This window comes from Nyctereutes procyonoides, unplaced genomic scaffold, assembly GCF_905146905.1.
Source record: "Nyctereutes procyonoides isolate TBG_1078 unplaced genomic scaffold, NYPRO_anot_genome, whole genome shotgun sequence".
NCBI classification, from domain to species: Eukaryota; Metazoa; Chordata; class Mammalia; order Carnivora; family Canidae; genus Nyctereutes; species Nyctereutes procyonoides.
Genome location: NW_026575052.1, coordinates 23,291,577 through 23,422,607, shown reverse-complemented (window position 1 = coordinate 23,422,607; position 131,031 = coordinate 23,291,577). Strand labels below are relative to the sequence as shown.

General features: G+C 42.6%; 3 protein-coding genes and 2 pseudogenes across 7 annotated transcripts; 3 read left to right on the top strand and 2 right to left on the bottom strand.

Moving 5' to 3' along the window:
* The first annotated feature begins 62,860 nt into the window (after window positions 1-62,860).
* Window positions 62,861-72,763, top strand: AKTIP (AKT interacting protein). 5 transcript variants are annotated; one of them, XM_055332738.1, is made up of 10 exons: window positions 62,861-63,100; window positions 65,949-66,058; window positions 67,457-67,662; window positions 69,690-69,754; window positions 69,845-69,945; window positions 70,443-70,531; window positions 70,607-70,705; window positions 70,798-70,905; window positions 71,744-71,804; window positions 71,967-72,763. In XM_055332738.1, the coding sequence occupies exons 2-10, from the start codon at window positions 66,017-66,019 to the stop codon at window positions 72,075-72,077; spliced, it is 882 nt and encodes a 293-aa protein (XP_055188713.1). In that variant the 5' UTR covers window positions 62,861-63,100; window positions 65,949-66,016; the 3' UTR covers window positions 72,078-72,763. The 5 variants fall into 5 exon arrangements, with proteins under 5 accessions (XP_055188713.1, XP_055188714.1, XP_055188709.1 ...); XM_055332739.1 differs by lacking the exon at window positions 62,861-63,100 and adding an exon at window positions 63,195-63,302 and having other exon boundaries at window positions 71,970-72,763; XM_055332734.1 differs by lacking the exon at window positions 62,861-63,100 and adding an exon at window positions 63,195-63,302.
* Window positions 72,764-72,822: 59 nt separating this feature from the next.
* RBL2 (RB transcriptional corepressor like 2) lies at window positions 72,823-124,816 on the bottom strand. The gene is made up of 22 exons (XM_055332733.1): window positions 124,476-124,816; window positions 121,673-121,803; window positions 119,132-119,332; window positions 115,001-115,065; window positions 111,486-111,614; window positions 107,508-107,668; window positions 107,351-107,415; window positions 106,133-106,319; window positions 101,880-102,046; window positions 97,800-97,906; window positions 97,007-97,110; window positions 95,019-95,156; window positions 93,333-93,497; window positions 92,696-92,807; window positions 89,310-89,579; window positions 88,841-89,121; window positions 88,573-88,749; window positions 85,012-85,083; window positions 84,204-84,309; window positions 83,413-83,618; window positions 82,630-82,794; window positions 72,823-74,280 (listed from the first exon to the last, which is right to left on the bottom strand). Exons 1-22 carry the CDS (start codon window positions 124,713-124,715, stop codon window positions 74,110-74,112), a joined length of 3,420 nt encoding a protein of 1,139 aa, XP_055188708.1. The 5' UTR covers window positions 124,716-124,816; the 3' UTR covers window positions 72,823-74,109.
* On the bottom strand, window positions 98,954-100,223 carry LOC129514165 (hsc70-interacting protein-like; annotated as a pseudogene).
* On the top strand, window positions 109,151-110,036 carry LOC129514166 (60S ribosomal protein L5-like; annotated as a pseudogene).
* An 84-nt stretch (window positions 124,817-124,900) lies between the features above and the next one.
* HNRNPA1L3 (heterogeneous nuclear ribonucleoprotein A1 like 3) lies at window positions 124,901-129,581 on the top strand. Its single transcript, XM_055332740.1, is given in 4 exon segments — window positions 124,901-128,018; window positions 128,020-128,122; window positions 128,125-128,310; window positions 128,482-129,581. Coding segments are annotated over 4 exon segments (984 nt in total). The 5' UTR covers window positions 124,901-127,934; the 3' UTR covers window positions 129,093-129,581.
* The last annotated feature ends 1,450 nt before the right edge of the window (window positions 129,582-131,031 follow it).

Here is a 131,031-nt window from a genome sequence, read left to right as displayed (position 1 = left end):
TAACTTTATTGAATGTGATGGTATTCAATGTGGAAAAGATGCTTAATGTGCTCGTAATAACAAAAATGTGTATTTACAACCACAATGCGATATAATTTTTCAACTACCAGATTGACAAGATCAAAAATGTTGTTAACACATGGTGCTATCAGGACTATGGGAAACACATATTGCACACTCATGTATTGCTAGTGGGAGGTAACTACCCACAGACATTGTGGAGATCAGTTTGGCAATTCCATCAGAATAAAAAGTACACTTATCCTTAATCCAACAATTATGCCTCTAGGATTTTATCCCAAATACGTACTCATAAATATAGGGAATGATGTTTGGACATTATTTATTTCATCATTGTTTGGAAAGGCAAAAATTGGAAATACTCTAAATATCAAATAAGGAACTCATTAAAAAATTATGTTACAGTCATGAAATTGAATACAATGCCACTATTTAAAAGAAGGAGTCAGGGCACCCAGGTGGCTCCTGTCAGTTAAGTGTCTGACTCTTGATTTTGGCTCAGGTCATGATCTCAGGGTGGTAAGATCTAGCCCCACCCCCCCACCCATCCCCCCGCATTGGACTCCATGCTCAGTGCAGAGATTCTCTCACCCTCACCCTCAGCCCATCTGCCATCCTCACACTCCCTTTCTCTCTCAAATAAATAAATCTCTAAATAAATAAAGTGTACGTTCAGTGATTTTTAAAATATATTCACACAATTCTGCAACCATCATAATAATGAAAATTTAGAACATCTTTAGCACTCCAAAAAGAAACCACTTATACATTAGCAATTATTTTCCATTTCCAGCTCCCTGACCCCCAGCCCCAGACAACCACTAATCTACTCTCTGTCTCTATGGTGCCTATTCCACACATTTCACATAAATGTGATCATAACATATCATATTTTTTAAGACAAGCTTCATTTCGCATTAATATTTTTGAAGTTCTTCTATATTGTAGCATGCATCAGTTTTTGTTTTGTTTTGCTGAGTAATATTCCAATTGTTATGGCTATACCACGTTTTGTTTATTCATCAGGTGAAAAGCATTTAGTTTTTTTCCACTTTGGGGCTATTATAAGTAATCCTGTTATGAACATTTATGTACAGGTTTTTGTGTGGGTGTGAACTTTCATTACTCTTGGGTATATACCTAGGAGTGAAATTTCTAATATATAGTAACTCTGTTTAACATTTTGAGCAATTGCTAGTGTTTCAAAGTGACCACACCATTTTCCATTTATACAGTTTGAATTTTGAACCCTGTGCCAATATTATCTATCCATGACAATTAATAAAATATTTTTTAAATAATAAATTAGAACTATACCCATTGACTTGGGGAAATTTCCATTTGTATTATGAAAGATGTAAGGCAAGGTTCCATAAACTAAGAGAAATATGTATAATATGATTGTACTTTTGTAAATGGAAGACTAAAATATTTGTGTGTGCTTGCATGTGCAGTTTGTATCAGTTATAAATGTTTTTGGATGCAAGATAACAATAAACCAGATTAGCAGTGGTTAAAACAAAGGAGTTTGTTCTTCTTCCATGAGGGATAGTCTATATATAGACAGTTTCTAGCTTGTTTCAGCAGTTCTGTAGGGATCTGAAAGACCCAGACCCTTCTTATCTATCTACCCCACCATCTTTCCACTGCATACAGCACCTACAAGCATGATATATGTGTTTTAGGTAGGAAGAAGGGCAAGGAGCAAAGACTCTCCTAAATGAGTCATCAAAAGTTTTTCTGGGAGCCCCATACATAGCTAACATCTCCTTGACCACACTTGGGTCATGTGGCCACATCTAGCTGCAGGGTAGGCTGGGAAATGTGGAAAAAGGATTATCATTATTGTCTTGGACCAGACATGACCCATTGCCAGGATTAAGCACACTGCATTGCAAATGAAGTCCGGAATCCTCTCGCAAAGAAGAATGGAACCACTGTCTGACAGTACGTACATACAAATGAAAGATGATTACATGATCAGGGAAAAGAATGTGGAAGGATGCACATCAGAGTGCTAACGATGCTTTGGAAGGGGTTGCAAGAGAAGACAAAGCTGAAGGAGTGGGTGGGAATAAAATAGTGATGCATTAATTAAAACAATTAAGGACTCAGAAACCAAGCCCAGACACCAGGACACGTTCTAGCATACACTGGGTGGAACAAGGCCAATGTGAACAGCGTTATTGGCGTTATTATTCATTTCTTAAAAATGAGGAACTGGAGACTTGGAGACTGATGTCAGGAACCCACTGAATGTCTTTGGGTTTATATTGGTTTAATGATCTACAGTAAATGGAACAGAGTTCTCAATTTTAAAAAATTTAGTAGGAGCTACAAAGAGGACACTTTGGAGCTCCAAAACCATAGCGGAAACCATAGGGGAAAACACTTGGCATATATACAGAACGAAAAGCCTTAAAAGGAGGGAGCCACAAACAACAAAATAAATCTTGGAATGAAGTGTTTTAACAGAGGGAATGTACAATGGCATCACATGTTTCCACAAGGGCTAGAGAGCCTCCAATGTCTCTTGCTCAGCACTCTCAAGTCTGATCATTGTGTTTTCTCCCCAAACTGACAGAGTCAGACCCAGAGTCTCTAAATCAATTTTGGATAATAGAACCAAAGCAGATGGGGGTTGGGGGAGGGCATTTTGGATGCCTGTGGGGCCCTGCCTCATGGCCTCTCTGCCACATCTGAAGTTTCTGGCTGTGGCTTCGGGTGGCCAGCTCTGACAGCTTCAACTCACTTCATTCTAATAGCATCTTGCCCCAGGTGCATAATGTGTTCTTTGTTCTTGTTCTGCATTTCCTCAGAAAGAAGGAAGAGTTTACTTAGTCTGTACCAGTAGGAGTTTACTTAGCCTGTATACATGCTATAACAATTTATTGCATAATAGAATGGTAGATTTGGGATCAGACTTGGCTGCCACACTACAATCTCTCTTAGGATGGCCCTCAAGGACACGGATGGAAATCACACATGGGCCCAATATAATGGACCCCATCCATCAAGGCTGGTCCTGGCTACTGCACTGCTGAATTCTCAGCCTGCCAGTAGCACAGACTAACACTGAGCCCTCAATTTGGTACTATCTCTTAAGGAGACCAGCAAGCCATTGATGGCAAGTTGATACATTAGACTCCTACTTTGGAGGAGGCAGTAATTTGTCCTTACTGCAGTTGATACCTCCTCTGGATATGTGTTTGCCTTCCCTGTCCACAATGCCCCTACCCCTATTTCCATCAGAAGATAACAAAATGTTTGATTTACCAAATGACATCCCACACAACATTGCCTCAGATCAAGGAAACCCTTTTATGGAAGAGGAGATATGACTGCTTCCACCAAATATTGCAGTGCCCAGAGGCAACTATCCTAATAGAATAATGGAATATCCTATTACAGGCTCAGTTGAAATGCCTGCTCAGAGACAACTGAGCAACTTGAAGTGCTGTCTTTCAGGATGCAATTTATGTACCAAGTCTATAGCAAAAATATGTGGATCCAGAAACCAAAAGATAGAAGTAGGAGTACACCTTCACCTCCACTCCCAGCAACCCATTTGCAGAATATCTGCCTCCCATCCCTATCATTTTAGGTTCTGTGAGGGCCTGAGTCCTAAGAGGGGAACTATCTCACCTAAGAGAACATAGTAAGAACATAGTAAGAGTTCTACAGAAGCCACAATTAGTGCAACATCACTTTGGGTTCCTCATGCCCATGGGCAAATAGGCAAGGAGAAAATAGAAATTATTATAGGGTGATGGATTAATGATGGCTCAAAACTACCCCCATCAAGAGATAGGATCTATTTTCCCTCCCCCTTGGATCTGGGCTGTGCCTGTAACTAAGACTAGCCAAGAGAATACAATGGAAGAAATTCTGTGTTTGTCTCTGATCTTCCCTTTAAGAAGTAGCTCATTTCCTTTGGGCTCTTCAGATATCTATCCATCTGAGCTCATTGGATGATAACACACAGGCTGTAGTATCTCTTAGACCAGGACTGCCAATATCTTTTCCAAAGATTTCTCTGATACTCATTTTATTGGAGTCCAGCTCCTTGCAGTGTGATTGTCTTGATACTAGCATTGTCATATCATGCCGTAGCATAGCAACTTCTATGATGTTTAACAAATTCTGATGTTTAACATGTCTGGAGAGTTATGGTCATTAGCAGCTGTGGTTTCTGATACTGGGAACAGAGAAGGAAGGCATTCTTCCATGGAACACTATTACTAGCTTCCCAGGGAATGGAAAAACACCTCTGTTGATAATACTTGGCTTCAAGTTCAAGCAAAATATCAGGAGCAGTAGCTTGGAGAATGGTTGCTGCCTACTAATCTCAAATCAGGATTGGCATATGCATCCTGGTCTATTTCTACTGCAGACATTTCATTTGAAATAGCTACACTGGCAAAATAATTGTAAATGTATATATTTTCATATTACATGTGGGAATGATTTGCATGCAAGACTCCTTAAATGGCAAATAAAACATCCCCATCAAGCTCTAGTCAATACCATATTATTGCTTTTATGGCAATTAACATCCCACCTTGGATTAGTCTTGTTATTGTCACTATTTTTCTTATTAAAATCAGTGACCCAAAATTAAAAGCATAATCCATGAAAGAAATAATTGAGAAGCTGGACTTCATTAAAACTTAAACTTCTGCTCTGCAAAAGGCACTGTCAAGAGAATGAGAAGACTGGAAGAAAATATTTGCAAAAGAGATATCTGATAAAGGACTGTTGTCCAAAATATACAAAGAACTAAAAACTCAACAATAAGGAAAGTAACAACACAGTTTTTAAAATGGGCCAAAGATTTGGACACTTCATCAAAGAAGTATACAGATGGAAAATAAGCAAATGAAAGGATGCTTAACATATGTCATAGGGAATTACATATTAAAACAACAATAACATAACACTACACCTACTAGAATGGCCAAAATCTGGAACATTGATAGCACCAAATGCTGGCAAGAATGTACTACAACAGTCACTCTTGAACATTCCTGGTAGGAAAGCAAAATGATATAATCACTTTGGAGGACAGTTTGGCAGTTCCTTACAAAGCTAAACATATTCTTACCAAGCAGTCTGGCAACTATGCTCCTTAATATTAACCCTAATGAATTGAAAACTTATGTCCACACAAAAACCTGCATACAGACATTTATAGCAGCTTTATTCATAAATGCCAAAACTTGGAACAACCAAGATATCCTTCAATATGTGGAGGGATAAAAAGTGTGGTACATTCAGGTATGTATGGAATATTATTCAGCATGAAAGCCATAGAAAAACAGAAAAGAACTTTCAATGCATATTACTAAGTGACAGAAGCCAATCTGAAAAGACTCTGTGCTGCATGATTCCAACTATATGACATTTTACAAAAAATAAAACTATGGATATTTGAAAAAGGCTGGTGGTTGCCATGGTTAGGAGGAGGCAGGGAGGAATAGCTGGAAGCAGAGGATAGTTAAGGCAGTGAAAGTATTCTGTATGGAGCTATCATGGTGGATACAGGTTATTATGCATTTGTCCAAACCTACGGAATGTCCAACACCAAGAGTGAACCCTAATGTAAACTATGGACTTTGAATGATAATACGTCAATATAAGTTTACCATTGTAAGAAATGTCCCAGTCTGGTGCAGGATGTAGATACTGGGGAATATTGTTCATATGAAGGAATGGAGGATGGAGGAAGGCAAGAGGTTTATATACTCTGTACTTTCCACCCAATTTTGTTATGAACACACAACTGCTCTAGAAAAAAAACTACAGAAGAGACTCGCATTTTCACATTCCTGCTTTTCTGAAGCCCTGAAGCTGTTTAGATATTAAGTTTTTTCATATAAGATTCTTGGGTGACAGTAGAAAAATATAAAAGAATTAGAGACAGCTGAGTTCACCGAACAAAATTGACTGGTTCTGCTAGTAACTGACTGCATGTCCATAATTAAACCAACTTCCTTGGATTTTTCACCATAACCTGATGTAAGTATATTGGACTAGACAGTTCTAAAATCACCTGCATCTTGAAATTGTGATTCTTTTATTTCAATTTTCAATTTTTTATTTCCACATACAGATGGTGTGGTTTCATGGCCACTGTCACATTATTCTAGAGAGAACTTAACTTTGAAAGTCAGGCAGTTACTTGTATTGGATAAATAAGAGGAAAGGTGTTGCAGGATTAGAGACTTGCATCTAAAAAAAAATGTATAATGATCCAGGAGATATTACCCAGCAAACTTGGCTCTGGAATATCCATTGTGATTCACACAGATTCTCAAGGACAGATTTCTCCCCAATATGGGAAGAATTTGAATGATTCAGTATGGATATTCTGAAGGGACATGGCTGTAACAGAAGGCACATGGAGAAGATATGTGTGAAATGGAATGAAAAAGAGTTGTGAACACTTACCAGATTTTATATTCTTAAAAGGTAAAAAGAGGATTATACTTTGAAAAGATTTTTTAAATTGATAAACTTTTAGCCAAATTCATCAAGAATAAAAGAGGGATGACTCAAATAAATAAAATTAGAAACGAAGGAGGAGAAATAAGAACCAAAACCACAGAAATATAAGATTATAAAAGAATACCATGAAAAATTACATGCCAAAAAATTGGACAACCTGGAAGAAATGGGTAAATTCCTAGGAACATATAACCTTCCAAAATTGAATCAAGAAGAAATAGAAAATTTGAACAGACTGATTACTAGCAGTGAAATTGAATCAGTAACAAATAAAAGTCCAGGACCAGATGGCTTCTAAATGAATTCTACCATACATTTAAAAAGGAGTTAATACCTATTCTTCTTGAACTATTCCAAAAAATAGGAGAGGAAGGAAATCTTCCAAATTCATTCTACAATTCACTCATTCTACATCTATTACCATAATACCAAAACCAGTTGAAGACACTACAAAAAAAGAAAAAGAAAAGAAAGAAAACTAAAGGCCAACATCTCTGATGAACATAGATAATCCTCAACAAAAATATTAGCAAACTGAATCCAACAATACACTAAAAAAAATCATTCACCACTATCAAGTGGATTTATTCCAGGAATGCAAGGGTAGTTCAGTAGTCACAAATCAATCAATGTGATTTATCACATTAGTAAGGAAGAGCATAAGAACCATATGATCATCCTAAAGATGTACTCGACAAAGTACAATATCCATTCATCATTTAAAAAAGAAAGCTCTCAACAAAAGAGACTTGGAACATATGTGAACATAATAAAGCCATGTATGAAAAACCCACAGCTAACATCATAGTGGTGAAAAATTGAGCTTTTCCTCTAAGATCAGGAACAAGACAAGAATGTCCACCCCCACCACTTTTTCTCAACATAGTACTGGAAGTCCTAGCCACAGCAATCAGACAACATAAAGAAATAAAAAGCATCCAAATTGGTAAGGAAGAAATAAAACTTTCATTATTTTCAGATGACGTGATATTATATGGGTGAAACCCTAAAGACTACAAAAAAAACAGCTAGAACTGATAAATGAATTCAGTAAATTTGCAGTATACAAAATTAGTATACAGAAATCTGTTGTATTTTCCATATACTAATAATGATTTAGCAGAAAAATTAAGAAAACAATCCCATTTACAATAGTACCGAAAATAACAAAACACCTAGGGATAAAGTTAACCAAGGAGGTGAAAGACTTGCACTCTGTATAAAACACTGATAAAGAAATTGAAGATGACATGCCAAATGGAAAGATATTCCATGCTTATGAATTGGAAAAACTAATATTGTTAAAGTGTCCATACTAAAAGCAATCTACAGATTTAATGCAATCCTTATCAAAATATCAACAACATTTTTTCACAGAACTGGAACAAATAACCCTAAATTTGTATGGAAACACAAGACTCCAAATAGCCAAAGAAGGAAGAACAAAGATGAAGGTATCACAATCCCAGATTTCAAGATATACTACAAAGGTATAATAAGATGCTATAGCATTGATACAAAAATAGATACATAGATGAATAGAACTGAATAGAGAGTCCAGAAAGAAACCCATGATTATATGATCAATTAATCTGCAACAAAGGAGGCAAATATATACGATAGAGAAAAGACAGTCTCTTCAAAAACTGGTGCTGGGAAAAATGGATGGTTATATGCAAAAGAATGAAATTCGACCACTTTCTTATACCATACACAAAAATAAACTCCAAGTAGATCGGAGGCCTAAATAAGAGACCTGAAAACATAAAACTTCTAGAAAAAAATGATAGGCTGTAATTTCTTTGACACTGGCCACAGAAACATTTTTCTAGATGTTTCCTTTACAGGCAAAGGAAATGAGAACAAATTAAATTATTGGGAATATTCCAAAATAAAAACTTTGCACAGCAATGGAAATCATTTTGAAACTAAAACTTTCACAAAACTAAAAGACAACCTACCAAATGGGAGAAGATATTTTCAAAAAATATATACAATAAGAGGTTAATATCCAAAATACATAAGGAACTTACACAACCAAACACCCAAAAAAATCCAGATTAAAAATGGACAGAGGACATAAATTGACATTTTTCCAAAGAAGACTTACAGATAGCCAACAGACACATAAAAAGATCACTAATCATCAGAGAAATGCAAACCAAAACCACAATGAGATGGCACCTTACACCAGTCAGAATGGCTAGAATCAAAAAGACAAGAAATAGCAAGTGTTGGTGAGGATGTGGAGAAAAAGGAACACTTGTTCATTATTGGTGGGAATGCAAGTTAGTACACCCACGGTGGAAAACAGTATGAAGGTTCCTCAAAAAATTAAAAATTACTCTATGATCCAGTAATGTCACTAATGGGTAATTACCCAAGGAAAATTAAAACACTCATTTGAAAAGATATGTGCACCCCTACGTTTATTGCAGCATTATTTACAATAGCCAAGATATGAAAGCAACCCAAATGTTCATCCATAAATGAATGTATAAAGAAAATGTGGTATATATACATAAAATAGAATGAGATCTTGCCATTTGTAACAGTATGAATGGACTTACAGGGTATAATGCTTACTGAAATAAGTCAATCAGAGGAAGACAATTACCATATGATTTCACTCATATGTGGAATTTAAGAAACAAAACATAGGAAAAGAGATATAAACAAAAATAGACTCTTACATACAGAGAACAAAGGTGGTTGCCAGAGGTGGATGGGGAGGGGTAAAAGAGATACAGGATATCAAGAGTGCACTTATCTTGATGAGCACTGAGTAATGTATAGAATTATTCAATCATATGTAAAATACATGGTTCCAAAGTCAGATCTACAAAACAAGGTATATTTAAAGAAAAAAAAGAAATTTTCAATCATTATATTGTACACTTGAAACTCAATATAGCATTCTATGTTAATTTTGCTTCAATTTAAAAAAAAGATTGCACTGTAGTAATGACAGAGTAATAACTAAAACCTCTGGATAAAGTATTAAAAAACAAATATATGAATGCACTGGAGAACATTCCAAAGCAGGCATAAGCTAAAAAAATTCTCTCATTCTCATTCTTTCTCTCTCTGTCTCTATCTCTGTGTTTCTCTGTTTCTCTCTTTCTCTGTCTCTGTTCTGTCTCTTTCTGTCTCTGTCTCTCTCTATCTCTCCCTCTGTCACACACACACACACACACACACGCACACACACACAGAGAGAGAACTTTTTGCCTGAGGTCAGGCTTTAGTCAGCCACCATTCAAGTGGCTAAAACTCAGAAACTCTCAGTGTAGGAGGCATGAATAATAAGAGGACTTTAGGATGACCACAGCAGTTGAAAAACAGGGTATGGGGAAGAACATCATGAAAAGAAGAGATCCACAGAGAGAGAGCCCTAAATTCAATGTATAAATTCTGTTTAAATCTCTGGCTGCCTCTGACTTACAAATTCATGAAACAGATTTCAATCAGTTTTACGAAGAATAAAATAACAGATTTCAGTTGCTGCCCACCATTGAAGAGATAGAGTTTGGAATTTGAATTCACTTAATTAACTGCTGATTAAGAGGACAACAAAAATCAAGAATCTTCAGAGGAATATAATAAATCCAGGGTCTTTACAACATATTAGTCATAAAATCCAGGATATTAACCAAAATTACTAGACATACAAAGACAGAGGAAAATGTAATCCACACTCAAGAGAGAAGGTAACCAATAGAGACATTAACCCCAAGAAGACCCAGGTATTGAGATTGGCAAACAGAATTTTAAAGGAGCTAGTGTTCAATAATGTAAAGAAAAATATGCTTGTAATGAATTAACAGATAGGAAATCTGAGCTGTGAAATAGAAAGAATTGAAAAGAACCAAGAGGAAACTCTAGAACCAAACATTAAAATCTGAAGTAAAAAATGCATAACTGATAATACATAACAGAAGAGTTAGTGAGTTTAAAATATATTAATAAAAAACAAGGAGCAGGGATCCCTGGGTGGCGCAGCGATTTGGCGCCTGCCTTTGGCCCAGGGCGCGATCCTGGAGACCCGGGATCGAATCCCACGTCGGGCTCCCGGTGCATGGAGCCTGCTTCTCCCTCTGCCTATGTCTCTGCCTCTCTCTCTCTCTCTCTCTCTGTGACTATCATAAATAAATAAAAAAAAAATAAAAAAAATTAAAAAAAAAAAAAAAAAAAAACAAGGAGCACCAAGGAAAAAAAGACTTCAAAAGTATATAGAACATCACTGGTCTATGGGGAAATATGGAAAAGTCAAAAGGAGAGAGAGAAAAGATAAAATGGAAAAAATATTTGAATAAACCAAAGCAGAATAGATAGAAAGCAAAGCATACCTAGGCATACCATACTCAAACTGATGAAAACTGGAAATGCAGAAAAAGTCTTGAGCAGTCAAAGAGAAATGATATATTACATTTTATATAAAGGGGGCAAGGCGACAAATGACCTCTGGCTTATCAGTAGAAAAAAGATGGAGGCCAGGAGACAGTGAAACCACATCTTTCAAATGCTGAGAGAGAAAGAAATGGTTAACTCACTATTCTATATCTAACAAAAGTATCCTTCAAGAATGAGGCAAAATGAAAACATTTTCGATAAGTAAAAGGTAAGAAAATGTCACCTGCAGACCTGCACTCTAAAGAATCCTAAGGAAGTTCTTCAGGCTAAAGGAAAGTAATACTGGCTAGAAACTTTCCATTAAACTTACCCTTAATAATGTAAAAGAGTTATGGCCAAATAGCACCATGAACCCATTTCTCTCCCAATGGAGGTAACAAAATATTGAGGGTAATCATGAGTGCTGTCTATAAAATATTTCTGGTTTTCTTCATTTTAGGAATATGATAGAATTTCCAGTTCTGCTTTTTGGGGTTGGATAAGGCCATATGACTTGCTTTAGTCGATGAAATGTGGCAGAAACTTTATCAGAGTGCACATTTTGCCTCATTTTCTTTTTCCGACCTTAATAATCACGCAAACAGAGATGGCACACACAGACCGTAGGCAGCCTTCAATAGATGTAGAGTATGAGCGAGATTTGGGGGGTTGTTTCTTGCCACCGCATGCATAACCTAGCCTATCCTGACTCATACAGAAATTAGTACCTAGGAAATGGTTAAACCACCATAAAAGGAAAGTATATGGCACTGGCTTAGGGGCAAGCATTCAAATGTATAGCAACTGCCCTATCGGTGCCTGGAAGGTGTGTGATTCAGGCTTGCAATGGCAAAACATGGTAAAACTATCTCCTGTAATAACTTGGAAGGCAGATAATTTGTCCAGTAAAAGTTCTTTCTCTTTCTGACATGCGATCCAGCAGACAATATTCAAGATAGTGAATATGCTGTCAGCATATGCCCCAAAGTGAGAGTGTATGGAACAAAATGGACATGAGAACCCTATTTTTTTAAGACACTGAAATTTTGGGGTTTGTTTTTGTAACAGAAGTCAATCCATCCTAACTGATAAAGTGGCACCACCCCAGCCCCCTCGAATCATTGGCCCACTCATGCTCATGGAGAACAGCTGCGGTTGGTAGGCAAACCACTCTGTGTTTTCACCAATGGAACATAGGCAGGTGGGGAATGCCGGACTGTAGGAACATCTATGGCTATTTACAAATTGAAAATATTCCCACTTCTAGCAAAAGGCTGAAAGCAATGCTTAGGATTATCCTAGACAGAGAACAAAGGGCAGAGGAATATCCACTTGATAGGTCCCCAACTCTGACATCTTGAAAATTCTGTCCTTATTGAAAGGAATTCAAATGAGAGCCTAGCCTAGAGAGAAGAGTCATTGCCAATATTAACACGTTCTCAAACAATGAAAGACCGGGGAATCCAACAATATAAACTCTGTGATCCCATCTTTGTTGTTAAGAAGATGTACTTCAGTGTGTTCATATTTATACAAAAAGTCTAGAAATGTATATTCCAAAATATCAATGGTTGGCTACCTCTAGTATTACAGGTAATCTCTTTCTCTCTCTCTCTCTTTTTTTCTGTATCTGTATTTTCTCATTGTTCTAAAATGAATAAATGCCGTATTTGTGAAATAAAAGCTTTCCAAACAAAATAAACAAATACAACAACCATGAAACAAAACTTTGGGATAGAACAGGTCTGACAAGCCAGGAATCAAATCTAGAAAGGCACAGGGCCAGTACTATGCAGAGTCCGCTGGTGGAACTGAAGTTCACCCCACAGAGAGTGGATGCAGAGAGAATTCTGTAAGTACACAGGTAGGAACTTTTCCTTGTCTGGTCCTGTGAATTTACCAAGAGAAGAGTCTGTGTTATTACAAGCTGGTTAGCACAAAATTTTCAGGGTTTCCTGAAGTTCACGACAAACGTTTTTGGAACTCTTTCAGGCCCATGTCTACACATGGAAAGTTCTTCCTACTTTAACTCACCCTTTGGCAGCATGCAGCGTGTTAACACCCCATTTGATCACCTTTAGCAAAAATTAGGGTTCTTCTGAAGTTCCTTCCAGCCCTCTGTACGAAGTTCAAGTGTTTGAAAATACCACACAATGCCAATCTGAGAGAGGCAATCTTTTGAGGGAAACAAAAACATGAATGCTCCGGCGTATTTTATGAGTTATCGTCAAAACCACCCATACCATACTCCATGTCGATTAATAAAGCTGTTCTTTTATGCAGAGCATTAGGGAAGAAAATGAGAGAAAGAAACAAAGTCTAGAATTCTAGGTCTTGAGTCCCTTTACAAAGCATTGCTAACAAAATGATCTGTTTCTGCCACAACCAACAGTGGGATCCTTTCTCTCACAGGCTCATCTCCCTCACAGTACAATGGAGAGGGGGTAGGGGTGACCAAGGTGGGGATTGTAGTGTCAGCCTCTCGATCTCCAAAGTCCCATCCAGCTCCAGCATTGTAGAACTGAGTTGCAAATCCTGGAAATCCCGTCTATTTCACGGTGTGTTAGCTGAAGAGGGGTTTCAAAAAGCTGCGATAAATGATGGACTCAAGACAAGCTCTAATAATCAAAAAAGTGGGGCAAAGCTGGTCCTGACCAAGATGCAAAACAAAACCCTTTTATGAAAGAAATAGGCCCCATTCGAAGACATAAATCATCCTTCCTGCTAATACATTTCCTGCTGTACTTTCCCCCCAAGCTTTGTTGTTCATTTTTCTCACCATCAATAAATAAGAATTGTTTGTTACATATGTAACAACTTAGTGTTTTTCTTCTAAACCACTGTGCTCTGTGTGTTGAGGGCACATATTCTTTCCACCTGTTCTGATTGTCATTGGTGTTATTAAAGAAAAAAAAAACCTTTCCACTTGGGTTTATTCAGAGAGATTTAACATCTGATTTTACATGGAACTATTTAAAAGAAAAAGAACAACATGGCCTGAAGCACTTCTAGCATAGGGTGTGGAAGTATTTGATGTCCTGGTGCTTGTTCATAAAAGAATGTTGTTTTGAAATGTGCAGTGAAGTCAGGGAAAGAGATCCAAAGAAAGTTCCCGTTGAGACAAAATCAAATCAACCCACCGACCCCCAAACACTTCCCTCTTGGACCAGGGGGCCCCTTGGCTCTGTGCCCGCCATCTGTGCCCAGGGAGGCCTCGGCGTTGCTGCCTGCAGTGACGTGTGAACATGGGTTTGTCGCAGTCAGGGCACTGATAAAGGTAATTCATGGATCAGGACCCACAAAACAGAGGCTGCCCCAGTGGTCTGGCCTGCATCGCAAATTTAAAACCTACTTACAGGAAGTGCCCAACTGTCAAGGAAACGGAATGTGCACCAGTCACAATCCTCCAAGTCCGAGCTGGCTAGCTTACCGGACGAACCCTGGAAAGAGGACCTGCTGGCGCAGCTTGCCCCGCTTCGGTCTCTTCTATCCTCCTGAAAGCTCCTGTGGCCCAGAACCCTTCGGGAAGAGCACTCCTCTCTTGGTGAGGCCCTGTGCTCCCTCAAGGCCTGGACTGTCTGCTCTTGAACAGAGGACATCCAATCACTGCTAAATTGTTTTATTTTTGTCAGCACTAACAGGCTTCAGGAGACACATCTGTCAGGGCTGACCCAGAGCCTCCGAAGGGACTCTGCGAGAATGAGTATCGCCCAGGTAGTAGCCCCTCCCCCAGGAGCCCACAGGCTCGTGGGTTACCCTTTAAAGCCAAATAAAATGTCTGGAGCCGCCAGGCAGGGCCAGGAGACACCTGCCTGGGCAGGGCATTTTAGGGGGTGCCACAAACTCAGCCATCAAAGGAAATCATATTTTATTTTATTTTTTTAAAAAGATTTTATTTATTTATTCATGAGAGACAGAGACAGAGAGAGAGAGAATGGGAGAGAGGCGGAGACACAGGCAGAGGGAGAAGCAGGCTCCATGCAGGGAGCCCGACATGGGACTCAATCCCAGGTCTCCAGTATCAGGCCCTGGGCTGAAGGCAGCACTAAACTGCTAAACCACCCGGGCTGCCCCAGGAAATCATATTTTAATGCAGCATTTTGAAAATCAAAATTAATGCAGAAAAGTCCATGATGAATAAATTACCAACATTATAAATAAAGAAGGATCCAGAACAATGCATTGCTCACCTATACCAGAGCCTGAGGCAAAAGGAAAAATCAGTAGTATACTGATACCCTGTCTGTATTTAAAATTTTGGTAGTCTGTTCACCTTAGACTTTTGTATTTGGGTTTTTTAAAAATATTGCATTTAAATAGGATTTCTCTCGATGGCTGAGTTTTGGAGTGCACACTCTCAAATGTGCTGAGGCAAGTGCCTCAGCTGCCTGACCCCATCCCAACCCTGAGCTTCCTGCTAAGAAGCAACAGGACCCAGCTTCCTATCCTCCCTCCCTGCCTTCCAGGATGGTGAAGGAAAACAAGGTTTGTTAAGAATCCGTTCAGGGGTCAGCAGGCGCTGCAGCCAGTCCCTCTGCGGTCATTCATCTTCGCCTGTGTTGCAGGACGGCCTCTGGCCTCCACCACAGGGCACTGCCTGGAAGGGCACCGTCACGGCCCATGCACTAATGTATGGGACCTAGTCTCACTCTGGGTCTTGGGGACAGAGGATCAGGGGAGCAGCAGGTCACGACAGTCGGTTACTACCACGCAGGCAGAAGCCAACTTTAAATTGGAAGTTTCTAGGGGCTCCTGGGTGGCTCAGTCAGTGAAGTGTCTGCCTTTGGCTCAGATCATGATCCTAGGGTCCTGGGATAGCGTCCTACGTGGGGTTCCTTGCTTAGCGGGGAGCCTCTTTCTCTCTCTGTCCCTCCCCCACTCGTTCTCTCTCTCTTTCTCTCTCTCTCTCTCTTTCAAGATTTTATTTATTGATTCATGAGACACAGAGAGAGGCAGAGACACAGGCAGAGGGAGAAGCAGGCTCCATGCAGGGAGCCCCACGCAGGGCGTGACATGGGACTCGATCCCCGGACCCCAGGATCACGCTCTGGGCCAAAGGCAGATGCCAACCGCTGAGCCACCCAGGCGTCTCCCCGCCACAAATAAAATCTTTACAAATAAATAAATATATTGGAAACTCCCGGCCCTCGCATTTCCTAGAACTGCACGGCCGATGCGGGCCTCAGACCCTGAGGGGCACTGCCAACTTGGGGCAGTACCGGGCCCTCAGCCCCGCCCCTGTCTGCGCCCCGAAGCCCTTCCCAAGGCCTCACAGGTAACCCCGAAGTCCAGCTCCTTTCCATGAGCCCCGGTGGGACTCCTCCCCGTCCAAAGCCGCTGCTCGAGGTCCTGCCCTGGGCAGACGCCTCTCTCGGCAGCGGACGGACGCATGGACCAGCTCTGTCCAGCACGAGGCGACGTTCCCTGTGGGCGCAGCCCTGCCCCGAGGCCCGCGGCCTGCAAGCCCCCCCCGCCATCACCCCCCCGCCCCGTCTTTCCCTCCCCACATCGCACGTGGCCCGGGCACCTGTGCGGGGGGGCTGTGTGCTCTCGCCCACGTGCAGCTCCGGCCCAGGTGGCCGCATCCTGGGCCGCGGGGCACGGGGGGGCGCGGGGGGCGCACCGGCCGCGCCCGGGGAGGCCGCGCTCCGAGCGTCCAGCCCCAGAGCTCCGGGGCTGCTGGGAAGCATCTGGTTCCACCCTCGTCCCTGGGCGTTACCGGTCGCCACCCAGACCCTCCCCAGAAGGGGCTCAGCTCCCGATTCCACAGCATAACCCAGAGCCCTGAGTGTGCACAGGCGGGGAGAGAAGGGTTTGAGTCCCAGTGCCCTCTGCTCCCTGGTGACACGACCCTGTGCATGTGTCTTGGTCTCTCCAGGCCTGCTCCCCACTCTGCAGAGTGAGAATCACAAATAGTACTGCCTGCAGGAGCCTGGGTGGCTCAGTGGGTGAAGGTGCTTTCGCCTCTGGTCATGGTCCCAGGGTCCTGGGATCAAGTCCCGAGTCAGGTTCCCTGGTCAACGGGGACTCTGCTTCTCCCTCTCCCTCTTTCTCTCCCCCTTTGTTCTCTCTCTCTCTCTCTCTCTCTCTCTCTCTCTCTCTCAAATAAATAAAATCCTAAATAAATAAATAGTACTACCGCCAGTAGGCATTACTGTGGGGTAAATGAGTCTTCCAGGCTGAGCACTTGGAAGAGGATCTGGCACATGCTAAGTACTCCATGGTCATCAGCCACTCTTATTACCTCCTGGCCTGTGGCAAGTTTATTTTGAGGCGTGGAGAAGGCAGACAGAGCCACTGGTCACCTCAGTGTCCCTGGGACACGGGGCTGAGGATGCTCCCAGACTCACTCTGGGTGGCACTGGACCCTCTCCTTCCCAGGAGCACTACAGGGATTGGAAAGCCCACAGGAAAAGATCCCTTGGCTTCAAAGAAGGAGAAACTTAGAGGTTTAAGTGTAAATGGCCTTGAAGGCCAGAACACTGGGAGTCAAGTGTGCACACACCCCTGCCTGACTCAGATCCCTGGCCTCAGAGCCAAACCCCTAAACGTGCCCTGACCCAGGTCAGGCCTGGAACGGAGTGTGTCTCCTGATAGTAATGCAAAGAGGCAGGAAGACTGCCTTCTTTATGCTTGCATAAAACTGGAGCTTTAGAGCACTTTTTGTTTCCAGGGAAGGTGTCTTGGTGGATGTACTTGGTCAAGAATGCCTTTGCAAAGCATGTCTCACACACCCCATATGGAAGGGCGCCCCACCGAGGGCTAGGCTCCTGCAGAATGCTTCGTGGCAGGAGGGGAGCAGAGCACTCCCCGGCCGTCCTCCAGGTCAGTAAGAATTCTTTCCTTCGAGGGAGGATGACTTGCTTGTGGCCCCAGAGACCAGCTCCGGCTGTTAGACCCACCCCACGTCCCATCCCCGGCCCTGTAGTCCTGTCTCCCATCCTTTACTGGCTTGAAAGATCCTGTCAGAGTCCAGAGCCTCCACATGGGCCCCCCAAAGGAACAGCTGGGACTCCGCCAGCCGGCACCATCACCTCCCAGGCAGCAAGCAAGACCCCAAGACACAGGCTGACATAAGCTCTACAAAATTCTCTGGAGCCAGCTGGCCTCACCTACTACGGAACCAAATGCCAGGAAACTCTGGCTGGCCCGCCAAGTCCCCTGGACCGAGGGATGGAGGACTTGTTGACATGTGCCTTCGTCCTTCAAGAATCCACTCCCCCCCACCTTCCCTCACCCCCGCCTGCACACTGCACCCGGCCGCACAGCGGGCTGAGTCCTTGCAGCTCCCTGCACGAAGCTGGGGAAACCAGCTCCAGCTGGTGGGAGGTTTCCTGCAGGGCCCCTTTCCCACAGGTCCCCGGGGATACACCCGGTGGCGCGGGATCCAGGTGCCGGGAGGTGGAGCAGAGGCAACCCTAACCGTGAGCTGCTCCAGATCACAAAAAGGAAAGAGGAGTCTAATCTTCCAACTGCAGGCCATTGTTTGTTTCTTGGGGGATACGGTGGCCTCCGAGGGCTGCACTTTGCTTCTCTCCCCTCTTCCCGAAGGGTGAGCCATCCCAAGGCCTAGGACCCGCATAGGGGCCGCGGCACCAGCACCTCCGGCTCCCGCCTCCATCGGTATCACGAATCTTCAGTGTCCCCAGCAACAGCCAAGAGCAATCGAGGAGAAAGCAGACTCTCCATCAGGGAGATCCCAGCACATCCACAGCAGCGTGTCCCCCACCCCCCGTCTGGCCCAGTCCCCACGCACAGGGCGGCCTCAGGCCTCCTCCTCTCTCCACGCCCGCCTTGCCAGACAGCAGGGCCTGCTTCCACCGAGCCAGCCTTGCCTTTCCCAGAGAACCTTTCCTTTACAATCCCCCTCCTCGGGGCGCCTGGGGGGCTCAGTCAGTGAAGCATCTGCCTTTGGCTTGGGACATGATCTCAGGGTCCTGGAATCGAGTCCTGCGTGGGGCTCCCTGCTCAGTGGGGAGCCTGCTTCTCCCTCTGCCCGGCCCCCCCAACTATGTGAGCTCTCGTGCTCTCTCTCTCTCAAATAAAAAAATAATCTTTAAATAAAAAATAAGCTAATCACATCCCCCTCCTGCAGGCTGCTTTGGCTGCTAACTCTCAGCCCCATAGCAAGAGGCCTTGTCACCTTGTCACCAGGCACCCAATCCCCAGCTCCCCCCTCGTGACTCCCATTTGTGTGCCTTTACCTCCGTCACCCGTTCACTTGTCGTGGGTAAGCACATGTTTTCTAATGATGCAAAATAGACCTAAACACCTTAATTCTGGAAACTTAACTGAAGGTCAGACATTTACACAGCCATTAAAATTCCCTGTGTGAGTGTCATTTACATGTGTATCTGTGAGGAAAACATAAGGAGCCCAGTAGACAGCATTTTGTGGCTTTTCTCCATGAACTCAAGTAGGCAAAAAGGAAACACCGCTGCCAAATAGAACTATTCCCTCGGGTCTTTCTCCCCCCCACCAAAGAAAACAAAAGACCAGAAACACCTGTGCCACCCCTCTCCCTAGCTTCACTTCACAGGATTTTGGGAGCCCTGGCATCCGAGAGGAATGGGACACCCCCAGATCCGTGGCCGGGATCGTCAAAGCCCTGCATTTCTGTGAGTTTTGACTTGAGCTGAGGTCAGGACAGGACAAGGGCGGGAAATGTGCTTAAATGCTGACTGCCTGGAAGGGCTTTTCCATTTTGTGGTGTCGACCGTGGGTCAGACAGTCTCAGGGAATAAGCCGTAAGTGGAGGTGAGTCTTTCCATATGTCTTGCTTGAAAATTGAAAATGATCACCTAATGTAGTCCAGAATCCCTCCAAAACAGTTTTATTGTTTTGAAAAAGAAAAGGAAGAATGTGAGCCAGGTTGAAACATCATGGGGTCTCTAATCTCAATGAACAAAGTAGGAGAACAATTCACCCCTGAAATTGAGTCAAAGAGAGATCCCAGAGGGTAGGGAAGCAGGTGGGCTGTGGGTCCGAGTGGACATTTCATAAAGCACCATTTGATAAAGACGATGGCATGCAATAGTCCCAGGAACTGCAAGCTTCCCATTTTCTGATGAGAGGAAAGAGGCTGCTATCCTCCTGAGAGATTATTTAAAATAATTTTCTCAGTACTAACTGAGGGATTATATGTATAAGGTGCAAAAAAGGATAGGGAAGATAATGGACAGCAATTTCCCCAGCAGGACTGGCAATCCACGGTAGAGAAGCTGAAAATATTCTCCCATGTTCTACCCCAAAATACAGCCTCTTCCCCCAGATATATGAAATTCCACCATTAGAGATTCTTTCCTTTGTATTAAACATTCTTAACAATCATGAAAGGAAAACATTTCTTCCAAATCCCTCAAAGACTGAGTTACGTTTCACTTCCAGCCTATTCTGCTCTATAGGAAGAGTATGGGGTATTTAGTTTCAGAACGAGTCAAGTAATTCTATTTCTAATTAGAAAAGTGAAGTGCTTTTCTGAACAAAATAATGTAATGTCTTGAATTTGCTTTAATATACTACAGAAGGTGGAGGAGTAGGTAGGGAGACAGAAAGAAGACTGGCTAAGAGCTGATTGTTGTGGAGGCTGAGTGATGGGTACATGGAAATTCAGATCTCATACTCTGGGCTGTTATATGTGTTTGCAAATTTCCATAATAGGATGTATTTATTTCAGAAAGGAAAACAAAAAGACTATGCTAAAAAATTAGTATGTTTTGTTGCATAATATCCAAAAGCCATAAAAAATATTTGAGTTGGACAATTAGTCTTCTACAATCCTTTCCCCTCCACCAGAGACTACAGCTGTAAACAACTGGTGTCTGTTCTTCCAGATTTTTTTTTTTAATCCTAGAATTCTAAAGCCAAAAAGAACCTCAGAAGCTATCTAAGGAGGTCTAGTGTCTTCACTTGTGAGGACGTTGAAGGCCAGGGCGAGGGTGGGTGGCTGTGGAAATGAGTACAAGGCAGAGGCCAAAATGGAGTCTAGGTCCCACTGTCCCATGGTCAGTCTGCACTGACCCCTCTCGGGGGACACAGTTTTCCCAAACACATGCTTGTTTACTTCCCTAGTTTACAATCTTTCTATATTGACCAGTGAAAGACCTGAAAGTCAAGCCCAAAGTATGAGGGCTTTTTACCCAAGAAGTAGATTCCACAGAGCTCGGTGATGAAGGCAGGAAACCACCTCCCACTTCCTACATTCTGGGGTCTGGAAGATGCTACGTACCCTCTGCAGAGATCAAAGTGTGAACTCCTGTCCCTACCACAAACCAGGACATAAATGAACAGCTCCAGTTGGCAGCCGTACCTACCATTGGCTTACAAATCCATCGAAGCAGAGAAGTGTAATTGGGAAGGAAAAGCAAATTCCAGCCCTGGATTCCAAGGATCCTTTGCTTGGCTGAGGAGGAGCAAAAGAGCTTAAACAAACCTGAAGCTAAGCCCCAGTGCATCATCATCCCACCGGACTAAATGATGAACCAGACAGGGCACTGTCGATCATGTCCACAGGACATTCCTCTGTCCACACAACCAGACGTGCTGGCAGATTCGGGGGCGATACCTGCCAAAAGTCACTGGGAAGTCAGTAAAGGCAGAAAAGAGTCCTCGAGCTCTACGACGCGAAGGCCTCCCCAGAGGTCACCTCATGTCTTGCCTTGCGCTGCATCATACCAAAGCCACCTAAAGCAGCAAGAGAGGAAGGGCAGTGACCTGGAGGGCCAATGGAGCTCCGTCTCCCTGGAAACCATCCCAGTGACTCCATGTGAGGGGCGAGGGAGCTGGGGTATTGATCCTCCAGCTGTATCAGTCCTGAGCTGAGGGTGGCCCGGCATGTTTCCCAGCATGCTGGCCTGCCCCATCGTGAGGGCAGAGCTAATACAGGAATCACTCTGCTGGAGATGGGCAGGTGCTGGCCACGGACGGTCAGGCCACAGGGAAGGAGCAGGTGCTTCCCAAGGGCCATGGGGGTGGGGCGGGGGAGACCCCCACTCCTGCTGCAGGGCCTATGCTGTATGTCCCCAGGGGCTGCCCATGCCAGGCTGGGAGACTGGGAACTCAGTAGGGCTAACCCCTCTTCCACCCAGACCCATCCGAGCCGGGGTGCCACAGGCCCCGTTCACCTCTCCTGAATCCTACCCAGGAAGCACGGCTCAGGGGCCTTCTGTTCTCAGATGGAAAAGCTGTCTGGGGGTCAGGGTTAGGTCCATGGGACAGGGATGCTGCCCCTTATCAAGGACCCACAGGCATCTACACCCCCATCTTCTTCAACTATCCCTCTGCCCTCCCCGCAGGAGGCCTGAGGACCTGTGGGCTCACCTCGGGGAAGTGGGGCATCCTCTAGGCCCAAAGGAACATGGTGACCTGAGGCTAGCATTTTTGCCAGGGAAACTTCCCATCCCCAAAAGGATAGGAAGTGACTCCGGCGGCTCATTGCCCCGGACATACACCCCCCTTCTCTCACTGCAGTGAGCCTAGAGTGTCCTGAGCGGATGGGCAAGGCCTCGCATACCTGGAAACACAGGGCCTCCTGCAAAGGATTCTCATCCCACAGCCGTGCACCCAAGTGGCCAGAATCCAGGGCACATAGAGTACGTGCCCTGTGAGGTCCTTCCACAGGAGACAGAGATTCCCATTGGAGGCAAGCGTGGGAGCCGTGGGAGCCGCAGGAAAGGGGTGGGGGGCGGGAGCCGGGCCCTGAGGGGTGGAAAGTCTCAGCGCTGGAGGAGCTGCAGGCCCCGGGCCTCCCCTCCGTCGCCAGCCATCCTGCTGCGGTGTCCGGCCAGGTGGGACTCCCCAGGATGACATTCCCAGAATGACGGCAGGGAGAAAGCCACGGAATATTCTGGAGGAAAGGGGTGATGTGAGATGTGGCAGCCCGGCGGGACAGTGCGGCCAAGACGTGAGATGGTCTCTGTCGCCAGACTCTGGCTTCGGGAACCCGGGGTGGCAGAGGAGGCAGGAGGGACGAGACAAAACGGAGGGACTGAAGCCAGGTCCTCCTGCAATGCCACCGCCCCTCCCACCGCCCCAGCCAAGTGGAGGCCCCTCAGTGGGCACGGGAGGGGGTGCCCGCCGGCTCCGCAAGGCCCCATCAGGCCTCCAGGTGATTCCCGGGCTCCCCGGAGGAGGCGGCTGACTTTCTAGGTGAATTCACCAGCGGGGTGGGAGTGCCAGCCGGGGGGGTGGGGGGGGGTGGGGGGGGTGGCTGGAGCAGAGAGATCGTCCAGGAGGAGGCCAGAGCCCGTGGGCATCTCCAAACGTGAGCACAATCCAATCCACCCAGCCAGGAGCTTGGCTTCTAGAAGCCCAGTCAGCTTTGGGGAAAATAAGAAGGTCTGAGTTTTCTGGTTGTTCACACTCAGAAACTAAAGCCCAAGAACTTCCCAACATCTGGCTCTAACCGCACAAAACCCCCACCAGGCCTGCTGGGGCACCATTTAGTGATGTTATGGCTCCATCTACAGCCCGAGGAAGGATCTTGCTGTAGATTTCTCCGGAAGCAGCAGCCAGGCCTTTGAGTTTCACAGGCTCATTGCAATTAATGCTAATAAAGCCCTCTCCCTCCTTTAGCTGCGTCCTTTATTCAATGCAGATTTGGAACTGCCCTGGAAGTTATTTATTTCAGGCTGTGTCTACAACAGCAGCTGTTCAGAATATACTAGAAACCCTTTTAGCCAAAATTGGTTTGGAGTTTCTATTTTAAACCACTGTTTGTAATGAATGGAATTAAATGGAGTTCTTTGCCCGCCCCACCCCCCTTTTTTCTTTTTTAACAACAGAACGAATAAAAGCCTTTAAGATAGCAGGAACGTATTCTCTTTCGCTCACTGAATAAACATTTCATTAGCACCTTCCCTGCGTCAGCCTCTGTGATCAGCAACAGTGTCAAGTCAGGCCGGAATACTTCCCATAATTGATTGTCAGAGAACTTCTGCTACTTCCTCTTGTTGGCTGGAACCCCCACATGGGGTGGGGGCAAAGGTAGGGAGAAAGACCAAGGTCACCCACAGATATGGAGCTTGGAGGGCTTTGAAACCCAGTGATGTAAAATCCTTTGACTCATGACAAGAGGGAACCTGGAAGCCTGTTCCATACGAGTAGGATTTTTGTCCTTTTTAATTTTTTTTTCCACAGGAGTGTATTAGCTTTCTTCCTATTAAAAAAAATAACTTCTTTGTGCAGAAAACTTGGAAAACAAGACAAAAGAGAATTTTTAAAAAAAAAATCTAAGGTGTTAATAATCCTATCAGCCAAAGATGACCACTTTGGCGGTTGACCAGCTTAACATGGCCTTGAACTAACTTTGTCTTTCTCACAATGGTACATGTACAAATGGTATATTCTCTCCAACCCCACAGGAGATAATTATCCTTCCACACCAAAGCCTATTCTGCGTGATTCTGAATGGCTGCAGAGTATGCTTTCATGTGAATGAACCATAATTTCTTTAGCACAAGCCAGATTCCCAATTTTTCACAATTAAAAGCTCTGTACGGATGATATTCCTTCCCATGAACCTTTAGCCGTAAAATTTCTGGGTCAGAGGGCACATCCCATGGAGGCCGCTGAGCCAATATATCACATTGCCATCCAGGGTTAATCTAGAATTTCACGTCGCATATGAACCAACATCTACCTGTAGAAGCCCTGAGTGTTTCCCACTTCAGAGGGAGCAAATGGGTGTGAAGGGCACCTTTGCTGAGCATCCCAGCAGGAGATAGCAAGAGTAGTTCAGAATGGTTTTTTGAGGGTTCCTGGTGGCTCAGTTGGTTGAGCATCTGACTCTTGTTTTTGGCTCAGGTCATGATCTCAGGGTCGTGAGATCGAGCCCCCCTGTTGGGCTCTGCACTGGGCATGGAGCCTGCTTGGGATTCTCTCTTCTCTCTCTTTCTCCTCGCTCTCTCAAATAAGCAAATACACATCTTTTTTTTTTTTTTTTTAGGATTTTATTTATTCATTCATGAGAGACACGGAGAGAGAGAGATGGAGAGAGAGAAAGAGGCAAAGACACAGGCGGAGGGAGAAACAGGCTTCACGCAGGGAGCCCAAAGTGGGACTCGATTCTGGGTCTCCAGGATCAGGCCCTGGGCTGAAGGTGGCACTAAACTGCTGGGCCACCCGGGCTGCCCAAAAATCTTTTTTTTTTTTTTAAAGAATTTTTTTTTTTTTTTTTTTTTTTTTTTATAAATTCTCTACCTTGTAGGTGATTGAGACTGCAATGCCTCTAGTAAACAGGCAGCCAGACATGTCTGGAACCTGGTAAGGATTTAGTCAATAGAGCATTACCACAGGCTCCGCAGATTAAGGGAGACAGTCTGACGCGATTCCTCATCACCCATAGCTCACCGCTTGCAGGGTGAAGTCGCCCCCGGTTTATTTTTCCTCCTTCCACATCCTATCCACGATCTATGTCCACAGATGCTTTGCCTCACCCTGCATGTCTTATACGGTTGAGCTGGGTTCCTCTGGAGGCAATTACATTCATTAGGTCTTTGAAAAAAAATCCTGGCGCTTCTCGAATGCGAGGTGTGATCTAAGGAATCAATACACCGGCTTAAGGAAGACTTGCAGATCATTTTCTTTAGAATTGAAACATTCTTCCGTATTATCCCTCCAATTCGTGGGTTCACATGGGGTGCAAACAACTCAAGGGATAGTGAAAGGCAGGTCTCACCCGAGGACTGCATAGCAAAAGTCAGCTGGGGTTAATTTTGGAAAGAGAACAGGCAGAAAAAACTAGCTTCAGTTGAAAACGAGAAACTAAATTTTGTTTCTTTGGTCTTTTTTTTTTCTTTTTTTTAGATTTTATTTATTTATTCATGAGACACAGAGACAGAGGCAGAGACACAGGCAGGGAGCCCGATGCGGACTCAATCCCGGGTCTCAGGACTATACCCTGGGCTGAAGGCAGCGCTAAACCCCTGGGCCACCCGGGCTGCCCTGTTTCTTTGGTCTTATGGGGCTCCTAACTGATGCTGTCATCAGCCACGAATAAAAGGGAAAGAATGTAGTAGAAAACCCCAGAACCTCAGAGCCTGATGTCACCTCTAAGTGGAAGGTGACGCAGAGACAAGAGTTGCCCAACCAAGGTCACAGGCTTGGGGGGGATGGGGATGGGCTGGGGAGCCCTGCCTTTCCGGCTGCTCATCCATGTAGCAGAAGGGGTGCTTAGTCTTTAGGGAGCAAGAAGACATCCAAAAGGGGAGGTGGCAAGGAGAGCCAGGAGCAGGAGAAGCCAGACTTGCTCTCTCTGATTCACACTTTTCCTAGGAAGGAGATGAATGGTGGACTCCCAACCCACCATGCCTGCCCCGTGATAGCTGCGCAGAGCAGGGTGGGGTGGGCGGCCCCCAGGGCCTCTGTTTCCATCGAATGTTCTGGTCACCTTGACATCCTGGCAGTTTCCCTTTACCGCACGTGTCATGCTGAGAGTGTGGGTGAGGCTCAGGCTCTGGTTCATGCTGAAGGCGTGTCCTCCGACGTGCCCTGGAACCTGGGCCTGCATCCTCTGCAAGTCCCTGGGGGCCTGCGGGGGGAGGCACCTGGGAGACGGCGCTGCTCACCTGCCTGGCACCCTCCCTCGGCCTTCACATCGGGGGCACGCCCCTGGTGCCCGGGACTTCTCCCAGCTTTCAATTCATCTGCCTGTGTTTGCTCCCAGGGTGGCAAACCGCCGGGAAGGCTTGGGGCAGCGGGGATCTCCTTATTACTGATAAAGCCGAGGCAGAGAAGTGATCAGTACCCCACACTTGGTAGCTCACAGTGGGACCCTTGGGCGTGCCAGACAAAACAGCAAAGATCTAATTACACTGACAGGAATAACTTACAAGGTCACACACCTTCTACCTGCCATCTCCAGCCCAGATGGCCTTCCATTACACACAACAATGAAATAAAATACTTCGAGGCTGACATTTCAATAGGTCCAAGGTCCTGAATACAGCTGAACAGCTCCCCATACTTTCCTGGGCCACAATTTCCCTGCTGGAAAAGAAGGTTAAACATTTTGGCTTAACTCCCCTACTCCATCACCACGGCTTCTCAGAGCTGCAGTAACAGATATTTGCAGGGTTTTCCAAACTTGCCCGATGCCAAGAATCACCTGGGAAACATGTCAAAATACAAACTCCCAGGCCAAACCCTGAACTGACTAAGTCAGCAGTTCCAGCAGGGGCCTGGGCATCTGTAGTTTTATTTTATTTTTTTTTTTAAGATTTTATTTATTTATTCATGAGAGAGACAGAGAAAGAGAGAGAGGCAGAGACACAGGCAGAGAGAGAGAGAGAAGCAGGCTCCATGCAGGGAGCCCGATGCGGGACCGGATCCCAGGACCCCAGAATCATGCCCTGAGCCAAAGGCAGGCACTCATCCACTGAGCCACCCAGGGATCCCCCGCATCTGTAGTTTTAAAGAGCTTGTGATGGTGTGTTCAGGCAAGTCTGGGAAATGTTGAGGGAATCACCTTGAAATCCTTTAATGTTTCGGAAGGCACCAAGCTCTGAACACTCAAAGGTGCATTTATTATTGCTATGATTTCAGAGTAGGATTGTCAGCTTTAGCAAATAAAAATACAGGATGTCCAGTTCAATTTGAATTTCAGATAAACAAGGAATTACTTTTTTTTTTAGTATAAGCATATCCCATGCAATATTTGGGTTATACTAAACATTTATTTTTATCTGGCAACTGTGTCAGATGGTATGTGCCCAGTTTATTGTGTAATCTGGAAATGCTCAAGAAAAAAAAATAGTGCTTAGCAAAAGAAAGTATGTCACCGGCGCCTGGGTGGCTCACTGGGCAAAGTGTCTGCCTTCGGCTTGGGTCATGATCCTGGGGTCCCACGTTGGTCCCCCACTCGGCGGGGAGTCTGCTTCTCCCTGTGCCCCTCACCCTGCTCATGCTCTCTTCTATCACTCTCTCTTTCTCTCTCCAATAAATAAAATCTTTTCTATAAAAGAAAGCATGTCAGTGATAGAAAAGTGTCGATTTTACCTTCCACTCTCTAAACCCCCCAGCTTTTTGCTTGGCCCCTGCATGGTCTGCTCACCAGCAAGAGGGAGCCCCAGCCTCTGGCTCTTCTTCATTCTAACGAAACAAACAAAAGCTACTGTTACTGAAGAAGACAAAGCGCTTTTAAAGATGAACTGTGAAGATTTTAACTCTGTACTAAACAACTTAGCATTCTGCTTGTTGGTATCTAATATGAGACCATGGACCAGGTGCAGAACTTTCCAACTTACAATGGACTTAGGTGCCGATAAACCCATCTTAAGTTGAAAATACCATGTCATGCACCGAACCTACAGAACATCCTAGCTCAGCCCAGCCCACCGTAGATATGCTCAGAACACCCATAGTAGCCTACAGTTGGGCAAAATCATCTCACACAAAGCCTATTTTACAGTAAAGTGTTGAAAATCTCAGTGAGTTACTGAATGGCCTCCTGCAAATGCAAAACAGAATGGGTGTAGGGGAGCAGAGTGGCTGGAAGCGTATCTGTTGGTTGTTCACCCTCATGATGGCAGGGCTGCCCAGCTCACGAGAGAGGATCCTACCACATATCACTAGCCTGAGGAAAAGATCCAAATTCAAAATTCCCAGTACAGTGTCTACTGAATGTATACCGACTTTGCAAAATTTTAAGAGTCAGAAAATCGTAAGGGGGAACCATCTGTATGTTAATGCCATTCAGTTGCCATCTATCGGTTGATTTCAAAATAATTCTTTTAAAGATTTTATTTATCTATTTGACAGAGAGAGAAAGAGCACGAGTAGGCAGATTGGCAGGCAGAGGGAGAGGGAGGAGCAGGCCCTCCGCTGATAGAAAGCAGATACTTCACCGACTGAGCCACCCGGGCACCCGACTTTAAAATAATTTAAGTAATTTTAAGCTATACACATTTTTTCCTCTGGCAAAATGTCCTGGACCACTCAGCCCCATGGTGTGGACGTGCCTCTGTCAGATGACACCTGGCACGAGGTTGAAGGTTCTTCTTCCCAGGCCCCGATAGATATGTAGGCGCCTCACGGTTGGAAAGGTTTACAAGAGTGCCAATTTGGAAATCCCATTGTCAATTATGAAACAGACCTCCCCCGCACTGAGAGGAAGGAAAATGCAGAGATGAATATGAAAATCCGAAGGGCTGTATGGTCTAAGAATGAAATGTTTTCTAAATCAAATTAAGCTACACAGTGGAAATTGAGGAGAAAGTCCTTAAGGTGACTTTTGAATGAAAATGAAATGTCTGTTAGTAAGTTACAGAGGTGCAATGATACCAAGTGGCAGCCTTGTATCTCATTAATTTCAAACATAGATTTTTATGTGAGGCTATTTGATTATAATTTGATTATCTGACCCTGTAATTAAAGTTTATTGCCAATTTGGAAGCTTACATGTAAAATGAACTGGTTTTCTTCAAAGCAATATACAATCCTTTGGACTCATTGACTTCTGGTTTTGCATTTAAATGGAAAAGTCAGTTATAACGTGACAAACAGGTTGGGGTTTTGATCATTAATCCTGCTAAAGCAATATTCATAAATTCAATTCTGAATCAGTTGGAATACTTTTCTTTTATTAGTTTCTGTGTTATTAAATGAGATTGTTTCTGACTAATATATTTCTGGACTCAAACTGTAGCTCCGAGCTGTTATTCAAATCAAATAACATGCCCCTTACTTGTGCCTCACACTAATAAATGCCAACTTGTGATACATTTGCAAGAGACTGTCAGCAATATTAAAGAAGGCAATAATGCCACGGAGGTCTTGAAGTGAGCTGATTTTTCTAAGGGCTGATATCCGTCATTTCTCTCTCTCTCTCAAAAAAAAAATAATAACCCAAACAGATATTCCAACCTTTTAGTCTTAAAGCCAAAAGCATACTTTGATTCATATAAACAGAATTTGCAAACACTTTAAATAGCCAAGACATTGGAATTAGAAAACTTGTAACTTCGGGGTCCTGAGTCAGGGAAGTAGGAAGCTGATTACGGAGCAAAATCAAAGTCGTATTGGGAAGGAAAAAGTGCTGCTTAGCTTGGGAAATGGGTGAGTCTCTCATTCCAGGACATAGGTGGGAATGTGGGAAGGAGAGGCTATGCTGCTTTTGCAATTAGAAAAACTATTCAGAAGAGCAGGAGGGGGGTCTTCGAGACCCTCTTCCCTGAACCCGTTTTACAGATGAGGAAACAGGCCCGGAGGAAAGTCAGCTGGCCACTCCCTGTGATTTTTTTCTGACAATTTTCCCACCATCCAGCCCACAAAAGGCTCAGGAATTTTTTTGGAAAGATTTTATTATTTATTTATTTATTTATTTATTTATTTATTTATTTATGCATTCATTCATGAGAGACATACACAGAGAGAGGCAGAGGGAGAAACAGAGTCTCTGCAGGGAGCCCGATGTGGGACTCGATCCTGGGACTCCAGGATCATGACCTGAGCCACCCAGGCACCCTAAGGCTCAGGAATCTGTGTGGAAAGTTCCCCGGGCCGGAGCAGGGGCCCAGCGCCATCCTTCTGGCTGTCCGACCTCCAGCAAAGCACCTGAATACTGTGAGGCCTGGCCCCATCCGATATAGCCCATTCCTGCCCTTTCTCCTCGTTTCCAGAAGGAAATGAGACCAGGTAACTAATCTGTAAGGTCAGGTGCCTTATCATAGCTCACAGTTTTTTGTTTTTGTTTTTAAAGATTTTATTTATTTATTCATGAGAGACATAGAGAAGGAGACAGAGAGAGGCAGAGACAGGCAGAGGGAGAAGCAGGCTCCATGCACAGAGCCTGACGTGGGACTCGATCCCGAGACTCCAGGAGGCCCTGGGCTGAAGGCGGCGCTAAACCGCTGATCCACTGGGGATGCCCATAGCTCACTGTTTTAAGTTCAAATGCTTTACTGAGGTAAAGTCTATGATGCGGCTTTCCTGAATCATCATCAACCCTGAGCTTTGCATCATCTCGGACGACTTTCTCCGGGACTCGCAGTGCCTGGCGCCCAGCCCCAGCCTGCAGTGATGGGCGTCTGTCCCTGCACCCTGCAGTGATGGGTGTTCCGGCCGGTGGGGCCACTGGCCATGGTCACCACAGGCAGGGCTGGGCTCAGAGCCCTGGCAGCAAAGTGCTCGGCTCCTTCCGCCAATGCCTGTCTCCAAGCTTCTTTCAAGAAATTGAAGAATCTGCCCTTTGGGGGCAGCCCAGGGGCTCAGCGGTTTAGCACCGCCTTGGGCCCAGGGTGTGATCCTGGAGACCCTGGATCGAGTCCCATGTCGGTTTCCTGCACGGGGCCTGCTTCTCCCTCTGCCTGTGTCTCTGCCTCTCTCTCTCTCTCTCTCTCTCTCTCTCTCTCTCTCTCTGTCTCTCTCTTTGTGTCCCGGCCGGTGGCAGGGGTCGTGCAGGCTCGCAGAAGCAGGTGCAGCTGGGCTGGGCTCACCTGTGAGGTGCTCCGGCCTCGGCCCCCCACGGGGTCCCCGGCTTGGGCTCGGCAGGAGGGGGCGCCTGGGCCCATGGCGGGCCGGGGGTGGGGGCTGTCTTCCTCAGGCCGCAGGTTTGTTGTGCAGGACACGGGGAGGGAGCTGCCAGCAAGACAGCCGCGTGAGTGTGACCCCAGAACCATGGACCCAGGGTGCCTGCCACCCCGAGACTATCTCGGCGGAGCCCCTTCCCCAGGGGTTGGTCTGGGTTGCACCTCTGGCCAGTGTAGACCCCTCCCTTGGGCCCACTCTGCCGCTGAAGAGCCGGGTCAGGCTGGCGGCCGAGACCTCGGCTCCGGGCAGGGGATGGCGGGTCCCAGGCTCTGGCTCTGTCCCGAGAAGGACCTGCCCTGTGCGGTGCTGCTAGGGAGCAGGTGTCACCGCCCCGTGACAGCAAAGCTCAGGTCTCCTGACTGCCTCTTGACGGGGAGGCTCCCCACTCCATGACCACACTCCCCGCCCAGCGGTGGCAGGTTGGCACCCCTCACCCTGCCGACCCCGCATGACCTCTCCTGCCATGCACTTGGAGGCACCAAGCCCACCTGCAAGTAGGTTGTCGCATGTGTCCTGAGACGATGGGAACTCTCCTGGGCCTGTGCTGTGGCCTCTCATTAACCTAAAAGAACAGGAGCCACAGTTCTTGGGGCCCAGCCCCAGCTGGTCACTGTTACCATGGGGTGCGGCACTCGCCCAGGATGGCAGCGCTCAGGCCCTTCTCTACCTTGGTGGTCGCGACCTTGTCACTTTGCAAATGAGTGTACCCTCCGCGCCATTCTGTGTCAGCTTCTGGAAAGCCACATGACTCTACCCCCCCTTTTGAAAATATATATGTAATTTCCATATGTTTTACAGTGTGAATTTAGTGGTATTATGTTCACAAGGATGCAGCCATTACCACTAATTCAGAACATTTTCATGACACCACCCCCCATCCCTGCAAATGCACCCTCCCTTTTGAATGGAGATCGGAGTCAGGATAGACCCATGGAGTGGCTGGGGTGATGATGGTGTTATCACCTACGAGTGCTTGCTGTATACCAGCTACTGTGCATGGTGCTGTATGTATTTCCTACAGCTGCATCACACCCGGAGATGGGTGCACCGTGCTATCCTCCTTTCATTCATGAGGGAACCGAAGTACAGAGAGCTAGTGACCATCGTGGGATGGGATCCCAGGGTGGCGTGGCGTCTTCCCCTCCACTGCTTCTAATGGGTTTGTTCCCTGTGAAGTATGGAAAGATCTCTCCAGGCCTGCCATTGTGGCTTTTTTTTTTTTTTAGTTCTTATTTTTTTTTAATAGTAGCAAAATATATACAACACCAAAGTGATCATTTCAACCATTTTTAAGTGTCTGTTTCAGCCCAAGCCCCCTTCCCCAGGGGATTTGCCTTGGTTGTACCTCTGGCCGGTGTGGACCTCTCCTCTTCTGCCCAGTATGCCGCTAAAGAGCCAAATCAGGCTCTGAATACCAATTCAGTGGTATCCAGTATATTGGCTGTGCTGTGCAATCATCACCACCATCCATCTGAAGAACTTCACCACTATCCCAAACAGAAACTCTGTACTCATTCAAAAATAACTCTCCATTTGCTCCTTCCCGCAGCCCTTGATAACCTAGTCCACTCTCTCAATGAAATTGCTTCTTCTAGATGTTTCCTATATGTAGAATCCTACAATACTTGTCCTTCCATGTCTGCCTTATTTCACTTGGCACAGTGTCCAACATGTTCATCCATGTTGTAGACAGGGTCACAATGTCACTGCTTTTTAAGGCTGAATAATATTCCATTGTGTGAACATACTACATTCTTGCTTATCCATTCATCGCTGATAGACAACTGGGTTGTTTCTACCTCTTGGTTGTTGTGAATAGTGCTGCTATGAACACGTCTATATATACTAGCTTGAGGACCTGTTTTGAATTCTGTTGGACATAGGAGTGGAACTATGGGCTCTAGAGTAGTTCTATGTTTAATTTCTTGAGGAGCTGCCGCACTGTATTCCACACAAGCTGCACCATTTTACATTTCTACCAACAGTGTACCTGCAAGGACTCCAATTTCTCCATATCCTCGCCAACCCTTATTTTTCACTTTTTGATAATAGCCATCCTGATGGGTCTGACATGGGTGTGAAGTGGTATCTCATTGTGGTTTTGATCTGTGTTTTCCTCATAACTAATGATGTTGAGCATGTAGCTTCTCATGTGGGGGTGATTTATTTTTAAAGGTCACAAAGTGGAGAAGAGGGGTAGGTGCTGCTGGATAGAAAGTTATCCGGGGAAAATGTGTGTGTGTGTGTGGGGGGGGGGACGTGGTAATGAGCAAAGGCAAACATCTGTGTCGAGTCTACCTTTTTATTTCTGAATTTTCTGAACCACTGTTCTCAGCCGTGGCTGCCTCTGAGAATTGCCTGGGGAGATTTTTTTTTTAAGGATTTTATTTATTTATTTGAGAGAGACAGCATGAGCACAAGCAGGGGCAGAGGGAGAAGAGACTTCCTGCTGAGCAGAGAGCCCGATGAAGGGCTTGATCTCAGGGCCCCGGGATCATGACGTGAGCCCAAGGCAGACACTCAACCAACTGAGCCACCCAGGTGCCCCCTGGGGAGATTTTTAAACTATGAAGGCCAGTCACCCCCCCAGAGCTTCTGCCCTGAGCAGTCCAGGTGGAGCTAGCATCAGAGGTTTCTGAAGCTCCCCAGCTGATGCTTATGCGCAGCCACTGCTCTCAGCAAACTGTCAGTGGGCATCACCCATCACCCTCCCAGCTGGTTTACAAAACTACATGCCTGCAAGCTGTGTGTTTGCGTGTGTATGTGTGTGTGTGTGTGTGTGTGAGAGAGAGAGAGAGAGAGAGAGAGAGAGAGAGAGAGAGAAGAGAGGTTTATCGTGATATTGCGAACATACATCAATTCTAGAACATTCTCGTCACCTCAGAAGCAAACCTCAGCTCTTTAGACATCACACTCCCAATCCTATCCTCCTCCCAGCCCCCAGCTGCCGCTAAACTTCTGTCTCTGGGAATGTCTGTTCTGGACATTCCCTACGAATGGAATCATAATGCATGGCCTTTTGTGTCTGGCTTCTTTCACTTAGCGTAGTGTTTTCCAGGCCTGTTGTAGCATGCATGGGTGCTGTATCGCTTTGTATGGCTGAATCATACTCTCAAGTCTGGATATGCCACCTTTTTATTTAGCCAGTCATGAGTTGGCAGTCATTTGTGTTTCCACTTTTTGGTTATTGTGAGTGGTGCTACTATGACCACAGCTGTACAAGTTTGAGTATGGACCTTCCAGCTTTCTAAGGTACCTCTTTACTCAGTTTTGTCCCCTTACAGGGGAGGCCCACCTCTAATCTTTCATGAAAAAACATTGGAAACCCCAGATCCCATGTCTTTAAATTTTTAAAAATCCCTTCTAAAATTTTCACTGCTTTGACGCATTCTGTGTAACTACTGTTTTTGCAGACCTCTTTTTTTGAGTTTGCAGACTTTTTTTTTATACACCGAGTTTGCAGACTTTTTAAAAAAGATTGTATTTATTAATTTTAGAGAGAGATGGAGAGCATGCAGGAGTAGGGGGAGGGCCAAGCAGACTCCTGCTGAGCACGGAGCCTGATGCAGGGCTCGATTTCATGACCGTGAGATCATGACCTGAGCCATGATCCAATCAAGGATTGGACACTTACCCGACTGAACCTCACCCTGCCCCACACCCCCTATTTTGTAGACTTGAACCACTTGGAGGCTCAAAATCTCTCAATCATCTTGAGACCATACTTAGCCATCTCCTTGCTTTGGGGTGGTTTTTCCCCCTCCTTAGAACTTCAGACAAAGCTCAGTGATGTGGTAACAATAACCGTGATGGTGGTGGCCCTTATTTCTCCCCCGCACTCACTCTTACACCTCCTTCAGGCAAGGCTTGTGTCAGAGCCGCCAAGCCCTCCGGAGGAGTAACAAGGAACTTCTGGCAGGGGTGCAGAGATGGAGAAACCAGGAGCCACCGGGTCTCTGGGAACCCCATCAGGGGAAGCAAGGGAACCAACTCTGAAATAATTACAATGCACATCAAATTCAACATTTCCCAAAATGTGGAAGGTATGTTGGTGTATATTGGGAAATGGTCTCAGGGGGCCTGGAGATACAGCATCAAGTAACACCGAATCAGCAAAGGACAAAGTTGTTCCCTTTTCAAGCTGGGAACAGATAAAGCAAGGAGAATGGCTCAGTTTGGTGCTAATAAGTCTGTAACACCTCTCTTCAATCTTGTCTCTTAAAAAATAAAATAAAAACAGACGTAGATCCAAGGCTCCAATCCTAATGATCCTAATGGTATTGAACCAGAAATTGGAAACATTGCTTTCATTGTATTTTATAGTTGGCTTCTAATTGACGAGTCTCATTGATTTTTCTCCTCCCCCCGCCCCACCCCGGTGGAAAATTTTGGATGTTTTCTTTACGTCTACCTTCATGACATAAAGTTTACTTTTAAAATAAACATACTTAAGTTTAAGTTTATAAAGAGTGAGTTCATTTGAAGGAAAAGACTAAGTAAACAGTAAAGCAGGTGGCCAGCAGATGTGGCAGGGATCATGAAGGTGGTATCCAAATGGGTCTGGAAAATATCCATGGATGTGCTCAAAGGGTTGAGGGAGCCCCCGGCTCGGCTTGGGAACAAGAAGCAGCCTGCCGTTACATCACAGAACGATGACCAATAACTTATAGATTGAAGGGACCTTAGAGATTAGGTCCCAGCCACAATTTCTGCAGGTGACGGAATCTAAGGCTATGAAGCTTGGAGGGCCTGGGGTCACATAGGTGTCCTTTGGGAGCCAGCACAGGGCTCTATGGCTGTGTATCTGCTGCCATCGGTCATATCAATCATGTGCTGGCTCATGCATATCATGGCTAGGTCATGTCATAGGACATTCTCTCTTCCCAGCTGATCTGATACAATAGCACATTTTGCTTCCAGTAATGTGACTAATGAGTACTCTGAATCATGTGGTTCTGTCTCCGCCACTTCGCAAAGCTCCACGGATGAGGCTCGTTTGTGAAGAATGATAGAAAGTTCTCTTTCTCTCTAGAAGTAAGACAACAACAGAGTTGTAACTGCTACAACTAGCAGTTCTGCTTATTAAATATTTCCAATGTTCCTTTCAGATACATGGTACGGCTGTCCTTCCTTCCCCCTGCTGGGTTTGAGGATAATTTGTTATCCAGCATAGATAACTGATATGAAGTCTGGCTCTTACCAGTGACATAACGCATCTGCAGCATATCCAGTGGTGCCACCTGTTTGTTCCTTTTTATTGCTGAGCAGTACAGCATCAAACAGATGTACCACAGTTTATTTATCCATTAGCATTTGAGCATTTGAGTTTTTCCTTATTTCTTGGTAATTATGAATAAACCTATCAAGTAGTATGATCTTTGTATTCGAATTGCTCTTTTTTTAAAAAAATTCATTTCTCTATTTGAGAGCATACACACGCATGTGTGCAATAGGGCATGGCATGTGCACGAGCAGGGGGCAGGGGCAGAGGGAGAAGCAGACTCTGCTGAGCAGGGAGCTCTATGTGAGGCTCGATCCCAGGACCTTGAGATCATGACCTGAGCTGAAGGCAGACACTTAACCGATGGAGCCACCAGGTGCTCTCAAATTGCTCTTAAAATGGTTTTCTCCCCGTGGTCTTGTGTGGTTTGGTTCCTGCCACTGGGCACTCCTACCTCTTCTCAGGGCTCCCTCTCCCCACTTTCCTCGCTCTGTCCCTAGCCCAAGTGCTTCCTCCCAAGCTGGCTCTGACCTGGCCTTTCTCTGGCTGGCTCTCAGTTCCTCCTCAGGGACCTCCCTGACATCTCTACCTAAATCACCCTCCCCAGCAGGTGTCCTCCATCACCTCACCTAAATGCCCCCTTCATAGCCTGCCTAGTGGCCTGTAATCATCTATGTGTTTCTTATCCTCCTCCTATGGACATACTTTCCATCATGAGACCATGAGAGGGGAGAGGCTGTGTCTGTCTTTCCAAGGTCTTAGCACATTTTCTGGTGTTTCACAGGTATTTTCTGATGGAATGATGGGATAAACGAATAAATCAGAAATGTAGTGTAGGTTTGGCTTATATAAGTCTTGAGTGGCCAGTTACAAAGTTTGCTCTGAGGCAGGCAGTGGAAAAACAATTCAAAATGGTACCTTGAGAAAATTTTCTTCATTCAAAATAGTTTTGGTTACAGTGGGCTATAAAGAAAGCAAGGATTAGCATACATATATCTTACAGACATCGAATAGCCTGCAATTGTGGTTTCCAATTCTGTTAACTGCATTTCCCTGTGTTGTTATGTTAACATTTAAGATATATCAGACTGATTTTATCCCTTGAAATTTCTTAGAATTTAAAGACCTATTATTCCAAAGAATATATAGCCTTGTTTATTTTTCCCTCTGACCAGTATTCAAAATTAAATAGGGAATGATATTATCATTGTGTGAATTCTGGAACAGAAGGGCATAAAATACATTGATGGGTGTGTATCTCACTTTTACTAGCAGTAAGGGTATGTGTGTAAAGGCACAAACAGCATGCAACATTCTGGTGTATCACCCTGTAAACCATAGACTTATTTTAAATGATGGGCTCTTACAATAGACTCTTCTAGAACAACAGCAAGCAAAAATGTTTTATTCCAAGATTAATAGACAAAGCAATAATCACTTAATTCATCTCAAGTTTCTGCCTGCTAGCAAATCTGGAAAAGAACACACAAAAGGTAGTTTTTACTTACTTTACTTACTTTAGTTCAGTGATGTGGCATGGTTGGAATACCCTATTTAACAGGGTTCCCTGGAACCCATTAAATACACACACACACACACACACACACACACACACACACATATATATATATATATTTTTTTTTTTTAAGAAAGGGGGAGGAGGCGGAGGAGGGAGAAGGGGAATCTTAAGCAGGCTTCATGTCCAGCTCAGAGCTCAACAACATGGGGCTTGATCTTGTGACCCTGAGATCACAGCCTGAGCTGACATCAAGAGCTGGATGCCTAACCAAATGAGCCACTCAGGCACCCCATTACAAAAAGATTTTAAATAATATATATATATATATATATATATATAAAATATATAAATATATATAAAATATTATATATAAATATATAATATATAATATATAAATAATATATAAAATGTATTAATATATTATATATAAATATATATAAATAATGTATAAATATAAATATATATAATATATAAATATATATAAATAATGTATAAATATAAATATATATAATATATAAATATATAAATAATATATAAAATAAATAAATATATAAATATATATAAAATAATATATAAAATAAATAAATATATATATTTATTTGGCAGAGACAGAGAGAGGGAGCACAAGCAAGATGAGTGACAGGGAGAGGAAGAGGGAGAAGCAGACTTACCTCTGAGCAGGGAGCCCGATGTGGGACTTGATCCCAGGACCCTGGGACCATGACCGGAGCTAAGGCAGGTTCTTAACCGACTGAGCCACCCAGGAGCCCCTACAAAATATTTTAAAGAAATGTGGGAGCTCCTTCAATTGGCTCTTCTCCCACATGCATCCGTCCATACTGGTCTCACACAATTTTAGCAAGGGCCTACCCCAGGTCCCAGACACTCTGCAAAGGCCGAGCACACACTGCACATAAAGCAGCTATGTTCTCTGCCCTCCTAAAGCTTGTAGTCTAGAGTCATCACAAGGACCCCAACAACCTAGTCCCAGTGGAAGTGACCTTTAAGCCAAGCATGGCTCATGTAGGCATCAGCAACTGGGGTGTGTGATGGGGGCTTCTGCGAAGCACAACAGTTTAGCTCTGAGTAACTCTTGAGGAAGTATGTGGCTCAGGACCCATGGTTGCCCACGGGCAGCTGCATAAGTGACTGTAGGGCCTAGTGGGCAGAGGTGAGGGAGGAGGTGGGGGGGCTTGGCAACAGCCTCCTCAATGATTCACGTGTAATGGGAGAAACATCTTTAAAAATATGAATCACCTTTTCTGTTTGGCCTTTCTGAATGTGATGTTCTGGAGGAGAAGTTGACTGAGGGCATCAGATTTACTTGGGGCAAAAGGAGAGGTCCCACTTGTTTACAGAAAAGATACAAGAGAAGGGGTCATGCTCAGTGTTTGACATTCAACATTAGTTTTGTGTGGTAAGCCAGACTTGGGGAGATTTTCTAGTTATCTCCTTGGTTAGGAGATCAAGAGCCAAGCTTGGAAGCAGCAGTGTCTGAAGGCCTCCCAGTCTAGGGGTGATATCACTGTGGCCCTTGACCTGTGTGGCCTGTGCTTTGGGACAAAGAATATGATGTAGAACTGTGACTTTCAAATACGTTTTCCATGGTGCACAGTAAGAAACTGATTTGACATTTTTTAACCTGAACACACACACACGTGTGTATAGTCAAAACACATTACAGAGGAGCCTCGGTGGCTCAGTTGGTTAAGCACCTGCCTTTAGCTCCGATCATGGACCCAGGGTCCTGGGATCGAGTCCCACGTTGGGGCTCCCTGCTCAGCAGGGAGTCTGCTTCTGCCTCTTCCTCTGCCCCCCACTCATATTCTGTCTCTCTCTCTCAAATAAAATCTTTAAAAAACACATTCCAGAGAACAGTTCTTAGCCTTGTTATATCTGGTATTTTCTTACTTTTAAATTTGTCTTTTTAATGAATGCGGGTCATGACCCAGTGACTTTATTTCATCCCCCACCAATGGCTGATGACTCATAGTTTGAAAAAACACCAAGGTGTAGGAATTGAATTGGCCTTGGCAGATTTTGGAGGAGGAAGGTTGGAGAGACAAGAAGAAAGCAGTCTGTGTGTCTCTATTTCCATACTTTGGCCTTGAGAGGGAAAGATGTGGCCAGAAGGAGTGCAGGGGGTGTTTCTGCACCAGCTCCCCCGAGGACCCTGGAAACAGACCCCCTGCCTCTGCATGAGGCAGTCAGGCCACAGCACAGTGAAACGGGTGGCGCGTGGCCAGGCAGAGGAACGCAGCCTTCCATTCCATCCCATTGGGGTGTAGGTGCAACCTGGAGCCTCCACATCCGGGAGGGACAAGGAGACTCCACGCCAGAAGGTCGTGAGTGGGAGGGGCGTCCACCTGCCAAAGATGAGGCTGACCAGGCCAAGGGGGCCCAGATGGCTAATTCCAGCCCTCGAATGCCCCAGGGTGAGCAGTAGCCAGGAGTCAGGGGACACCTTTGCACAGGCTCTACCTCGGAGTAGAGCTGGCTGGAGGGGTGGGAGTCTGCAAAACCAGAACCCAAGTTATTTTTCCAGCAAAGGTAGAAAATTGCCTAGAGAAGTTTTTAGAATTGTTGGACTTAATTTAGCCTTTTTTCCCTTTCCTCTTGCTTTGCACCAGATAGGGATCCGCGAAGACTAGATAATTACTAGATAAGCTGTGATGTGTGTCCACGTAAGGGGACGCTGGTAAGAGGGGCAACAGCCCAGGTGCTTGTGGAAAGCCCCATCTCCCCGACACCTTGCGCAGGGTCAACCAGCGAAGCGCTGCTGAAATGTCTAAGAACTGGCGGGTGGAGAAGGCGCCTCGATGGAAAGTGCCAACTTCCGTGGTGCCAATACACCCCGCGCGACCCGCTCCCCACAACCAGCGAGGATGCTGTGGACCCCGAAAGCTGGCGAGCCTCTCCCAGCTGCCGCCGGCACATCAGGCTCTCCTCCTGCACCCCTAGGGTTAGGGGCCCAGACTTGGGGATCTGCCCATGACCCCGAGGGTCAGATCAACTTTCCAGTCCTAAAACTACCCTTCCGTAGGCGCTGGCTCAACTCGGATAGTCGCCCCCAATTGGGTAGGTCTCCCCAATGCCCCTTTTCTCCTGGAGCTCCTCCTCTTGCAAACCTTCAGAGCTCACCTGCGCCCTGCATCCCGGCCAGCGGAGGACACAATCAGAGCAAAGCAGCCCTTGGGGGGGGGGGGGCGAGGTCATCGCAGGCCGGCCCCCTGCCTCCAGGCGGGTCTCCCCTTAAGTCGTCCTAGACAGAGGCGCCTGGCGCTGCCCGTTTGCTCCAAGCGCCCCGAGCAGCCGCGGGAAGTTTTGTGCTGACTCGGTGGAGCGCGGCGCGGGGCACCGGGGAGTCATTAGCGCTGCGGCGCCGGGAGGGCCCGAGGCCTGTGGCAATTAGTCAGCTCTGCTCCTTGGCAGCACCAGCTGTCTCAGATGCAGCCATCCTCCAGGTAGCCCTGTAATTGTCCCCGGAGAAGGCAGGTGGGTGAGGGGCCACCCGAGCTAACGGTAGCCCCGCAATCCTCCCAAAGAAAAAAAAAAAAAAAGGAAAAAAAATTTTTTTGGAGTATTCAAATATTTCTCACTTACTTTCCAGAGCCTGTTATTGGTATAAAGGTTGAAGCTCAAGCAGCTTAACCGTTATGTGGAATGACCTTTAGTTTTAATATTAATATATTATCGTAAAGTCTGTGCGAATCACGAATGCAATTTTGGTATTCATATAAAATGCCATACGCTGAACCCGTTGCAACTTTTTCCCCCTCCCCTCCCGCCCCTCCAGGAGGCTGCCAACGAGGCGAATTAATATGCGTCATCTTCCTCGCCCCTTTATTTACTTAGAGAGGGTGGCCGGGCAACTTTATCAAGAGTAACATTATCAAGAGCTTTTCTGCAAGCTTCTTTATCATATTCACATCCGCGTCTGCTCGACACTTGTCAGTGTCAATCAAATCGCAATAATACGCAGATGATTTGCTCATTTGGTTTAATAAAATCTTTCTGCTTATTTGTGCTGGCTCCATTACACCACATAATTGCTGTGCCGCGGAGGTGCCAGGCAGCCGGTTGCCTGGGGGATAAGAGGGGACCGTCGCTATATGAAGGATTTGTTTCTTTGCCTCTGTCTCTCCCCAGTCACTCATATTCCTAAAATTAATATTGTATTTGAATCCAGCCCTGCTATTCTTATGCAGGCTAACATTGTTATTACTTATTATTTGGATGTGAAGTCATTTATTTTTAGTTTTATGTCCAAGCTGTCAAGCTAAATTTCATTGTGAACTGCCACATACAATTTTTAACTGCCATTTAAAACGAGATTCAAACTCTAAATTATGGAGTGAGCCTGTTCAAAGGGCCGGCCTGACAGGAAGTGCAAGGAGCCCCGGTTTCCTTGCAAATCAAAGGGGCTCCCGGTGATTATTTTTGTGGAAATGAAGAAGGTGCATGCGGCCTTAGTACTTGACGATCACCTTGATGGTGGCCGGACATCCAGGTGGGCACGTGGAGGGTGGGTGCAAAGGGTGGGCGTGGAGTCCGGGTGGCACTCGGAGCCCCTGTGCCACCTGCCCTAGAGGGTCTGCTGCATCTCAGGGAGAAACAGGGGCCACCTGCGTGGCCCCCTAAGGCAGGCTTGCAGAGAATGACCTGATGTGGGGCTGGGGGGCTGTCATGTAACCCCCCAACAGGATGCAAGGCTCCCCCAGAGTTTGGCTGAAGAGAAACCACAGTTAATTTAAAAGTTTTATTTTCTTAAGATTTTATTCGTTTATTCATGAGAGGCACGAAGAGAGGCAGAGACACAGGCAGAGGGAGAAGCAGGCTCCCTGCAAAGAGCCCGATGCGGGACTCGATACCGGGACCCTGGGATCATGACCTGAGCCAAAGGCAGATGCTCAACTGCTGAGCCACCCAAGCATCCCTAATTTAAAAGTTGTTCATGGTTTTGCTTTTTTTTTTTTTTTTTTTGTGGAGCACAAACAAACATTCGTTAGGTTTTTCTCTCTGGCTTGGAGGTTTTATCTTGCTGGCTCAGCTAGAGCCTGGTCGTGTGGGCAGCTACAGGCCCAGGGACCGCGTCCCCCCCACTACACGCACTCCCATCCAGGATAAGGGGAAACAAATGGGCTTTACGTGAATCTGCTCATTAAACAGCCGTGAAGACACCATCTGGGGTCAGCATCATGCCTGTCCTGCTGATGACAAATGAAGATGCTGAGCTGTAGGCTGTGGCAGCGAAGGCTCTGGAAGCACCCACTCGAGCCCATGAGGGCAGAAAGAAGGGGCTTTGGCAGGAGGAGGCCCACGAGCAAAGCCAGTGCTGGGAGAAAGAGGCAGCTGCCACCAGGAGCTCAGCGACCGCAGTTGGGTCCCTAGTGCCACCAAGGACCTGGGCTTTCTCTGCCTTCCAAGAAGGCCCAGCGCTCCAGGAAGCCCGTTGCAGCTGGAGCCTTGGGAGCCCTGGTGTCTCTGCCCCTGTCAGTCCAGTTTAGGTTTGCAGGCAGGCAGGGGGCCCCAGAGGGCTGTCTGGGGCCTTTGTTACAGTGTCAGCTTGGAAACAAACCTGGGGGATCCCAACTCCCGCACCCCTCCCGGCCTTGGTCCCTGTGGCCACAGCAGCCACTCTGCCTCCAGGTCCCTCCTCCTCTGGTTGATCCCCTTAATCTCTAGTATTAAAAAGGTCTTAATTCTAAATGTGCACACTTTGTCTTGGGTGCCAGCTTGAGTTTATGAAATAAATTTGCCCTCAGAGCTGAGCTGCTGTGGTCGCTCTGGAAGGCGGAAGGGGTTGTCCCTGGCGAGAAAGGGTGTTGGTGACATCTCTGTTCCTCTGTCCCTTTCTTGCTTGGGCACTGCAAAGAGGCTTGTGTTCTTTTCACAGATCAGGTTTCTTGAGCTGGTGGCAGTTACTTTATGGGAGCTTCCAGTCCCAAGCCTGCCCAGTCCGGCTCCATCATCCGTCTTCCCCTCCTGTCTGAGCACAAGTCTCTGGCTCTAGTTTTTGGTGGGTGAGTCATGGCGCCTGGTGGATTGTGAATCTTCAACTGGTGCGGCACCAACTTTTCTATTTTTAAATAACTTTGTTAATTTGGTAACTACAGTAATAACTGTAATTCACCTACCATACAATCCTGCCGTTTAAAATGCACAATCCAACTGATTTTAGTATGTTCAGAGTTGTGCAACCATCATCAGTTTTAGAGCATCATCATCATCTCAAAAATGAACCTTGTCCCCTTTAGCCATCAGCCCTGTAGTCACCCCAGTCACACCCGCTGCCCACTCAGTCCTAAACAACCATTAATTTGTTTCTATAGATTTGCCTGTGCTGGTTATTTTATGTTTTTATTTATTTTTTAAGATTTTATTTATTTATTCATGAGAGACAGAGAGAGGGAGAGGCAGAGGGAGAAGCAGGCTCCATGCAGGGAACCCAATGCGGAACTCAATCCTGGGACTCCAGGATCACGCCCTGGGCCCAAGGCAGGTGCCAAAACGCTGAGCCACCCAGGGATCCCCTGTGCTGGTTATTCTAGATAAATGGAATCATGTAATACGTGGTCTGCCTGTGACCGGCTTCTTTCCCTCCGTATCCATCTTCAAGGCTCTTCTGCGTTGTAGCAGGCATCCCTACCCTGTTCCTTTCTCTGGCTGAACGATGCGCTGCTGTCGGATATGCCAGGTGTGTTTTATCCATTCATTCGTTCATGGGCATTTGGGCTGTTTCCACTTTTGGATTTTGTGAAGACTGCTGCTGTGAACATTTGTGTACAAGTTTTTGCTGGAACATCTGTTTTTAGTGCCTACGAGTAGAATCCCTGGGTCCTTGCCCCCAACTTTTGATCAATATTTAAAACTAATTTGTCCACAAAAATTCACATCCGTTCACTCCTTCCTTCCTCCTTCATACTCCTCCCCCCAGAGACAAAGTCCACTGGCATAAATGTATTGAGTAAAGATTTTGTAGCCAGACAGAGGACAGGATCCATGATGAATGCCCCACAGTTCCTGATGAATGAAAACCCGCATTTGGCCCCCTGGTTATATCTGTCAGCTCCTCCAGCCTGACCTCCCCCCTCACCCCTGCCTTCTGCCCTCATTCCACTCCTTTCTGATGCACTTGAGTGGAGTCTCCCCTCCTTAAGCTTGCGTGGCCACACACACTTGCGAATACCCTCTTTAAGTAGAGCAAAGGCCATCAAAGGCCATAGAGTGAGAAAAAGCTGAAGTCCGTAAAGCAGATCCTTGAGTTGCTGGAAGCTACGCTCCTTAGAGAACAATGGAGAGGAAACACAATTTTCCCCAGCACATTACAACCACAGCTAGAGCCTGTCCCGAGGGCCTGCCCTATTCAGCTCTCTGCAAGGTCCAGGGCCCAAGCAGACGTCTCCAACTAGTGACCCTGAGGATGGGTTCAATTAAACCCCCAGTGTCTGGGAGGCCTCCTAGAAAAAAAAACAAAAAAACAGATTTCTGGTTTCCCTGGAAAGACCAGGAGACCTGACAGTAGTGAACCACATCCTCGCCTGGCACTGGCTGGCCAGCGCTGGCCAGCGATTGCCCTGCTGGCTGGGCCTGTACCTTACCTCAGCCTAGACCTGGCCTACATCCCTCACTTCCATGTCCCATTGAGCATCTGTGGGCATTTGGATTTCTGGCCCATGCTCTATGGCAACCTCAGTGTAGCATCAAGGGAAAAGCTTCAAGGATTAGGAATAGGCAGGTCTCTGCCTGCTGAGTATGGCCAGGGCGATAGATGATGCCTCTGCGGGTGACACACAGGTGAGCAGCATGAGCAGCAGAGATGCTGGTAAGCCCATCAGAGCCATTGCTGAGAGTTCTGTGCTCAGGCAATAAAACACAGACTCAAGATGCTTGATGATGGTTGCCCAGAGAGACAACCATGTGGATGATTTGTTTGTCCAACAAATATTTAATGAGCATCTACTATGTGCTAGGCACTGTTGTAAGTTCTGGAGACACGCCTTGGAGAAATATGCCTGGGTGCCTGGGTGGCTCGGTCGGTAAACCATCTGCCTTCGCTCAGGTCATGATCCCGGGGTCCTGGGATAGAGCCCTGCATCAGGTTCCCTCCTTAATAGGGAGTCTGCTTTGCCCTCTGCCTCTCCCCCTGCTATTCTCCTCTCTCTCTCTCAAATAAATAAAATATTTTTAAAAAGTAAAAAGAAAACCATTATCCCTGTCCTAGTGAAGCAGACATTCAAAAGGGGAAAACAGATAATATACAAGATAAATAAGTAAAACACCTGGTTTATTGGTGAGAAGGGAAGTGGCAAAGTGAGGGGGGAGTATTAACAGAGGTGGAGGGAGGAGGGTTGTAACTGCAAATATAGTGGCCAAGGTAGACATCACCTAGAAGGTGATGTTTGATGAAAGACCTCAGAAGTGAGGAGGTGAGCCACATCGTTGTCTGGAAGAGGAAATTCCCAGAGGGAAATTTCAGAGGGAACAGCAAGTGTCAAGGCCCTGTGGTTGGCGTATCTGAGGAAGGCAAGGAGGCTGGTATAGATGGAACAGCATAAGCAAAGGGGACAGTGGTAGGAGATGAGGCCAGAGTAGGGTAAGGGATTACAGGGGTCCTTGTGGGACACTACAAGGACTTTGGGTTTTACTCTGAGATGGGAAACCATTGGGAGTTTTGGGCAGAAGAGTGACATGATCTGAGTTGTATTCACAGGGTCCAGTTAGCTGTGTTTGCAGGGCTGTCAGGAAGAGACCAGGCCAGAGGCTTTGACAACAGTTCAGGTGAGCATTGAGAGTGGCACAGGCCAGGGTGGAAGCAGACCAGGTGGTTACACATGGGTGGGTTCGGGCCACCGTTGCATTAGGGGTGACCCAGGTTTGCTGACAGGTTAAATGTGGGGAGCGGAGTGAGAGGAGGGAATGACCCTAAGGTTATGACTGTGTACAACTCGGGAGGCCCTGGAGGGTCACATGCTGTGGCCGATGCCATGCCGTTGGAGGAGACTGTGTCTGAGCATAGACATGGTGTAAGCACCTGGTAGCATGAGTCAGAAGGCCCAGAGGGAGGTCCAGGCTGGAGACACAGACCAGGAGTCTTTGATGTATAGATGGGATGAGGTCACTAGTGTGCAAATGTAGACGGAGCAGAGGAGGTCTGCGGTGTGAGGCCAGGGATACGCAGGGAAGCCAAAGAAGGCAGCAGGTCAGTTATGCCCCAGAGATAGAAGTCCTTCGCCATCTAGCTCATCTTAAATAGCAAGGCAAATTGGGTCGTATCTACAGGACTGAGCTACAGAATTTTCTCTCAAGTGCTGTGGTACCAAATCTACATTTTTATACTCAATTTTTAGGCAAAGAGCTGGCATTTGTCTGTTCACACAGCTGAAATTTAGAATGCACAGTAAAAAGTCTTCTCCTTCCCCTTGTTTCTCAGCCACTTGCCTCCTTACCCAGAGTCAACCATGTGCCCCATTCCTTGGATATCCTTCTGAAGGTGTTCTTAGCACGGCCCTGGAAAAAGGTCTTTGTTTCTACAACTAAAACTCTTTCTGCTCCTGAGAAATATAGAGAAAAGTTATCTCCAAGCTACAGAGAGAGAGATGGGGCGGGGGCGGGGGGGAGAGACAGGTGGTCCAGAAACCGGTCTGAATCCCTATCCTGCCACAACTACCACGACTGACCAGGCATGGGTCCCATCCCTTGTAGGAAGGGCCTCTGCTTCTCAAACCATGAAATGAGGAACACAGGCTCATATTAGCTCATCAAGAACTTCCTCATTCTTCTTCTGCAGTATTTCATTTTTCTGGACACACTGTAATTGGCTTAACTAGCCCCCTCACTGGGGAACTCTTACATCATTGCTAATGTTTTGCCACAATCACTAAACTTGTGAACTCGAAGTTTTGTACCTGTGAATATAAATCTGTTGGATAAATTTCTAGATGTGGAAGAGTCAGGTCAAAGGGCATGAGCACTTAGATTTTTAATAGTGTCAAAGAGCTTATCGATTTAAGCTCTCCAGAGACATACATGAGGGTGCATGTGTTTTGATGCATTTTCCAACAGTCCGTTACCAAATTGTTTGACTTTTTTCATCAAAGGTTTTTTTTTTTTTTTTTTAAATGGAGTTTTGGTCGGCAGGCGGGGTTGCCCATGGGGGGATTGGCCGTAGCTCTAGACACAGCTCCCTGAAATGGCACTCGGCAGATTTACATGAGCAAAGTCTGTGCTTGGTGGCCTCTCCCGGTAGCTCACGCTTTTCTGGCCTCCTTCACTCGGAGGAAAGAGAAACTTATTCCCTTGAGGGTTGTCACCATTGGAAGTGGGATTGACTCTGAAATTATTTACCTCCGAAACAGAAATGGAAGAGTAAAACTCACCAAAAAAGGTGATTAGTTCATGGTATTTGAGGCTCTCTATGATTCACTCACTCATTCATTCATTCATTCATTCAATTCAGCGGCCTGGGATGCTGGGGCACCAGGCTGGATTCTGAGAAAATGCATGAGTTCAGGTGGCCACCCTTAAGGAAGCTTACGTTCTAGCAGGAGGCCAGACCGGGCAAATGATACGAGGATTCCAGGGCACAGTGAGAAGAAAATATAATAGGCCAAATGTGACAATGACCAAAGAGGATGAGGTGAGAGAAGCCCTCTGGGGAGGCGGCATTTCAGCCGAGGCCTGAAAGAGAGGAAGATGGTCACACAGGATCTGGAAAAGCAGCATTCTGGGCAGAAGGAACGGGCCGTCCAAGGGAACATCCAAGGAGCACATGTAAGGCTTGTGAGCCAGTGCAGAGTGGATGGTGGGAGAACTGGGGGGGACAGGCAGGCCACCGGGGAGGAGTGGACCGTCCCTGATGATTGCAGCCTGACGCCCAAGGAAGGCTGTCAGCAGTAGCTGGGCGGCTGGGGGCTGGGCCAACACACACATGGGCTCCCATTTCAATGGTGGGAACACTGCGGCCGGGACCCATCTCAAGGAAGCAACCACGGCAAAGTCCCTGAACTCGAAATTCCAAACAGATGCCCGCAAACAGATGATCTGCTGGGTGCAAATGATAGCTCCTTGCTTCCCAGGGCTTCTTTGATGAAAGCATTCTGCTTTCTACCCATTACAGAGCATTTTATAAAACAAAGCTTTACAAGCTGCTAAGGGGCGGCTCCTCTATCCCAGTGGTTCAAGCTGGAGCGGGATCTCCTTTGATTCCTGCTGAGAAGATCATTCTGGCTGCCAGGTGGGCCTTTGGAGCCCCACAGGTCACAGACGACGACACCACCTTCCATCCACAGCCACGGGGCCATCCCCTCCCAGGCCCACCTGCCTTTGCTATGCAGGTGCTCACCACCGCCTTGGGTCTTCTATATCAGTGGTGGACTTCATCCTTTTTTCAGACCAACTCATTCCAGCACCCCAAGCTACCTCTCTGACTTCCCCTGCTACCATGAAGAGCAAGGCCAGAGCAGAAAAGCTAAAGCTCCTCTGGCTTTCCGTGGCGTTTTGATTGTTGTGTGCAGCAGGCTGCAGGCAGAGGCATCGTTTGTGTGGGGCTCGGCGGGGTCCTGTCTGTCCCTCGTGCCTCTCTCCTCAGCCACCAGCTGCCAGGGCAGCTGCACCCCGCTCTGTGTCTCCCTGTGCTCAGCACATCCCCCGTGGGGACCAAGAGGCCCATTTCTTTCTTATTTCCATTCCGGCCCCATGCCTAATTGCAGGAGGGGGTGAAAAGTGTAAAGAATGTTATGATGTCCCGCCATCCTTAAAATTCTGAAATTGCTTTGGTTTTTGTTGGTCAGCAAATAAATTAATTTTCACTTGAAGAAACATTATTTTTAATGCCTTTCATTCTGGCCTGGCCTCATCCCACGGTCCGATTACTAAGGTAACTACCACCAGCGAGGATGCCATGGGAGCCGTAGATCAGAAATTGTTTACCAGACTAGCAGGCATCGATTTATTCAAGCTGTCTGACACAGTTGATCATATTTTATTTTCCCAAATCTTCTCTCTCAAATTGATTTCTTCAGAAGGTTTTTTAATACAGGTTTATTCACCTGGCTAATCCATTTATCTCCAGTTCCACCTGTAAAGTTGAGACAATCTCTGGGGTGATCTGTGAGAGGAAAGAGACGTTCTCTCTGTGCCTCGCTCGCCACCTCCCGCCCTGGCCGACGCCTCCTGTGCAGGCACAGGCCCGCCCCACACGCACGTGCACACACGCTCACACCCACACTCGGCTCCCACACCACCGCAGTGCAGCTGATCCACTAGAAGACCGTGAGCCTCCCCTCCCCTCCCTCGGCCTCTGTTTCCTCTGCAACACTGGAGGATCGCACTACTTTCTCTTTAAAGTCCTGTCTGACCCGAGGTCTTTAGAATCAAAGGGTTGAGAGCTGGAAGGGAAGAGGTCATTGAGCCCGCTCTCCTCATTTCATGGTTTGAGACGCAGAGGCCCTTCCTACAAGGGAAGGGACCCATGCCTGGCCAGTCGTGGCAGTTGTGGCAGGATGGGGATTCAGACCGGTTTCTGGACCACAGCCCCCTCCCCCCCCCCATCTCTCTCTCTGTGGCTTGGAGCTAATTTTTCTCTATCTTTCTAAGGAGCAGAAAGAGTTTTAGTTGTAGAAACAAAGACCTTTCTCCAGGGGCGCTCAGGCAAGTGGCCGCTGTGGCAGGTGTCCTTCTGTTGTTGCTGGAGCGATGGGGTGGGTGGAGAGGCATGTAGAAGAAGCAGGTCTTGAAAAATAATACGAACAGTGCGCAAGGATGTGTAGACGCTGTGCGCTCTCATAAAGGACATTACCAGCAAGGAATCTGAAGCATCGACCCAACCGGTCCAGCCTCCTGGAAGCTCAGGTGTGCCAGGAGATGGGTTTACCACTGTGAAAACAAACGTGGTGGAGCCTCCGTGCAAGGTCAGCCTCAGAATTTGCCTATGTGTGTGTGTCAGAGGTAAGCACCCCTAGCCTAGGGCCCCCACCTCTCAGCAAGTCCACGCTGCAACACTACTTGTTGACGTGGCCCAGCCAAAGAGGCAACCCGGTCTGATTTATGCAGAAAATGTTTCTGCCCCTCCTGCTGTAGCTCTCTGGAGCCAGGGCATGCATGCTCTCTCATGGGCCTGTCTCAGATGGGGCCGTTCCTTTGGCACGTCTGACCCTGCCTTGCCATGTACTGTTGGGCGGACTTGTTGGATGTGTAGTTTGCAAGACGAGATGGAGGGTTGGGTCTCTGGTGAGCAGAAGCATTTGCTGTCGCCAGAGAATCTTCCCGTTGTCCCCTTGGCTGTCAAACCAAGAGTGATGTCATGGAGGGGCTTTTGTCACACACCGTTTGGGACTGAAATCCGTCTCTCGCGTGCTCCTTGTCAGCAGAGGTAAGAGTGGTGAGCTGCCTCACAGAGAGAAGCCTGGCAGGCAGGGGCCTCCCTCAGGCTCACTTCATCTTCACCAAGGCCCCACTGTTCTCCCATTAGCTTCTCGAAACCACTGGCTCTGAGAGGAATGTTCTTTGAGACTCTCCCTCAAATCAGGTACAGGTGACAGAACTGCCAAAAAAATAAATATAAATGCACAGAAGGCTCGGCTGGATTGACAGGCCCTCCACTTCCTGAGAGGGTTGTTCCCTCGTTTGTGTGACTTGTGTTGTAAATACTGGGGATGGCCCTCTGCCCGGGAGTTTATAGAGTGCTAGGTGGGATTAAATATGACCCTTCTCCAGAATAAATAGGTCTTGGATACCTCCAGGAGCCACTCAGCCAAGCCAACAGGACCATGGGAGACCACGTTTTTTGTCACTGAAGGATGCCTCTCTCTCCTGGCCTGGAAAGACCAGTGTAAAAGACCCATGTCGGATTATTAAAGCAGCCACTGTGGCTGTCTGCCTTGGGTGCCTCTTGTACCCCTGCTAGAGCTCAGTGTGGGCTCATCTGAGGAAGGGACCAAGGCACTGACCCCTTTCTCTTGCAGTTGTCACATCTCTTGGACTAGATTGCTTGCTTTTTTTTTTTTTTAAGATTTATTTATTTATTCATGAGAGACACAGACTGAGAGAGAGACAGAGACACAGGCAGAGGGAGAAGCAGGCTCCCTGCAGGGAGTCCGATATGGGACCTGATCCTGGATTCCAGGATCATGACCAGAGCCAAAGGCAGACGCCCAACTGCTGAGCCACCCAGGTGTCCCGATTGCTTGCTTTTTTAAGTCAAATGCTCTGTGTATGCTTTATTTATCCATCACATGAAAAAGACCTATTTCCTAGGCCCTTGTTGCCTTGATGCTACCACTCCCACACATGGAGATCCATGGCTGATCAATGGCTCAGAACTCCTCGTAGGAATATATGCATCTAGCCCACATGGGCTATATTTAGCTGCTTCTCAGGGGTTGGCAAACTGGCAGCCTGGGCCATTTTTGGTCATCTGTTCTTTGGCCTGTATTGTTTTAGAAGCAAGGAGGTGGGCCTGTGGCTCATACTTGACTTGATTCCCACACTCATGTTGTCTGTTGGGCCATGGCTTGGAGAAATCTGCTAACATGTTGTTGGCAACGACAGGTCAAGGAATCAGTGGAGACTGGTGTTGGGATCCATTTTTACCCATGGAGAGATTGTGACCATCAAGAGCTTTGACGTTCATTTTATCACTTCCTGTTTTCTTCGCATCCTTGATTGATCCACTAAGTGGTGGTTTGTGCCCACCTCCAGGAATGCGGGATGCGCGGAAGATATTCATCTTAATGTGGAAAGGGGAAAAACAATAAAGCCAGTCCTCAGCTCTGGAAATAAGCAACCATTTCAGGGCGGCTAAAGGCATTCATTTGGTCAGCAAATAAGGGATAAGGGAGCTCCCTTTGATAAGTAAGGGAGCCAAGAAATCACAGTGGGGAAGGGATAGTCTCATCAATAAATGGTGTAGGGAAAACTGGATATCGACATGCAAAATAATGAAATTAGACTTTTATCTTACACCAGACACAAAAATCAATTCAAAATAGATTAAAGATTTAAACGTAAGACCTGAAACCCTGAAGCTCCTAGAAGAACATGAAGGGGACCAAAAGCTCTTTGACATTGATCTGAGCAATGATTTTTTTGGATAGAACACGAAAAGCACAGGCATCAAAAGCAGAAGTCAACAAATGGGACACCAAACTAACAAGCTTCTACACGTCGAGGGAAACTGCCACCAACGTGAAAAAGCAACCAACAGAATGGGAGGGAGTATTTGTGAGCCACGTATACGATCAGGAAACATAAGGAACATAAGGAACTCCTGCAACTCAACAGCAAAACAACAACAGAAACCAAATAACCTTATTTTAAAAAGTACAAAGGAGGGAAGCCTGGATGGCATGCTTGAGCTCTGCTTTTGGCTCAGGGTGTGATCCTGGAGTTCAGGGTCGAGTCCCACATGGGGCTCCCTGCATGGAGCCTGCTTCTCCCTCTGCCTAGGTCTCTACCTCTCTCTCTGTGCCTCTCGTGAATAAATAAAATCTTAAAAAAAAAAAAAAAGTACAAAGGACCTGACTAGACCTTTCTCCAAAGAAGACCTATAACAAATGACCAACAGTTATATAAAAAAGTACTCTGCATCACTAATTATCATGAAAATTCCATTGAGAACCATAATGAGCTATAGGTCCACAACTATAAGGTGGCTACTATGAAAGTAAGTGTTGGCGAGGAAGTGGAGAAAAGGGACCCCTTATGCACTGTTGGTGGGAAGGTAAATTAGTGCAGCCTCTGTGGGAGATGGTATAGAAGTTCCTCAAAAGAGTAAAATCAGATCTACCCTCCAATCCAGCAACCCCACTCCTGGGTATATATCCAAAGAGATTTAAATCAGGATCTTTTTTTTTTTTTTTAAAGGAGTCTATTTATTTAATTGAGAGAGAGTGTGAGCAGAGGGAGGAGCAGAGGGAGAGGGACAAACAGACTCCCCACCGAGCACAAGTGCCCAACTCAGGGCTCCATCCTGCAACCCTGAGATCATGACCTGAACTGAAATAAAGAACCTGATGCTCAACTGACTGAGTCACCCAGGTGTCCCTAAACTCAGGATCTTGAAGTCTGCACTCCCATGTTCAATGCAATATTATTCACAATAGCCAAGACCTAAAAGGAACCTAAAGGCCAATTGATGGATAAATGGATAAAGAAAATGTAGTATTTACATATGACAGATTATTATTCAGCCATAAAAAAGGAAGGAAATCCTGCCACTTGCGACAACATGGCTAAATCTAGAAGACAATTGAAATAAGTCAGCTGTCAAAGAGCACCTACTATGTCATACCACGTGTATTAGAAATCTGAAGGAATCAAATTTCTGGAAGCAAAGAGTAGGAAGGGGGTTAGAGGGGCTGGGGGAGGGGGAAACAGAAGGTGTTGTCAAAGGCTACAAAGTGTCCACCATACAAAGTGATTAAATCCTGGAGAAATACTGAATCACACCCTGCCCATAATTAACAATACAATTTGGTTTTAAGCATAAAATTTGTTTCCTTAAAAATTTGCTATGAGGCACCTGGGTAGCTCAGTAGTTGAGCATCTGCCTTCAGCTCACATCATAGTCATAATTCCAGGGTCCTGAGATCAAGTCTCGCATCAGACCCTCTAGGGAACCTGCTTCTCCCTCTGCCTATGTCTGCCTCTGTGTCTCTCATGAAAAAACAAAATCTTAAAAAAAGAGTCAAACTGACTAACGTGTTCTCTCTGCCTGCCATGCTGAGAACAGACTGAGAGGAAGCAGAAGATGCCAAAGCCTAGTGAGGAGGCTGATGCTGTCATTTCAGTGAGATGTCAAAGGTCATGGTGGCTCAGACCAGGTCCTAGCAGTGGAGGCAGACGAATGAATTGGAGATCCTTGGTTTTGCAGAATAGTCCTTTGCTCTCCTTCCTCTCCATGAGTGTGACCTTGCATTTTACTGCTGAGCTTTCTGGCCAGGAAGCAGTAGTGACACACCCTCTAATCAGCTAAATTTCTGATGAGCTGCATTGGGCACAAGTGGCCGTGTTGACAGCCTGGAGTAGTGCCTGTGGCTATTCCAGGAAGGAAAGAGAAGGAGGAGGACCCCCAAGGTCCTGTACCCCATGCTGTATGATTTAATGTAGAAAGATCCCAGTCAACAGGGATACTGGGATACTGGTCATGAAGACACAGTGGATGGTGGTTGGGGGCTGCAGGTTTTTTCCCAAACCTTCTTAGTAATTAGGATTGCTCAGCTAACCCCAGAGGGTTCATCACCTGGGCTAATCTGCCTTCTGGAAGGAACCTGCTGATCCCACCACCTCGGCACAGCCAATGCAGCTTTGATTCACTTAATGAGATTACAGTAAATACTTGTCCTGAGAAGCTGGATCACGTGCCCCTGGGGTGATGGCCTAACTCTTGAGAAACTCAGAGAAGCAGGGGGCTGCACCTCCCTCTACCCAAATGCATAGAGACCCCACACCCACCCCAGTTTACCAACCTGGTCCTTAGCCACATGGGCGTATTCAGGGCTGGCCTTCTACTGGCCCTGGCACAGAGTGAGTATGGAGCCGTGGAGAGGGGGTTGCAGTAACTGTCTTCTAGCTCCCAGCCGTCAAGCCCTCCTAATTCCATCACCATCCCCTCACTCCCCAGATCACCCTAGGAGGACAGACTTCATCCCTGTGCTCTGGCCCCATGCTGGGAATTACTGTTACTGCCTCAACTCTTAAAGGCTTTGATCCCTGAGTAGGTGTGGAAGGCTTGACTTGTGGCTAATCATTTCCATTTCAGGGAATGAGGATTCCACGTTCTGGTTCTGATGGGAAGGAGGAACGTAGGTGCAGAGGGGTACGCCAATCACGAGAAGGATGCCAATGGAGAGGCTCTGGGGGCTAGCGGCACGAACTTTGTTAGGCAGGGCAGCCCTGAGGATGGTTTCTGAGATGAGACCCACAGATATTTAAGGCATCTTAGCTGAACGGGTCAGTAATCCATTTTGAGTCCATTCCTCTTCTCTGAGTACCTGAGCCCCTGATGGAATGCGCCCCTGCTTGAGACTAGTAAGTATTTTGTCTAAGGGACAATATAATGGAAATAGGAAATATCTCTTTTCGGTAATGATTTTTTAGGAATGCAAATGTGGATGCAGGATTTTTTTTTTTTAAAAGAAATTTGTTTAGAATGTGCCTCTAACAATTTGAGAAACAGGTCAATTTACTACTTTGCTACATGCATTCTTCCCACTGCCCACCAGAGGGCACTCGACCATCCACTAGGAGATAGGAAGGTCCCTCCCTGCCGGTCATTTAAACTCAGGCTTAGAGCCAAGTTAGAGCAGAGCATGGTTTGCTTTTTAGTGTCAGTTGAAAGGAAAGGGCCCTGTAAACGGTGTCAGGAGAAACTGCTGCCTGTTCCTGGGGAAAATAAAAATACACTGATATGAACCCATTGGGATATTCAGTAAGTCTCTGCCATCAAATCTATGTGGATTCACATTCCTGGAGATAGCAAGGCGGGCCTGGGTTTCCCATTCCTTCAGTAGCCTTTGTTTTCACGTCTCCACACATTAAGGAATATTTGGTACCTTGTCACATTAGAGAATGAGACAGAAAAGTTTACAGTGTACCAGTTAGCAGGGACCTGAGTCCCGACCGAGTCTGGCCACAGGGAGGATGTAGCAAATGTTGAAGTGGGAAATCCATAAAACATCCCTCCTTAAGATTGCCCTGCTTGCCCTCTCTAAGGTTCCTACACTAACCCACACAGCTCGCCCCCTAGTGTCTTCTGAACCACGTTGTTCTTTCTCATATGGATTCAACTTCACTAGCATTAGGTAGGTATCTAGCAAGTGGCCATAAGAGCAAGTCCGATTCCTAGTCTCCTTAAGTCCGGTTCCCAGTCTCCTTGATATTTGTTAGATCAAAGGCGTTGACAGGAAGTCATCCTTAATAGTGGGAAATAGGAAATGCCAACTGAAAACTTCAAAATATACTAATATTTACAGTACCAGATATTAGAGTAACTTGGGTTAGCACAGAGCATATTTGTTTTTAATCCTGCATGCGTAATCACTAGGATGCAATTCTACAAAGTCAGTAGTTTGTGGAGGTCTAGAAGCCTCTCACCCATGAAATATTCCTGCCAGAAGTGGGGAATCTAATTAAGTCTTCAGACCTTACAGTTTACAAGAAATGCAGGGAAAGAGGACCAAACTACACAACATCACAAGAAATCCGGGATGTAAAACATCCCGGTCTGTTCAGACAGTCCATGTTAATGGCAGGGGAGAGGGGATGTGAAAGGACTTCTAGAATATACGATTAAAGAAACCAGATGTGGGGATCCCTGGGTGGCGCAGGTTTAGCGCCTGCCTTTGGCCCAGGGTGCGATCCTGGAGACCCGGGATCGAGTCCCACGTCGGGCTCCCGGTGCATGGAGCCTGCTTCTCCTCCCTCTGCCTGTGTCTCTGCCTCTCTCTCTCTCTCTGTGACTATCATAAATAAATAAAAATTAAAAAAAAAAAAAAAAAAGAAACCAGATGTAATGAGTGAATCTTGATTGGATCCTGGCTTGGGAAAATAAAAACTATGAAAGCTTTTTTTCATGACGTGTGGCAATTCAGGGCCATTTAAGTAGGTGTGGGCCTCCATTAGGACAAAGGATTTAGGGAATTCTCTCAAGTGTGATTATGGGAGTATAGTTCTGTAGGGAAATATCCTGCCTTTAGGACACACCTGCTGAAATATTCCGGAGTGAAGGTCATGATGACTGCAACTTATTTATAAATGATCTGAGAGGAAAGAAAGGTAAAAGAAATACAGCAAAACCATTAATCATTGTTGAATCAGGTGATGAGTATAAGGATGGTCATAAGCTCTACGTTTCTAACAGCTTTCGTAATAAAAAGTTGGAAAAGATCATGGTGACAGTGTCATTTACTTTGGGGGGCAGACCCTCAAAATCAGTGACTTCTAAGATGTCCTTCAGGAACCATTATTCACCGATTGTAAGAAAGGAAGGGGTCTTGTCTGCAACAGTGCCCGGCCCACAGCAGACCCTGAATTATTTAGCAGTGCATGAATATTGCTTTCTCTCTCCTCTCTCTTTTTTTGTCTGAATCTGCCACTCCAGCTAAACTAAACTTAGGCCTTTATCATCTTTCAATGCTTTGAAACCCAGAGTGAGGTGGTTTAGCAAAGATAATGCCAATAAAAGAGAAGACTGCTCTTGTGGCTGGGGGTTTACTTGGCAGCAAGCTGAGAGAGTGGGTGGTTATTTGCTCTGCCAAGGTCAAAATGCTGTTCGATTATGAGAGGAAGTCTATTCTTTTCCAGCCCTCTGTGAGCTGCAGTGTTGTATACTGCTTGCTTTCCCTTAAAGCATATTCAGTGGTCCATCAGATACTCTTATTTTGATTTTAATAAGTTGTAGTCTGTCTGTAGAAATCATCCCTTTCTCTACCTACCTATCCTCCAGCCAGCCACTCGGTAACTTATGGGAACTAGAGCAAGGGAGTAGGATCGGACACAACTCCAAACTACAAGCACATGTGTGATGTGATAGCAAGAACTGTGATGCCCAGGGAAGGTGCAGAAAGGACAAAGCCATGTCATCCCTCCATACCAGTGTTTCTCAAACTTCCATAATTGTCAGAAATTCATGATTTCTGCATATGTAAGGGTCACTGTTAATTATAGGATTATTCATAGCCTTCCTTGAACCCATTCACTTAAAATGCCTCCTATGACCTCAAAGAAAACATTACTAACTATAAAAGCATAGTTTTGATGCGTTGATCTATTTTTTCTGACCTGTTAAAAGAAATGTATCGCTATATAATCATCTCCTATATCTTGAAGAACATGTATAATCAGTGATACATGTACCAAAAGAAATAGGAATCTACCTTTCAGATAAGGATTCAGGGGTGAACAGGTCGAACTAAAAATCTTGGCTTATGCGTGCACGTGTATGAAACATACACATTTCAACTAAGCTTCATTATTTTACCCCTTCCTTCTGTTAAGACCTTCCTTTCGTAGTAAATCAGCGACCCAAAGGTTTTGTATGATTAATTTCCCGGGGATCAGGGGAAGAATGGGTTTGGTGAATATTTTGCTGATTAGAACAGGAGCAGGAGCCCTAAGTGCTCATAGAGACCACATATCTATTTTGTCCAACACCAAGAATTCATCTTTTGACACCAGTATCAGACATACTCTAAAACCTTAGAATAAGGAAGTGATTGAAAATGTTCTATAAGTAAGGTTTAGAGTCAGCTGGGTTTTATTCCTCCATGCTTTACATACTTTATTTTGCCTTCATGTCTAATGTTTCCATGGTTTACACAGAAATCAAATAAAAATGTACCAGACCAAAGCTTTATAACACAGACAAGAAAAAAACACTAAGTATTATTCTGAAGTGCTGATAGATGTGGCTACTAAGATCTTTATGTATTTTTTCATCATGATAAGTGTACTCTATTCCCCATCTGCTATTTTACTGGGACCTCCCCCACCCACTTCCCCTCTGGTAACCATTTGCTCTCTCTAGTTAAGAGTCTGTGTCTTGGTTTGTCTTTTTATTTTTCCTTTGCTCATTTGTTTCTTAAATTCCACGTATGAGTGAGATCATACAGTACTTGTTCTTTCACTTAGCATTACACTCTCTAGCTCCATCCAGGTCACTGCAAATGGCAAGATTTTATTATTTTTGACGGCTGAGAAATATTCCACTGTGTGTGTGGTATATGTGTGTGTGTGTGTGTGCGTGCATATGCATATATATCCACACCTTCATTCAATGGATACTTGGGCTGCTTCTAAAATTTGCTTCCATAATAACGCTGCTATAAACATAGGGGTGTGTATATCCCTTTGAATTAGTGTTTTTGTATTTTGAGGGAAATACCCAGTAGTGTGATACCTGGGATCATAAGGTAGTTCTATTTTTAATTTTTTGAGGAACCTCCATACTGTTTTCCACTATGGCTGCACGTTTGCATTCCTACCAACAGTGCAAGAGGGTTCTTTTTTTTTTTTTCTACTTCCTCATCAACACTTGTGGTTTCTTGTGTTGTTGATTGTAGCCATCCTGACAGGTGTGAAGTGGTATCTCATTGTGGTTGATTTGTATTTTCCTGATGATGAGCATCTTTTCATGTGTCTGTTGGTCATCTGTATGTCTTCTTTGGAGGTATGTTTCTTCATGTCTTCTGCTCATTTTTAAATTGGATTATTTGGATTTTGGGTGTTGAGTTTTAGAAGTTTGTGAGTGGCTATGTCATTTGCAGAACTCTTTTCCCACTCCATAGGTTGTCTTTCAGTTTTGTTGTCTCCTTCACTGTGCCAAAGCTTTTTATTTTGATGATGTCCCAATAATTTCTATATGTTTTTGTTTCCCTTGCTTTAGCAGACATATCTTGAAAAATGTTGCTATGGCTAATGTTAGAGAAATTACTGCTTGTGCTCTCTTCTAGGATTTGTATGGTTTCAGGTCTCACATTTAATTCTTTAATCCATTCTGAGTCTGTTTTTGTGTATGGTGTGAAAGTGATCCAGTGTTATTCTTTTACATGTAGCCATCTAGTGTTCCCAGCACCATGTTGAAGTATACCTATTTCCGTCTTAAAGAAACAGTGCCTTGATGTTGCCTCATTTCCTTTGGAGTCAATCATCTTCATTTTCATAATGAACTACGTTCCTGCTGCAGATCTGGGGCGTACATGTTGGTGTTTTAAATTTACTTTAGTTGTTTCTGTCCTTCATTCGTCAAATACTTCTTGCATACCTACTACATCTGGGCATTGGATTGCCTGTTGGGGTGACCACAAAGAGAGAAATACATGGTCCTGGCCTTGTGGAGCTTACAGTATCCATGTGGGAGACAGACACTAATAAGTCCTCTCCCAAATAAGTGGAAAATTGCCCCAAGGAAGTGGTGTTTCAGCTGACATCTGTGTAGGGGAGAAAAAAGGTTCCAGGTAAAGGGAACAACCAAGTTTAAAGGCTCCACCTTGCAGCGGGGTGGGGTGGAGGAGGGAGCATCCTACCTCAGAGGAACTAAAATAATGCAAGTGACTGCAGCCTGGGGCAGATGCAGCTGGACCCCGTCATGCCATTGGTTGAAGGGTTGGACTCCTCAACAAACACTGGGGCCCTGTCAGCAATGAAGAAGAGGATGTGGATATCAGGTGCATAAGCAACAGTACTCACAGAAACACCCCGAACATGTTCTATCAGAAATAGACCTCTCCCATTTCCCGCCTTCTCATAAACAGCATAGTTTACCGTCACTCATCTCAGTGAACCTTCTCACCATCCATCCAGTGGCTCAGGCCAAAAATCTAGCCATCATCCATGACTCCCCCTGTGTCTTCGTGTCCCTAGCCCCCATGTCTTGTCTATGGCCCAGTCCTGTCCATGCCACCTCCTAAATCTCCCTGCAATGCATCCACCATTACCTTCCTACAGCAGCCTCTGGCTCAGCGACTGCAGTGGTTTCCCAGCGGTTCTCCTGTTTGGGTGGCCTTTTCAAAATGCAAATCTGATTATGTCACCGCCCTCCCTCAAGTCCGGAGATCCAGGGTCAATCTTGATTGGCTTTGGCCTGTCACGGCAGCCTCGATCCACTTGCCCTTGGCTGGTGTAGTTGTGGACGGACACCCAGTGACTCACCTCCGGTCCCTGGGCCTTGGGCCATGCTTCCAGAGAGCTTCTGGGAAAGGTATTCTTGCTCGCTGGACAAGACCACTGCAAGAAAGGGATCCTTTTCCGGCTAGGCATTGTTGCACTGGGCGTGCCCGTGTCCCGGCCCCAGGGCCTGCCCGGCGGGGGGAGGTGGGTCTCAGCACGCGCCGCCCCAAGGGCCCCACCGTCTCCGGCCTCCAGGGCTGTCGTGGGCGGCGGGACCCGAGCAACCGAAGCTCCCGGGCGCACCGGCGTCCTGGGGGAAGCTGCGGGAAGGAAGGAATGGGCTTGCCGACCGGAGGGGACCTCAGAGAAAGTCAGGGAGAGGATGAGCCGGCACACAAGGCTGGGGAGGGGGGCCGGGCCAGAGGCAAGGATTTCCTGCTGCCCCCGCCCCCGCCCCCGCCCCCGTCCCCGTCCCGACCGGCCCACGTCGCTGAGCGCCGACTCCGCGCAGCCTGCACCGGAGCGCGCTGGCTCCGGGGGCCCGCCCGGGGCTGACCGAGTCCGCTGCCGCCGGCCACGGGGCTCGCTCTCCCGACTTCAAAGGCTCCTCGGAGCGGGGCCGCCCGGCGGGGAACGCGTACTTCGCCTGTTCTCGGGGCGGGGGCACCGCGTGGGGGCCCGGGGGGTCGGGGCGTCGGGGCCTCGAGCAGCCGCGGGAAGACCGGCGACCCGAGCTCCGCCGCGGGGCGGGTTCCGCAGGTTCCCCCGCCTGCAGTTCTAGAGGCGCCTGTGGCAGCGCGACGGCCGAGCTGACAGGGCTGCGCCCCCATCCCGGGGCCGGGACGCCGCGTTTCTCCACGTTACGTAAGACGTTCCCGTAGGCTCCCCGGACCTGACCGGACCCCGGGCGGACGGCGGTCGCGGCGCCCCTCCCCGGAGCGGAGCGCAGCGCGCACACCGCGGGCCCGCCCGCCGGCAGGTCGCGCTCTCGGGGGCCGCGGCCCCGCCCTGCCCCGGCCTTGGAAAATCCGCAGGCACGGCCTCCCTAAATGGCCGCGGCGGCCACGCACAAGCCCGTGGGCGGGGCTCTGTGATGACTGGCGGATGCCGTGACCAATTACGTCCAGGGGCTTGTTTGTTTGTTCCCTCCCCCCCGGGGGCCGAGACTTCCGTGACTGACAGTTCACTCCGGGCGCTGTTACATAAGGGGAGGGCCAAGGGCTGCCCCACCCGAGCGGAGCCGATTTGATTGGCAGGGAGCAGTGCGGTCGTCCCAACGCCCCCGGAAGAGCGTCCTTGACGGACAGGTATGGGAGCCACTTGGCGCCGGGAGGCTGGGCGGAAGCGTCCGGGCCCAGGGGCGTGGGGCGTGGGGCAGGGGGCGGGGCCCGACCCCGAGAGCAGGGCGGGGCAGGGAGCAGGCGGGGGCCGGGCTGGCGCTGCGGCCAGAGATGCTGTGGGGCCGCGACGGCGCTCGGCAGCCCGGAGCTCCGCGTTGAAAGCGCCGAGGTGAGGTGCGCTGCCGGCCGGCTGGGAGGGACGGGAGGGCCGTGGAGTCCTTAAACCCGGGCCGCTAGCGCCTTCGGCCCTGTGTTTGTCTGCACTGCCCGGCGCTCCCGACTCCGGAGCGACGGCGGCCGCGCTGGGACATGGGGGCGGGGCCGGGCACCTGTCCGCGTTTGCTGGCACCTGCTGCGCCGGCGGCCGCGGGCCCCGGGCCGGTGCTGGGGGCTGTCCAGGTGCTGGGCCCGGCCGCCCGAAGAAGGGAGGCGGGTCCGACCGGCTCGCCCCGTCCGCGGCCCGCCCTCCACGCCTCCGTCCTGCGCCCGGAGTAGGGGGGGGTGTCCCCGAGCCCCGAGGCCTTCAGCTCTTCACCGGAGGGGCTCGCGGGCCCGGGGCCGGCCTTGAGCCGGCTGCGAGGCTGGGCCGTGGCCCCTGCCTTGCCTCACCTCGAGACAGGTTTGTCCGGATTCCGTGCGTGTGCGGAGATGGATTTCCGCCCCGGGCGAGGGTGCGGGTCCCGGCTGTCCACAGCGAGCCGGGCCAGGGCCAGTGCTTTTTCGCCCTTGCTCAGTGCCTTGCTCGGTCTCCTTTTAGCGTGGAATTTAAAGCGTTTGGGGTGATGTATTAAGTTAGTGCCTATTTAGGGGCCGTGGCACGTAGGAAAGCAGCACCCTTCTTCTGGAGTTTTGGCTCATGTCGCGTTCAGATCGTTCGTACGGGCCCAAGACACTGATTGCTCAGCTGTATGACGTAAGGGGAGACCATCCTGTTTGGTTTGTATGGCCAGGGCCGAACCAGCAGAAATTCTCAAATTGTGTTCTAGCGCTTCCTTCCATCTATGTCAGTTCTGTTGGAAAATGCTGGGCCGCGTCGGTAGACTAGACATCTCATAAATGGTGTATTCTCCAAAAGGGTGCTGCAGTTTCTCGCGGTTGGAAACATAGGGCAGCAGTAGAAGATACCTCCTGCTTAAAGACAGAAGGAACTGGGGGGCAAGTTTTGATTTTTCTTTTCCCCCAAGTTTTGATTCCTAAAGGCAGAGTCACAGACTCACTACGTGTTAGACTTGAAAGGGACCATATAGGTGAATGAGTCACTCCAGTAAATTTACATGGTGGTGAGCACTGTGTCCTAATGGGACGAGGTCCCCTTTAAGTCAGATGGGTCCTAGAAGTACTCTAGGTCAGAACATGCCCTTACACATCTTTGATGTCCCAACCATTCACATCTGTGCCCTAGACACCTTTAAAGGCAGACGTGTGGAGAGCTCTCAGCAATAAGTTGCTGTTTGAGTATAAGGCCACAGGTTAGTGGAAGAACCAGGATCCTCATTCCTTTAATTACTGGGTGGCATTAGGTTGTGGAAAGGAAAACAGCAGTAATTGGCATCATCCTGGTATGTGAGAGTTGGTATCCACCTGCAGACATCACAGGCTTGTCATTAAACAAATTTTTGCTCTCAGGGACATATGGTACAGAATTCTCTAGTGATTTGCTCCATATGAATTTAGCAGAATTTTGCTAAGTTTTGACCCTTTTTAACCTTCAGCTTTTTGATTGGTGCAGGTAGGAACTGAGAGAAGAGCTCTGCTTTACACAGAACCAAGCCTGGGGAAAATCACCAGAGCAGAGAAGTTGCTGTTCTTAGAGCCTGGCCTGCTGCTTTTTGTCTGCCTCTTCCTCTGTATTTTTAGTAAATGACCCAGTGACTTTATGACCTTTGAGGCATACTTTCTTGTCCACTCCTTGACACTGTGCTGGGAGATTTTGTTTGTGAAATGTCTCTGCATGCCTTTGTTGCATTTGTATGTACTGCTTGGCAATTCCTTCGTCATCTAATCCTATGGTTTCCACACATTAAACAAACAAAAAAAAAGACCATTTCTCAGGGATGATCCTGCCAGGACCCAGTTGGCTCTCTCTGTCTTCTCTGCTCTACCTTCTCTATTATGTCTTTGGCTACGAGTTGCTGGGGAGAATAATTTTGTACTTAACTCTTTTTTAAAAGATTTTATTTATTTATTCATGAGAGACACAAAGGAAGAGAGAGGCAGAGACACAGGTAGAGGGAGAAGCAGGCTGCATGCAAGGAGCCCGATGTGGGACTCGATCCCAGGACTCCAGGATCAGCCCTGGGCGGAAGGCAGGTGCTAAACCACTGAGCCACCCAAGGATCCCCTACTTAACTCATTTAAGACGCTTATCAGTCCCCTTGGCTCTTTAATTCCCATAACTCTACACAGTGACAGGCCTTTTGCATATGCGGGTACAGCGCACCCTGCACCTGGCTTTCCCATAGTCAAATGCCTACTACAGATGCTAGTAGCAACTGGTGTAGTCCACCCATGTCTTCTGCATTTCTGGCACCAAAGCTTAATAACTGTGTCACTGAATATTATGAATCCTGGCCAGGGACTCGGTACACAGATTCCTGTAGGTGTTTAAAGGTGGGAAAGAAACTGGAGTCAGAAGAGAGAGGGGGTAATGAAGGAAACTTTTTGAAGATATCTTTTCCCCCTAATTTTCATCACTATGTATTATACAACGTTATGCTGAATTTCTGTGTAGAATGTTAGATTTATTTCTCAAATATTCTGGAAATCTTAACTGTTGGTGTTGCTATATTTCTGTGATTTCTCATCTCATTTTTAGGTAAAGTGACTTCTGAGGACAGAAGAGTTTGATGACACAGACCACTGAATTTTTTTGGAGCCCACGTTATGAACCCTTTCTGGAGCATGTCTGCAAGCTCTGTCCGCAAAGTAGGTATAGTTGATAAATTTAGCGAGGAAATCCATTTGAGTCAAGGTAGAGGTCAAAGTAATTTATACTGAGGTAGTCTATAACCTTAACAATAATTTTGTATGTTTTTGTACATTACTCTGGGTCTGAAAACCAGTGTTGTTTTCATGTGGGCCAAGCAGGAACATGCCCTCACACATTTTTGAAATGTGAATTAAATCAAGCTGGCTTTCCTTAGGATATTTTTTCTTAAGTTTATTATTTTTTTTAGTAATCTCTACACCCAACATGGGGTTCGAACTCACAACTCTGAGATCAAGAGTCATATGTTCTTCCAATAAAGCCAGCCAGGCACCCATAGGTTTTACTTCTGAGAAATACTTTCCCGCTGAAAGTCAGTTTCTGAGACTAAGATCGCATCTCAAGTAGAAATCATTCTGGAAATCACAATTCTAAGATTATCTTGATTTAGGGTATTTACACATGATGAAATTTGTGACACATTATTGTAGTAGTCTTTTTACTATTCTGTAAGGTTCCACAATCAGAGCAGCTTTGAGAAAGACCAGTCCAATGTGGTCACCTCAGACTTGAGGGCACCAGTTTAATTTTTCCAAACAAAATGTCTATTTTAAAATCGCAAAAACTACATTGTAGGAAAGCTTAATGCAGACAAAAGAGAATGAATATAATGAATATAACCCAGAATTCCACCTCTAGGAGACCAGCCCCAGGAATCATCTTCTTTTCTATCCATATAATATTGATTCTTAACGCGGCTAATTTGGGCTTTGGTTGTACTTGAGCCAGAGAAGTGTCTCTTGAGATGGTGGTTTAATCTCTGACTCATGTGGACCTCTGTCTTTGACTCAGGCTGACAGTCTGCTGGGGATAGCCCAGATGTAGATCATCAGGGACAAGACCAGAGCAGCGCAAGTGAGAGCATAGCTTTGTTCGTTGTTCCTAAGTGAGGTGCTCACGCCAGGTGGTGACTAGTATCTGTCACCTCTACTGTTTGTTTTAAGCTGCTTCACACCTGACCTTCTACAGGACCTAAGAGCCAGTGGACTCTTCTCATCTCGTACAGTTGTCTAATTTCTAAGTAACCCCTTGCCCTCTTTTTGGGGTCACCAGAAGAAACCATTTCTTTCTCTGTACATCCTGTTCATATTGGTGTTACTGTTTTTATAGGATGTAGCTTTAAAATTTTTTCTATTGCTTTAGTCTTCCTTCAGCTTTGTTCTTTTCCTAATGGCCTGCCTGCTCAGAGGACTTTTTAGTCATCTTGATCATGGTGCTAGAATGTCCTTGTGAAAGAGTCATTCCAGCTTTTAGGTCAAGGGTAAGAGTACATCACATGTACTCTTGTCATTTAAGAATCACGCTAACAAATGTTCTCACAACTTCATCTTGAATAGCGATCTGAAGGTGAAGAGAAGGCATTAACAGGGGATGTGATAACCAGCCCTCCACGTGCCGCTCCAAAGAAACAGCTGCCTTGTATTCCCAAAAACGCTTTGCCCATAACTAAGCCTACATCCCCTGCCCCAGCAGCACAGTCAACAAATGGCGCACATGCTTCTTATGGACCCTTCTACTTGGAATACTCTCTTCTTGCAGAATTGTAAGTGCTTGAACTATCTTGTTAAATTTTAACTCACCTTTGAAGGTGAAAAATGAAATCTACTCTGGTACACTCCGTATACGGCTGGTATCATTCGGTCTTAAGGCTCAAATGCATCCCCCTCCAGTATCAGGTAAGATCTGAAGGCAGACATGGGCTTGCATCTCCATGTCTATTTTGGAGAGCAAGAGGAGGATACTGAGATTTGTGAAGTATCTAAAATGGGTCAGGAACTGAGTGACTTAATTTTGGTGTGCCTGTATATGAGGTGAGGACATCCCTTCCCGAAGGGGCGGTTGTGGACACCAGGACAGCGAGAGGACAGCAATCTGTTGGTTCTGGGGTCAGATCCAGCTGGAGGCTTGTGTTCCACTGTGTTAAGTACCTCGTGAGACGCATCCTGGAACACCAGGGAAAGAGTCCCTGTTGGCAGAGGTCAGGAAGCCAGACTGTAGGGACTGGAACAGTAGACCCAGAGAAGTGACAGCATAGCAGGTACTTCTTAAAGCTGCCTTCGTGTACTTGAAGACCTGTCATTACAAAGAGGACTGGACTCCTGCTGTGTGACCCACAGAGGCAGAAGAAGTAGGCAGTTATAGGGAAGTCACAAAGATTGGGGCTCCAGGCAGGTAAGGGCAGGGCTAATCCTGGAAGCTGGAAGTCAGACCAAAGTCACACAAATCTGTAGCAGGAGGCAGGGGGCACTGCCCCAGAGTGCTGGGGGCCCCCTGACTGCACCCAGCCCACCACAAGGGCGCAGTGTCAGCCTGGAGCGCTTGTTACTAGGACCGAGTTGTGGAGAATTTTTCATTGCTGTCGTTTTTAAATGTCTTTGTATAGCCTGGAGCCTTCCCTCGCTGTACTCGCATCGTAATGGTCAGAGGGTCTGAGGCCCTGGCACAGTTGGCAGTGTGTGTGACTTGGTGGCAGTGGTCCCTTTGGCTTTATAATGGAGGCCTTGTGCCTGAGGCTGGGCAGCGAGTTGGACAGGCTTCTATTGTGGCCGTAAATCTGCTGTCTGTATTAGAGCACAGAACGGCCTTACTGTAGTAGACACATCTGCCAGCCAGCCATACTGCTGTTGACATGCTGAATTTTAGTGACTTAAAAACAGGATAACTGCTTTTAAAGAGGATTAAAAATGAGTGTGATGGTAAATAGGTAATGATAACAGTCAACTAAGGTTCAACAAGTTATTTCTCAGTAAAATTCAGGCTTGGCAGGTTAAACGTGTTGTGAGGCCCTGGGTCTACATTGTTTAAGGTCTGGTCTCAGCCGTATTCCTTTCCGCTCATGGTGACCAGGTCCCAGAAGAGCCAATGCCCCCTTTTTCCACGCACTTTTCTTGCTGCAGGGCCCACAGAGTTCAGGTGTCAGGTTCAGAGTTCAGGTGCCTGAGTCATGGTGTCACTTTGGGGGGGTGGAGAACCTAGGGGGAGCACCCCATGCAGAGCCTGCCTGCCTTCACTAAGATTATCGCAAATCTAAACACAGCCCTCGGCCATGTGGACTGGTATTCACACTTAAATGACATCAAAGTGATGGCAATTCTGTGGACTTTTTATTCGTGTTACCTAAAATTGTGCTTTCACAGGTGGTTGTTGAATGTGTGGGTGAAATCTGTTGTCCAGTCACAAAAATAAAAATTGTACACTCTTGTTTCCCTAAAATTTAATGTCCAGAACTTAGATCAGGTTGCATTGTTCAGAATTAGCTACTAGATGGTTTCCAAGGTGATGTTTTGGGAAAGTTGATTTCTGGGAGGAAAACTTGATTCTTTGTGTATCCCTGCTTGGCTTGAATTTGTCTGGGCCCCTCTCTAGCTCCTATTTCTCTGTGAGCTGGATTTGTAAAGCTGGGAAATGGGCAGGAGCCTGGGCCAGGTGAGATGGTGATGACTTGGCTTGTATGTTAGTTGTCAGCTGCCCCTCGAGGGACTGTTCCTTCTCTCCAAACGTGAATGTAGGGTTGTGTGATCTGTATGTCATTTACATCCATACAGTTTCGTTATTCTGTTTCTGTTTTAGTACCCTGGTTGTGAAGCAGAAGCTGCCAGGTGTCTATGTGCAGCCATCCTACCGCTCTGCATTAAGTAAGAAGGATTTGCTCTTAATTTATAGCATACTTGGTTTCTCTGACACCATCTTGGGCCTTAACTGTTTTTGATTTTTTTTTCCTACAGTGTGGTTTGGAGTAATATTCATACGGCATGGTCTCTATCAAGATGGTGTATTTAAGTTTACAGTTTACATCCCCGATAACTACCCAGATGGTGACTGCCCAGTAAGTAAAAGTCAGGTCTGGCTTCATTTGTTGGGTCCGAGGAGGGCTTAAAGGACTTGAAAGATTTCTCTGCTCTTTTCTTGAGCCCATGATTTTACAATTTCAGTTTCTCAAAATGTTTTGTCTACTCAGTCATCTTTTAAGGGGATTTTTGTCCTTTGTTGCATCTTTTGCCACACCCGCCTCTGCCATTAGTTTTCCTTGTTTCTCTGCTCATGGTGTGTGAGAGAGGCTGGAAGCTGTCCTACGGCACTGTGTGCATGGCAACCGCTGTGCTGCAGCAGAGCAAAGAGTGACTCCCACCCCCCATTCCACCCCCCAGATGCAAAATTTCATTTTACAGGAAAATGGCAGAAGTTGTTAAGTATTCCTCTTGAAGCAGCTCTTTGACTTAAAATACCATGACTGCCTTGTCCTGAAGCTGCCTTTGCAACTATCTGTATGGGTCTAATAAGCTCCTTGCTTCCATTAAAGGACACGTCTCTCTTTAAATACAGCGCTTGGTGTTTGATATTCCTGTCTTTCACCCGCTAGTGGATCCCACCTCAGGTGAACTGGATGTGAAGAGAGCATTTGCAAAATGGAGGTGAGTCAATAAGCGTTTACTTTGGTGATCTACGTCAGCAGGATGCTTCAATAATCCTACGTTGTTTCTTTTTAGGCGGAACCATAATCACATTTGGCAAGTTTTAATGTATGCAAGGAGGGTTTTTTACAAGATTGATACAGCAAGCCCCCTAAACCCAGAGGCTGCAGTCCTGTAGGTTACTCTGCTTTGTTCTTTTAGATAAATTTGCAAATGAAGCTAAGGAGATGATCTTGGTAACTTTTTGATTTAAACTTTTAACACAGGTATGAAAAAGATGTTCAGCTTTTTAAAAGTAAAGTGGTTGACAGTGTTAAGATGTGCACTGCTCGTTTGTTTGACCAACCTAAAATAGAAGACCCCTATGCAATTAGGTAAGTGGTACATGATCTAGATTAACCACACTTTGCCATCCTGTACTTCCATTTTCCAGGTGGTCTTAGAATGGGGATTTAAAAGGAAAGGGTATCATTTGTTAGCCTGGAACCTTTATCATTTGTTGGCAGCTCGCTTTCTGAAATCTCTTGGGCAGAAAGCTTGACATCTACTGGCATACTGTGCCAATAGCAAGCTATTTAGTCACTTTGATTTCCTAAGGATCCTTGTAATATGCATGTTCAAATGTCCAGACTTTTCTTTTCAGCTGGCAGTTTTAGCTGGAGCCCCTCTTAAACTGCCATAGCCCCACTGTCAATCAGATTTGGGGGAAGGAGAGAAACTGAATAGGGTGACTAGGATGAATGGTGTGTTTCTTCAGCACTATGATATTTAATCTTGGAAGCATCTAAATGATTGTTGAGACCTGAGGAATTGGTGATTTAGCTCTCTGGCAGCACATATTGCTGGGAGGCTGGTTAAGTACAGTGGTTAAGAGCCTGGGCTCTGCAGATAGACTGGTTGGCTTTTGTGCTGACTGACTTGAGTGACCCAGAACAATTACTTAATTTTACTGCCATACTTTCTTCATCTGTAAATAACAGTACTTCAGGGATGGTTGTGAGGCTGAAATGAGCTGACCCACGTAAGCGTTCTATAAGGAATAGTTGCCCTGTGAGAGAATCATCTAGATTAATGTCTAAAACTTACATGTTGACAACTGATTATTGTTCCTTGTTAAGTGTTGTTAGGGAATTGGCTTAAATATTCAGAAATGAATGTTATACAAATTTAGTAAGCCAAAGCAGATTTTTAAATATTTTTCTCTTCCTTAAGCTTTTCTCCATGGAATCCTTCTGTACATGATGAAGCCAGAGAGAAGATGCTGACTCAGAAAGTAAGTACATAACCATTTTTGAAACCATTAACTGTCTCCTTTCTGAAATGTCTTCTTCAGAGACTACTCATTATGTACACATAACTTTTTGGGAAATTAGTCTGTACAGCACCAAAGTCTCCATCAGCCCTATTTTTAATGTCTGTTTTTGATTATACCTAGAAGAAGCCTGAAGAACAGCACAATAAAAGTGTTCACGTTGCTGGCCTGTCATGGGTAAAGCCTGGTTCAGTACAACCTTTCAGTAAAGAAGAAAAAACAGTAGCAACTTAAGCGCTGGTGAATCTGGTGCACCGTGCACTTTCCTGCCGGACTCGGGCCTAGTTAGAGCTGACCGAGGGCAAAGGACTGCCGGAAGAGTAAAACCGTGCGAACGAGGACTGGTATCGTGTGTCCGTGTGTGCTTAGGTTCTAACAGCAAGTTTTGGAAACCTCTCTTTAAGTAACGCATTACTTCTGTCAGAAGTGTCTTTAGGGTGGTTATCTAGTGTACTCCAAATTATTGGGGACCTCGAGGCTTAAGTATTTTTCTGCATATAATGCTAAAGGTAAGTTACATTCATTTACACTAATAGAGTAGATAGAGCTCGGCACTATCTAATGACTTTCACGTCCGTGGTTTCAGTTGTATATACATTAGGACGTGGAGAGGGGAGGTAGACGGGGGAAGGTTCCGTAGCTCATAAGCACTTGTAAGGGGGAGGTCATCTGAACCCCAGTCTTCAGTCTACTGTCTTACTGATTTACGGACTCCTGTCAATCACTGAGGTACACATTAGGTGAGTCAGAGGAAACCACAACACTTGTTCATAGTTGTTGTTTTTTTTTTCCCCGAAAGCAAATTACTGTATTTTTATGGCAGGAGGGAGAAAGTGTTAAAACGGTTTCTAATGAAGTCAGATATTTAAATGATGAATGACTAATGTGTTTTGTAGAAACAAAATAAACCAATAAATGATTGTTCTTTGTCATTTATACAGGAAACCAAAAACCCTTTCTCAGTATAACTAAACAAAGATTAATTTATAAATGCTTTATTGAAAAATACACTTATTTTCATATAAAATTACAGTAGCAGTATCTTGAGAGGTTTTATAAATATTTTTGCACCACTATTCTAACTGAACAGTGTAAGTTCCATATTTCTTTCAGAGCAATATGAAGTTACCCAGTAACTTGGTTTATACTGATTCAATTTACAATTGAATTTTCTCCCTAATAAGATTATTTGTTTAACTTTAAAACTGCTGGAACAATAGTGATTAATAAAGGTATATATAGATAATTCAATAGCTGTTAAATAACATTTCTAATTTTTATAAATGGTACTATGTACTAATAAAAACCTAAATTCTCCAATCTATTTTTTAAACTGCCAAGAACACACCCAAAGATAAATTTATCACCTTAATAGACACGTGTCTTTCAGATAACTACCTCCTAAAGAAGAGGTCATAATTTTTCATATTCCCTTAATTCAACTTGATTTAAAATCTTTACTTAGCCAACTGATCCCTATTAACAACAAAAACCTGGAGAATTTAAAACACATGCCCAAAGGTGGCTACTGGGGCTTAAACAGTTTAAAAAAAAGTACAAAAGCATCAAAGATGATATTGCATGTTTAGCCTGGAAGTTTTGTACTTCATAAAGTTCACATTGTAGAAAGTGCCATCGCAAATATACAGCAAAATCTGGGTTACAAAATCATGCTTTTTACAGCCCTAAAGTGCCACTTCTTATACAAGTTCACTCACACATTGCACACCAAACAATCCAGCACTTACCACACTGTACCACACCTAGCAGGGAGAGGGAAGGATTCCATAAAGGGAATGGGAGGCCTGGGACAATAATCTAGGAGCTCCGAATCTGGGCTTTCTCCCTTGTTCTGTTTCAGGAATGCAAAAACCTCCTACTCCTACCAAGTGTTTTGGGACAAACACCTAAGTTTTTGTTTTGCTTTTCATGAGAAGCTGACCACAAAACAGGTAGGAATGAACGGAAATACAGTCCCTCTGCTGGAGCACATCAACAGAGACCTCTTACACATATATTTGAGCACGCTCTGTTCCCTGTAATACTTAGAAAAGCATTGCTGAAGAGTTAAAAAAAAAAATCCCTGTTTGGATTCTAAGTAGCCTTGATGGCGAGCACTGAGTGGTAGGAAAAAGGCAGTTGGGATGAGTAGAGCTATCCTAAGGATACTGGAAGATTAGGAAAAGAGCCCCATAATCTAGCATGCATTAAATGGTGCTGCTGAACAGAGTTTGTGAAAAGACCGTTTCAGTACAACAGACTAACCTCAGTGAGAACCTCGGTCATTAGCTACGTCTTGGAGACGGCGTAATAAGGCAGAATGATTTTCTGGGCAAATTCTTTTTGCAGGGGATTCGCTTCCATCTTCCAAAAGAATCCCTCTCTTTTTGGTTGGAGTTTCTCCTGTCCGTATCATACTATTAATTTCTCTCAGTCTCTAGAGTGGGAGGAAAATAGATACAAAACAGTAATGCTAATATGCAGAGTTCAGTGTTAAGAACCTCAAATGAGTTAAGAATTCACTTTGAAGAGTTTGAACATCTTTGTAAGAAAAGACCTACTAAATTATATATTCTTCAATTTCACTTTTCAGCTGGCCGACGCTGATGACTATCTGGGTTGGAGGGCAGAGTATTTCTATTTTTTAATAGAAATAAGTCCAGGGGTGATTCTGATGTATACTTTTCTAAAAATAAGAGTTCGCAAATTTGTGACTTTTTTTTTACAGTAGATAAGGAGCATCACCTTGCTGTGCCATAAGAAATAAGTCCAGGGGTGATTCTGATGTATACTTTTTTAAAAATAAGAGTTCGCAAATTTGTGACTTTTTTTTACAGTAGATAAGGAGCATCACCTTGCTGTGCCATACTGAGTCAATTCCATATGTCTCCGTTTTCCTTTTTTAAAAAAGTGTGATTTTACACAGTATTATGCCTTTTTCAGTCTAGTGTTACTCATATCTTAGCAGTTCTCAACTGGAATTTGATTCCTTAATTCCCTAAGGCATCCATTGTAGGTAATTAGTGTGATCTAGGAAGCACTAGTTATATTTCATCCTTGGAAGAATTGAAAAAAATTCGGCAAAATTGAGAAAAATCCTGGCAAATTATCTTCTTTTTTTTTTTTTTTTTTTTTTTTTTATTTTATGATAGTCACAGAGAGAGAGAGAGGCAGAGACACAGGCAGAGGGAGAAGCAGGCTCCATGCACCGGGAGCCCAATGTGGGATTCGATCCTGGGTCTCCAGGATCGCGCCCTGGGCCAAAGGCAGGCGCCAAACCGCTGCGCCACCCAGGGATCCCGGCAAATTATCTTCTGTGTTCTGATGTGAGGAACCCTGACTGAGAAAAATTGCCAGGATGCTAGTGAGACTGGACCTATATATATATATATCTATATCTATATCTATATCTATATATATATATCTATATATATATATATATAGTGCGTTCAGCATTAAGTTTCTCCAAAGCCCCAAAAGTCAGTTGCCACAGTATTTTCTGGTAGTTAGTTGGTTACAGTTTTTTTTTTGTTTTTTTACATGCCTCTTCCTTATCCATGCCTCCTTATGGAAAATAAACTCAGCATATTCATCTGTGTTTATACAGGACATCTCAAACAGGAAAGTAGGGAGAAGAGAGTCATGAATCCTCTCATGATTACTACCCCACTGCACCAGTTTTGGCCAGTCTTACTTTATCTATACCCTCCTTCATTTCCCTTTCACCAGATTGTCTTAAAGCTAATTCTAGACGTATTTTATTCTTTATTTTAAAATAAATTTTCTGAGGTTTTAAATAAAATCACTGGTATTCTTTTATTATTACATATGCACCTTCTCAAATGTTAACCACCTTAAGAAAGCTTTTCTTTGATTTTCTCTTCTTTCTTACATTTTCTAATCTCTAGTCTCCTATTTACTTGAATATCCCTTATATTGATAATTGTATGTGTTACTTGTATATAATGTATATATCATTATATGAAATATACAGTATAGCTGTATAATATACATAGCATATTAATATATACCATATATTAATATATTCATCAGTTATATATAACATCAATGTGTTAATGACATTATATATAATACACAATCTTACACATCACAATTTATTTATACAATATGTACATATTTTAAACACAAATAACTTAATCCAAAAAAAATTCATACAGAATGTGCTGTGATTTCTTGTCCTCACTCAGTCTGTCACCCAGCATCTACTGTTATCTTTCACTCACTGAACAGATCAGGCTACATATAGCCTCTGTTATCTATGAATGCACTCCCTAGAAATGTAATATTGTATATTAAATGGGTTTAAAAAAATTTGAAATGGCAGGGGTGCCTGGGTAGCTCATTCAGTTAAGGGTCTGACTCCTGATCCCAGTTCAGGCCTTAATCTTAGGGTTGTGAGTTCAAGTGCTATGTTGGACTATTTTAAAAAAAACTGAAAATTTTATGTGTTTGGAATATTTGTTTAATCGACATTGCATCTTAGATCTTCCCATATCATATATGCACATCTCTTTAACTGCTATATGATATTCTATGTCTATCATACTTTAATCCCCTACTGATGTATTATTTCCTCCCAGTTGTTTAATACTACAAGCAATGTTATAATATTCAACAGGCTGTGCCAATCCACTGAAACTTCCCTGACAAGTATCACTAATGATCCCCAATCATGTTAATTACCTTGCATGGTATTCTATAATTCTTTATTCATGGTAGCATAAATGTTAGGCTATTACAGGTTGGTTCTAGACTCAAGGAACTTGTGATCTCAGCTACCATCTATTAAGTCATGGTGACAAGTGTTTCTTCAACCAAGTCTAATTAGAGAAATTGTCAATTCTGTGCTAGAATTTTTTTTTTTTTGAAACCTTTCCAGGTGGTGATAGATTAAGCGTGTAGAGCATGGCTTTCAATCTTGCATAACTTTTTTTTTTTTGCACAAATTGTCATTTTTTTTTAAAGATTCACCTAAGTAAAATTCACCTTTGTAAGTGTACACTTGTGCATGTTTTGACAAACCCAGTCATGTAACCCACTATAATGAACAGCTTCTTCATTCCAAAAAATCCTCACATTTCTAGTTAAAATGCTACCCCCTGCCTCTCCCCACAACAAGCACTGATATGCTTGTCCCTATAGTTTTGCTTTTTCCAGAATTTCATAGAAGTAAAACCCTATCGTAAGTGGCCTACCAAATCTAGTGTGTTTCACTTAGGCACAAGTGCATTCGAGGTTCCTCTGTGTTGCTGGGTGTTACCAGTTTGTAGTTGCCCATTATCCAGGTGTACCATAAATCTGCTTATCCATTAGCCAGCTGAAGGACATTTGGGTTATTTTCTACTTTTTGGCAATTACGAATAGTCCTAAACTTCAGTTTGTGTACACGTTTTTGTATGAACCTTGGGTGAACACCTAGAAGTGAAATTTCTGTTTATATGGTAAGGGTAGGTTTATAAGAAAATGCCAAAATTATTTTCCAGGTGTTAGAGCCATGCTGTATCATTTTACATTCTCACCAGGAATATATGAAAACTTCCAACTGCTCCACATCATTGCCAGAATTTGTTACCCTTATATTTTAGATTTTAGCCATTCTAATAGGTATGTAACAGATGAAGTGTGTTCAAATCTTTTGCCTAATTTTAAATTTGGTTGGTTGGTTTTCCTTTTGCATTTTGATAAATCCTATATATGTTGCAGAAATAAATCCTTTATCAGATGAGAGGTCTGTAAAATTTCTTCCCAGTTTGTGGCTTGTTTTTTCTTTTAAAGAGCAGGAATTCTTAATTTTGAGAAGTCCCATTTATCAGTCTTTTATGGATTGTGCTTTTGATGGTGTTATCTAAGAAATCTTTGTGTAAATCATGTTCACAAAGATTTTGTTCCCCTATGGTTTCTCCTATAAGTTTCATAAGTTTTACACATTTAGGTCCATGGTCTGTTTTGATTCATTTTGATATGTGGTGCAGAGTATGGGTGCAAGTTTACTATTATTTTTGTATATAGTTACCTAGTTGTTCAATACTGTCTGTTGAAAAGGCTGTCCTTTCTCCACTAAATTACTTTTGCACCTTTGTTGACAATCAGTTGACCGTGTATATGTGGTCTGTTTCTGTTTTTTTTTTTTATCTGTGTGTCCTTTCATCAATACCATATTGTCTTGATTACCATAGCTTTACAGTTAAGTATTAAAGTCAGATAGTGTCTTCCAATTTTTTCAAAAAATTTTTAATTATTTTAGTTCCTTTTGCATTTTCATATACACTTTGGAACCAGTTTGTTAACCTGCACAAATAATTCTGGGATTTTGTCAGGAATTGGGTTGAACTTACAGATCAATTGGAAGAAAACGGAGATATTGAAAATGTCATCCAATTCATGAACATGGTATTTCTCCATTTTCTTAGTTTTTCCTTCACCACTGTTGTGTAGGTCTCAGGATAGGAGTCTTGTACGTCTTTTGTCAAGACTTATCACTAAATTGTTTTAAGTAGGCTCCACACCTAGTGTGGAGCCCAATATGGGGCTGGAACTCACAACCCTGAGATCAAGACCAGAGCTGAGATCAAGAGCTGGATGCCTACTGACTGAGCCACCCAGGCACCTCCTGAAGTATTTAATGTTGTAGTGCTTTAGAAAATCTTTACTTCTCATTACTTGCTGCTATATAGAAATAAATTTGATTTTTGTACATTAGTCATATAACCTTGCTAATCTTATTAGTTTCACTAACATTTTTTAGATTTTGTGGTTTTTCTATAGAGAAAATCATGTGAATGGTGATGGTTTTATTTCCTTTTCAGTCTGTATGCCTTCTTTATCTTGCCTTATTATATATGTGAAAGCCTGTAGTTATGTTGAAGAGGAATGGTGAGAGCAGATATCCTTGCCTTGTTTCTGATCTTAATAGTAGAAAACTAAATGCCTTCTCTCCAAGTATACTGTCAGCTGTAGATAATTTTGGTATGCAGACTTTATCAGATTGAGGAAATTCCAAGAGGTTTTATCATGAATGAATGTTATATTTGCCAAATGGTTTTTCTGCAACCACTGAGATGATTTATCACCTTCACCTTTTAGAAGCGTTTGTATAAAACTGGCATGACAGTTGATCATTGAATATGTTGGGTTTGAACGTTTGAATGGGTCCATTTATACTTGGGGTTTTTTTTAGCAGAGTACTGTATTTTCCTTCTGATGTTAATATTTTCATTTACTTTACTGTAAGAATATAGTATATATGCAAATATGTGTTAGGTGTTTGTGTTCTTGGTAAGGTTTCCAGTCACCAGTAGGCTATTAATAGTTAAGTTTGGGTGGAGTCAAAGTTGCATATAGATACTTGACTACATGGGGCATAGTCCTAAGCCCCATGTTGTTCAAGGGTCAACTGTATCTTCCTTAAATATTTGTTAGAATTTACCATTGAAGCCATGTGGTCCTATAGTTTTCTCTGAGAGGAGGTTTTTAAATTACAAATCCAGTTCATTTAAGAGATATAGGACCACTGAGACTACTTGTTGAGGGTATTTTAGAAGTGTGTGTCTTTCAAGGAATTGATCCATTTCATCTGCATTATTACATTTGTTGGCAAAAAGTTGTTTTTTAACGTTCGTTATAGTCTTAATAACTGTAGGACCTGAACCAATAGCTCTCACTTCTGATATTAGTGATTCATTATTTCTTTTTTAATCCTAATCTGTGCAGAGACGTATCACCCGGGTTTTTAATGGCCTTAATTTTCTGTATATTAAGTTGTCTGTTTCATGGATTCCTGTGTTTTTTCTAGTTGCTTAGGGTGAAATCTTAGATCACTGGTTTGAGATCTTTCTTCTTTTCTCATATATATAAGGATTTTAGGGCTATAAATTTCCCTCCTTTAGCATTGCTTTTGCTGCATCCCACAAATTTTGGTATGTCAAATTTTCATTTTCACTTAGTTCAAAATACTTTACAATTTCTTTTCTTCTTTGACTCATAGAAATATGCAATTTAGTTTGCAAAAATTTGGGGGTTTTCTAGGTATCTCTTACTGATTTCTGATTTGATTCTGTTGTGGTAAGAGAAAATACATTATCTGAACCCTTTAAAATTTACTGAGACTTATTTTATTGAACTCGATGTGCTCTATCTTGGTAAATGTTACCTGTGCATCTGATGCTGTTGGAGTGTTTTATAAATGTCAATTAGCCAGTATGGTTGCTCACATCTCGAATATCCTCACAGTTTATCTTCTGTTCACTTGTTCTATCAATTATGCTGAAATCTCTTGATAAATTTTTTTTCTATTTAGGATTTTATGTCCTATAACTGGGAAATAACCTTCTTTATCAGTGATAATATTCTTATTAATGATACGAAAGTTGGAGTGGCAACATTAATTACTGTTGGTAGAGTATATATAACTTTTTTCCATCCTTTTACTTTTTTAAAAAAACCACTTTATTGGGATATAGGTCACATAGCATACAATTCAACCACTTGAAGTGTACAAATCCATGGCTTTCAGTATGTTCCTAGAGTTGTGCAATCATTACCACATTCAATCATGTAATTCATTTGTGCAATTCATTACCACATATGCCCATTAACAGAAACCCTCCATTCCTCCCAGATCTAGGCAATCACTAATCTTCTGCTTCTATAAATTTGTCTGTCCTGGACATTTCATATAAATGGCATCATATAATAGTTACCCTTTTGTGACTGCTTTCACTTGGCATAATGTTTTCAAGTCCACCCATGGTATAGCATGTGTCAGTACTTCCTTTTGGTTGGAGTAATACTCTACTATGTGGACATGCATTTATTCTTCAGTTAATGGGATATCTACGTTATCGTCCTTTTACTTTAAAGTGGGCTACTTAGTTGGGTCTTGCTATTTTGTCCAGTCTTATAGTTTCTGCCTTTTAATTGATGGATTTAGACCACTTACATTTAATTGCTATTTGTTTGCTATTTTCCCATGTATTTTTTCCTCTTTCCTCCTTTTTTGGCCTTTTGCACTCAATATTCTGACTTGTATTACTGAATTGAGTATTCATTTGGTTATAGGGTGAATATCTAACACAGGCATACTTTGCTTTATTGTGCTTCACAAATAATGTGTATTTTGTGGCAACCCTGTGTCAAGCAAGTGTATCAGTGACATTTTCCAGCAGGATTTGCTACTTGGATCTTTGTATCAAATTTTGGTAATTCCCACAATATTTCAGAATTTTTCATAATTATAATTGTTATTATGATTCATTGAAAGTTCAGATAGCATATTTCTAAATTATGGTATGAACACTTTTTTAAAAAAGATATAATGACTACAGTACAGTATAAATATAACTTTTATATGCACTGGGAAGTCAGAAACTTCATCTGACTGGCTTTTCTATGGTAGTCTGGACCTGAACCTGCAATATCTCCGAGCTGTGCCTATATTAGAGGAATTGTCAGTCATGTCCTCCAGTTGATTTTGGGGCTATTGTTGACTTATGTTTCCGACTTTCACAATCCCACTAGCCACATCATTGGAATTAGATCACACTTATGTGGTGGTTGGAGGAAACTGTTTCTTTAAGTATTTGGTCTTCCTATTCAGAAATATCAGTATGTCTTTGTTATTAAGGCTAACTGAGGTCTCTACAAGGGATAAATTTACTCCAAGGCATGTGACACCTTCTGTTGCTACTGTAACAGAAAGATGGAAAAGGTTTTCTGTTTTCTAAGTTTTGCTTTCTTGTTTTCACCAACTTTTTATTTTAAAAGAAAAGTTGGAAAAATAGTACAGTGAACACCCAATTATCAGTAATTAACATTTTATCACATTTGTTTTCTCTCTATAATTTCTTTTTTAGTTGAACCATTTGAAAGTAAGTTGCTCATACTGGGACAATGCACTTCTGAAACATAAGCCAGTACTATCATCAATACCAAAGGAATTTAACAGAAATTTAAAAATAAAATTTAACACTGAAGTCCACATTAAATTTTCCCACTTGTTCCCAAAATATCGTTGATAGCTGTCCTTTTCTATTTAGGATCCAATCAAAGATCATGCACTGCATTTAGGTGTCCTGTCTCTAGACCTCTTCATTCTAGAACAGTACCTTCCCCATCTTCCCTTTCCTCATGATACTTTTTTTTTTCTTGCAATAATCTAGGCCATTTTGTGTGTTTCTGTCTCAGCCATCTTTATGAATACAAGTATCACGAATGGGCTTTAGGATTGAGTTGTACTCCTAAACACAGCACATGATGCCCAGTGATCTACCCTTATTGCCTCAAGGACATTGTTTTCTTTCCTTTTCTGGTGCTTCCTGGATACCCCTTCCTTCCACACCTTAGCATCTTGCTAACTTTTATACCATTAAGGCCTAATTCAAGCTTTCCTTCTCATCACAGATGGAGGCAGATGCTGCTACACAAATCTACTAAATAGGGCTGTCACACTACACTGTACAAAATGTCCATTTCTCCCCTTAGACAAAGAATCCAAAGGGCAGAGATACTACCTATCTCTGTAGAAACACTCCATAATCAGTTTAAACTGTAAATGCACAAATAAGAAAAGGAATGAAAAAAATCAATCTAAATTATTTTGTTTCCAGCCATAAAGTTCTCCCCCTAACCCTTGTTTTTTGCTACAGAAGGACTGGTCACTTTTCCCTTGTAGTTCCCATCACTCATGTGAGTATGGAGCATTTCCTATCAACCCCAATTCTGGGGTTGGGAGTTAATAACTAAAGGCCAAGATGTATACTAAGCTCACCTTTGAAGGACTGTTGCTGAAGTAATAGAAAATCTTTTCTCGAGGAGAAAGCATTGTTTCATTTTTATGTGGAGAAATGTAGACAGGATGGTTTTGAGACAGCTGTATTCGGCGAGGAGAACCTGTTCTTACAAATGGATAGGGAGAGAGTGGAGGAGCATCCATCTGTTTAAAAAAAAAAAAATCCATATTCCTAAGAAAGGTAATGAAATTTCTAACCAGGTGTTTTTATGAAAATGGTTATTTTTATTGAAAGAGTGGAGAGGTATAATAAACCAGTAACTTTTTGAATAGTAAACAGTATTAGCAGCAACAATTACACCTAAAGAAAACCATACAAATAACACAAGTGCTTACTTTGTGGCAGTCACAGTTTTAAGCATTTTTAATACATTATGGCATTTAATCCCCCCAGTTAACCCTATACACTAGGGACTGCTCCTATTCCCACTTTTATATATGAAGAGATACAAGACAGAGAGAGTTAAGTAACTTGAAAGGTTACCATAGCTGGTAAGTTTTGGACAATGTGAATGCATGCAGTCTCTCTCTTGTATTACAGTAATTTTTAGGGAATCCAAATACCATCTTATTCTTGTTTACCGCTTCACAATAAAAAGAAATTCTGTTGGGTAGGCGTATTATCTCTCTTAGAGATTTCCTCAGTTTTATTTAACAAAAGGATGATTTCTAAGACTAGTTCACCTATACAGCAGCTCATCTTAAGTGATTTCTCCTCCCTCACAGGTGAAAAAAGTATGCAATAATCCCTGTCAAACTTACTATGTTTGCCTGTGAGTACTTCATGGCAAATGTTTTAATTTGTTTTATGTAGATATTGTTGTAGAACTGAATGAGGTCTCCCCGCTCCTCTTCTTCCATGTCGCTGTTGGCACCTGTGAGACGAGTAGGTGTCGGAGGGGCACTGCTAGGCTGTGGGACTGGCAAGGTGCTGCTTGACCTCATGACAGGACTGGAATCTCTGCTGGCTGCAGCGGGTAGAACAAAGGATGTTAAACAGAAAGAGCTAGTACAGACTGTTTTTAAAAAGAAAATTCATTAAGAGAAAGGCAAATAGTACTTGTTTAAATGGCAGCAAATGGGCACTCTATTCTTCAACCCGGGGAGCAAAGCACAGATTCTAATAAGTATTAACTTTACCCCCTGCTATGTAGCAAGAGTTTACTGAGTAGTTTTCTCTAATAAATTACACCAAATTTTCTAGGACCTGTGCCCTGCATTAAGTGACAACAAGTCAGCAATTAGGTATTTCCATAGCATGGTTTCAGTTGGTATGCCAAACTTTCCTGGAACTGAGACCAACAAATTCCTGCCTGAAACCTTCTCTAATTTCCCTGGAGAAAAATGCTATGCAGAATATGCCTCAAAGCTATGGGATGAAGGACAACCAACTTTGCTACTAAATTTAGGATTCTATTTATTATTCCAACAATTTTTTTTGCCAATATTTTAAGTTTCTATAGTCATAATTTCATTTAGTAATCTTTAGGTCTAAAAAGTGAGAAGCTCCTAATTTTGTTTTCTAAGTGTTCATAAAGATCTTCAACACTTACTTCTGTCTTTGTTTAGTTCTGTTGGAGAATTCTGATGGCTTCTGCTATCACTGCTGCCAGAATTTCTTCTTTTCCTTTTCCCTTTTATCAAAACACTTCTGTATACCTTTAGAGACCATGATAAGAGGACAGATTTATTGAGCACATCTTAGACTACAGGACCTTCATATGTTATTAAATTCTCACGACTCGATGTAGTAATAGTTGTCCTCCTCAGGGAGGTTAATATATGCAGCCAAGATCATATCTGTTTGATATGGTTTGATATATAAGGTATATCTGTTAAATAACAGAGCCAAGATTTATACTAGGGCCTGCTGGCCTCAAATTCCAAATATGGCCTATAATGTTATAACAGGCAGTACTAGCACCCAACCATAAAATCAGGTTATTCTAAATCAAATACAAAGATCTTGCATACCTATCCTCTGAGATAAATGAACAATATTAAAGGTAAAATGAATTTTAGATTTTCATTTAATGTTGTCTTGGTTAAATGTACAGTACTGGTTTTCTAAACTAGCCTGAAAGGTGACATAAAAACCAAACAACTTCCTAAATTGACATCTATCGTGTGATTATCCGAATTAAGGAATCAAATATTTTACCTTTTGGAGAAAAGAGGACTTAAACTAATCAAGATGTGAAGCTGTCAGTCAATGATTAAACAATATTAAAGAAAAGAATTCCTTAAAGTAGATTCTTATTTTGTATCCTGGGGAAAGGCTGCAGAATCAACTGTGGTTAATTTTTCACATTTATCAAAGACTTTAAGCTTTATTTCAGCCCTGAGACAAAATGTAGTTACCTGGCTCCGGGCCTGTGGCTGAGTCCTGTAACAACGCATAATATTCTGGAAGGACTTATCTTCTTTTGTGACCTGGCAAACAGTAAGAGTATTCTGAGAGAGAAAGTAACTTCCAGCAAAATATATTGAAGAGCTCTATGAACCTACTTCCCCAGTAAAACTGGTGAAAATCATACAAACAGCCATTTCAAATCTCTGGAAATTGTCCTAAGGGTGTATAAAAAATGAAAAACTATTCAAGAAAATCTACTAAAATTCAGTAATAAGAGGGAGTAAGTGGCATCTGAACAAAGACCTGGCACAAAAAAAGTACATTTAACTAATTAAAAATTCACCCAAGGGACAAAATAGATCTGAACAGGCAAAGAAAAAAAAGAATTAGCAATCTTGGGATAGACTGTGGAACCTGAAGAACACAGAAAAAGGAAATGCAGAAAAATTAACAGAGCTTCAGAGAGCTGTGAACATCATTCAGCACACAGAGAGAAGCAGAAAAAATGTTAAATAAAGCTGAAAGCTTCCTAAATTTGTTTAAAAAATAGTAACCCACACAACTAGGAAGCTCTAAGGATTCCAAGTATAGGATAAATGCAAAGAGATCCATACCCAGACATACAGTAAAAATGATGAAAGCCCAAGAAAGGGAGAAGATCTTGAAAGCATAAAGAGAAGCCCAATAAAATAACAGGCAACTTCTATTCAGAAACTACAGAAGCTAAGAGGTGGTGAAACAACATATTCAAAGTGCTCAAAGTAAAAAACTAAGAATTCAGTGTTCAGTTATCTTTCAAAAATGAAAGAGAAATAAATAGAATCTCAAAAATGAAAGAGAAATAAAAAATAAACAATTTGCTGCTAACAGATTGATCTTACTAGAATACTAGAAGTTCGTCAAATTAAAAGGAAGAGACTTCAGTAATTCAAATACACATAAAAAAGCACTGATAAAGATAATTATGGAACCATAAAGACAGCATATATTTCTCCTTAACTGATTTAAAAAGCCATTGTATAAAACAATACATTTATAATGTTTCACTGGGCCTAAAACATACAGTAATGTATGCCAAAAACTGCCTAGGAGGAGGAATGCTGTATTGGGCTAAGGAAATGACTCCAGATGACAACTTAAAACCACAGGAACTGATAAAGAGAATCAGAAATGATAAAATTAATAAAACAAAAGTTATACATTAAATATATTTCAGCTCCTTTAAAAGTCACAGAATTATTGTTGGATTTGTAACACTTACGGATATCACAATTCACCTCAAAAGATGAAAAGGAAACAGCTACATAAAAGTAACACTTCTATATCTCACTGGAATTATGTTAGCATAAATCTGAAGCTAATATAGTTAAGGTACGTATGTTGGGGTGGGGAAATTGGGGAGATGTTGGCCAAAGAGTACAAACTTCCAGTCATAAGATGAATAAATTCTGGGGACCTGCTATCTAGCATGGTGACTACAGTTAACAACACTGTATTATATACTTGGAAGTTGCTAAGAGAGGTGATCTTAAGTGTTCTCACTACACAAAACAATTGGATTAGCTCCATGTGAAAGAATAAAGTTGAACTCCTACTTCCTACCATGTATTAGAAATTACTCAAAATGGATCAAAGACCTAAATGTAAGAGAGAAGACTATATAAAACTCTTGGAAGAAAACATAAATATCGATGACCTTGGATATAACAATGTATTCTTAGACATCAAAAGTTCAAGCAACAAAGAAAAAATAGAAAAATTGACTTAATCAAAATTAAAAACTATATGGTTCAAATAACACCATCAAGTAAGTGGAAAAACACCCAAAGTATCTACAAAATATCTGCAGAATATATAAACTACAGCTCAACCATAGAAAAGCACAAAACAATCCAAATAAAAAATGGACAAAGTATTTAAACTGGTATTTCACCAAAGAAGATATACAAATGACCAGCAGACAAATGATTGCCTGATGGCCAGAATAAAAAACCCAAATAATAGTTAATAAGCACAATAAAAGACATTCAACATCATGAGTCATTAGGAAAATAAACATCAAAACCACCATACTGGGGGCAGCCCGGTGGCTCAGTGGTTTAGCGCCACCTTCAGTCCAGGGCTGATCCTAGAGACCCAGGATCGAGTCACACATCAGGCTCCTTGCATGGAGCCTGCTTCTCCCTCTGCCTCCTGTCTCTTCTGCCTCTCTCTCTCTCATGAATAAATAAAATCTTAAAAAAAAAAAACCATAATGTATCAATCAATACTGAGATGACTATAATAAAAAATTGAAAAGCTGGCAAGGATGTAGAAAAATTAGAACTCTAATGCACTGCTAGTGGGAATGTAAAATGGTGCAGCTGCTGTCAAAAACACGGCAAGTTTCTCAAAAAACTAAACCTAAAATTACCATATGACCCAGCAATTCCACTTTTGGGTATATGACTAAAAGAATGAAACTAAAAGTTCAACAAGATATTCATACACTCATCTTCATAGTAGCACAATTCACCATAGCTAAAAAGTGGAAGCTACCCAAGTGGCCATCAATGGATGAATGGATAAACAAAATGTGGTATGTCCACACTATGGAGTATTACTCAGCCTTAAAAAGGAAGAAAATTATAACTCATGTTACAACACAGAAAGATCTTGAGGATGTTATACTAACTGAAATAAACCAGTCACGAAAAGACAAATACTGTAGGACTCCTAGAGGCACCTAGAATAGTCAAATTCATAGAGACAGAAAGTAGAATGGTGGGTGCCAGGAGCTGAGGGAGGGAGAATGCAAAGAACCTATTTAATAAATAAGTAGTTTTATTCTGTAGGGATGCAAATGTTTTGGAACAAGATAAAGGCTGGGTGTACAAGATTGGGAATGTACTAAATACCACTCAATTGTTCATTTAAAAATTGTTGATTTATATGAATTTCACATCAATAAATTTTAGAAAAATGTCTGATAATAAAAAGTGCTAATGAGAAGGTGGAGAAATGAAGACTTCATATACTGCTAGTAGAAATACAAAATACTGCAGTGACTTTGGAAAAACAGTCTGGCAGCTCCTCAAATGGTTAAATACAGTATAAGACCTTGCAATCCACCTTTAGTATATAGAAAAGAGAAATGAAAACATGTCTATGCAAGAACTTGTACACAAATGTTCATAGCATTATTCATGATAGTCAAAGTGAAAATACCCGGATGGCCATCAATTAACGGATAATCAAAATGTCATATATCTTTACAATGGAATATTATGTTCTAAAATTTACTGTGGTGAAGGTTGCACATATCTATAAAAACCACTGAGCTGTACATTTTAAGTGAGCGAACCAAGGGGTGCCTGGGTGGCTCAGTCACTTAAGCATCCAACTCTTGATCTCAGCTCAGGTCTTCATCTCAGAGTTGTTAGTTCAAGCCCCACACTGGGTGTGGGGACTACTTGAATGAATGAATGAATGAATGAGTGAATTATAGCTCAACAAAACTGTTAAAAGTGTTCTGAGAGTAAGGAAGTAACATCTTTACTTTTTCCTTTTATATTCCAAACGGTACTCACCTTTGCCATCACATAAATGGCACACATCAACAGCTGGTCCAGGTGTCTGTCCATCATAAGTTCAGGACACTGAATTATGGAGAATTCAAAACAGGTCCAGATTTTTTTCCTCAGTTCATCTGAAATATCCAGTTTAGCACAAAGATCCCGAAGGCGGACACCTGCCAAGTGGTAAACCTGGTAGATAAACAAAAACATTTCAAAATTTGTTTACCTAACACTTATATTTCCCAAGCTTATACCCTGATAAGGGTACATGAAAAATTACCTTTCTAAAGAAGAGTGATAAAGAGCTGGTCTTCCTGGGTCTAATACTGCTGCCAGTTAAAGGTGGGCCTTGTTTCTGCTGATGTCCACCTGGGGAAATCTGTTGAATGGCCACCTGACCAGGGACTTGCAAGGTTGTTCCTGTCACCTGTTGAGAGCTCAAACTTCCAGCCAGGGCCTGAGCACTGAGGGGCTGGATGGAGCCAGTCACGGCTTGTGCCTGCCCTCCAACATTGACCTGGACTGGGAAGAACGTTATCCCTCCATTTTCATTCGCAATACCTACAGTTTGTTAGGGAGAAGATGAGGATGATGAAAAGTTCTCCAGGCACGGGTTTCCAGTTTCTCCCCTCCTAGCCTCCTTCCCCCCACACCCCCTTATCTCCTGTTGTCATTCCAGCCAAATCTCAGGTGACTTTCCAATAAATGCCACCGAGAAAGAACTCAAAATCCAACTCTGCCTTCCTTACCTTGTACAGGAATGGTCACTGTTTGTCCATTGTTGGCTGTGACAGTGGCTGTTGCCATAGTGACCAAAGTCTGTCCAGGAACTGGTGTGACAGAAACAGTCTCCCCAGATACATTCTGCACAGGGACAGCATTGACGAGGGGTTGTGGGGGAATGCGCCCAGGTGTCCCTCCATCAGAAGGGCTATCATTCTCAACAAATAGCCGCCTTCTGGTAGAGCTGGCTGTTGGGGAGCTGTATCTATCATATAATGTGGCTGGAGATGTTATGCCTAGGGTCAGAAAAAAAAAAATCAAACAAATGGTTTAACTCAAGGAAACTGAGATCTAACTTCTAGCCAAGCTCTTAAGTTCAAAACTAATCAGTATCTGAAATACTTCATAAACAAAAATTACAGGGATCATATTCATAAGTATATTCAACTAATGAAAATTCAACCACACACTATTAAGAGCAAAATTTAAACACAAGAATTTTTCTCTATTTGTTTCACAATGCTCCCTACTTTATTCCAGCTCCTGCTAAATCAAACTCTGCCCTCTACTACTACATAATCTTGATGACTTAGGGGCAATTTAAACAATTATTCTATTTTCCTATGATACTTTTGACCATATTCAATTTCTACCTAACATTCATGTACAATGTGATTTTCACTGTAAAGCCACTACTCAAAACAAGGGGACTTGATATTACTAGGACATCATCTGGGAGCATTCCCCCCCCCCCCAGTTTTATCAATTTGCATCTTTGTCTTTTTCCATGTATAGAAAATCACTAAAATTCAATGTTCTTCAGCAAAAATGGATATATGTGTTTTGGACTCAATTAAGCTTAGTTTATTATATTCTTTAAACAATTTTATTAATGCATAATTCACATAAATTTCACTTAAATTGTACAATTCAATGCTTTGAATTTGGTATTCAAATTTTGGTATACCAAATTTTGAATTTGGTATATTGCTACCTTTTATATATATATATATATATATATATATATAACATGTAATTTGCCATTTGAACTATTTTTGTACGTACAATGCAGGACATTAATTCCATTCACAATATTGTGCAACCATCACCACTATTTCCAAAATTACTTTGTCATCCTAAACATAAACAACCCCTATAAACATTATAGCACAGTCTGTTGTTAAATATGCACATCAGTGGCTGAATTTTTAAGCAGCATTCCTTCCAACACATCAATTGTTGTTTTTAATTTAAAAATATATGTAGGGAGGTCATAAGAGGATAGGGGTACTCGTGACAGACTACAGCTTAACGTTTTAATTTTCCAATGGCACAAAACCCAATAAACTTACTAGATTTGTATTTGGAACAAACCTACAATTGGAAAGAATGCATTATGATCATTATCTTGTAAAGCATTAAGAGACCTCAAGAAAATGGAGAAGTGGTAAGTACAAAGAAAATGAGTTTATTATTTTTTTAATCTTTATTTTTTTTTTAAGATTTTATTTATTTATTCATAGAGACACAGAGAGAGAGAGTGTGGCAGAGACACAGGCAGAGGGAGCCCGACGTGGGACTCAATCCCGGGCCTCCAGGATCACACCCCAGGCTGCAGGCGGCGCTAAACCGCTGCGCCACAGGGGCTGGCTGCCCAAGAAAATGGTTAAAGTCAGGTCCTAAATCCACAGATTAGGGAAGGAAAAACTCTATAGAAACAGGACTGAGGAAGACCAGCTGTCAGATCTGTGTCTAAGGTGGATAACAGGCAGAAAAATAGTTAAGCCATTATGATTCCTCTTCCAAAAAATGAGGAAATTTTCATATAGATTATCCATAGTTATTGAGTATGCACTGATTCTTGATTTTAAATCTGATCTTTTTTCTATAACCAGTGCTTATCAATTACATTAAAAGGTTCATCTAGAAATAATATCCTTCTAATGGCATGTAAGGATTTAGAACTCTCTGAATTTACAAAATTGCTTTTTAAAAGCAGTTTTGTCTTAACTATGTAAACTTAAACCTTGCATGTGGAAGATGTTACAAGAGCAACCTGAAGGGGTTGGCTCAGCCTGGCCAACCTGGCTGGCTCAGCCTATTGAACATGATCTTAGGTTGTGAGTTTGAGCCCCATCATGGGCATAGAGATTACTTTAAAAAAAAAAAAAAAAAAAGCAGCTGCCTAAATAGAACCAGATGAATAGTGAAACTTCTCTTTTCTGTATTTCTGGGGCCAGCACTGCTGTCCTATAAACCAGTGAAGCACAGCTCAACTGACAAGAGTTAAAGCTGAACATGCTCTGGCCATTTAGTACTTTTAACTCATCAGCTTGTCTATACCTAGTTGCATCATACAACTCTTATCTTTTTTTAATTAATTAATTAATTATTTAATTAATTATGATAGAGAGAGAGAGAGAGAGAGAGAGGCAGAGACACAGGCAGAGGGAGAAGCAGGCTCCATGCACCGGGAGCCCGATGTGGGATTCGATCCCGGGTCTCCAGGATCGCGCCCTGGACCAAAGGCAGGCGCCAAACCGCTGCGCCACCCAGGGATCCCTACAACTCTATCTTTAAGAAGCTTTTGTTTTTTCCTGATTTTACTTTTTAAAAAAGATTTATTTGAGAGAGAGCAAGCGAGCAAGCACATGAGAGCTGTAGGAAGGGGGAGGAGAGAAGCTCAAGTAGACTCTGTGTCAACCACGGATCCCAACATGGGGCTAAATCCCATGACCCCAAGATTACAACCTGAGCCGAAATCAAGAGTTGGACACTTAACCAACTAAGCCACCCAGGCACCCCTCTTCTGATTTTAAAAGAAATACATATTTATTTTTAAAAATTTACAGAAAGCACCTGGAATTCTATTATCAATATTTCTTAACAGTTTGGTTTTCTTTAGCCTTTCTGTATGCTTATATAGAAACACACACTTGAGATACCGGAAACACATTAATATATAGTATTCTCTTTTTAAAGTAACTTGTTATTACATGTATCTTCCTGTGTTCTTAAATATATTTCAAAAGCACTACTTTTAAGTGATCCATGTGGTACTACAATACTCAACTTATTCTGGCTATACAAGGCTTTCTAGGGGAGGGTTCCAGTTAATAATGCACAAAATATTTCTTTTATTTAAACCCTATTAATTTCACTTCTAGTTTCAGATAGAATTTCAATTCTCAGATATTAGGCTCCCAAATACTCCCCTTAGTATTTTTTTTTTTTAAGATTTTATTTATTTATTCATGACAAAGAGACGAAGAGGGATAAGCAGGCTCCCTACAGAGCAGGGAGCCCAATGCAGAACTCAATCCCAGGACCCCAGGATCACGACACAAGTTGAAGGTAGACACCCAACCAACTAGGCCACCCGGGTGCCCCCCTCCTAATATTTTAAACTTACTTCTTCCAAGTCCTCCAGTATCCGCACGAACTTCACTCACCCTTCTGGGAGTCAAAGGAGATCCAGCAATACAAATATCATCTGCTCTTTCCAGGTTCTGGGGTGGCATAACCTATAAAGAATGATATACAGAGTATCATTATTCAAAAAGGTATTTTCTTTAGAAATACAGTCACAATCTAAGGCAAAAGGAAACTTGGCTCACCAATTCTTTAATGTAAATAAAATCAGTGTCTTTTCCAGTTTCATACTGACGTTGAAAAGGTCTGGCAAGCTTAAAAAAATTCAAAGCTAATAGCTGAATTCTAAATATGAATCAGCCTTCATTACTGATTTAGAGAATTAGAATACCAGCCATTCTAAAGTACAGAGACTTGACTAGAAAATTAAAAGAGAATGCTGAATTTTTACTCTGGCACTGAAACCTTGAAGCAATCACACATTATTTCTGACTCCTAGAGTTAGGGGTTTCTTCTTAGATACAGGGGTGACTATACCATATTAAACCCAATGGCCACCCTCTCACTTCCCATAAGGGAGATACTAAGTTTAACTGCTCTCTGTGAAACAAGAATATAAACAGATTAGATCCTGAAGTACTTTTGTTACAGAAAGATGTTAAGGTATTTTCACAAACCTCTTCACAAGTAGGAACTCTGTTTTCATTGTCTCTAATTCTGTCCCAGAGTGGAGACTCTGGTTTCCATGCCAAATGATCCAAGATCTGTTCTTCAATCTGATTAAGGTGTTTTACCACTTCTCTACAAAGACCATCTTCTGCTCTAATGAATACTTCTATCACCTGAAATAAAAAATGCCCTGGTTTAATAATTATTTTTGTCACTAAAAATGCATTTATTAAGTGTGAAGCAAAAATGGGTAAATTGCATTTTTTACATATTTATAGATACAACAGATAATTCATCAAAAATTAAAAATATAAATAATAGCACTATTTTGAACAGGTGGTCTTCCTTTCACTGTCTTTATAAATTATTATTATTTAAAATGCATGTAGGAATTACAGAAAATCTTTTGTATAATGGCATATTTTAAATTGTTTTCAAAGAAAAAAGAGCCTCTTCTATTAAAGTTGAAAAATATTACCTTTTTTTTTTTTTTAAAAACAATTTATTTATTCATGAGACACAGAGAGCGAGCCAGAGACATAGGCAGAGGGAGAAGTAGGTTCCTTGCAGGGAGCGCGACGTGGGACATGATCCCTGGACCCAGGATCATACCCTGAGCCAAAGGCAGATACTCAACTACTGAGCCACCCAGGTGTCCCTGAAAAATATTACTCTTTAAAATTTCACTTTTTTTTTAATTTTTATTTTTATAGATTTTATTTATTTATTCATGAGAGACACAGAGAGAGAGAGGCAGAGACATAGGCAGAGGGAGAAGCAGGCTCCACTCAGGGAGCCTGACGTGGGTCTCGATCCCAGGTCTCCAGGATCACACCCTGGGCTGAAGGTGGTAATAAACCGCTGAGCCACCTGGGCTGCCCAAAATTTCACACTTAAAGACTCTAGCTCAGTTGGTAAAGTATCTGACTCTTAATCTCAGGATCATGAGTTTAAGACTCACGTTGGGTGCAAAGATTACTGAAAAAAACAACAACCCCACAACAAATAGAACAAATAAAAACTCTAAACATTCAATCTATGCCACTAAAAAAAACTGACTTTGCTCTATTAGAATTAAGATAAACCCATACACTAAATCGATATCAAGACAGAAATAACTACCAAATCAATGCCATCACTCTACGCCTGTTTATAATATGTTAAAGAGAACTTTTCTTCCAAAAGACACTTTCAATGTTATTTCTACAAAATAAAAAAAGGTTGGGGGTCCTAGGTGGTTCGGTCAGTTAAGCATTTGACTCTTGATTTAAGCTCAGGTCTTGATCTCAGGGTTGTGAGGTCAAGCCTGGTGTTGGGCTCCACACTGGGTGTGGAGCCTACTTAATTAAAATAAAAAATTTAAAAAGGTTACTATATAAGAATAGCTACTGATTTGTTTGCTACCTTTTTTGAAAGGCTTCTCAGCTAATACAATGAAAGTATCCTAAAAGCCCATGGCAGATAAAAGGAAGAAGCAAATGAAGCTTTTACCCAAAATAGGTCTTTATACTGTCTTAGAAGAATTTAAATAGTTCTTAAGACTCTTCTATTTTTCCTTCCCAAACAGAGTAGAAATTACTAATTATATAATTAAGAAGAGAGATGTACTTAGGTAGCAAAATGAATTAACTGGCTAACGACATGAAGTTGAACACATTTACAATTTCCTCATCAGTATTAGATTTTAAAAATACCTTATAAAAATGATAAAGTGGCACATCAAATATTTCAGTAATAAATGGAAAATTCCCAGGAGGCTTATAAGAAAAAGTGACGACCTCAAGGCAGCAGGCTAAAAGTGATCTATGGAATGCATCTTGTTCCAGAATGCCCTATAAAACAAAAGTTATTAACATTTAGAAACATTAGCCTGCTCTTATAAAGACATTTCCTACACAGTCAAGTTAAATAAAAATATCAAAGGAAGTCTTATTTTCCGAGTTAGGGAGAAGTATGTGCTTACTTTCTTACAGAACTTTTCTTAGCTTAATAAATAAGCCCATGTTTTAGCAAATATAAAAGAATGTATAAGAACTTTCAAAAATCTTACCTATTGGATAATACAGTTGATACAAAAATTATATCCCTAACAAAAATATACATACATCCTGTTTAGGGGAATAATGTGGAAAGAGGCTACAAAACAGTATTTACAGTTAGAGGCCACTATCAGAAAAAGACAGCTGGAAGGCAGGTGACTGGCTAGACGGTAATGGGCCACAGGTGAACACACTTCTCTCAGGAGACATATTTACAGCTCTCTCTTTTTTTTTTTTTTTGCTTACTAATTTTCCAAATCTGTACATAAACACTATTTTTGAATTAAAAAGTTACTTAAACACCAAAAACATAGGCAACAGAAAAAAAAATAGGTAAATGTGGCTTCATCAAAATTAAAAACTTCTGTCTATCAAAGGACACTATCAATGAAGTAGAGAACCCACAGAATGGGAGAAAATATCTACAAACTGTATATAAGGGATTAATATCCAGAATACATAAAGAACTCTTGACCAACTCTTGACATCAAGAACAACTTGACCAAAAAAAAGACAATCATATATTGTTGATTATGAATAATATTCTGAATACTATTCAGTCTTAAAAAGGAATGAAATTCTGATCTATGCTAAAACATGAATAAACCCTGAAAACATTGTGCCAAGTGACTAGTGAGACACAAAAGCACAAATATTGTATGATTATATCGAGAATAGGTAAATTTGTGGAGACAAAGTAGAGTAGAGATTACTAGGGGCTGGAGGGAGGTGAGAATGGGGAGTCACTGCTTATTGGGTATAGACTTTCAGTTTGGGATGATAAAAAATTGGTAAGGGTTGCACAAGACCGTGAATGTACTTAATGCCACTGAATTGTTCACTTAAAAATGCTGAAAATGGTAAATTTTATGTTATGTATATTTTCCTACAATAAAAAAAATTGTTTTAATAAGTTTCTTAAGTGGGTATATACAGGTATATACTTATTATGAGCCCCTAAACTGCAGCTATGTTTTACACACCCTTCTGTATGTGTTTCAAAATTTAAAAATTTGTCTTAACAGCCTTTTAAATTCCCACAGCCATAATTTTATGTATAAAAAAGAAATGTAAATTGCTACATAAAATTAGAACTATTAGTCAGTTTTATAATTTTCTCTAAAATATTATTCTTAAAAAATTTTCAAAAATCATTTCTATTGATGTCATTAAAAGTAAATACTACATATTTCAAAATCAATTTATATTTCTTGACTAGTAAAATCTAGAAAAAATAATTACTTTAGTCAAAGAGCAATGGCTGAATATTTATGTTAAAGTCCTATCTAATCAATACTCAACTTATTCTGGCTATACAAGGCTTCTTAGGGGGAGGGTGCCAGTTAATAAGTTCATGTATTCTAAAAACTCAATTTTTGTTCAATCTGAATGTTTCAATCTTTGACTACAGAGTCTTACTGCCAGAGAAGCTGTGAATTCTAGGATACAGCCTGCCGCACCAAGAAACATTAGTGGGGGACCAGAGGCAAGTACACTCAAGACATGAGTTTCTCCAGCTGCCAGTCTTAGTCTTTCAAAGCCACAGTTTTATTTTTGTTTAGTTTAGCTGGGGTTGTGTGTAGGAAGGGCCGAAAGGAAACCATATCTTATCATGTTGACCAATACGCTGGTGATTTACTCACAGATAAATCCATGTCTCCCAGTCTTTTCTGTTCCTGTTCAATAACAGATTCTAATACTTTATAGTAAAGCATTTCTGCAAAACGAAAATGTTTGCTGGCTATTTCTGCATAAATAAAAGACAAAAGTCACATACAAAGAACATATTGTAGAAAGTGAGAGTCTATCCAACCCCTGCCCACAAAATAAAATTTAAAAACCAACCAATTACTTCATAAATATGCACTTCCTATAGCTGCTGTTCCAATCATTCCTAAGATTTCTCAATTTTCTTCATGGTAACCAAGGTTACATTTTTCTAAAACAGTGAAATGAAATTTGCACTTAAAAACTGTCACAGCATTCCATTAAGAGACACTTTTTTTTTTTTTTAAGTTTGAACTGAGCAGCTCTGTGCTAGAAGGTATATATAATTGGTTTACTATTCCACTCATACTTGATTCTAATTCATGACAACAGAAAACTTCTGGAACAGGTGTGGGCATGAAACAGCTAATATCTTCTGAAATTAGTATTTTCAAGAATCATTATACTTCTAAATTTAATAATATCCAGTCTACAAATGAAATTAAAGATTTTGCAAACAAAGTAATCAGACATCAGTCTAAGGTTTCTCTTACAGAGAAGGGCCCAGAAACCACTTGGTTGACAGAAAAATTGGACATCTATATTCTACCCCTCAATCTAAAGTCCAAATCTTTTCTTCACATTTCTGATTCACTTACCAAGAAGACTATGTAGTTAAGCTCGTAGTTAAGTTAAAATGAGAACAAGATGGACAGTATTAAGTCTTACCTTTAGAATTACTGAAATCCTCATCTGGCTGGCAATGCTGAGAATATATTTCATACATTTCTTTCAATCTGTTGGCAATGGCCTGTGTTGGATCTCTAGAACATGTCCTAAGGAAAAAAAGAAAAGAATAAGAAATTATCCAACCAAAAGGTCCTGCCCCATCACAAAGTAATAAACTATTTACAACTCTGTAATTTTACTAACCTGTAAATATAAAATACTTTGAACAAAAACTACACACTTCCCAAATTATTCTAGGAGATCCCATACTTCCTTATCAAAAGTGTTGGTATAACCATTTTAAGTGAAAAAAATATTTCTTGTGCAGAGCTGTACCTTTACTACAGTTAAGGTTAGCATTCTTGACTGGCCCCCACCTACCCTACCCATCTGCAATCACTGGTAAACAAAATTGCCTTCAGCTGTTTCCTCAGAGGGCACTACAACTTGCATTAGGAACTCCTGGAAGAAAACAGAATGAGGTATATAAACTATATTACAGACTCCTATAAACCATTACTGGCACTCTACATCTTTTCCTCCAAAACGAGGTTTATTTCATTTTGTTGTTGTTTGTTTGTTTGTTTTTTTAACTAGAAAGGCAATGTAAGTTCAATTAAGAAGCATTATACAAATTATCATCATGTGGGCCTTTGTAACATTTTTGTTTTTGTTTTCTTCCTTCAAGGATTAACATACCCTTTTAACTTGATTTTAAATATTTTTAAGGTTTAAAATTTCTAGTAGGAATTCCTGGTAGGAAAACATTATGTGAACGAATACCCAATGGCAAACCACTACAAAAGGTTTAGGTTACACATGGGGCCGAGGGGGTAGGCCTTCTCTTCATAGCACCCCAGCTTTCTCTCCATGAGAAGGTAAGAGGTACACTGGTGTGTATTACTGTGACATCCATTAGAAAAAAAAACTTTCTTTTTTTTTTTTTATTTATGATAGTCACAGAGAGAGAGAGAGAGAGAGAGAGAGAGAGAGAGAGACACAGAGACATAGGCAGAGGGAGAAGCAGGCTCCATGCACCGGGAGCCCGATGTGGGATTCGATCCCGGGTCTCCAGGATCGCGCCCTGGGCCAAAGGCAGGCGCCAAACCGCTGCGCCACCCAGGGATCCCTGTGACATCCATTAGATAATCTAAGTTGCTTTTCCTTCAGCAAGGGTTTTGTGTGTCTGAAAAGCATTATGCTTGACCTCCAAATTTGATTGACAATTTACTGATGAGATTCATAACCTTTGAGTCACTCTGATATTTGATACATTTGCTGGGTTATGGGCCACATCTTAAAAGGCCACCATAACTTCTGGATCCTGCATGGCAGCAAGAACCTTTGGGTCACTAAGAATTTCATTGAGCCCAAGCATCCCTTCCAATCCAGGCATTCCCACAGGAAAGCTACCTAGAAAAGATCCAATTTTGGTTCCTGATCATCATCTGGCTTCTTTTGCCCTCTGGGCTGCCTCATGTTCTTCCCTAACCTTCTTAACCATTTCTATTCTTTCTTTGATTTCTCATTCTTCACTTTTCGCTCACACTTTCTCTGATGTTTGGCAATTTTCTGTGCCCTCAGTTGAACTTCTTTCAGCAGGAGCTAGCATCTTCATCATAATCCAGTTTATAAGCAAGGGCAAGATCATGTGCTACTTCTTCCCAGTGGCCCAGAAGTCTGTGTGCTTTCCCTCACCACTTGTAAGGCTGAGCTGAATCAGGATTTATTTCAATAGCTCTGTCAGTCTTGGATGGCAGCATTTGGCTTCTGTAACTTGATGAAGACATGCTCTCTTGGCATACAGAATGGCCAAGCAAGGATTCAGCTTGATGGCATCTATGAACAAGTCAATGGCTTTCTGCAGTTCATCATTTAGAGCATCAATGGCAGCCACTTTTTTATCATTTGCCAGATCCATCATTTCCCCTGGTCATCTCTACATCATGACGCCTCATTTCTGGAGGGGTGTCAATAACTGGTTCAATCACACCTTTACTGTCAATTTCTAGACCACCTTCCTCACTTGATGGTTTGTCTGTCTTTATGTTTTCCTCTGCACTTCTTACTATCTGTTTTTTTTCTTTCTTGATATCTTCTGATTTAGTTTTATGAGTAGCAGGTAATATTTTATCCTCCATGCTCTCTACCTACTCCTTCAGGAAGCACATTTCCTGTGCAGAATGCTCGGATCCTGCTTACACATTTTCACAAAGGCCTGAAGCTCGTTCACTTTGTGGGGGTCCATGGTCCAGAGGTGGTGGGAAGCCATGGGCACAGCAGAGGTCGCAGCCCTGTCCAGTTCCAGGTGCTGATGCTAGCTCAGTATGACTGTGTAGAAGTAATTATGTTTTTATCTTGATCACAGATATACATATTCATTGTAAAAGCATAGCACGTTTAGAAAATGACAAAGAAAATAAAAATCAGTAATAATCCTGCTAGACTTAGTTACTAAGTATAATATACAAGCAGAATTTTATTTATTTATTTATTTATTTATTTATTTGTTTGTTTGTTTTTAATTTTTATTTATTTATGATAGTCACAGAGAGAGAGAGAGAGAGAGGCAGAGACACAGGCAGAGGGAGAAGCAGGCTCCATGCACCAGAAGCCCGACGTGAGATTCGATCCCGGGTCTCCAGGATCGCGCCCTGGGCCAAAGGCAGGTGCCAAACAGCTGCGCCACCCAGGGATCCCCAGAATTTTATTTAGAATTTTAATTTTTATTTAACACACAGGTACGTTTTAACAGAAAATAGGGCCAGTATTTACTGATAATATTTAACGCCACTAATGGTGTTTAAGATTAAAGAAGCTGCTACACCTGGCTAGAGATTCTAAAGAGATCTGTAAAATATGAAGACTAAGTCAGTCTTCTAAAATGTATTTATAAAATGCTTCTGTATTCCAGGTAAACAAGGTCTGAGAAACATGACTTAAGAAGAGGCCATACAGACATAGCCTACTAGGTACTAATGACAATCAAGTTTATAAGTAATGTAGACTTCATGAAAATGTAAAGGAAAATTTTAGTCAGCCTTGGTATTTAATAAGTCCAGCTGCGAATAAGAAATTACTAAAGTATGTATACGGGGCCTTCTTATACTCTACCACCAGAAATAAAATGGGCTCCTATAGGGCCTATGTCATCAAATTCTATACGTTTTAGAACTAGGAGGGGTCTTGGAGGTAGTTTTTTCAAATAAATTTGCAAAACTATGTACAGGTCATGAGATTCAGTCTATTATGCTTTTCACTAAAAGCTCAAAGATCTTCCCAATAGTCTCAGGCAGACCAAAGGACTAAAGGCAGCTAACTCTAGAGCTTACAGAAGTTACAGTGGTTTGACATCAGTTATGAATATAACTGCTTAACTTTTTCAAATCTGACCCACCCCTCATAAATTTGCTCAGGTCCAATCTTCTTTATGGAGTCCTTTGACAACTCCCATCTTTATTATCCCACTTTGCCTGAAATCTTAAGATAGAATAGTTGGTAACAATTTGGTGCTTTAATCTACAGTGATAGTGTTGTTAGTTACTGTCTCTCATCATATACTACATAAAAGAAATCTGAGTGCTATGGACTAAAAATTTGTGCTCCCCCTCCAAATTCCTATGTTGAAACCTAATCCCAAGTGTGATGGTGCATGGGAGGTGATTAGCTGATGAAAGTGGAGCCCTCACGAATGGGATTAGTGCCCTCCCTTGCCTCCTCACACCATGTGAAGACAGCAAAAAGACCAGGAAGCAGTTCTCACCAGATACTGCATCTTGGCACCCTGATACTACACTTGCAGCCTGTAGAACTGAGAGAAATTAATTACTGTTGTTTATAAGTCACCCCATCTATGGTCTTCTGTGATAACAGCTGGAACAGACTAAGATATTGAGGAAAAATGATCACCTTCTATTCATACATCCCATATTACTAAGTCTTCCACAGACTAACAACAGGTCTAAGCATGCAACTGGTATATGATAAACAGTGAGTGAATTAAGGCACTAAAAGTCAAAAAATTAAAATAGAAAATGGTCAACAATCAAATCTTAGACGGCAAGAAGAGCTCAAACTAACCTTAGTATCTGTTCCAGTTTCTCACTTGGTGCATTCCTGAGGCCTGTTAGCATGGTGTGAAGACGGCTTAAGCTGTGTGTTGCTGTAGACACTGGAGTCACACAAGGGCTGTTATCCTTCATGTACCTCACACCAGTAAGTGGTGTGGAGATTCTAAGTGCTTTAGACTAAATGGGGGATGGGGAGAAACAATATTTTAGGTGAGAATGACTTTCAATTACTTCACAAACAAGAATATAAATCAACCAAACTTTATCAATAAATTTTAATGATTCAAATATCACCATTCTTGTAATTTAAACATAACAATACCACTAGGAGCCACCATCCTCCATGTGAAGATGTTTGAAAGGACAATTAGTATTTTAGCCAGCTAGGAAGTTTGTCTCTTAAAAGTTAAACCTTTAAGAAGTTCCTAGGTGGCTCAGTTGGTTAAGTCTGACTTTGGCTCAGCTCATAATCCTGGGATCCTGGGATCAAGCCCTGTGTTGGGCTCCCTGCTCAGCAGAGAATCTGCTTCTCCCTCTCCTCCTGCTTCTCCTCCTGCTTGTACTCTCTCTCTCTCTCCCTCTCACTCACTCACTAATAAAATCTTTAAAAAAAAAAAAGTCAAACCATTAAGATAAGGCATAATTCCCTAGTATCCCTACTTCAAGCCAAAACCCAAAGGCACAAATAAGCAATAAACTGTTAAGAATATCCCAGAGAAACAGAATTTTACAGTTCCCATCTATTGCTTTTTTCTAACTACTCACAGATTCACAAAAGAAAGCTGTGAGTTAAACCTTGTCCAAATGGATTCCATGATTTAACAAAAGCCCATCTAAATAATCAAATCTGCCTCAGAGAGGTGGTACAAAACAACACTTCTGGACAAAAAAACAGCCTGACACAGAACAGCCTTCTTCAGCCTTCCTACCCCTCCTTTACCTTTAGTTACAGAAATCTCTCCATCTTCCCCTACTAAAATAGACCTTCAGGAAAATACATTTAAGTCAACATTCTTAAATATAAATATGAAAAGTATATGACTTAATATCTGAGATTTTAAGCATGAATGGATATGCCAGTGAAACATCTTTTCTGTTTTTTCTAATAAACTCTGAAAGGTTAAGACAGCATAAGACTTTTTCAGTATTCAGGATAAACTATGTTTTCCTAGGTAGTCAGCATATCATATGCTAGAGATGGCAGTGAAAACACCTAGCAAAATTTTCACCCAGCAAAACAAACCACTCAAGTTTAATGCGATACAAACAGGCACCAAAAATTGCCCTACAGGTATAAATCTATATGCTTCCTTTGTGACTTAAACAGGATAGAGCCAAGACTTCCATTTGGTTTCAAAGAAGTTAATTCTGTAATTTTTTTAGGTCAGTAATATGATCTGGATAGGCTAACTACATTCAGAAGGCTGCTCCTTGCTCTACACACAGCTTTCCCTGGAGCCACCTTCTTCCCTGGATTTGACCCAGTGCTCTGCTGGGAGGGAAAAACACGTCGCATACGTACAGGAAAACCAACAGCAGCCGGCAGTGTCTCTCACCGTCCACAGGTAACAGTGCCTCTGCAAAGGGAACAAGTAGCACTACTACAAACAGCTTTCTGCCCACAGTCCTCAAGGTCAGCACGCAGCTTCTTGGTAGTACTGTTTAGTTCTTAACTTACGGCTTCCTGTGCATTTTGATCAAGAAGAGTCTTTCTTTGACTCAGGCATACTGTTATTTTTAAATATTAGGACATTCCTTCTCCAAGTAAAGACTTCTAAATTTTGGAGTGTCCCAGAGCTCTATCCTCAGACCTCTTTTATTCTATATCAGTTTATACTGTCAGGTAGCCTCTCTTCATTCCATGGCTTTAAAAGCCATCTATATCCTGATGTCTCCAGATGATACACACACAGCCCTAACCTCTGCTGTGAATTCCAATCTTGTATATCTAAACTGCCTACTCAACTTGCTAGCATACCTAAAAAGGCATCTCAAACTAACATACCATGTAATGCATACTCTGGGTTTTTTTCCCCAGATTCACTTTTCTCCCTGAATAAATGTCAATTGTAAATATTCATGGACTGCCTACTATGTGCCAGGTGCAGAAGACAGCACTGGTCACAGCCCTCATGAAGCTTATATTCTAATACCAGTTGATGCATAACAAACAATTCTTTTTTTTCCCCTATCTTTGTATCTATTTATCTATTTACTGTCAGGCAAACAATTCTTTCTACCCACCCACTTATCTTAAGACAATGACAAATACTAAGAGGAACAGTAATTACAGAATAAGAGGGAAAGGAAGTGCTGAAGGTTGGGGAGGAAGTTGGTGGTTATTATTTTGTACAGTGGTTAGTGCACCAAAGACCTGAATGAAGGACTTAAACCCCAGGAATATCTTGAAGAAACATGTTCTAGGCAGAGGAAAGAGCAGGAGCAAAGGCTTTGAGATGGAGTATACTCAGCGTATCTAAAGAATGAGAACAGAGGTTTATTTGGCATGAGCAGTGGGTGAGGAGGAGAGTGGGAGGAGATGAATTCAGAGAGGTTCACTGAAGACCTTAGAGGCCTCCGTAAGGACTTCAGCTTTCACACCATTTACACAACTGGAGTCACTGCTGTCCTCTTTCTCCCACAGCCTAGATCCAAGCCATCAGGCAATCCTGTGGGTGCCATCTCCACAATACAGCGTAAATATAACCACTGCTCTGGTCCAAACTATTGTGAGCTATCACCAGAACTACTGCAACAGCCTCTTAATTAATTCTCTTTTTCCACCTTGCCCCTTGAAACACCTCCCCACAGAACCTTTAAACATGTCAATCAGACTGATTCAATCACAGTTTCCCATAACACCTTCCTAATGGCTTTCCTTCCAATCAGAGCAAAAGTAAAAATCTTTACTACAGCTTCCAAAGCTCTGTATGGTCCACCTGTCCCTTGTGTCCCCCCACCCCTCACTTTTTAATTACTCTTTCTTTCGCTCACTCATTCTATTCCTACTACATAACATTCTTACTGTTCCTCCAAAAAGCCAACCATACTCCCTTGGCTCTTGCATTCTCTGGGCTTCCAAAACACATTTCCCAGCTCTTCACATGGTTTGCTCCCTCACTTAACTTCACATCTCTGTTGATGTTACCTTCTCAGAGATGCCGTTCTCTACTGTGATACCTCTGGCAGCCCAAGGCCCACCCACCTGTCCTCCCTTTTCTCTAGTACTCTGTACTACTCTATTTTACTTGTCTTCATATATCATTATCTGATGTCCTATATATTTACTTGTTTGGTTATCTATCTTCCCACATTAAAATATAAAACAGGTGCTTGCTTTGGCAGCACATATACTAAAATATAAAACAGGATATTCAGGGATCCCTGGGTGGCGCAGCGGTTTGGCACCAGCCTTTGGCCCAGGGCGCGATCCTGGAGACCCGGGATCGAATCCCACGTCGGGCTCCTGGTGCATGGAGCCTGCTTCTCCCTCTGCCTGTGTCTCTGCCTCTCTTTCTCTCTCTCTGTGTGACTATCATAAATAAATAATTTAAAAAAATTTAAAAAACAAAAAAACAAAAAAACAGGATATTCATGCTGTTTCGTTCACTGATGCACCCCAGGATCCAGGACATTATCTGGCATGTAGGATACCTTTAGAATGTTTGTTGAATGAATAAGCAAACCACTCTTAAGCCTATCTTATGGGAGAGTTACCCCTTGGAATCACCATACTGCCTCTGGAGGCACTTGTCAGAAGCTGTATATTTTCTGTGAACATCACACAACAGAAGGGAAACTCTTGGTCTCCATCACCCTAAGTGTATACATGAAACAACACCATGACCCTGAAACTCAGTTTAACAGAATTTACCTAAAAACTACAGATTCTCAGTTTCTCTAGCATTTAGATAAAGGGACCATTCTGGTCAATTGACATTTTCTATGTCTACTATGCTCAATAATACAGACTACAGATTACTGGCCCATTTTTCCAAAACCAACAGTTATCAGCATGATACATTCATTTAAATTTATATTAAATGCTCTTTCCCTCAGAACTAATCAAAAACTTTGAAAGTTGATGTTAACAAAAATTAATCAGTAAACACAGAGACTTTTTGAATTAAGTATGACGAGCATTTTCTTTTTCATACTAGAAGTAAAATGCATGTGTGCACACACACACAATTACCAAAATGAAACGGAACCCCTGGCACATCTTCTCCTGCATTTCTGCTCTCTTGGCACTAGCCAGCTCACCTTGTCAAAGTGCTGCTGCAAGATGTTTTTCATCTGCACCCTTTCAGCAGTCTCTGTTCCTGAACCAGAATTTAGACACTTTGAGAGAGTCCCAATTTCCTCTTCAGCATCATCTCCAAGAAATATCCTTTCATCTAAATTCCCAGCAGATAAAACATACTCCTCATAGGCTTTATTGATGGCTTTACTACAGGGGGAAAAAAAAACAAAAGAGGCGACATGTACACTCACAGAACTGCCATTTCAGTTGATATTTTAGGCTACTTATTTCATTTTTTTTAATTTACTAAGAAGTTCTCATAATTTTGTGAAAGCTAAATTGCAGATCATTGCTAATTATAAAAACTGAGGTGTATAAAACATAAGCTTGCAGGAATCCCTGGGTGGCTCAGTGGTTTGGCGCCTGCCTTTGGCCCGGGGCGTGATCCTGGAGTCCCGGGATCGAGTCCCATGTCGGGCTTCTGCATGGGGCCTGCTTCTTCCTCTGCCTGTGTCTCTGCCTCTCTCTCTCTGTGTCTCTCATGAACAAATAAATAAAATTAAAAAAAAAAAAACAACAACATAAACTTGCTACACTGTGCTGGTCCTCCATACAGTATTTTGCTGACCGTGTTTCAGTGATGGTGGCCTGTACTAATCTGCCAGGCAAGTGCAGTTTCTAGTGATATGCTTAATTATCTTTCCTAGCTGCTCTAGGCATCTCTGAAGACTTCACTACTTCTACATCATCATTTTTAACCTATTTAACCTGTTTTGGAACTATTTCGAAAAGAATTTATCTCAAAAACTATGATCCAAAAGCTTAACTATTAAAGCTTTAAAAAACAGCCATTCGATTTTCTTTTTTTTTTTTTTTTAAATTTTTATTTATTTATGATAGTCACACACACAGAGAGAGAGAGATGCAGAAACATAGGCAGAGGGAGAAGCAGGCTCCATGAACCGGGAGCCCGACGTGGGATTCGATCCCGGGTCTCCAGGATCGCGCCCTGGGCCAAAGGGAGGCGCTAAACCGCTGTGCCACCCAGGGATCCCTCGATTTTCAATAAATTTAAAACCATATGGTTAGAGTAACAGTTGACAAAAATTTTTTTACTGCTTTTCTATGTTATCCCACAAGACAGTCTAAATTTCCAACGTACAAACAAAACACTAAACTCTGAGGTTTCCTAAGTACACAATTTAAAATACTAAAAGTTTGATGACAGAAGTACTCACAAACTCTCTCCAAAATTCCCAGGTTCTAAAAACCCCGTAAGATTTTCTTCTTTTCCTTTAAGGAGCTATGATGAAAGAAGAGATCCTTAAGTCATCATATTAAAACAAATCTTTCCCCAGAAAATATTTTCACATTATCTCTTTACTACTAACAAACCTTTTTTTCATAAAGTTTCCTAATATAGGGTTTCCAGAAATGTTCCTTTATTCCCTTTGCTTCCAAAACTAGACCATCATGTAAGGAACAGAGTTTCTCAATGACACAAGGTGGGTCAGAGGAAGGTTTAGAGTCCTTAGCATGAAAATCTTCAGACAGGCCTATAATGAATAAAATCACAGGACAGAGAAGTCAAGTAGTATTCAGTAAGTCAAACTGTAATACACAAAAATACAGAATCTAATCAACATGTGAGTTAGCATATAAGTTTATAGGAAACAGTGTACTAAAGGCCTAACCTGACTCTAAATTAAATAGCAAAACAGAAGAAAACATAGGCAGTAATCTCTTCAACATCATCTTTAGCAACATATTTATAAATCTGTCTCCTCAAGCAAGGGAAAAAAACAAAAAATCAACTACTGAGAGGACACCAAAACAACAAACTTCTGCATAACAAAGGTAACCATCAACAAAACAAAAAGGCAACCTAGTGAATAGGAGAAGAAATCTGTAAATGATTTATCCAATAAGGGGTTAATATCCAAAATATATAAAGAATTCATACAACTCAACACCAAAAAAAACAAATAATCCGATTAAAAAATGGGCAGAGAACCTCAAGAAACATTTTTCCAAAGATATCCAAGTGGCCAACAGACACATGAAAAGATGCTCAACATGACTCATCATCATGGAAATGCAAATCAAAACCCCAGTGAGATACCACCTCACACCATTCAGAATGCCTAGTATCAAAAAAAAAAAAAAAAAAAGAAAGAAAGAAAAAGAAAAGAAAATAACAAGCAGCGGTGAGGATGTGCTGAAAAGGGAATAAACTGGTGCTGCCACTGTAGAAAACAGTATGGAATTTCCTCCAAAAATTTAAAATAGAAATACCATATGATCCAGTAATTCCACTAGTTATTTACCCAAAGAAAAGGAAGACACTAATTCGGAAAGACATGCACCCTTATGTTTATTGCAGCATTATTTACAATAGCCAAGATATGGAAGCTACCCAAGTATCCATTAATAGATGTCTCTCTCTCTCTCAAACACACACACATAGGAACATTACTCAGCTGTAGAAAAAGAATGAGATCTTGCCATTTATAACAACATGGATGGACTTAGATGTATATTATGCTAGTATAGTTAAGTCAGACAGTGATAGACATGTTATTTTACTTACACGTGCAATCTATAAAGCAAAACAAAGAAAGAAAAAACAGGTGGATCCCTGGGTGGCTCAGCGGTTTAGTGCCACCTTCAGCCCAGGGTGTGATCCTGGAGATCAGGGACCAAGTCCCTGCATGGAGCCTGCTTCTTCCTCTGCCTGTGTCTCTGCCTCTCTCTGTGTGTCTCTTATGAATAAATAAATAAATAAAATCTTAAAAAAAAAAAAAAGAAACAAAAAACAGGCTCTTAAGTATAGAAAACAAACGGCTGCCAGAGGAGATGTGGATGGAGGAATGGACAAAATAGATAAAAGGAATTAAGCGATACAAACTGTTATACAAAATAACAAAAGTTATTTTGTAACTTCCAGGTGCAAAATAATAAGTCATCCCCTGACAGCGTGCTGCTGGGCCTGCTGCAGCCTGGTGGTGAGTCGCAGATGTCAGTCTCTGTTCTGTAGGATGGTTTTTGTTAAAGTTGTCAAAAATAAGGCTTGCATCAAGAGATACCAAGTGAAATTTAGGTGAAGACAAGAAGGTAACACTGATTACAATGCTCAAAAATGCTTGGTAATTTAGGATAAAAATAAGTACAACACATCCAAATACAGGATGATAGTTCACAAAATCAACAGACATATCATTTGTCAGATTACTCATGCCTGTACAGAAGAAGACATGATAGTCTGTGCAGCTCATGCTCATGAACTCCCAAAGTATGGTGTGAAGGCTGGTCTGACAAATTATGCTGCAGCATATTGTATGGACCTGCTGCTGGCCCACAGACTTCTCAACAGGTTGGACAGGAACAAGATCTATGAAGGCCAAGTGGAGGTGACAGGAGTTGAATACAATGTGGAAAGCATTGATGGTCAACCTGGTGCCTTCACCTGCTATGTGGATGCAGGGCTGGCCAGAACTACTACTGGAAATAAAGTTTTTGGGGCCCTCAAGGGAGCTGTGGATGGAGGCTTGTCTGTTGCTCACAGTACCAAACAATTTCTTAGTTATGATGTGGAAAGTAAGGAATTCAATGCAGAAGTACATCTGAAGCACGTCATGGGTCAGAACATTGCAGATCTATTGTGTTACCTAATGGAAGAAGATGAAGATACCTACAAGGAACAACTCTGTCAATACATGAAGAACAAAGCATCTTCAGATATGGAGGAGATATAAAGAAAGCTCATGCTGCCACATGAGAGAACCCAATCTATGAGAAGAAGCCTAAGAAAGAAGTTAGAAAGAAGAGGGGGAACCACCCAAGATGTCTCTTGCCCAGAAGAAATATTAGGTAGCTCAGAAGACAAGCTTCCTTAGAGCTCAGGAGCAGGCTGCTGGAAGCTAATAAACCAAACCGCAATTTCTATGAATATTTTTCAGATAAAGACAATAATAAACTTATTTATCATGCAGCTGAAATAAAATAAGTGAGTCATGGAGATGAAAAGTACAACATAAAGAACACAGTCAATAATATTGTAATAACACTGTATGGTGACAGTGAGTACACTTACTGTGTGGTGAGTGCTGGGTCGTGTAAAGAATTGTTGAATTACTATGTTATACACTTGAAGCTAATGTGACATTGTATGTTAATTATACTTAAAAATTAAAAAATAGCAAATAGGTAAAGTGTATCACTACTCAAAAGATTTCAGTTATTCAATTATTTATCTGGAGAAACTTAAAGAGAAAAACCTAGAGAAACCAATTTTAGTATATTGCTGTAAGATCTAAAAAACATTAAAAAAAACCCATAAAAATAAAATATAACTTTGCAAATATGTCTGACATTAAAATAAAATATACAACTTTGAAAAAAATTACTATTCAAAGTACATACTGCTTATATGCTTTCATTTCATTATACTGGATGGATCTAACATTGATTTACAGCTTATTCTTGACCTAGACTCAGTATAAGAAAAACTAAATAAGAAGGGAAAAAATGAAAAGCAGCCAATAAATAGAAACCTGAAAGGGAGTTAGGAAGGAAATGAGAGAAAAAAAATAATAAATTAAAAACATTAAACTTACCAAAGCAGGAGCAACTAGGTAACTACTCCACTAACTTTAAAAATCTACCTTGAGAGTTGAACAAGTTAAAATTCTAATTGTAACCACCTCAAAATTGAAAATCACTCAGAATCCTATCATGGTATTACTTAAATAGCATTATATACTAGCTCAATAAATACTGTTTAATATTTATACTATTAAAAATATATTTATAATATTGTCTATAAGTTATGATTTGGTTTCTTCCTGTATATCATTCATAGAAATTATATACCTTTAAAACCTGCTAAAATGCATTATCAAAGTAATAATGTCTACCCATCCTTTAGTTTAAGAACTAAAAATTCATTTTACTTATTTACAACTGTAACTACTCCTCTTCTGTAGGAAAAAATGTGAAATGAAGATTATTTCAATAAAACCATTTTGAGCTCCTACTGTGTGTCAGGCCCAAAGCCTGGCAACACAGAAGAATATCAGTTTTAATGTCAATTTGCTACTCTGGGTTTTTAAATCCCTTTTTCTTGTTGAGTATATATATTGCAGAAACTTCTAAAATTGTCATGTAAGACTTTACACTTCATATTTGCAATTGCTTTTTCCATAAATATTTTTACAGAGATCTCAACTCCTAGCGATAAGTACTCTAGATAACAACTTTTCAAGGCACTTATGTTCTCCGATGCTAAGAAACCTGTGGTATGTGTACAACTCCCAAGATTAAACACAATGTAGAAATGTCAGTAGTCTAATAAGCTCCAGCTTATAATCTTACCTTTAAAATTAGGATTCACCAATTCTTTACGATTGGAACACTGAAGGGCATTTCCATAAACCAAGTCCAAAGCACACAGCAGAAGATGATAAGAATTGACCAAATCATCACTAATCATGGGGAAATTACCTACAGGAATGTAAACAGTTATCGAGTATATTTGCATCAACTTTATAACATTTTAAAAGTAATTTCTTCCTTTAATTAAGATGACATTATACAAGACTGTATCAAAGCTGACTCAAAAGCTACATGAAGTGTTCTGGCATTTTGAAACATTACCCTTAAAGTCTAATAAATTTCTAGGGGTGTAATGAAACCAAAAGTTTACTAAGAAGGACATTCATTCACTCAATATTCATTAAATAAGCATTAAATCCTTAGTAGCTGACCAAAATTTTATCACTGGCTTTTTTCTTTGAAAATTCTAAACAACTTTATAAATTATCTCAAACTATAGAAAATGCTTTTATGTGAAAATATTTTTCTGTCAAGAAAATTAGTAGATATTGTATACGTGAAACTAATTAACATTATATGTTACCTATACTGGAATTAAAATTTAAAAGAACTAATTGAGAACAAAGTAAAAATATATATATATGGAGATAAACAATGGTCCAACATCTTTGGGATGCACAAAAAGCAGTTCTAAGAGGGAAACTCATTAAAAAAAAAAAAAAAAAAAAAAAGATTAGTAGAAACACTTGGATGGGAACTGAAAAATGAATTTTTCATGTATATACTTTAAAAAGACCAGAACCTATCATCAGACTCGTAACAGTAACATTTTAGATATTTTCTACATAATAATACAAATTCATACAAATTAATGCCACAGTAGAACAATGAAAGATATTTAAGTCTAGAGCTAATATCCCAGGAATAATGCAGATGCATGGTAAGAAAGAAAAAACAAAAAAACAAAACTCAAACCTATAGAAACATGTTGTTTCTGCAATGCTAGTTTAACACTGAAATCAGTCTTTATAGGCAGGTAAACAATATATATTCTTAGAAATTAAGAAATATTTCTAGATTTCTAACTTTGAGCATATCCCTTTTCTCATTAAACACTACATATACATGCTACCTACTGACTTTACATTCTTGTAACATCACATGAATTCAAGTTTAATGCTAATATACATCTAAGGAATTATTTCTAAACCTCAATATTTTCACACGTAATGCCTGCCCAAATACATGCAAACGCGCGCGCGCGCACACACACACGCACACACACACACACACACACACACACACACACACACACTTTGTTTCAGGCTTTTTTTTCCTCTCTTTTCTTCCAAAGAAAGTTACCACTTACCTCCATGTATCAGGATAATTCTTTTTGTATAGATGAAAACATTCAACAAACGAACTTACATGAATTAAAGAGAATTTTTTTTCTGTTGTCAGAAAGGCAAATGATAATTAATAGGTTAAGTTTTGCACTGATACAACCAAACTAACTTGTTTGGTTCCACTAAAGATGTTTAATGTTAAAATATACTCAGTTTCTCAAATGTAAAACAGGAAGCAGCACCTACTGGTTGCAAGCTACAAAGCCCATCACATTGACAAGCCTAAACTTGTCAGTGCTTTGTACTTGCCATACAGGAAAAAAACAGCAGCACTGTAACTTCTAACAAAAAACTGAAAGGCCCCTAAAGATCAGAATCTTAAACTCCAGGACTGTCCCAATGTGACATACTTTACATTTCAAATACTGAGTTTAGAAATAAATCTCACTTTGTAAGATAGGTTACCTTTCAAACAACAAAGATAACTTGTTTCAACTCCAAGGTTGGCTTATTTATCAGGAACGAGGAGATTGGAGATTATAAAACAGGAAGTGGCACCAATTGGTCTTCAGACCACAAAGCCCTTCATGATGACAAGCCCAGACCTGTCACTACTGTATACTTGCTACAGGAAGTCAACAAAGATAACAGCAGAAAGTTGGCTTATGTATCAGGAGTGAGATAATCTGGGATTGCCCATATGCTGCAGAGAAAGCCATGAGAAAGGTGCCTATAAAAGAGTACAACTCTCTCCAAATAACTAAATTGAGAACTGAATAAAACTAATGAAACGACTTTATTAGAAAAAGATCCTACTGAATCATAAAAGATCACAGTGTCAGACAGTGAGGAGACAGACTCTTCAGATTAAATAATTATAAACTGAATTAATAATAAAACTGAAACACTGAGTTAACTGCAGAGACAAAAAATATGCTACTCCATGTGATCAAGTGAGACCAAAATGTAAACAAGGACAATAAAATTCTTTTTAAATAGTTTATATGGTACCAAACACATTCATTCCTAGGTACACATACACCATAAGAGATATAAACAAAGCAGATAAAAATCTCAGAAGTCAGATATACCTGCCCAAAATCAAATGACAAGATTAATACTATATGTAATACCAGCCACAGCAAGCTAAAAGTGACAGCAAGGGTGACTGTCACTAGGAGAACAGTTTATAGGCTCTTACACTTTTATTTTGTACCACTTAACATATCACCTTTATCTCCACTAAAGAAACTTATCAGTGTGATGGAAAACAAAATGACGAACAGCTTATTTTTGGCAGAAGAAAGATTTTTCTTTTCAATCAACCACGTAGCTCAGGGAAAAAGGGTGAGCTCTCACTTAACTAGCTAGAGAGGATCAGACATATCAAACCCCAAGACCAATGGAGTGACACTTTCTTGCCAGAGGGCCTTTGCATCTGGCATGAAACAGAGAGCTAGATCTGGGTTTAAACTTTAGTTCTGTTCCTAGCAGCTAGTTTTTGGGCCTCACTCACCTAATCTTAAAAGTAAATAATTTGGGGTACTTGATCTAATTACGAGAATCTCTTACATTTATGAAATTCCTTTCAGCTCTATGATTCTTTGATTATAACTTTGTGTTTTATTGGGCTTTTGTAGTAGCAAAAGCATTCTAATAGTCTATGTAATTAATGTAACTGTATTTCCTTTTCTTATTTAGGTTACTAAAAATCATTTCTACATAGAAATACAGAGGACCAAAAACAAACAAAAAACATTTTTCAATGAATACAGACCTTGGTTAATAAGTTAAGGGAGATGAGAAGAGGGAGAAAATAAATTGTATTCAAAGGCATTTGAGCAAGCATATTTATCTGAACAAGATGCAAAAAGCAATCTGAACTATACATGCTGAGGATGAGCAGTCACGAAAAACACATCTCAAGACACCAGTACAAACCAAATGTGTTTTCAGTCTGTAACTCAGAGGAATAGCTTTGGGTGGAAAAGATGTTAAGTAAGAACAAAAATAAAGGACTTTCCACTTAATAAAAGAAGTTTTGGATATTACATAAAGAAATTCAAAAGACTTTTATGAAAAGGTAATACTTAAAAACAAATCTGAGATTAAAACCCTTGAGAAATTTTTCATTGAGCATCTTTCCCTGATACACATTACAGGTTGACAAAATATCTGAACACATAGATAAATATTGTTCTGTCTTACCTTTTGCATATATAAAGAGCACCCAACAAAAATGGAAAACTTCGGACACGGTACAGGGCTGTCGCCTTTGGGGGAGGGAAAAAAAGTCATGAGATAAATTCATTATAAGTATTCAAAAAAGACATCACAAATGACTATAAAGTACGTGAAAAACCAAACCCACAGTTAATGGGAGTGAGAACAAATTCCCTTCACATATAAGAAGTTCTGTTCCAACCAAATTCTGGTAAGGACAAAGCCAGGGAAAGAGCTCATCTCAGAAAAAAGAAAATTCTCAAGAACTATAAAACAGTTCAAGGTCAAAACAGGTAAGGTAGAAAATGAGTAACAACAGTTCTTTTTTTTTTTTTTTTTAAGATTGTATTTATTTATTCATGAGAGACAGAGAGGGGCAGAGACACAGGCAGAGGGAGATGCAGGCTCCATGCAGGGAGCCCAATGTGGAACTCCGGGGTCAGGCCCTGGGCTGAAGGCCGTGTGCTAAACTGCTGAGCCACCCGGGGTGCCCAACAACAGTTCTTTTGATGATGTGAGCAAGGCTAATGCTGCTTTCAGGCCCCTGTATACAATTGGATAATTTCCCTTTTTTCCCCCTTTTCATAGCTGATGAGCTGTAAAAGCTCCCTCCCAAAAGACATTCCAGTTTACATCAAATCACTAAAGGATTATTTAATGTAGATTCTGGGCTTCCTAGGACTCCTTATTCTTTAAGGCTATCCGTTGTATTTTGCCAAGCTGTCTGCTGCAGGGAGTTTCAGACCTTTTTTAAGTTCTTGGCTTTTCTGCCAGAATCTCTGCCAATGTTTAGATATCTGTGGTCTCCACATCCCAACAAGGAGCTTTCAGGAGAAGAATCAGGACACTGGGGTTTAGTTCCCCCACTTTCCCCTTGAGGCACACTTGTTCTCCATATGCCTCAGTCTCTTCATCTGCTGAATGATTATTCTACTTGGGCATAGTTTTGTACTTCAGTCACCAGTCCATGGTAAGGATTAAATGTCAAAGTGGCTTCCCAGGGTGCCTGGGGGGCTCAGTCAGTAAAGTGTCTGACTCTTGATTTCTGCTCAGATCATGTACGCAGAGTTGTGAGACTGAGCTCTGGGTCGGGTTCCATGCATAGCACAGTGCTTGAGACTCTCTCCCTCTGCCCCTCCCCACACTCGTGCATGCTTGCTCTTTCTCTAAGATAAATAAATAAAATCTTTAAATAAATAGATAAATAAAAGTGGCCTCCCTACCATAGGCACATGAGACTCCAGTTTTAACGCCTACCAAGATAAAGATTAAAAAGTCAAACTTTTTGGCTTAACACGCAAGCCGCTCTAAAAACTGAATCTTTGGGGATCCCTGGTTTTGGCACCTGCCTCTGACCCAGCGTGTGATTCTAGAGTCCTGGGATCAGGTCCCACATTGGGCTCCCTGTGTGAAGCCTGCTTCTCCTTCTGCCTGTGTCTCTGCCTCTCTCTCTCTCTCTCTCTCCCTCTCTCTCGCTCTCTGTGTCTCTCATGAATAAATAAATAAAATCTTAAAAAAAAAAAAAAACCTGAATCTCAACTTGAGAACCCTAGAACTTAACCTACTGGCCAAATTGCCACTTCCGGTGTATTCCTTCTTTATCCTCTGTAACAAAGGCTCTATCTACCCATTCACCCATTGAAATCCTATCCATTGTTACTTTCTTCACAGAATGTTACCTGCCTGGCTCATGTACAGTGGTTTAATTTTGCCTCAAAAGTTGCATGTTTCTGTTATATTTCACATTTATACATGCCTCCTCTCCACAACTATACTGTAAGCTCTCAAAAGGCAATGGCTGTGGGTGTTTGGTGTCTGGTTTTTTTCTTTTAAAGACTCATGTCCTGGGGCACCTGGGTGGCTTAGTCAGTTAAGAATTCAACTATGGATTTTGGCTCAGATCATGATCTCAGGGTCATAGGCTCTGCACTGGGCATGGTGCCTGCTAAGATTCTCTCTCTCCTTCTGCTCTCTCTCTCAAAAATAAATAAATACTTGTGTCCTACAGAATACCTAACAATGTACTTTGCATAGTAAGTTCTCAATAAATACCCAGTGACAAACACTCAAAGTGTGTGTGAGATGTAGTACAGAGTCTTGTGAAGCACAATAGCTCCACACTTAATTGTGTGACCCTGACCAAATTACCTGACCTCTCAAGGGCTTATGTTCTTCTACCTGTAACAACATCAACCTCATACAGTTGTCATAGGGATTCACTTACATAATACAGGTTTAGGTCTTAAACAGTCCCCATAATAAATGCTCAGTAAATAGTATACATTATTACTATTAGCCAAAAGTACTAATAAATGTATACAGAGTGATCTAAATGTAAATTTTTAAAAAACAAAGCTATCTTAGAATTTTCTTAACTGCAATTAGGTAGTATACATACCCCAATAAATATCAAAGGAAGTACAATCTAAAATCATTTTCTACAACTCTCCAAAGAAGATATTCTGTATCTTTCTGTAAAGGATGACATCAGCCTCACTCAGACTTAGAACAAAGCATCTATCCAAACTACAAGCAAACTAGAGCAGCTGCTTCCATATTAGTGGGGTCACCTATCTAAGAAAGTACATAGTTTGTTTTATTTTTAAAAGCTGCTCACTTACTGTAAATACCCTTCACAAAAATTTTATATTGAAGGAGAGGCAAAAAAAAAAAAAAGAAAGAAAGAAGAAAGAGAGGCAAACATTATTTGTTCAATTATAATAACTCTTTTTCCCCAACTTTTCTTGTCAAGATTGTTCTAACTCTACTTTAAGAACAATTTCCATTTCTACTTTATGAAAAAGTGTTCATGATAAAGAATCTGTATACCATGACTGTCTTTATCTGCCAGGAAAGATGGAAAACGCTGAGCCAGAGTAAGTTTATAGATTTTGCAGACATGATCAGAAAGCACAAATTCATATTTTCAGCTCCCTTATTTTCTCCTCATCCAGTTTCCCTACTCTTTTTTTTTTTAAATGATTTTAGTTTTTTGTGGTTTTTTTTTAAAGATTTTATTTATTTTCATGAGAGACACACACACACAGAGAGAGAGAGAGAGAGAGAGAGAGAGAGAGGCAGAGACACAGGCAGAGGAAGAAGCAGGCTCCATGCAGGGAGCCTGACGTGGGACTCAATCCTGGGTCTCCAGGATCAGGCCCTGGGCTGAAGGTGGTGCTAAACCTCTGAGCCACCCAGCTGCCCAAGTTTCTCTACTCTTGATTGACTGTCAACTTCAAAATACACACTGAAGCCAGTTCAGAGGGGATTTACCTGTTATTCAGCTGGACAAAAAAGTCAAATAATAGAAATAGTCAACACAGACAATAACAGAAAATTAAGGAGTCAGATTCTATACTCAGGTGACTAAGTGCTGAAAATATTTAAGGTCTCACTTTTGCATTTTTGGGTACTTCAGTGAAAAGGGCAAGTTTATTGAAACAGTAATTCCATGCATTTTGCAATGTGAAGGAAGCCAAATTCTTCATGGCTAACATGCAATGAAAGCAAGAAATTATTATTAAAAGAGAGCTGCCGGAAAGAGATTATTATTTTTTTTAAAAGATTTTATTTATTTATTCATGAGAGATACAGAGACAGAGAGAGAGAGAGAGAGATTGGCATAGACACAGGCAGAGGGAGAAGCAGACTCTATGCAGGAAGCCCGACGTGGGACTCGATCCTGGGTCTCCAGGATCAGGCCCTGGGCTGAAGGCGGCATTAAACCACTGAGCCACCCGGGCTGCCCAGAAAAAGAGATTATTTTTGAAATCACATTTGTTTTTTTAAGACTAGCAAAATTGGGGCATCTGGGTGGCTCAATCAGTTATGAGACCAAATCTTGATTTTGGCTTCAGGTCATGGCTTCACCAGTTGTGAGGCTGGGCCCCAGAGTGGCCTCTTCACCTGCCTCCTCGCCTCCTTACTGGGCAAAGAGCCTGCTTGAGATTCTCTCTGCCCCTCCCCCCACCTCACATACATATACTTTCTCTCTCTCTCTAAAAACAAACAAACAACTAGCAAAATAAGCGGACGGGCACAAACTGAGAGATCAAAACTGTAGCACAGATAAAATATATGTATACGTATTCCTGACGAACAAATACAAAAACATACCGCTGTTTTCTTCCTCTCTGTTGACGGGGCTGCTCCTCTTGAGGATATTTAAAAATGTCCTGAAAAATGGGTTCATATTTCTTAAAAATTACCGCTGAAACAGTGAAGTTTCTTTCTAATCTCTCGGTACGTTCTCTGAAATGTGGGGGGAGATTTGCCATGTCTTCCCACTTCTTCATCTTGTTAAAAAATTCAATTAAGCTGATATTAAAAATAAAGAGAGATATTTTCAACATTAACAAGATAGAGTACACAAATGTAATTACATCAAAATTTAACCCATTAAGTTATATTACTTTGAGACAGTGATAAATATCACAACTCATGCCTCTGATTAGCTTCATCTCTTACAGACTGGTTTATTTCTCTGATTTTCCTAATCTGTTTTTTCTGAGGTTATCCAAGGGTTTTATTTTTTAAATTATGAAATATATAAAAATACAAAATAATTAATCAGAGTAATGTAACCGACACTTATGTACCCAACTGCCAGATTTAACAAACATTCACATACTAAATAAATTTTGCCGTGTTGGCTTCAGGTTCTACAGAAACTGCCAAATTCCCACTTTGTCCTCCTCCCCAAACTCTCCTCTGACTGCTCTGCCTCCTCAAAGATCACCACCATTCTAAAGTTAGTCCGAATCCTTCCCATCCATGTTTTTATACTTACTATCTAATGTACTTAAAATACAGGTCTACATGTATCCATAAACACTATGTAGTATCTTTTGTATGTGTAGTTTTAAGATTTTACATAAATAGTATCATACTATATAAGTGGCATTCTGCAACTTGCTTTTTCATTCAATATTTCTGAAATTAACATTGATACATGCAGATCTCCTTCATTTTAACTATTAAAAATATTCTTTAGTATGAACTACCATGATTTTTTGCATTGGTTCCCCAACCAATGGAAATTGAGGCTTCTAATTTTACATTCTGACCAAAAAAAAATGCTGTAATCAATGCCTGTAGATGTATGTAAGAGCTTCTTTAGGGACCACACCAATAAGTAGAAGTGCTAAGTCAGAGACTGCATCTTCAGCTCGACCAGACCTGGCTGAATTTCCCATTTAAGTGGCCATACCAATTTATACTCTCACCAAGTACATCAGCAACATAGAGCTCCCATTTCTCTGCATAATGACCAAAGCTGGTTTTATCAGACTCCAAATTTCCCCAATTTGAAGAGAATGAGTTACTTTGTTTTTTACTTTGAACTTCCTTGATTTCTAGTGAAATTGAGCGTCTTTACATATATCTGTTAGGTATGTGAGTTTTGACCTTTGTGAAATCATTCTTTACCCACTTTTAGTAGTTGTTTGTCAATCATGCAACCATTTGTTACTAGTTCTTTATATAATCCTGGATACTGACCTTTTCAGTTATACATACTGTAAATATCTTCTCCCAATATACTCTTTGTTTTTTAATCCATTTTAGTCCATTATGGCAGTAAATAATCTGAACCCAGAGGTAAAAATTTAAAGATAGAAACTGAGTTTTTAAAATGGAAATACAACTGAAGCCTAGGACTGTATTACTTGCATTAAAATATTGGGTAAGTTCAATTTACTATTGTTTATGATGAAGATTCTATAATTTGACCTTTGCTTCTAAAGTTCCTTATCTGTCACTTAACTGGATTACTCTGCCTCCACTTTTCGTCTCCATAATGATTTTATTTTTGCACCTTATTTAAGTCCACTTATGCAGGTTTACAGCCCAGGTATTCAACTCTTTATGCATTGCCTCTTGTCCTTAGGCCTAAATATAACTCAGTATGGAGCTCAAGGTTAAGAAATACACTACAGCTAAAATATTACATTTCTTGTTAATTAGTCTAATACTGATTAGACTAATTAAGTGATTAATTAGTGATTTTTTAAACTATTAGGTACATAAATTTTGACAGTGGTATTCTCCCAACAAAGTGCCAAATATCCTTTTTCCATCGATCCTTAGTGAGTCATAAAAGAAAATTCACCCAGAAGGCATAAATAATAAATATAATCAATTCAATTATACAACAGATAGAAAAAACGATTTCTTTCTGCCTCTTCTTTAAAACATCATTTGACTCTTCCAATAATCATAATACTGTTGCTTATCCCTCAACGAAAAGGAGAGGTATTTACACATTCCATATATTAAAATACAAATTCTGTCCATGCAGTTCTAAGTTTAATACTATATTTTATTTACCTTTGCAATTTAGAGTACTTCCTAAAGTTTCTCAATATCCTTATTTAGAATTCTCCCAACATTGTGCAATGGCAAATCATAAGGTTTAACAGCAAACTCTTTATACAATTGCCTAACACATTAAAATTTCAATAGTTTTCGCCAAAGAAGTACAATATAATAGATACTAACTAGATGTGGTAAAGGAAAACCATGACCTAGTTTCTAAATTCAGCACTCTATAGATACAAACACCCAGGAGATAATGAACAAAGAAAATTCTTACTAACACTATGATTTTTGGGCTTTCATATTTGTCATACTCTAGTTTTCAGACTCTGATATAGTTACCTCTGCTCTGAACATCTCAGGATTCTAGTTAAAGATACATAGTTTCCTTCAACTGTCCCTTTGCTTACAGTTGGCACGGATTTTCTGCAAGCCACATATAAGGCACATGCTAACCAGTGAAGATCATTTCCCTGTAAAATAAAAGAAAATTGACGATTAGTTAACCATCTATATAAACATTTCCATATAAAAAACTTTTTAGGGCAGCCCCGGTGGCTTAGTGGTTTAGCGCGCGCCGCCTTGGGCCCAGGGCGTGATCCTGGAGACCCGGGATCGAGTCCCACGACATGCTCCCTGCGTGGACCCTGCTTCTCCCTCTACTTGTCTCTCTCTCTCTGTCTCTAATAAATAAATAAAATCTTTTAAAAAACCCAAAACTTTTTAGATTAAAGTCTTTAGATTAAACAAAAGGTGCTATTTTTAGGTTTGTGGGAAACTGTATTTTCAGTGATGGCTGTCGCCCATGTGCTCCTTATACTATATATTGACATTTTCACATTGAGAGACAGGAATCTGTGTTTTGTTCCCTCATTTTCAATTGTGTCAACTAATAGAATAGGTGAAAATGATGCTCTGTAACTTGCAAGATCATAAAGGGCAATAAAGATTCTATCTGGTTCACTCTCTCAGCACATGTGCCTTGGGTGTCCCAGTGTGGGATAAATCAACAGTCACAGAGACTCGATTTTCTTATCTGAGGACTGTGAGAATGAAATGAGTTGCAAGCTTAAAGCACAGGAAACACAAGAAATCAAAAGGTAAAATTCTATAACCAATACTCTGTATTAAATGTTGTATGAGGGGTGCCTGGATGGCTTGGTGGGTTAATCGTCCTGCCTTCAGCTCAGATCACAATCTCAGGGTCCTCGGATGGAGCCCTGCATCCCACTCCCTGCTCAGCGGGGAGCCTGCTTCTCCCTCTCTTCCCAGCTTGTGCTCTCTGTGGCTATCTCTGTCTCTCAAATAAATAAATAAATAAAATCTTAAAAAAAAAAATCACAGGAGTCTTATTTTCCATCGTACGCTTCCATGAGACTGACATCCTACATGTTATCTTACAGCATACCTCACTACAAGCTCCACAAGGGCAGAAATTTTTTAAGTTTTGTTCAATGCTCTGTCCCCACCATCTACAACAGTATTGGGCGAAGGGGTGATTAAAAAAAAAAAAGATAAATGAATATTCATTCATTCATTGAGTCAACGGAGCTAAGAATCTGAGACCCAAGTCTTTAACAAATTGAGTAATCAAACATGTTTTCAAAAATATTTTACTAACCATCTACTGTTTGTCACTTGCTTATGTAACACTGGATTTCACACAACTTAGCCCCTATGAGTTGAAATACCTCAACTGTATGGCGATAATACTTGTTCTATCCAATTTCGAAGACTGTCGAGAAGACAAAATAAGAGCTTACTTGCAACCACTTATGCCCATCACCAAAGAACGGCTGGAATCACTGACCAGACAAGCACCGAGGAATAAAGAGGAATATGGCCCATGCGGCCACATGCCCTGAGGACACGAGGGCGCTCTGTAAACTGAGGCGCAAGCAAGCACGGTCCATGACTGCCTTATGCGCCACAAACCACACAGGACCTTGTTAGACCTTCAGTACAAATCACCTCAGATTTACGTATCGCGACACTGAGCTCCGGAGTGGCTGACTGTGCAAAGTCCCCTAGGTCTGTCAGGTTCTGAGGCCGCTACAGGACTAGCCTTCCCGCTTCCCCGCCCCCACGCCGCAGAGCGCGACTACAGGGAGGAGGACCCTTAGCACACCGACAAACAGCGAGTGACCTCCGTGGGTCACACACAGGCGGAGACACCCTACTCTTATAACTGAACGGTACCTTCGTTAGGCCTTCCCATCCTGAGCCTATTGGCCCCGCTCTTGCCACCGACCGTAAAACGACGCCAGGCAGTCCTCCGGCCGCCCGCGGGGCGCCACCCACCGGCGCCACGGCTGGTAAACAATCCAGACTTCCGTGTCACTTCCCATTGGTCCATGAAGGGGCGGTGCCTACGCAGCCGAGCCTCACTGGCTAGAATGGCCATTCTTCTCCCGAGCGAGCCCCGTCCGAAGAGGGGGACAGAGGCTGCCGGAGCCGCGGCGACGCCGGGGCGCTGCGCGGCGTGCGAGGTGACCAAGAGGTCGTCAAGGTCGTCGCGGGGCGTGCTTCCCGGGGACGACCAGGGGGCGTGTGTCTACACGGAGGTAGGCCGACGGCCCGTTTCGCGTGCCCCACGGAAGACCCGCCTCACGTCACACACACAAACACAGCCCGAGACGTGAACGACGCGCTTGCCGTCCGGACGCGACGGCAGGGCCAAGGCAGGGCCCGGGCAGCTCGGCGCGGCAGGGGCGGAGCGCAGGAGGGGCGCTGCACCGGGCGGACCCCGCGGGAGCACAGCCAGGCGCCCCCGCCCCCACGCCTCGCAGCTGCACCTGCTCCTTCCGCCAGCGAGGCGGCTGGACTCCCGCAACCGCGACCGCAGCACGGCCCCGCCTCGCGGTGCCACCTTGGGCCGGCCGTGGCCCCCACTCGCAACCCGAAGAGGGAAGCTGCGAGGCGGCGTTCCCCTGCGGGGCCACGAGAGGCTTCCTAAAGCAGGTCCCAGGAGCAGGGAGCGCAGGGACGGCGCGAGTCCCGCCGCTCCCCGCGCTGAGGGCCGCGGAGACCCGGGGCCTGCCCGACGGTCGCGCAGGACGCCCGGCCCGGGAGGGAGGGGCCCATCCCCGCGGCGGGGCGCGACCACTAGGCCCGGGACGCCCCTCGCCTCCGCCCCCGGGCGCACCTCCAGCGTGTAGCTCTCGCTCATGTTGCGGTAGCTGTCCCAGGCCTCGGCCCGCGCCGCCTCGTCCATGTTGAGGCGGCTGCACAGCTCGTCGAACCGCTGCTGGGTCTGAGGGGCCGGCGACCGGGCCGGCTGCGCGGCGTCCTCCGCCTCCCCGTCGTCTTCCTCCTCCTCATCCGAGGCTGCCGCCGCCGGAGGGGGAGGCGGGGGCGGCGGCGACTGGTCGCCTCCCGACGGCATAGCGCACCCCTGGGCGGCCGGTCCTCAGCGGAGCTGAGGGCCCGAGCCCGCAGCCATTCAAACCGCGAAGCGCCCGCCGTCCGCCGTCCGCCGTCCGCCGTCCGCACGGCGACTGCGCCGCCACCAAGGAAGCTAGACCTCAGGTAGGCACCCGTAGTTCTGAGCGGGGCCTGATGGGCAATGTAGTCCGAGCCGGAGGCCCACGGGGGCCAAAAACCATATTAAAAAAAAAAAAATCAACGCGCGTCGCGCCCCTGGGGCTAAAATAAAAGTGTCTTTGCGACGTTTTAAGTACGTCTTCACGGTGGGACTATTCAGCAGGGCTGTGCTGAAGAGAAAACATCCAAGAAACAATGACTTGTGACGGTTTACTGCCCAAGGTGTCTCCAAAATTAATACTCATTATCTGCCTGTCTTTAACTCTAAAGTAAGAGTAATAGCAAGCAAGGGCCTGTTTACCTAAGTTCGAACTTCAGCATCGCTCCTAATTTCTAGTTCTTTCCTATATTTTAACTTTATGTGAGCCTTTCAAATAATCATTGGATTGATTATTTATTTATTTATTTATTATTTATTTTACAGTGGCAATTCTCTTATTTCCCAAAGGGCCAATTTACACTCGCTCTAAGTGATATATTTGTACTATCCTCAGTGGCTTACCTTTATTCTTTTATTTTTATTTTGCTTTCTCTTTCATGCTTAGACTTCAATCACTTTATTAACAATCCTCTTTGATTTACAAGTGGGTGTAGTATAGGACATTTTTCTGTTTGAGGAACCACTAATGCATTGCCAATGGCTATGGGGTCACTTCTTTCTCTCTTCCTTGACCCTCCTTTTTTTTTTTTGAAAAAAAAATTTTTTTAAGATTTTGTTTATTTATAAGACACACAGAGAGAGGCAGAAACAGGCAGAAGAGCAGGCTTTCCACCAGAGCCGGAGGCAGAACTGGATCCCAGAATCACAACCTGAGCCAAATGCAGTTGCTGAACCACTGAGCCACCCAGGCGCCCCTCTTCCATGACCCTTTGAACGCATCCACCTGCTGTGAGGAAGCCCAGGTTACTTGGAGAAGCATGCTATCAACGATTGACAAAGCTGGGCATTAAAGGGGTGAAAATAGATTTTATTCAGACACTACTGACAATGAAGTAAAGAGCTGAGTTCCATTCCAATCTGTGCAGGGGTCTTTAAAAAAAAAAAAAAAAAAAAAGAGGAAACCTGGGTGGCTCAGTGGTTGAACATCTGCTTTCAGCTCAGGTGGTGATCCCGGGATCCTGGGATCAAGTCCCACCTCGGGCTCCCCAGAGGGAGCCTGCTTCTCCCTCTGCACATGTCTCTGCCTCTCTCTGTGTGTCTTTCATGAATAAATAAATAAAATCTTACCAAAAAATCTGTGCACAGGTGAGTGGATGATTTAAAGGGAGAATGAAGGACTAGGGATGGGAGAAAGTGGAGCTCAACCAAAAAATTCCAAAGGGTTAGTGTCAATGTGATCAGGCCAGCAGGCAAGTTATTGAATTTAGGATTCTATCTTCCTTCCTACAGAGACTAGGAGACAGAGACCCTATACGGCTTTCATATCATTGGGAAAGACACTTCAAATTGCGGGAGATACATACACATCTCAAGGGCACAGAGGAAGGAGTCACCATTGGAAGCCGTTTTCGGTAAATCGCCAGGTGTTGGCTAGAACCAAGGGTGAATTCTGGCAGCCATGAGTTTTCTTAGGCATTTTAATGCAGGGCTGCAGTCATCCTAGAGCACACCCCTGTGCTGCTAGAAGCTATGCTATAGTTTGGTCATCTCTTGAGTACAGAAGTCTGGAGGAGAGTTGCATAGTTTTCATGGGGTGCATTTGACCTCAGCCCCAGCCATGTTGAATGAGCCAGTTTGGAAGCAGAACCTCCAGCTTTCAATCAAACTGTTCCCAGCTAATGCTTTATGGAGCAGAGATGAACCTTGCCACTGATCCCTGCTCAGGTGCAGATTTGTGGGCAAAAGAAATTATTATTCTTTCAAGTTACAAAGTTTTAGGATGACTTGTTACACCGCAATAAATAAACACTGGGGTGGCTAGGTGGCTTAGTTGCTTCCACATCCGACTCTTGACTTTGGGCAGGTGTTGATTTCAGGGTCATGAGTTTGAGCCTGCATTGGGCTCCACGCTGTGCATGGAGCATACATTAAAAAAAGGAAAAAAGAAATAGGAAAAAATAATCACCTATGGAGTATAAGACATGTTACGATCAACTATTTTTTTAAAGATTTTATTTATTTATTTATTCATGAGAGATACAGAGAGAGAGAGAGAGGCAGAGACATAGGCAGAGGGAGAAGCAGGCTCCCTGTGGGGAGTCTGATGTGGGACTCCATCCCAGAACCCCAGGATCACAACCTAAGCCAAAGACAAACACTCAACCACTGAGATACCCCTCTATCAACTATTTTTATAGAAGCCTCAATTTTGCATGTATAAAATCCTTGCCCCGTTGTGATATGATAGCCCAGTAGAACGTCAAAGCCCCCAAATGGCGATCTAAAGATAAACTTTATTTTTACATTGCATATATGACCTTCGAATACATGAGTTAACTGTGAAATTTCACATGAACTTTTATAAGACAAAACACAGCGGTCTTGAACCTTTTTGGTCATGTCTTCCCAAAAGAATTACCTTGTAGAAAAGAAATATTTTATTATTTTCTTTATTGGAGACCTTGTAGGATATTTTAAAGTTAACATCTAATAGTTTTTTTTAAGATTATTTATTTATTCATTAATGAGAGACACAGAGAGAGAGAGAGCACAGCAGAGGGAGGAGCAGGTTCCATGCAGGGAGCCCGATGTGGGACTCGATCCCTGGTCTCTAGGATCACGCCCTGGGATGAAGGTGCCGCTAACGCTGAGCGCCGCCCCCGCCCCCGGGCTGCCCTAAAAGTTTGTGTTAAAAGTTTGATGAGGGATCCCTGGGTGGCGCAGCGGTTTGGCACCTGCCTTTGGCCCAGGGCGCGATCCTGGAGACCCGGGATCGAATCCCACGTCAGGCTCCCGGTGCATGGAGCCTGCTTCTCTGTCTCTCTCTCTCTCTCTCTCTCTCTCTCTCTCTCTCTCTCTGACTATGATAAATAAATAAAAATTTAAAAAATAAAATAAAAGTTTGATGAACCTGGGCGCCGTTGAGTAAGCATCATTAAAGTCTCCCCTCCCACCACCGTCATGTCTAAGTCAGAGTCTCCCAAGGAACCTGAGCAGCTGCGGAAGCTCTTCATCGGAGGTTTGAGCTTCGAAACAACCGATGAAGAGTCTGTGGTGCCATTTTGCGCAATGGGGAAGGCTTATGGACTGTGTGGTAATGAGAGACCCCAACTCCAAGCGCTCCAGAGGCTTTGGGTTCCTCACGTAGGCCAACTGGAGGAGGTGGGTGCAACCATGAACACAAGGCCACACAAGGTGGATGGAAGAGTTGTGGAACCAAAGAGGGCTGTCTCCCAAGAAGATTCTCAAAGACCTGGTGCCCACTTCGCTGTGAAAAAGATTTTTGTTGGTGGCATTAAAGAAAACACTGAAGAGGGGATCCCTCGGTGGCGCAGCGGTTTGGCGCCTGCCTTTGGCCCAGGGCGTGATCCTGGAGACCCCGAATCGAATCCCGCGTCAGGCTCACCGTGCATGGAGCCTGCTTCTCCCTCTGCCTGTGTCTCTGCCTCTCTCTCTCTGTGTGTGTGACTATCATAAATAAATAAAAATTAAAAAAAAAACACTGAAGAACATCAGCTAAGAGATTATTTTGAACAGTATGGGAAAATGGAAGTGATTGAGATCATGACTGACCCAGGCAGTGGCAAAAAGAGAGGTTTGGCTTCTGTGACATTTGATGACCATGACTCTATAGACAAGATTGTCATTCAAAAATACCATACTGTGAATGACCACAACTGTCAAGTAAGGAAAGTCCTATTGAAGCAAGAGATGGCTAGTGCTTCGTCCAGCCAAAGAGGCCGAAGTGGTTCTGGAAACTTTAGTGGTGGTCATGGAGGTGGTTTTGGTGGGAATGACACCTTTGGTCGCGGAGGGAGCTTCAGTGGTCAAGGTGGCTTCAGAGGCAGTCGAGGTGGTGATGGATACGGTGGCAGTGGGGATGGCTAGAACGGATTTGGTAATGATGGAAGCAACTTTGGAGGTGGCGGAAGCTATAACGATTTTGGCAATTACAACAATCAATCCTCAAATTTTGGACCCATGAAAGGAGGAAATTTTGGAGGCAGAAGCTCTGGCCCCTATGGTGGTGGAGGCCAATACTTTGCCAAACAACGAAACCAAGGTGGCCATGGTGGTTCCAGCAGCAGCAGCAGCTACGGCAGTGGCAGAAGGTTTTAATTACTACCAGGGAACAAAGCTTAGCAGGAGAGGAGAGCCAGAGAAGTGACAGGGAAGCAACAGGTTACAACAGATTTGTGAACTCAGCCAAGCAGTGGTGGCAGGGCCTAGCTGCTACAAAGAAGACATGTTCTAGATGGTAGTCATGTGTACGGGCAAAAAACTTGAGGACTATATTTGTGACTAATTGTATAATGGGTTATTTTAGTCTCTGTTCTGTGGAAAGTGTAAAGCATTCCAACAAAGGGTTTTGTTTTATTTATTTAATTTTATTTTTCCAACAAAGGGTTTTAATGTAGATTTTTTTTGCACCCATGCTGTTGATTGCTAAATGTAATAGTGTGATCATGATGCTGAATAAATGTGTCTTTTTAGAAAATAAAAAATAAAAGTTTGATGAAGTGTAATATCCAACATGTAACTATAAACCTTTTAAAACAAAACATTACTAACCTTTAAATATATCCAATGGACTCATAACAATTTGATACTCACTATAATCCATTTTTAAAATCCATGAATAAAATTTTTCTTTAACAATGAGAAATTTTATATCCTTCCTTTCTTTTACTTCATATTCCCATTTTATTATTCCAACAAAAGTTTATCCTAATATGTTCTATGCTCCAAAGTTCTTTATTGATTCCTTTCCTATTTTCTTTCAGCAAAAACGTAGTTGTTACAAATGAATTTTTCAAGTATCCTTCTGTTTATTCTTTTATGTGTTCATCGAGATATAACTTGCATGCAGTAAACTTACTCTTGTAAGTATACAGCTCTATGAATTTTGATGAAAACATAGAGTTACATTCACCACCATCAAACTACAGAACATTTCCAGCACCTGAAAAGTTTCCTAGTGCCCCTTTGTAGGAATCCCCTCATCCCATAGGCCCTGGCAACCACCAATTTTATGTTCCTTATAGTTTTGCCTCTTTTCCAAAATGTCACATAAATGTAATCATATAACATGTAGCCTTTGAGTTTGGCTTCTTTCAACTTAGCATAATGCCTTTCAGATTCATCTATGTGCCAGTGGTTTGTTCCTTTTTATTGATAAGTAATATTCTATTGCACAGATGTCTCAGTGTTTACTTATCCATCCAACAGTTGAAGATATCTTGGTTGTTTCCAGTTTAGGGTAATTATAAGAAAAGCTACCATGACATTTATGTAAATGTTTTTTCATAACTTAAGTTTTTTGTTACTCTTGGGTATACACGTAGGAGTGTGCTAGGGACTAAATGTGTTCTCCCCAAATTCATAAGTTGAAGCCCTACCCTCCAATGTGATTATATTTGGAGATAGAGCATTTAGTAGGCAATTAAGGTTAAATGAGGTCATAAATGTGTGGCCTCATAAGAAAGCCACATGCACAGACTGAGGAAAGGCCACATGAGCACACGGGGAGAAGCGATCCTAGCAGACCAAGACAGAGCAGTATTACTGGGTTATATGGTAAATGTTAAGCTTTACCATTTTTTCCCCCTAAAGTGTCTCATTTTACATTCCCACCCACAAGGAAATTTAGATTTGGGGACTAAGTGGTACAAACTTCTAGTTATAAAAATAAATAAGTCATGGGGAAGTAATGTACCGCATAGAGAATATAATCAATAATATTCTGATAACTTTGTATGGTGACAGGTAGTGACTAGACTTACCATGAGTATCATTTCATAATGTATAAAAATATTGAATCACTGCAATATACACCTGAAGCTGATAGAATGTCAGAATTATTTTTTAAAAATATTTTATTTATTCATGAGAGACAGAGAGAGGCAGAGGGAGAAAGAAGCAGGCTCCATGCAGGGAGCCCAACGTGGGACTCGATCCCGGGACTCCAGGATCACGCCCTGGGCTGAAGGCAGATGCTCAACCGCTGAGCCACCCAGGTGTCCCTCACAAGTATTTTAAAAACATGCATTTAAATTTA

Bases quoted from the DNA above. Each gene is read 5' to 3' on its own strand.
- RBL2 (XM_055332733.1), bottom strand. From the start codon at position 124,715: ATGCCGTCGGGAGGCGACCAGTCGCCGCCGCCCCCGCCTCCCCCTCCG. The intron at 111,615-115,000 runs GTAAGACAGAAC...ACATTCCTGTAG, and splicing joins GCTCTTTATATATGCAAAAG to GTAATTTCCCCATGATTAGT. The intron at 107,669-111,485 runs GTAAGATTATAA...TATTCATTATAG, and splicing joins GGTGAATCCTAATTTTAAAG to GCCTGTCTGAAGATTTTCAT.
- AKTIP (XM_055332738.1), top strand. From the start codon at position 66,017: ATGAACCCTTTCTGGAGCATGTCTGCAAGCTCTGTCCGCAAA. The intron at 66,059-67,456 runs GTAGGTATAGTT...CATCTTGAATAG, and splicing joins CTGCAAGCTCTGTCCGCAAA to CGATCTGAAGGTGAAGAGAA. The intron at 70,906-71,743 runs GTAAGTGGTACA...CTCTTCCTTAAG, and splicing joins GAAGACCCCTATGCAATTAG to CTTTTCTCCATGGAATCCTT.